At 49.9% G+C, this 144,179-nt stretch overlaps 2 protein-coding genes across 4 annotated transcripts in view; one reads left to right on the top strand and one right to left on the bottom strand.

Moving 5' to 3' along the window:
• The first annotated feature begins 81,728 nt into the window (after window positions 1–81,728).
• Window positions 81,729–126,213, top strand: LOC142472380 (uncharacterized). Its single transcript, XM_075579489.1, is given in 15 exon segments — window positions 81,729–81,827; window positions 102,256–103,899; window positions 105,704–107,262; window positions 110,736–110,805; window positions 112,142–113,078; window positions 113,184–113,534; window positions 113,700–113,875; window positions 115,291–116,685; window positions 117,810–117,983; window positions 119,308–119,526; window positions 119,528–120,537; window positions 120,643–121,012; window positions 122,788–123,522; window positions 124,107–124,970; window positions 126,163–126,213. Coding segments are annotated over 15 exon segments (9,654 nt in total).
• A 14,968-nt stretch (window positions 126,214–141,181) lies between these two features.
• The window catches only part of LMX1B (LIM homeobox transcription factor 1 beta), a 156,064-nt gene continuing 153,066 nt past the window's right edge, over window positions 141,182–144,179 (bottom strand). The window contains exons 7-8 of one of the 3 annotated variants that reach the window (XM_075579410.1): window positions 143,537–143,677; window positions 141,182–142,467 (exon numbers count right to left, since the gene is read on the bottom strand). In XM_075579410.1, the coding sequence (XP_075435525.1) occupies window positions 142,310–142,467; window positions 143,537–143,677 (299 nt within the window). In that variant the 3' untranslated portion in view covers window positions 141,182–142,309. Of the gene's footprint in view, window positions 142,468–143,515; window positions 143,678–144,179 lie in introns of all 3 variants that reach the window. The other 2 variants (XM_075579411.1, XM_075579409.1) reach the window with 2 other exon arrangements.

Genomic DNA, 144,179 nt, shown 5'->3' with positions numbered 1-144,179 from the left:
TGGGTATGCACCTTAACCCTGGCTGTGCTCGAAGCTGTGACCATGCAGCAAGCTTAAGCCTATAGGGAACCATGTTAAAAATGGTTATTGAGTATATATATATATACTAGCTTTGAATCTTGGGTGGGGGGGTGAATCTTGGGTGGGGGATGGTGAGGTGGGGGGGTGTGAGTCCCCCCCCATCCCAGGCGTTCGGTTCCCACCCCCACTGTCCCCGGTGCTTGTTCCCCCCCCCCCATCCCCCACTCCCCCCCCATCCCCCACTCCCCCCCCAGCGGTGTTTCTCTCCCTCCCCCTTGTCCCCTGCGCGTGTTTCCCCCCCCCCTCTCCGCGCCTCCCCGGCGCTCCCCGGAGAGGGGAAGGGAGAGAGAACGGGGCCCGCGGGTGGTGAGGAGAAGCAGCGTGCGCTCCTTCCACCCGGCGCTCCCGGCGTCCCCGCTGAGGGGAGAGAAATCGGGGCCTGCAGGTGGTGAGAGCTGCAAGTGGGGGGGGGGGAATTGATGTGGGTGTGGGGGGGGGATTGATGTGGGGGGGGGGGGAGCCGGCGGAGAGGTGAGCTGCGGGTGAGAGAGTGTAAGTAGCGGTGGCACCGAAGGGTGTATGGTAGGGGTGGGTGGTGGTGGTTGCAGTTTTTTGTGGGGTGGGGGTGGCATTTGGGTGTCAGCAGCGGAGGGTGTGCGTTTGAGGGGGGTGTGTGACCAGGCGGTGTATGGTGTGCTGGCGGGTGACTGCACCGGGTGGTGTTGGTGAAGGGGGGGGGGCGGGAGCGAGGTGGTTTAGAGTGGGGGTCGTGTTGTTGGGGGGGGGGGAGCATGCGGTAGCGCACGGTACCTGAGGTGGTGTCTAGTCCGCAGGGGAGGTGAGAGCAGGCGGTGAGGCAGTGATTGTTCTGAGTGAAGCAGTTGGGTTTGTGATGTCAGCGAACCACGCAGGCCAATGAGAGGCGTGCGGGGGCGGGGCCGGGCCACGGACCAATCAGATTGGCCAGAGGGTGAGTGACAGACCAACGTACCCCCAGTCCGTGTCTCCCCACTGCTGGATGAAGCCTCCCCGATGATCTCTCAGGTACTGCGGTTACAGCCTCTCTTCTCCACGTCCCTCCCACACATTGTCTCATCGCATCCTCCCATCTTACTTTGGGCGTCTTGGACTTTTAATCTCTCTTGGAATCCAGTTGGGTTCCATCTTTGTCCAACGATGGTCACTTCTTCCTGCGATATGTCCGGCCCGCCGCCATTGTAATTTCTTCTCCCGTGTGATGATGTCACAGACTATTGTTTGGTTTTGAACCTCATTCATTTTTTTTCATATCTCTTCTGGGTAATACCCAGCATGCATCTCGCCATACTTGTTTCCATTGTCTGAAGGTTCTGAATTATCTATAGGGTCCAAGTTTCACATCCATATGTGCACGGGCAGAATACACTGGTCGGGAAGTTTTTTTTAACCCCCTGTATGATGCAATCAACACACTCGCACTGCCCCCTGGCAGGTTTCTCTCCAATGTGCTATGGACATGTGAGTGTTGATGGACATGATCGCAGCCAGTTGGGATGTGACCATGAGTTTACGCCATCGGTGTGGACCCTCAATGTGCCGAAACACCGTTTGCGAAGTACAGGCCTGCAACTCGTTAGTGCACAAAGAGCCCCCACGGTGTTCCGGCAACATCACAAAGCCAACATACCCAGGGTTGTGTGGCTCACTCGCCACTGACACTGACTCACACCCGCGCAGCGCTGCTGTTGACTGTATACATAAAGCTGTGGTACCACCCAAACACTGAGTCTTTATTTCCCACCATCTGACCGTAGACCACGTGTGGCACATTAAGTATCATTAGGGACTCAAGCTCCCATCTCAGCACTAGTCTGAGAACTTAAAGTGTAAGGGTTACACACACACACACACACACACATATTATATATATATATTGTTTGTTTGTGGCAACACGCGCTCTCATTGGCCGCTGGCCACACCTTTCGCTTTCGCTCTCACGCTCTCCCATTGGCTGACTGCGGGGCGGACCGGGGGGGGGGGGTGGTGGGAAGGAACACGGCAGCCAGCCAAGGGGACTAGGGGGGGAAGGAACACCCCCCGCTACCCCCTCCCGCTCCGCGTGGGCAGTGGGAGCACCGGTACCGGGGGGGAAGGAACACGGCAGACAGACACCGGGACCGAGGGGGTGGGAAGGAACAACCCCGCTACCACCTCCTGCCCCGCGCAGGTTTGAAGTCCTGGCAGCTCCATCCTGCGTCACGACTGGCTCAGTACACGTGGACATGAAATCCCGGGCAACGCCGGGTATATAAGCTAGTATATATTAAAATGTTGTTAACCGTACATCAAAACTATCCCAGTCTCGCACACGGCCTGCATTCTTCAGTAGAACACAACTCCCATCCAGAGCTGCTCGAGCCCGGCCAATATTGGCTGGAAATTGTTGCTTCTGTACAGAACAATTATACAACAGAATACTGACAATAAAAAGAGAACCACGGGAGGAAAACAGAAAGAGAGCAGCAGGCACCATAAAAAGCCCGGTCTGCGTCACCGGGAGGGGGGGGGGGGAATGGGGGGAGGTAAAGGCAACTGTTAACCCTTTGCTCCCGGAGGGGTCAGCAAACTAATGATAAAAAATGACCTAATGACAGGGACGTGTTTAATGGGTTAAAGGGTCAGTCCCACGTAGGAGCAAAGTGACCTAATGACAGTGACGTGTTTAATGGGTTAAAGGGTCAGTCCCATGTAGGAGCAAAGTGACCTAATGACAGGGACGTGTTTAATGGGTTAAAGGGTCAGTCCCATGTAGGAGCAAAGTGACCTAATGACAGGGACGTGTTTAATGGGTTAAAGGGTCAGTCCCACGTAGGAGCAAAGTGGCCTAATGACAGGGACGTGTTTAATGGGTTAAAGGGTCAGTCCCATGTAGGAGCAAAGTGACCTAATGACAGGGACGTGTTTAATGGGTTAAAGGGTCAGTCCCACGTAGGAGCAAAGTGACCTAATGACAGGGACGTGTTTAATGGGTTAAAGGGTCAGTCCCACGTAGGAGCAAAGTGACCTAATGACAGGGACGTGTTTAATGGGTTAAAGGGTCAGTCCCATGTAGGAGCAAAGTGACCTAATGACAGGGACGTGTTTAATGGGTTAAAGGGTCAGTCCCACGTAGGAGCAAAGTGACCTAATGACAGGGACGTGTTTAATGGGTTAAAGGGTCAGTCCCACGTAGGAGCAAAGTGACCTAATGACAGGGACGTGTTTAATGGGTTAAAGGGTCAGTCCCATGTAGGAGCAAAGTGACCTAATGACAGGGACGTGTTTAATGGGTTAAAGGGTCAGTCCCATGTAGGAGCAAAGTGACCTAATGACAGGGACGTGTTTAATGGGTTAAAGGGTCAGTCCCACTAGAACTTTAGTACTTAGTATCACATTTTTCTTCCTTCTAAAAATACAGAGATACTCAGTGCTGTATATTGCAGCACATTCATCGTGGTACAAATATTGATTAGAGCTACTCCACTGCATTATACATTTGCAGCATGTTAATTTCTAGAGCTCCGCCAAGTTAAAGATATACTCAGTCTCAATATATACTGCACCCATGCCATAGATAAGATACAGATGTAGACAGCCTGTTTATGCATTGAGATGGATGCTGGAATTGCAGAGATACTCCGTCTCACTATATATGGTGCAGTATGTTAATAAGGAAACCCCCGAGCGCTGGATGGGGTTTGGATTTAGCAGGCATGCAGCCCGGTATGAAATCCCTTTTTATACCTTTATACACAGGGCGGGCTGGATAATAGTGCCGAGCGGGGGTTGCTGTGGTGATGGAGAGATTGAGCCCTGCATTCTGGCAGAGCCACGGATGGGAGGAACACGCTCTGTGTGTGTGTGTGTGTGTTATACACAATATTGTTACTGGCAGTGCTGCTGCCTTACTGTGAGGCAGGGGAGGAATAGCAGTGTATATCTATGTACTGTATAGTGTATGTATGTACGTATGTATAGTGTATGTATGTATGTATGTACGTATGTACTGTATAGTGTATGTATGTACGTATGTATAGTTTATAGTGAGTGTATGTATAGTGAGTGTATGTATGTAATGTATGTACGTATGTATAGTGTATAGTGAGTGTATGTATGTACGTATGTATAGTGTATGTACGTATGTATAGTGTATAGTGAGTGTATGTATAGTGAGTATGTATGTATGTACGTATGTATAGTGTATGTATGTAATGTATGTATGTATAGTGTATAGTGAGTGTATGTATAGTGAGTGTATGTATGTACGTATGTATAGTGAGTGTATGTATGTACGTATGTATAGTGTATATACGTATGTATAGTGTATGTACGAATGTATAGTGTATGTATGTAATGTATCTATAGTGTAGTGAGTGTATGTATAGTGAGTGTATGTATGTACGTATGTATAGTGAGTGTATGTATGTACGTATTTATAGTGAGTGTATGTATGTACGTATTTATAGTGAGTGTATGTATGTACGTATGTATAGTGAGTGTATGTATGTACGTATGTATAGAGTGTATGTATGTACATATGTATAGTGAGTGTATGTATAGTGTATGTAAGTATGTATAGTGAGTATGTATAGTGTATGTATAATGTACGTATAGTGTCTCTCTCTCTCTCTCTCTCTCTCTCTCTCTCTCGTGTGATACTTGTATTATAGCGAGCAGCTTTCTCTCGCTTTGTTATACTACTTTTATCAAATATCAGCGGAGCTCGCCCTAAAATGCCCAACAAGCAAAATAACAGCTATTTGCTGTGCGTCTCCGGACAGCAGCGTGTAGTGACGAGAAGGTGCAAAAGAGAGGTGGGGGGGAGAGCAGGGGAAAGCTGGGGTGAGGAACGCAGAGAGGTGGAGAGAGTAAGAGAGGGTGGAGAGGAAGAGAGGGGGAGAGGTAGAGGATTAGAGAGGGGGAGTGTGAGAGAGGGAATAGAGAGGGGGAGAGGGAGAGGATGAGTGGGGGAGAGTGTAAACGGGAGAGGATGACTGGGGGGAATGTGAGAGGGGGGAAGAGGGGGAGAGGATGAGAGGGGGTAGTGTGAGAGGGGAAAGAGAGGGAGAGGATGAATGGGTGGGAGTGTGAGAGGGGGGAAGAGAGAGGGAGAGGATGAGATGGGGGAGAGTGTGAGAAGGGGAAGAGGGAGAGGATGAGTGGGGGGAAGAAATGGGGAGAGGATGAGAGGAAGGAAGGGAGAGGGGGAGAGGATGAGTGGGGGGGAGTGTGAGGGCGAAGAGAGAGGGAGAGGATGAGATGGGGGGAGTGTGAGAGGAGGGGAAGAGAGGGGAAAAGGGAGAGGATGAGTGGGGAGAGTGTGGGGGGGGGAAGGAGAAAGAGGGAGAGGATGAGAGGGAAGGGTGCAAGGAGGTTTGTGTGTATGGGGGGAGGGGGGTAGTGTAAGAGAAAAAGGGAGTGGGGGTTCACAAGGCCGCCGACATGGGGGTCTCCGGTGGAAACTCTAGTCCTGGAACAGCTGTCCTCCCCTTTCCCTCCTCCCCCCCCCTCTCCTCTCAGCCCCCCTCTTCCACTCTGCCCCCCCCCCCTTCTCCTGCTCTCTCTCCCCCGTCTCCTCTCTCCTTATCTCATTAGCCCATACGTAGGTGTTCTAATTAACGCAATGACACTCCGGAACGGAAAAGGCCTTAACGCTGCGTCGCTGAGCGTTAGCAGATGCCCAATATCGGGGCATTAACTCCGGCTACCGTCGTGTTCAGGAACTTAACGAAGCTCTGCTTACCTGGCTCGCAAAGGGTTAGAAAATAGAGATTTTAGGGCAAAAAGACCCCAAATATCTCCAACTCCCTTCTATTCTATTCTATTCCTTCTTTTACGACGCCGTTTTTTTTTCCTCCTGCTTTAAGGCAATGAAGTGTCTTAGCAAAAGGTGGATTAGCCTTTTATGGGATCTAAAACATGCCTTTCACATCGTTAAAAATACTCCCCTTCTTTTCCTCTGCGGCTCCTCTCCTAAATGAGGAATTTGGGACTCGGGGAAAAAAAAAACCCCCATTCGTTTGGGAAGTGAAAAGAATAAAAACCAAAACTGTTCTGGGATATTTAACCATTTCTGCGGCAGGAGTAGCCAAGAATAAATGAAAGGCCGGTGTTGTTCTCCGGGTATGGCGCCGGCCGCGGGGGTAGCGCTGTACCACAGGTGTTGCAGGCGCGTCCCGGCACTGCGCTGAGAAGCTGACATTCTAATGGAGGTCACAAGGAACAGATGCTGGGATCCCTCCAAATCATAACTTCAATGACGTTATTTCATACAGCGCTTTTCTCCCAATGGGACACAATCTGGGAATTGTTACACACACAGTCCCTGTCCCGCAGAGCTTACAATCTATTGTTTTGGTGGCGGAGGCACAGGGAGATAAAGTGACTTGCTCAAGGTCACAAGGAGCTGACACCCGGGAGTTGAACCAGGTTCCCCTGTTTCAGACTCGGGGTCAACATTTATAGCAAACTCAAACTCAGTCCTCAAGGGCCACCAATGGGGCAGGTTTTCAGGATACCCCTGCTTCAGCACAGGTGGCTCAATCAGTGGCTCGGTCTCACTGATTGAGCCACCTGTGCTGAAGCAGGGATATCCATAAAACCTGGCCCGTTGGTGGCCCTCGGGGACGGAGTTTGAGACTCCTGGTTCAGAGTACGTCTTTGCTCACGGAGCTCCTCCTTCTCAAAGGCTGTGTGACCAAGTGTGATAGCGTAAGGGGCGGGGCTTCCTCACGCCAATAATAAATACGTGGCCGTCTCATCGTTATTTCGCCTTGGCGACATTTTGCCGCATTTCGCACGTCAACAAGTTCGCTGGAACTTTGAAACTTGCAACGGAAATCTTCCAAATTTGACTTTGAAAAATCTCGCCAATCGGGGCGACACTACGGACAAAGTGTCAGCAATTTGCTGACGCGTAATATGACGAGGAAATTCGAAAGCGTCTTTTTTCCCCCCGGACAATATTACTAGGGATTTTGAATTCCTTTATTAAAGAATTTTTTTCGGGTGACATTTGCCAAACAACGCGTCATTTCAGGTGTGGATTTTTATTTCACTTTGAATTTATCGCAGGGTTGAAGCGGGGGGGGGGGGGGGTTCCCGTGCTGAACCACGTTCATTTCAGCTCCGGCGCCCCCCTGCTTCCGGAGATAATTACCTCCGTAGGGAGCGTCGGTATCTCTGCAGGCAGGGAACATGTGTGCCTAACATAATGGCGGCTTTAAATGTCTCGCGTCACGTGGACCAATAGGAAGCCGTGACGTCATCCCTGGAGGCTTCCTATTGGCCTCCGTGATCTGGACCTATTAACTTCGCAGCGATACCGGCGCCAAACTATGGCGGTAAGTGTCTCAGGAAGCAGGGGGTCCCGCAGCTGAAACCAACCCAGTTCCGCTCCGGAGACCCCCCATGCTGCAATCCGGTAGTTAAAGATGAATGAATAGAAAAAGGAAACCTGGATTTCTGCTTTAAATACTGTGGGGTTTTTAAAGGGAACTTCTATTTCGATGACTACAATTTTTTTTGCAGCCTTCGAAAAATGTGCCCTGCATTTGTCCTGCGGGCCAAGGTTAAGCCAAGGTCGGACAGCGATGGAAAGCATCCATTTAGGACCGATTTTCTATCTCTCAGGCTAATGGATGACGTCTTGAAGTTTTACCCCAACCCTAAACCCTGGGATTAATAATGAATGGCTGACGCTTTGGCTGCAAATCTGGTATTAATTGTTAAGCAGAAGGCAGTTTGGATTCTGAAACCCAAGCGTGTTATTAGAAGATGATAATCTAAACATGAAAATATTGTCCTAACACCCAGGAGAAAGCACTCTTATTCGCGACACAGAATAGGGGATGTGTGAAAAAGTGGCCAGTGTATGAAGAATTCGAAATATTCCACTTCCCTGCATGCTGAGTAGACACTGAGAAAGGTGTCTGTTTAGCTGGGTTCCCTTTCCTACGGTAATCTCACTATATAGAGGGAAAACTCTCTGTATTCCTACTTTGTTCCTAACCTTCGAAAATGCATTGCACCAATGGCCTTCCTGTATATAAAAATGTATATTTATTATACATAGGGAGAGAGCGAACTTTCAATACTAAGGGATCTATGTATGAATGCACAGGGAAATATTATATATATATGCAAATACAACTGTATGCTCATCTGCATGTCTTAGGCAGGTCTGCAACCCCACCTTTCACCATTATCACCCAGCATACAGCACTTCCACTGCAGCAAGGGATTCTGGGAAATGACATGCAAATGAGCACTCAGTGCCACTTTTTGCTTCAAAAACCATTTTTAACATGGTTCCCTATAGGCTTAAGCTTGCTGCATGGTCACAGCTTTGAGCACAGCCAGGGTTAAGGTGCATACCCAGAAAACCCACCCACAGACAGCTGGTTTTTTGTTTTTGTAGCCCGGGTGGTGAAAAAGTGATTTCACCTCTAAAAACCGTGCTCATGGTCAAGTGAGACCAGGTGCGCAAAACTTGTGACTATAGGCTCCGGAGAGTAGGCCAGTCCATGACATGGTCAGTCCTCTTCAGCCACGAGGGCCAGGAAAAGTCCTGATGTTACACCGACGTCGTCATCCGAAGAATCCGACGTCCATCCTGTTCCCTCCTAGTGCAGCAGACGCCGCAGGAGGGTCCAAGTCTTTAGGGCTTTCGGCTCACACCTACTCGCCCACCGCACTCTTCTCCCGAGGGAATGGCGACCACCGACCAGCACACAGTCTTGCATTCTCTGAAGAAAATTAGGTGACTGATAACCCAATAATAACAAAACACAATCCATGGTGCGAGTGCTCCAGTGCGCTGTGCGCTCAAACGAAACAACAAAAAAGATGTGCACAAGTGCACGCCAGACCCGGAAGCCTGGCGGGTAAAAAAAAATAATGGCTACCCCTCAGCGGGAGGCGATAAGGGGTGCCAGTGCAGAAAAATGTAGGGGTCTGCAAATTTATCCGTGCAAAAGTCGAAGTGCGTGTGGGAACACTTGACTCCACCAGGTTAACCACTCCTGGGGTGCCGTGATAAAATAGGCCGGGCTACATATCCGCCCTTCCCTGCCATGACCAGAGGACCAAGTGCAGTCACGATGGGACTATCCTTCACAGGACAGACCCTACACTTGATCTTAGCCAAAAGGCCGAGAAGACAGCTTTTTTTTTTCACCCTCCCGAGAGGGTTGGGGGGGTACCCTCCCCTCTCGTTGATCAGATCCCAATCCACTTCAGTGGTTCGGGTGCATGCCCTTGGACTGTCCAACCGAAGTCAGAGCTGCCCTCGGAACGGGTTCCCTGAAGGTTTCAGCCCGAAAGCCTAGGTCTCCAGGGACATTGATGCCTTCCTCCGTTAGGATTCAGGACATCCGTCTCTTCCTCCCTCTGGCCCAAGGCCCGCAAGGGAGTTCGCGTCATCTCCCCTCTTTCGAGGGTTGTGCGGGTGCACCCCAGCCCTGAAGGGCTGGTTGTTCGAATGCCATCCCCACCTTAGCCCGAAGGCTCAGGGGTTCTGTGATCCGGGGCCTGGACACCACCTCTCAACGAGCTAGAGGGCCAAATGCTTGCCACAGACCTTTCCTACTGAAGCCCCAGATAGGATGGTACTGCATTTGGTCATAGCTGTGCAGGCCGAGAGGAGCATTACCCACACCGCTGTTTCGACCTTAATGGGTCTTATCAGTGTGGGGCTGGTGGACTGGGTATGCAAAGAAGCTATGGGATAGGCTATACCATAATACTGAGTTAAGTTATGGTGAGTAAAAAAAGTGACAAAAACCCTCCACATGGTATGGTATATATATATATATCTACTATATATTTCTGAAAGCACTGTATGTCTGCGTCCCTAGTGGCAATCTCATTGGTCCCTTGGCCCGCCCGCCCGCCCCCGCACACCTCTCATTGGCCTGAGGCGGAGTGACAGGCCAAAGGACACATCACACACACACACACACACACACACACACACACACACACACACACACACACACCTCTCTCTCTGTCCTCTCCCCCCCCATCACACTCACCTCCCTCTCCACTCACCTCCCTCCACCTCCCACTCCACTCACCTCCCTCTCCACTCACCTCCCTCCCCGGCGTGGGGACAGCCAGTGGGCAGGGCAGCCTGCCGCTGCCTCCACTCACCTCCCGCTCCCTCCACTCACCTCCCGCTCCCTCCACTCACCTCCCCGGCGCGGGGACAGCCAGTGGGCAGGGCAGCCTGCCGCTGCCTCCACTCACCTCCCGCTCCCTCCACTCACCTCTCGCTCCCTCCACTCACCTCCCCGGCGCGGGGACAGGCAGTGGGCAGGGCAGCCTGCCGCTGCCTCCACTCACCTCCCGCTCCCTCCATTCACCTCCCGCTCCACTCACCTCCCCGGCGCGGGGACAGGCAGTGGGCAGGGCAGCCTGCCGCTGCCTCCACTCACCTCCCGCTCCCTCCACTCACCTCCCGCTCCCTCCACTCACCTCCCGCTCCACTCACCTCCCCGGCGCGGGGACAGGCAGTGGGCAGGGCAGCCTGCCGCTGCCTCCACTCACCTCCCGCTCCCTCCGCTCACCTCCCTGGCGCGGGGACAGGCATTGGGCAGGGCAGCCTACCGCTGCCACGCGGCACCTAAGATGGCGACGGACTGAAGGACCCCTTCCTCCCTCGCGGACTAACTAACATGGCGGCGGCCAGAAGGAGAGGTGAGTGTGTGTGTGTGTGTGTGTGTGTCACAGCGTGACAGTGTGTGTGTGTGTCACAGCGTGACAGTGTGTGTGTGTGTGTGTGGGACACTGTGTGTGTCTGTGTGCGTGTGTGTGTTACACTGTGTCTCAGACACTGTAGAGTGGGGACCGGAGCTACACATGGGGGGGGGGGGGGGCTGGGGGGTCACGAGCGGAGAAAGATACAGGGGGAGTGGAGAGGAGGGACCCATCAATTTAAAGCAAACCAACCCCCCTCCTGTCCACTGCCCCCCCCCCTCCTGTCCACTGTCCCCCCTCCCTCCCCTCCTGTCCACTCTCCCCCCTCCTGTCCACTGTCACCCCCCCTCCTGTCCACTGTCACCCCCCTCCTGTCCACTGTCACCCCCCTCCTGTCCACTCTCCCCCCCCGTCCACTCTCCCCCCCCCCCTGTCCACTCTCCCCCCCTCCTGTCCACTCTCCCCCCCCTCCAATCCTCTCCTGTCCACTGCCCCCCCCCACCCGGCCACTGCCCCCCCTCCCCCCGGCCACTGCCGCCCCTCCCCCGGCCACTGTCCTGCCCTCCTGTCCACTGTCCCCCCCTCCCCTCCTTTTCCCCCGTCCCCCTCCCCTCCTTTTCCTCTCCTCTCCCCCCCCCCCTTTTCCTAGCGCTAAATGTAACTCACGGGCAACGCCGGGTCTCTCAGCTAGTATATATATATATATATATATATATATATATATATATATATATATATATATATATATATATATATATATATATAAAGCAGAAAATAGCCGTGTTAGTCCAGTTGCGATAGGTATTGTTGACCTGAAGAAGAGAGGATAACTCTCGAAAGCTTGTCCTATGACATAAATTGTTAGTCCAATAAAAAAGGTATCACCTAATACTGAAGAACTCATTTGTTCTGCACTATATATATATATATATATATTATATATATATATATATTATCTCTTAGCATGCAATGCTTCCACTGCAGCCTGGGATTCTGGGTAATGACATGCAAATGAGCTCTCTCAGTGCGTCACCTTTGGCTTCTTGTCCATTTTAACCCAGGCCCGTCCCATGGCCGTAAGCAGCATGTCTGCGGCAATACGAAAAGAGGAAGAGTGGCAGATAATGTCCCCTGGGTTGGAAGCAGGGGTGCTGAACCCCGTTCATTTCAGCTCGGGGGACCCGCTGCTCTCCGAGATACTGACATCGGTAGGGGGCGCCGGTAGCAGCGCCCGGATATTTAAAGCTCCAACATCATGTGGGCCAATAGGAAGATGCAAGGGATGACGTCACGGCTTCCGATTGGCCCACAGAACGCGGGGCATTTAATCGGCCATCATGGTCCCCACACACAGCCCAGCTACCGGCACCCCGTACGGAAGTACAGTAAGTATCTCGAGAAGCAGGGGGTCCCTGGAGCTGGCCCACACACAACTCAGCTCCGGAGACCCTCTGCTTCCATCTCATAACCCTCAAAAACAGGGGCGGCCTTGTAGTTACATAGTTACATAGTTACATAGTAGATGAGGTTGAAAAAAATGACATGAGTCCATCAAGTGCAACCTATGCTAAATTTAGATGACAGATACTTTATCCTATATCCGCACTTACAGTATATTAATCCAGAGGAAGGCAAACAAAAACCCCAGTGACACATTATCTAATGATATTTCATAAGGGGAAAAATAAATTCCTTCCTAACTCCAAGAATTGGCAATCAGATTAATGTATCAACATCCTTCCCATGTTTACTTATTTGGTATATCCCTGTATACCTTTCCTTTCTAAAGAGATGTCCACCATAATTTTGAACAAATCTATTGTATCTGCCATCACAGTCTCCATGGGTAATGAATCCCACATTGTAAGTGCCCTGCCTCAGCCTTTTGGGGCTCCTCAGTGTGAGGCTGGTTATACTGGCTTTGCAATGGGAGCTGTTTATATTATTATATTGTTGAATCTATATTTTTATTATATACTAAAATACTGTAGAAGAAATTAAAATGGCGGCGGGCCGGACATATCGCAGGAAGAAATTACCATTGTTGGACAAAGATGGAACCCGGCTGGATTCCAAGGGAGAGTAAAAGACCGAGACGCCCAAAGTAAGATGGGAGGATGAGATGAGACAATGTGTGGGATGGATCATCGGAGCCTTCATCCAGCAGCGGATCGACATGGGCCAAAGATGATGATATATATTTATATATCCATTATATGCACGGTACGTAACAGGCTACACCCTGAAATATTTAGGTACTTTTAAATCAGTTAATGTTTATTTGTAAACTTTTTTTAGTCCCAGATAGTGTAATCTGCTTCCTTAATAATAATAATAATAATAATATTATTATTATTAATTATGGTTTATTTGTAAAGCACCAACCGATTCCGCCTCGCGGTACTGTGGGGTACAGAGATTTGATAATTATATATGTCTTTAACTCCTCTTATTGGTCCATATACGACCAGATCACTTCCCAGTAATGACCCTCTTCAAAATGTTCAATGACCTCCAATGTGGAATAGAACATCGCCCGGTGACTGTGCAACATTCCGAGTCCGGTGACCAGGGCCGCCAACAGGGGGGGCAGCTGGTACCCTGATGTGCGGGGCCCGGCCACCCTACACTCTCTGCAAGCGAGCCGGACGCTCCCCTTTCCTGGCTGCCGCGCACTCCCTTTTTGTGGCCGCCGCTTCCCTCCTGCGGACAGAAGTGCCCTCTCCTTTGCTCTGCCCCGCTCATCTGTCCCTTCCGTATCAAGCTTCTTTGCTGAGCCTCTGCGGGCCTGCCAGGCTCTGCCTTGTGCAGGCCATGCTATTTGTGTGTGTGTGGTGGGGGGGGCTTATTTGTGTGTGTGTGTGTGTGTGTGTGTGTGTGTGTGTGTGTGTGTGTGTGTAGGAGCTTATGTGTGTGTGTGTGTGTGTGTGTGTGTGTGTGTGTGTGTGTGTGTGTGGAGGGGAGCTTGTGTGTGGTGGGGGGCTTATTTGTGTGTGTGTGGGTGGGGAGCTTATGTGTGTGTGTGTGTGTGTGTCTGTGTGTGTGCGGAGGAGAGGGGAGCTTATTTGTGTGTGTGTGTGTGTGTGTGTAGGGGGGCTTATGTGTGTGTATAGGGGGGCGTATTTGTGTGTGAGGAGGGGAGCTTATGTGTGTGTGTGGTGGGGGCTTGTGTGTGTGTGGGGGGGGTGCTTATTTGTGTGTGCGTGCGTGGAGGGGGGATTATTTGTGTGTGTGTATGTGTGTGTGTGTAGAGGGGGGTTGTGTGTGTGTGTGGAGGGGGGCTTATTTGTGTGTGTGTGGGGGGGCTTGTGTGTGTGTGTGTGTGTGTGTGGAGGGGAGCTTGTGTGTGTGTGTGGTGGGGGGCTTATGTGTGTGTGGGGGGGTGCTTATTTGTGTGTGTGTGTGTGTGTGGAGGGGGTATTGTGTGTGTGTGTGTGTGTGTGTGTGTGTGTGTGTGTGTGTGTGTGTGTGTGTGTGTGTGTGTGTGTGTGTGTGTGTGTGTGTGTGTGTGTGTGTAGGGGGGCTTATTTGTGTATGTGTTCTGGGGAGGGGGATATTGAGTGTGAGGACGGGGGAGAAATACATGGGGGGAGGGACAGGTTGGGAGAGGTGGGGGTGTGAGGGGGGACGGAAAGGGTGATGTGGGGGTGAGAACGAGGAGGTTTGTGAGAAGGGGGGATCTCGCAATGCTGCCGACACGCGGGTGGGGGGTCCCAGTAAAAACCTTAGTGCTGGGCCCCGGGAAAGCTGTCTGCTGCCCTGTCGGTGACCAGTGCAACATTCTGAGAACGGTGCAACATTCCGAGACCGGTGACCGGTGCAACATTCCGAGACCGGTGCAACATTCCGAGACCGGTGCAACATTCCGAGACCGGTGCAACATTCCGAGACCGGTGACTGGTGCAACATTACGAGACCGGTGACTGGTGCAACATTACGAGACCGGTGACTGGTGCAACATTACGAGACCGGTGCAACATTACGAGACCGGTGACTGGTGCAACATTCCGAGACCGGTGCAACATTCCGAGACCGGTGCAACATTCCGAGACTGGTGACTGGTGCAACATTCCGAGACCGGTGCAACATTCCGAGACTGGTGACTGGTGCAACATTCCGAGACCGGTGCAACATTCCGAGACTGGTGACTGGTGCAACATTCCGAGACCGGTGACTGGTGCAACATTCCGAGACCGGTGACTGGTGCAACATTCCGAGACCGGTGACTGGTGCAACATTACGAGACCGGTGACCGGTGCAACATTACGAGACCGGTGACCGGTGCAACATTACGAGACCGGTGACCGGTGCAACATTACGAGACCGGTGACCGGTGCAACATTACGAGACCGGTGACCGGTGCAACATTACGAGACCGGTGACCGGTGCAACATTCCGAGACCGGTGACCGGTGTCCGCCCCATTATGTTAATCAGCCTCCAGTGCTCTGGTATTGGGCCACATGCTCTAAACTGGTTTAATTCTTATTTATCAGGAAGATCCCAACATGTGTCTATCTCAGGCTCCAACTCTAACAACTTGGAAATTACCTGTGGGGTCCCCCAAGCCTGTTCTGGGGCCCTTACTTCTGCAGGACCTGCCCACAGTTTGTAAGACAACTTCTCTGCACATATATGCTGATACTATCCTATATACACGCAGTCCCAGCCTCTGCTAACGATACTATCCTATATACACGCTGTCCCAGCCTCTGCTAACGATACTGTCCTACAGTATATACACGCAGTCCCAGCCTCTGCTAACGATACTATCCTATATACACGCAGTCCCAGCCTCTGCTAACGATACTATCCTATATATACGCAGTCCCAGCCTCTGCTAACGATACTATCCTATATACACGCAGTCCCAGCCTCTGCTAACGATACTATCCTATATACACGCAGTCCCAGCCTCTGCTAACGATACCGTCCTATATACACGCAGTCCCAGCCTCTGCTAACGATACCGTCCTATATACACGCAGTCCCAGCCTCTGCTAACGATATTATCCTATATACACGCAGTCCCAGCCTCTGCTAACGATACCATCCTATATACACGCAGTCCCAGCCTCTGCTAACGATACCATCCTATATACACGCAGTCCCAGCCTCTGCTAACGATACCATCCTATAGACACGCAGTCCCAGCCTCTGCTAACGGTACCATCCTATATACACGCAGTCCCAGCCTCTGCTAACGATACTATCCTATATACACGCAGTCCCAGCCTCTGCTAACGATACCGTCCTATATACACGCAGTCCCAGCCTCTGCTAACGATACCATCCTATATACACGCAGTCCCAGCCTCTGCTAACGATACTATCCTATATACACGCAGTCTCAGCCTCTGCTAACGATACTATCCTATATACACGCAGTCCCAGCCTCTGCTAACGATACTATCCTATATACACGCAGTCTCAGCCTCTGCTAACGGTACTATCCTATATACACGCAGTCCCAGCCTCTGCTAACGATACCATCCTATATACACGCAGTCCAAGCCTGTGCTAACGGTACTATCCTATATACACGCAGTCCCAGCCTCTGCTAACGATACCGTCCTATATACACGCAGTCCCAGCCTCTGCTAACGATACCATCCTATATACACGCAGTCCCAGCCTCTGCTAACGATACTATCCTATATACACGCAGTCCCAGCCTCTGCTAACGATACTATCCTATATACACGCAGTCTCAGCCTCTGCTAACGGTACTATCCTATATACACGCAGTCCCAGCCTCTGCTAACGATACCATCCTATATACACGCAGTCCAAGCCTGTGCTAACGGTACTATCCTATATACACGCAGTCCCAGCCTCTGCTAACGATACTATCCTATATACACGCAGTCCCAGCCTCTGCTAACGATACTATCCTATATACACGCAGTCCCAGCCTCTGCTAACGATACTATCCTATATACACGCAGTCCCAGCCTCTGCTAACGATACTATCCTATATACACGCAGTCCCAGCCTCTGCTAACGATACTATCCTATATACACCCAGTCCCAGCCTCTGCTAACGATACTATCCTATATACACCCAGTCCCAGCCTCTGCTACCGATACTATCCTATATACACGCTGTCCCAGCCTCTGCTAACGATACTATCCTATATACACGCAGTCCCAGCCTCTGCTAACGATACTATCCTATATACACGCAGTCCCAGCCTCTGCTAACGATACTATCCTATATACACGCAGTCCCAGCCTCTGCTAACGATACTATCCTATATACACGCAGTCCCAGCCTCTGCTAACGATACTGTCCTATATACACGCAGTCCAAGCCTGTGCTAACGGTACTATCCTATATACACGCAGTCCCAGCCTCTGCTAACGATACTATCCTATATACACGCAGTCCCAGCCTCTGCTAACGATACTATCCTATATACACGCAGTCCCAGCCTCTGCTAACGATACTATCCTATATACACGCAGTCCCAGCCTCTGCTAACGATACTATCCTATATACACGCAATCCCAGCCTCTGCTAACGATACTATCCTATATACACCCAGTCCCAGCCTCTGCTAACGATACTATCCTATATACACCCAGTCCCAGCCTCTGCTACCGATACTATCCTATATACACGCTGTCCCAGCCTCTGCTAACGATACTATCCTATATACACGCAGTCCCAGCCTCTGCTAACGATACTATCCTATATACACGCAGTCCCAGCCTCTGCTAACGATACTATCCTATATACACGCAGTCCCAGCCTCTGCTAACGATACTATCCTATATACACGCAGTCCCAGCCTCTGCTAACGATACTATCCTATATACACGCAGTCCCAGCCTCTGCTAACGATACTATCCTATATACACGCAGTCCCAGCCTCTGCTAACGATACTGTCCTATATACACGCAGTCCCAGCCTCTGCTAACGATACCGTCCTATATACACGCAGTCCCAGCCTCTGCTAACGATACCGTCCTATATACACGCAGTCCCAGCCTCTGCTAACGATACCGTCCTATATACACGCAGTCCCAGCCTCTGCTAACGATACCATCCTATATACACGCAGTCCCAGCCTCTGCTAACGATACCATCCTATATACACGCAGTCCCATCCTCTGCTAACGATACCATCCTATAGACACGCAGTCCCAGCCTCTGCTAACGGTACCATCCTATATACACGCAGTCCCAGCCTCTGCTAACGGTACTATCCTATATACACGCAGTCCCAGCCTCTGCTAACGATACTATCCTATATACACGCAGTCCCAGCCTCTGCTAACGATACCATCCTATATACACGCAGTCCCAGCCTCTGCTAACGATACTATCCTATATACACGCAGTCCCAGCCTCTGCTAACGATACCATCCTATATACACGCAGTCCCAGCCTCTGCTAACGATACTATCCTATATACACGCAGTCCCAGCCTCTGCTAACGATACTATCCTATATACACGCAGTCCCAGCCTCTGCTAACGATACTATCCTATAGACACGCAGTCTCAGCCTCTGCTAACGGTACTATCCTATATACACGCAGTCCAAGCCTGTGCTAACGGTACTATCCTATATACACGCAGTCCCAGCCTCTGCTAACGATACTATCCTATATACACGCAGTCCCAGCCTCTGCTAACGATACTATCCTATATACACGCAGTCCCAGCCTCTGCTAACGATACTATCCTATATACACGCAGTCCAAGCCTGTGCTAACGGTACTATCCTATATACACGCAGTCCCAGCCTCTGCTAACGATACTATCCTATATACACGCAGTCCCAGCCTCTGCTAACGATACTATCCTATATACATGCAGTCCCAGCCTCTGCTAACGATACTATCCTATATACACGCAGTCCCAGCCTCTGCTAACGATACTATCCTATATACACGCAGTCCCAGCCTCTGCTAACGATACTATCCTATATACACGCAGTCCCAGCCTCTGCTAACGATACTATCCTATATACACCCAGTCCCAGCCTCTGCTAACGATACTATCCTATATACACGCAGTCCCAGCCTCTGCTAACGATACTATCCTATATACACGCAGTCCCAGCCTCTGCTAACAGTACTATCCTATATACACGCAGTCCCAGCCTCTGCTAACGATACTATCCTATATACACGCAGTCCCAGCCTCTGCTAACGATACCGTCCTATATACACGCAGTCCCAGCCTCTGCTAACGATACTATCCTATATACACGCAGTCCCAGCCTCTGCTATCGATACCGTCCTATATACACGCAGTCCCAGCCTCTGCTATCGATACCGTCCTATATACACCCAGTCCCTGCCTCTGCTAACGATACCATCCTATATACACGCAGTCCCAGCCTCTGCTAAAGATACTATCCTATATACACGCAGTCCCAGCCTCTGCTAACGATACTATCCTATATACACGCAGTCCCAGCCTCTGCTAACGATACTATCCTATATACACGCAGTCCCAGCCTCTGCTAACGATACTATCCTATATACACGCAGTCCCAGCCTCTGCTAACGATACTATCCTATATACACGCAGTCCCAGCCTCTGCTAACGATACTATCCTATATACACGCAGTCCCAGCCTCTGCTAACGATATTATCCTATATACACGCAGTCCCAGCCTCTGCTAACGATACTATCCTATATACACGCAGTCCCAGACTCTGCTAACGATACTATCCTATATACACGCAGTCCCAGCCTCTGCTAACGATACTATCCTATATACACGCAGTCCCAGCCTCTGCTAACGATACTGTCCTATATACACGCAGTCCCAGCCTCTGCTAACGATACCGTCCTATATACATGCAGTCCCAGCCTCGCTAACGATACCGTCCTATATACACGCAGTCCCAGCCTCTGCTAACGATACTATCCTATATACACGCAGTCCCAGCCTCTGCTAACGATACTATCCTATATACACGCAGTCCCAGCCTCTGCTAACAGTACTATCCTATATACACGCAGTCCCAGCCTCTGCTAACGATACTATCCTATATACACGCAGTCCCAGCCTCTGCTAACGATACCGTCCTATATACACGCAGTCCCAGCCTCTGCTAACGATACTATCCTATATACACGCAGTCCCAGCCTCTGCTATCGATACCGTCCTATATACACGCAGTCCCAGCCTCTGCTATCGATACCGTCCTATATACACCCAGTCCCAGCCTCTGCTAACGATACCATCCTATATACACGCAGTCCCAGCCTCTGCTAACGATACTATCCTATATACACGCAGTCCCAGCCTCTGCTAAAGATACTATCCTATATACACGCAGTCCCAGCCTCTGCTAACGATACTATCCTATATACACGCAGTCCCAGCCTCTGCTAACGATACTATCCTATATACACGCAGTCCCAGCCTCTGCTAACGATACTATCCTATATACACGCAGTCCCAGCCTCTGCTAACGATACTATCCTATATACACGCAGTCCCAGCCTCTGCTAACGATACTATCCTATATACACGCAGTCCCAGCCTCTGCTAACGATACTATCCTATATACACGCAGTCCCAGCCTCTGCTAACGATACTATCCTATATACACGCAGTCCCAGCCTCTGCTAACGGTACTATCCTATATACACGCAGTCCCAGCCTCTGCTAACGGTACTATCCTATATACACGCAGTCCCAGCCTCTGCTAACGATACTATCCTATATACACGCAGTCCCAGCCTCTGCTAACGATACTATCCTATATACACAAAGTCCCAGCCTCTGCTAACGGTACTATCCTATATACACGCAGTCCCAGCCTCTGCTAACTGTACTATCCTATATACACGCAGTCCCAGCCTCTGCTAACGATACTGTCCTATATACACGCAGTCCCAGCCTCTGCTAACGATACTATCCTATATACACGCAGTCCCAGCCTCTGCTAAAGATACTATCCTATATACACGCAGTCTCAGCCTCTGCTAACGATACTATCCTATATACACGCAGTCCCAGCCTCTGCTAACGATACTATCCTATATACACGCAGTCCCAGCCTCTGCTAACGATACTATCCTATATACACGCAGTCCCAGCCTCTGCTAACGATACTATCCTATATACACGCAGTCCCAGCCTCTGCTAACGATACCATCCTATATACACGCAGTCCCAGCCTCTGCTAACGATACTATCCTATATACACGCAGTCCCAGCCTCTGCTAACGATACCATCCTATATACACGCAGTCCAAGCCTCTGCTAACGATACTATCCTATATACACGCAGTCCCAGCCTCTGCTAACGATACTATCCTATATACACGCAGTCCCAGCCTCTGCTAACGATACCATCCTATATACACGCAGTCCCAGCCTCTGCTAACGATACTATCCTATATACACGCAGTCCCAGCCTCTGCTAACGATACTATCCTATATACACGCAGTCCCAGCCTCTGCTAACGATACTATCCTATATACACGCAGTCCCAGCCTCTGCTAACGATACCATCCTATATACACGCAGTCCCAGCCTCTGCTAACGATACTATCCTATATACACGCAGTCCCAGCCTCTGCTAACGATACCATCCTATATACACGCAGTCCAAGCCTCTGCTAACGATACTATCCTATATACACGCAGTCCCAGCCTCTGCTAACGATACTATCCTATATACACGCAGTCCCAGCCTCTGCTAACGATACCGTCCTATATACACGCAGTCCCAGCCTCTGCTAACGATACCGTCCTATATACACGCAGTCCCAGCCTCTGCTAACGATACCATCCTATATACACGCAGTCCCAGCCTCTGCTAACGATACCATCCTATATACACGCAGTCCCATCCTCTGCTAACGATACCATCCTATAGACACGCAGTCCCAGCCTCTGCTAACGGTACTATCCTATATACACGCAGTCCCAGCCTCTGCTAACGATACTATCCTATATACACGCAGTCCCAGCCTCTGCTAACGATACTATCCTATATACACGCAGTCCCAGCCTCTGCTAACGATACTATCCTATATACACGCAGTCCCAGCCTCTGCTAACGATACTATCCTATATACACGCAGTCCCAGCCTCTGCTAACGATACTATCCTATATACACGCAGTCCCAGCCTCTGCTAACGGTACTATCCTATATACACGCAGTCCCAGCCTCTGCTAACGGTACTATCCTATATACACGCAGTCCCAGCCTCTGCTAACGATACTATCCTATATACACGCAGTCCCAGCCTCTGCTAACGATACTATCCTATATACACAAAGTCCCAGCCTCTGCTAACGGTACTATCCTATATACACGCAGTCCCAGCCTCTGCTAACTGTACTATCCTATATACACGCAGTCCCAGCCTCTGCTAACGATACTGTCCTATATACACGCAGTCCCAGCCTCTGCTAAAGATACTATCCTATATACACGCAGTCTCAGCCTCTGCTAACGATACTATCCTATATACACGCAGTCCCAGCCTCTGCTAACGATACTATCCTATATACACGCAGTCCCAGCCTCTGCTAACGATACTATCCTATATACACGCAGTCCCAGCCTCTGCTAACGATACTATCCTATATACACGCAGTCCCAGCCTCTGCTAACGATACCATCCTATATACACGCAGTCCCAGCCTCTGCTAACGATACTATCCTATATACACGCAGTCCCAGCCTCTGCTAACGATACCATCCTATATACACGCAGTCCAAGCCTCTGCTAACGATACTATCCTATATACACGCAGTCCCAGCCTCTGCTAACGATACTATCCTATATACACGCAGTCCCAGCCTCTGCTAACGATACTATCCTATATACACGCAGTCCCAGCCTCTGCTAACGATACTATCCTATATACACGCAGTCCCAGCCTCTGCTAACGATACTATCCTATATACACGCAGTCCCAGCCTCTGCTAACGATACTATCCTATATACACGCAGTCCCAGCCTCTGCTAACGATACTATCCTATATACACGCAGTCCCAGCCTCTGCTAACGATACTATCCTATATACACGCAGTCCCAGCCTCTGCTAACGATACCATCCTATATACACGCAGTCCCAGCCTCTGCTAACGATACTATCCTATATACACGCAGTCCCAGCCTCTGCTAACGATACTATCCTATATACACGCAGTCCCAGCCTCTGCTAACGATACCGTCCTATATACACGCAGTCCCAGCCTCTGCTAACGATACCGTCCTATATACACGCAGTCCCAGCCTCTGCTAACGATACCATCCTATATACACGCAGTCCCAGCCTCTGCTAACGATACCATCCTATATACACGCAGTCCCATCCTCTGCTAACGATACCATCCTATAGACACGCAGTCCCAGCCTCTGCTAACGGTACTATCCTATATACACGCAGTCCCAGCCTCTGCTAACGATACTATCCTATATACACGCAGTCCCAGCCTCTGCTAACGATACTATCCTATATACACGCAGTCCCAGCCTCTGCTAACGATACTATCCTATATACACGCAGCCTCTCTGACCTCGAAAATGTTCTGCCATCTAATTTCTCACAGGTTGAAAACTGGATCACTCAGGACACGGAGAGAACTGTAACTATGGTGGTTGGGATGAAGGTTAAAATGGGTAAGCTTCCCGTGACTGAGCGAATGACACTAATCTTGCCTCAGTTACTAGCTTTAAATATTTAGGAATGTGGCTTGACTCCAATTTAACATTTGGTTTGCATATTGATACCCTGACATCCAAAATATATTCCAAACTGGGAGTACTTTATAGGAACAAATCCTCCCTAAGCCTGCTGGTCAGAAAGCGTATCGCACAGCGGATGCTAATGCCAATTAGAGACTATGGGGACATAGTATACGGCTCGGCTCCCCAAATTCACATTAGCAAACTAGACACCCTCTGCACCTCAATATGCCGCTTTGTCCTCCAATGTAACTTCAACACCCACCATGGTGATGCCATGGCGATACCATCCTATATACACGCAGTCCCAGCCTCTGCTAACGATACTATCCTATATACACGCAGTCCCAGCCTCTGCTAACGATACCATCCTATATACACGCAGTCCAAGCCTCTGCTAACGATACTATCCTATATACACGCAGTCCCAGCCTCTGCTAACGATACTATCCTATATACACGCAGTCCCAGCCTCTGCTAACGATACCGTCCTATATACACGCAGTCCCAGCCTCTGCTAACGATACCGTCCTATATACACGCAGTCCCAGCCTCTGCTAACGATACCATCGTATATACACGCAGTCCCAGCCTCTGCTAACGATACCATCCTATATACACGCAGTCCCATCCTCTGCTAACGATACCATCCTATAGACACGCAGTCCCAGCCTCTGCTAACGGTACTATCCTATATACACGCAGTCCCAGCCTCTGCTAACGGTACTATCCTATATACACGCAGTCCCAGCCTCTGCTAACGATACTATCCTATATACACGCAGTCCCAGCCTCTGCTAACGATACTATCCTATATACACGCAGTCCCAGCCTCTGCTAACGATACTATCCTATATACACGCAGTCCCAGCCTCTGCTAACGATACTATCCTATATACACGCAGTCCCAGCCTCTGCTAACGATACTATCCTATATACACGCAGTCCCAGCCTCTGCTAACGATACAATCCTATATACACGCAGTCCCAGCCTCTGCTAACGATACCATCCTATATACACGCAGTCCCAGCCTCTGCTAACGATACCGTCCTATATACACGCAGTCCCAGCCTCTGCTAACGATACCGTCCTATATACACGCAGTCCCAGCCTCTGCTAACGATACCGTCCTATATACACGCAGTCCCAGCCTCTGCTAACGATACCATCCTATATACACGCAGTCCCAGCCTCTGCTAACGATACCATCCTATATACACGCAGTCCCATCCTCTGCTAACGATACCATCCTATAGACACGCAGTCCCAGCCTCTGCTAACGGTACTATCCTATATACACGCAGTCCCAGCCTCTGCTAACGATACTATCCTATATACACGCAGTCCCAGCCTCTGCTAACGATACTATCCTATATACACGCAGTCCCAGCCTCTGCTAACGATACTATCCTATATACACGCAGCCTCTCTGACCTCGAAAATGTTCTGCCATCTAATTTCTCACAGGTTGAAAACTGGATCACTCAGGACACGGAGAGAACTGTAACTATGGTGGTTGGGATGAAGGTTAAAATGGGTAAGCTTCCCGTGACTGAGCGAATGACACTAATCTTGCCTCAGTTACTAGCTTTAAATATTTAGGAATGTGGCTTGACTCCAATTTAACATTTGGTTTGCATATTGATACCCTGACATCCAAAATATATTCCAAACTGGGAGTACTTTATAGGAACAAATCCTCCCTAAGCCTGCTGGTCAGAAAGCGTATCGCACAGCGGATGCTAATGCCAATTAGAGACTATGGGGACATAGTATACGGCTCGGCTCCCCAAATTCACATTAGCAAACTAGACACCCTCTGCACCTCAATATGCCGCTTTGTCCTCCAATGTAACTTCAACACCCACCATGGTGATGCCATGGCGATACCATCCTATATACACGCAGTCCCAGCCTCTGCTAACGATACTATCCTATATACACGCAGTCCCAGCCTCTGCTAACGATACCATCCTATATACACGCAGTCCAAGCCTCTGCTAACGATACTATCCTATATACACGCAGTCCCAGCCTCTGCTAACGATACTATCCTATATACACGCAGTCCCAGCCTCTGCTAACGATACCGTCCTATATACACGCAGTCCCAGCCTCTGCTAACGATACCGTCCTATATACACGCAGTCCCAGCCTCTGCTAACGATACCATCGTATATACACGCAGTCCCAGCCTCTGCTAACGATACCATCCTATATACACGCAGTCCCATCCTCTGCTAACGATACCATCCTATAGACACGCAGTCCCAGCCTCTGCTAACGGTACTATCCTATATACACGCAGTCCCAGCCTCTGCTAACGGTACTATCCTATATACACGCAGTCCCAGCCTCTGCTAACGATACTATCCTATATACACGCAGTCCCAGCCTCTGCTAACGATACTATCCTATATACACGCAGTCCCAGCCTCTGCTAACGATACTATCCTATATACACGCAGTCCCAGCCTCTGCTAACGATACTATCCTATATACACGCAGTCCCAGCCTCTGCTAACGATACTATCCTATATACACGCAGTCCCAGCCTCTGCTAACGATACAATCCTATATACACGCAGTCCCAGCCTCTGCTAACGATACCATCCTATATACACGCAGTCCCAGCCTCTGCTAACGATACCATCCTATATACACGCAGTCCCAGCCTCTGCTAACGATACTATACTATATACACGCAGTCCCAGCCTCTGCTAACGATACCATCCTATATACACGCAGTCCAAGCCTCTGCTAACGATACTATCCTATATACACGCAGTCCCAGCCTCTGCTAACGATACTATCCTATATACACGCAGTCCCAGCCTCTGCTAACGATACCATCCTATATACACGCAGTCCCAGCCTCTGCTAACGATACTATCCTATATACACGCAGTCCCAGCCTCTGCTAACGATACTATCCTATATACACGCAGCCTCTCTGACCTCGAAAATGTTCTGCCATCTAATTTCTCACAGGTTGAAAACTGGATCACTCAGGACACGAACAGAACTGTAACTATGGTGGTTGGGATGAAGGTTAAAATGGGTAAGCTTCCCGTGACTGAGCGAATGACACTAATCTTGCCTCAGTTACTAGCTTTAAATATTTAGGAATGTGGCTTGACTCCAATTTAACATTTGGTTTGCATATTGATACCCTGACATCCAAAATATATTCCAAACTGGGAGTACTTTATAGGAACAAATCCTCCCTAAGCCTGCTGGTCAGAAAGCGTATCGCACAGCGGATGCTAATGCCAATTAGAGACTATGGGGACATAGTATACGGCTCGGCTCCCCAAATTCACATTAGCAAACTAGACACCCTCTGCACCTCAATATGCCGCTTTGTCCTCCAATGTAACTTCAACACCCACCATGGTGATGTACTAACTGAACTAGGTTAGCTGCGCCTCGAGTCCACACCCAACGTACATCTTTCCTGTCTCACCTTCCAGTACTTTGTGGACAAGTTACCTGATTACCTGAGCAGGTCTCTCACCCTCAGTGCACACAGCACTTATCCCCTTCCGTCCGCCTCCAGAAACCTGCTTCTAGTCCCAAGGTCCAATAAAGAATATGGTCGCTCCTCCGCCTCGTACCGACCCCCCCACTACTAGAACAGTTCACCTTGTAATACTGCCACCTTTACTTTGTGTCCAGGACATACGTGAAAAAGAGAGGTAACTATGTATTTTTCCTGGTAAAACATTTTATAAAAAATAATAATATAACAGCTCCCTATAACTCCTATCGCCCAATATAACCCCTCCCTATAACTCCTCCTATTACTCCATATAACCGCTCCCTATAATTCCTCCTATTACCCCATATAACTGTTCCCTATAACTCCTCCTATTACCCCATATAACCGCTCCCTATAACTCCTCCTATTACCCAATATAACCACTCCCTATAACTCCTATCGCCCAATATAACTGGTCCCTATAACTCCTCCTATTACCCCATATAACCGCTCCCTATAACTCCTATTGCCCAATATAACTGGTCCCTATAACTCCTCCTATTACCCCATATAACCGCTCCCTATAACTCCTCCTATTACCCCATATAACCGCTCCCTATAACTCCTCCTATTACCCCATATAACCGCTCCCTATAACTCCTCCTATTACCCCATATAACCCCTCCCTATAACTCCTCCTATTACCCCATATAACCGCTCCCTATAACTCCTCCTATTACCCCATATAACCCCTCCCTATAACTCCTCCTATTACCCCATATAACTGCTCCCTATAACTCCTCCTATTACCCCATATAACCGCTCCCTATAACTCCTCCTATTACCCCATATAACCGCTCCCTATAACTCCTATTAATTACCCCATATAACCCCTCCCTATAAGAAATAAAGCAGGCAGTGGGGGGCAGTATTAGAGATTATAAATAAACAGTCGTGAATAATCTGCAGGATAAAGGATTTCCCACCGAACATGGGATCCTACAGTAAGGGGTCACGCAGCTTTAAAGCCTGAAAGGGAAACATGGGATAATCCTTCTTCACTAAAAGTCATGGAGTAGTGTGCTCAGAGATCAGCCTCCCAGCAGATGTGGGGGAGTTGAAGGAATTCAAATTTGCTTGGGATAAGAGGAATCCTAAATATGTAAATATGGGCTGTAATCGGGTCACCGCGGTTCGGAACATGGGCAGACGGGGCAGGCGGTCACTTTTTATTCTTCCATAATATCAAGCTCCGAATTACAATACATATATGATTCATTTTTTGTGTGCGTTAAATGTCAGCGCTAAAAAGAACGACCCCCTAAAATGCGCACGGTGTGACTGTCGTTACGTGACTTATACGTGTGACGCGGAGATCGCCGTATGAAAGGATTGATACAATGTAAATGAAAACAGATTAATGTGTGTTTTTTATTTATAACCAGTGCCAGTAAATATAAGTTATTAGAGTAATATTATGTATAACGGCCGTACTGTGCGAATAATACATTGTTACCTGTATAATGACACCGCCGCGCTGCGTCAGACGCGTTTTCTGGGGTGATACAGAGCGACTTTATTCTGCGCTAACGCTGCAAACAGACTTTTTAGGGTTAACTTGGCGGCCGATTTGGGCGCCGTTTCTCCATTTTTGGACGCACAGAAACATACTTTTTTTCCGTACATCCCATTAACATCTGTATGCCCAGCGCCGCCATTTCCGTGCGCCCCGAAAAAGGAAACAACCCACTTTTGACGCCAACGGCGCAAATTGAGAAATGTCATGTTAGTAGCAATTTAAAATGAGATTTCCGTGGGCCAATTGGTGCTTACGCATATAATGTTTATATATATATATATATATATATATATATATATATATATATATATATATATATATATACTGTATATATATACTGTGTATATATATATATATATATATATATATTTATATTTATATACACCACACACACACATGTCCTTTTTCCCACGGCCTGAAAGGGATTCACATTTTATGCCGGGATGAGTGTAATTGAAAACATTACAAAATACCCTTTATAAAAGTATTTCTAATAAGTGTGTTTAACGGGCTAAACCCTTTACACAGATGACCTTACCCTCCTCACCAAGGTTAAACTAAAACACATGTTGGAGGCAGCTCAGCTGACGTTCATTCTGAGGGTCAGAGCGTTTGAATATCTTGCATCTCATCCTTTTAAAAAGACATCATATGTGTTAATATATCATTCAACAATTATTTATTCAAACATAGTATTCTTAGGGAAACCTATGATTGATTTGAGGCAATAGGATTATTTTTAGAATGGTATTGAATTATGTATTACAATTATATTTGAATATATGATTCAATAATAGGGTAAATAAATCTATAATATATCAATAATAATAATAATGATGATATAAATAATGTAATCTATATCAACATTTAAATTATATATATAAGCGTGAGTATGTGTATGTATACAGTATGTGTATGTATATATGTACATGTATATGTATATATGTATATATATATGTATATATATATAAATAATAATATATAAATATAATAACATAACATAACATATATACATATACATATATACATATAACATATATACATACATATATATATATATATAAATATAATAACAAAAACAAGGAACAAAGAGTAGCGCTATAAGTGTGATAAATGAGTTCTAATGTGATGGTGAATAGGGCTAAATTATTAAATAATCAAATAGTGGTTATATAATATTACTAAATAAAAATTAAAGCAATAAGAAAATTAGAATAATAAAACCATATAACGTGAATATCAGAGAATATTCTGGAGGCCAGGGTCATATGTAAGATGATTTAGCCCAGATAGCTTCAACTCGGCCCTCTTTTCAAAGCACAACAAGTTCTGTTTCTTTTCTTTACTTTATTTGGGGAAAGTAGCATAAAAGACAGGCACTTGTGAAGAGATGTTGGTGTTTAGATAGTGTCTCTCTGTGGGTGCCTTGTAGTTAAGAGCAGGTGAAAAGGGTAATCCTACCACTACAGCAGTTACAGCAGGGTACTCACTCATCCAGTGGTGATGGTGGAAAGGAAGTCCCAATGTATTCTGGGTAGTAAGATAGCCTGGGGACAGACCATCTGTGGGCAGAGCAGAGGGGGAGAAAGCAGACTAGCCCATTCTGGTGAGGATCTCAGAGGCTGCAGTAGCAGCTCACTGATTACATGCCCAGAGGCAAGAAATGCAACATTGTTACATATCACACAGGCACAGTATGTGTGTGCAAACTCCATGCAGCTGAAAATAAGAACTGACAGGCAGAAGCTGCAAAGGAAAGAGGGGGGTGAATCAGAAATGCAGTTCTTGTTCCATGACACTCCCCGTCTGGTATCTGGAGATACCACTATATAACTTGATTGTGTGGAACATATGTGCAATGCAAACAAACATAACATAATAATGCAAAGTTCATGTCCACATAACGAGGTGATACCGGCCGGTACCACTGGTGTTGAAATCCCTTGGCAAAGTCTTTTAGCAAAGGATGTTGGGTGGATGAACCGGTCCAGGTTAGCTGGGTTCACCACAATGTCTTTCTGTGAAAGACTCTGGCACTGTTTCCTTTCAACTTCGTGAGAGAACAGTCCCTTTGACTCTGTAGTTTTCTCTACAGAGTGCATCACCTCGTGGATGTGCCAGTCGTGGTAGTTTGTCACCCTATCACCTGGCGTTTGGCGGAAGGAGATGGCCTTTGGCTCCTTGCAGAAGCGGATCAACGCCCCTGGAAGACTGGTTGTCAAGTCTGGTCCAGTGAGTAGTGCCCCGTTGGGAGAGGCTTCTTGGTGCTGAGCATTGGAGCGGAACGTTACCCAGATCTGGCTGGGTTTCTGACGGTGGTAAACACCAGATGATGGGAGATGCCAGCATTTTTTACCTTCCTTCAGTGAAGGCGCTGGCCCTGCGTGTCCGCTAAGGAATCTCTTCCGCGTGAAGACCACAATTTGATTCTTGGTCTCTGGCTCCCTTTGTGGTTAGCGGCGGAGCGAAGTGAGCCTAGAGATGGCAAGTTCTCTATTGTTCGGGAGGCGTCTTCTTGGTGAACGGAATGGTAGTGGGTTCACCCAACTGCACGGTCTGTCTTTGCCGAGCTCCTTGACTGTTAACCTCGCGAATCCTCTATCTTCCCTCGATGGTGTTTGCTTGTCGTCGTCCCTTGTTGTCTGGAACCCTGTGCACCATAGGTCATCGGTGCATTTCTCTTGCACGAGAACATCTCCACGTAATTTGGTGAAACGCTTTTGTGTCTCTTTATTGACTGCCCTCAGGAGGTTGTTCTCTCCTTGGACATGACGAAAAACAGTCTCTTTTGCCCTTGTAAATCCCTTTGTGAAATGTCTTTGCGACTGTCTCTTTTTTGACGTGTGAGAAGACAGTCTTTTTAACACTGTGGCTTCACCTGTAGGGCGCAATCTTTTGCGGCTATGCCAGCTGTGACAGCTGGCTGCTTTATCGCTTGATACTCTGTGGAGAGGAACGACTGTACGTCTTAGCCGTGCCATTGCTCGCGAGAGGATCGTCCGATTGTTTGTCTTTTGGACGATCCCTTTGTCGGTCACCTTTGGGAGGTTACTTTCTTCCTTCAGTGGAGTCGACTCGTCATCCTTGGTTATCTGAGCCGCTAAGCATCCTAGGCCATTGTCACATCCCCCCGATGTGAGGATGTTTATGTTGATCTCAGGGGTATGACCTTGTCTTTTCTCTTCACTTGGCCCTTCTGTCACTTGGAGATGGCCAAGACATGGTTCAGAGAGAGATGTGTGCCCACATTCTGTTACCACCATTCTGCGGGCGTCAACATAGTCTTGTCCGTGCTCTTTGTCGGTGCACGCGTTGCCCACTATCACCCATCCTAGGTCAAGCCTTTGGGCGTATGGCGCGTTGTGGGGTCCGTTATGCTGTTTACGGACTTTATGTACCCTCATGATGTCCCTACCGAGCAGCAGCAAGATCTTGGCGCCTTGTTCTACCGGCAGGATGTAGTTGGCTATTCCTCTGAGGTGCGGGTAATGGCGTGCCACGTCTGGTGTGGGAATCTCGTTCCTGTTTGTAGCCATGTGGTTGCACTCGATGAGTGTGGGGAGAGCTATCTTCACTCTGTTATCCACCGAACGTATTACGTAAACGCTTGCTCTTCTCCCTGTTGACTCAGTTGACCGTGCACAGGTTCTGAGGGTGTAGGGTGAGGCATTGTCTTGTAAGTTGAACAAGTTGAAGAACTCCGTCTTCGCCAATGATCTGTTGCTTTGGTCGTCGAGGATTGCATACATCCGAATATCCTTCTCAGGTTGTCCTTGGGGGTGCACTGCGACAAGGCATATTTTGGAGCAGGACATTTTGTCGCTTTCTTTTCCGCAAACCTCGGTGTGCAGAGATGTGACGGATGTTGGCTCTCCTTCTCCTTCCTCCCCGCCATGCTCCGCTACGGAGAATGGGTTGTTGAGTTGGCGGAGTGTCAGCGCCTCTGGGTGTAACGATGTCACGTGCTTGTCACTTTCGCACACTGTACATTTGATTTCTTCTTTACAGTCTCTGGCTAGGTGAGTCGTGGAACCGCAGCACCTGAAGCAAACTCTGAATTCTCCAAGTAACCTCTTGCGTTCCTCTAGGGACTTCATCCTGAACCCAAAGCACTTGTTAAGTGGGTGTGGCTTCTTGTGTATGGGACATTCCCTGTTTGGGTCCCTCGGTTCCTCGTCTCCGGCGACTGACTGATCGGGAGTAGTTTGGGTCGTGGGAGGCACGTCCGTCCTGTGGACCGAGATGGGTGTTTGAGTGTTACCGTATCTCGCCACTGGTCTCTCATTCCTCAGGCTGCTTGCACTGTGTGGTTTGCGCACCTAAGATGAAACTGGGATCGTTCCTTGTCCTTGCCGCTTCGCGGATGAAGCTCAAGAAGAATGAGAATGGGGGGAAGGCGACTTGCTTCTCCCTTTTGTATTTGGAGCCTTGCGAAATCCATCTTTCTTGGAGGTTGTAGGGTAGCTTCTCCAAGATGGGTCTCACTCCACGAGCTGAGTCCAAGACGTTGAGATCTCTTAAGGAATGGTCTTTCCTTGCAAACTCCAGCTCTTGCAGCAGGTCCCCGAGCTCTCGTAACTTCGAGTAGTCTTTAGTTGTGATCTTGGGGAAGCTGTCGACTCTTTTGAAGAGCGAATCCTCGACTGCTTCGGGGCTACCGTAGCACTCTTTTAGGCTTTCCCACACTAGGTCAAGACCTACTTGGGGTTGGTTTGCGTTTGCCGCCCAAAGTCTCTTCACGTGCTCCCTGGATTCGTTCCCCAGGAACTTTAATAGCAGGTTGAGCTCTTCCCTTGCTGAGAAGTCCAAGCTGTTGATTGCGTCTTTGAACGTGAACTTCCACGTCCGGTAGTTCTCAGGGCGATCGTCGAAGCTGATGAGTCCTGCTTGCACCAGGTCACGCCGGATCATGTACTTGGCTATATCTGTCAGGCCTGAGGCCTCGGCGTGTTGGTCGCGTTCTGAGGTAGTTGCTGGGAGGGCCTGTGCGGTCGCCTCTTTCTTGGCGTAGACGCGTGGTGGCTGCTGGTCGGTGTGAGGGGCTGTGTTCCCCCGTGTGGGTGTTCCTGGATTGCGAGCCTGTTGTGGTGCATCCGTGTGCGCGCTGGCATGTGGATCACTGTTGCGGCTGTGGCTATCCCAGGCAGCATGTCCCACTGAAGGAACAGCGTCTTCTCTTCATGGACCTAGCAAGTCTTCGGTGTCTGTGGAGTCACTGCCTCCGTATTGACATGGCGCGCTGGTGTTTACACTGAAGAGGCTCCTTACCTAGTCTTCTGTGCATTGGGCTGGATCCTCTGAGGCTATCCGTCTGTACGGTTGCTCCCCGCCGTCCTGTCTCAGGGCTGCTTCTAGGACTTCAGCTTGGGCTATGGCGGCGGCTTCCTTCTCTTGATTAAGTGCCTCTAGTTCTGCATCAAATGCGGCTTTCCTACGCGTAGTGGCTGCAACAGTAGCGGCCGTGGCAGTGGCGGCATTAGCGGCAGCAGTGGCGGTAGCAGTGGCGGCAGCAGTGGCGGCATTAGCGGCAGCAGTGGTGGCAGCAGTGGCGGCAGCAGTGGCGGCGGCGGCATTAGCGGCGGCTGTCTGTTCCTCCTCTTCTATGCGCGCTCTTCCTGCTCTTATGGCTGCCTCTCTGCGACTATATTCGGCCCTGGCACGTGCGGCCTCTGCGGTGGCTCGCGCCTTGGTAGCGTTTGTGCTTGCGCTGGACGCGTTAGATTGCGCTGATCTTGCTGACATTGATGAGTGCCTGGATGTGTTTGAGCGCTGCGATGCGGTCTCCAGGAGGAGCTCTTTTCTCACGCTTTGGGCGTCTGCGATGGCGGTTCGCACGCGGCTGTCACGTGTCAAGTCAATATTGTGCTGTAAGTCCCTTTCTTGCAGGCTTTCACCGGTGTTAGCCCTGGCCAAGTAAGTGGCATATGCCTCTGACAGCCCTTGGTAGCGTGCGTGATCTATCTTTAATTGAGTTATTGCCTGCTCGAGCTGTTGTACAGAATTGCCAGCGCCGGCGACATTGCGTATCCCAAGTGTGGTAGTGTTCCAGGCCAACTCTAATTTAGCGCGGTGCGCTTCAATGTCAGTCTCGTATTTTTCACGGGCCTTTTGTGTCAGTGTGACTGTCCATTTGGGCCTTGTGCCTGCCTGCGCCTGTTGCAGTTGCGCAGCGGTCTCTGTGTCTGAGTGATCGCTCTCCTGCGTGATGTCTGGTGAGGCTCTGAGTTCTGCCATGCTGTAGGTGTGTGTAGGCCTTTAGCCAGTGCGTGTGGCGTGCGGTCTTTTACCTGTGTCAGCGATGGGCGACTGTCTCAGATGATGCGGAGCGGTGTCCTGCAGCGTTCAGCGCAGCTGTACTCACAGGTGTCCGGTGGCTCTGACCCGTGTCCTGGCGGGTGTCCGGTGGCGTGGCCCTTGGTGGCGCTAGCCGTGGGGACGTGCGCAGGGTAAGGTGAGATGGTGGCTCCTCACTATGGGGCTGTGCAGGGGGTGGACTCAAAAAGACAGAGAAAGCAATCAAGGCTCTGTGTGTAAGGTGCACTGTCTGTCTGCAAAGCTGCTGCCTTGTGTGCAAGGTTGTAGCTGGCTGTGTCCAGTGTGAATCTGCTTGCTTATTTGTAAGGCTGCAGGCTGTGTGCAGTTTGCTGTATAAAGCTTGCTGCCCTGTCTGGCAGCGTAGAGCTGCTGCTGTTTGAAAGGCTGCTCTGTGTTATCATAAAGTCTAGAGTAGCAGCTCATGTAAGTGTCTGTAAGGCACACTGTATCCTTTTCACTATTCTGGAGGCCAAGGTCATGAATGGGATGATTAGCCCAGATAGCTTCAACTCGGCCCTCTTTTCAAAGCACAACAAGTTCTGTATCTTTTCTTTACTTTATTTGGGGAAAGTAGCATAAAAGACAGGCACTTGTGAAGAGATGTTGGTGTTTAGATAGTGCAGGCCTGCACAACTCGTAAAGTGCGAAGGGCCGAACGGCTCCAAGGAAAAAAAAATTGGGCCGCACGGGTAAAATCATCATCATCATCATCATCATCATCATATCTCCCCCAGAACCCAACACTATCAACCTTTGCGATACTCCCCATCTATCTCTCATACCCCCATCTCTCCCCCTCACCCACACACAATACCCCCCTCCACATCAAACACACAATACCCCCCTGCACACCACACACATCCCTCTCCCCCCTGCAGCTCACATCCCTCACCCCCCCCTGCAGCTCACATCCCTCTCCCCCCTTGCACCTCACATCCCTCTCCCCCCCTTGCACCTCACATCCCTCTCCCCCCCTTGCACCTCACATCCCTCTCCCCCTTGCACCTCACATCACTCTCCCCCCCTTGCACCTCACATCACTCTCCCCCCCTTGCACCTCACATCACTCTCCCCCCTTGGGTGGGTGACAGTGACTGGGTGACAGTGGGTGGGTGACAGTGACTGGGTGGGTGGGTGACAGTGACTGGGTGGGTGGGAGACAGTGACTGGGTGGGTGGGTGACAGTGACTGGGTGGGTGACAGAGACTGGGTGGGTGGGTGACAGTGACTGGGTGGGTGGGAGACAGTGACTGGGTGGGTGGGAGACAGTGACTGGGACACAGTGACTGGGTGGGTGGGACACAGTGACTGGGTGGGTGGGTGACAGTGACTGGGTGGGTGACAGTGACTGGGTGGGTTGGTGACAGTGACTGGGTGGGTGGGTGACAGTGACTGGGTGGGTGGGTGACAGTGACTGGGTGGGTGGGTGACAGTGACTGGGTGGGTGGGTGACAGTGACTGGGTGGGTGGGAGACAGTGACTGGGTGGGTGGGAGACAGTGACTGGGTGGGTGGGAGACAGTGACTGGGTGGGTGGTAGACAGTGACTGGGTGGGTGGGAGACAGTGACTGGGTGGGTGGGACACAGTGACTGGGTGGGTGGGACACAGTGACTGGGTGGGTGGGTGACAGTGACTGGGTGGGTGGGTGACAGTGATTGGGTGGGTGGGTGGGTGACAGTGACTGGGTTGACAGTGACTGGGTGGGTGGGTGACAGTGACTGGGTGGGTGGGTGACAGTGACTGGGTGGGTGGGTGACAGTGACTGGGTGGGTGGGAGACAGTGACTGGGTGGGACACAGTGACTGGGTGGGACACAGTGACTGGGTGGGACACAGTGACTGGGTGGATGGGTGACAGTGACTGGGTGGGTGACAGTGACTGGGTGGGACACAGTGACTGGGTGGGACACAGTGACTGGGTGGGACACAGTGACTGGGTGGGTGGGTGACAGTGACTGGGTGGGTGGGAGACAGTGACTGGGTGGGTGGGAGACAGTGACTGGGTGGGTGGGAGACAGTGACTGGGTGGGTGGGAGACAGTGACTGGGTGGGTGGGAGACAGTGACTGGGTGGGAGACAGTGACTGGGTGGGAGACAGTGACTGGGTGGGTGGGAGACAGTGACTGGGTGGGAGACAGTGACTGTGTGGGTGGGAGACAGTGACTGGGTGGGTGGGAGACAGTGACTGGGTGGGTGGGAGACAGTGACTGAGTGGGTGACAGGGTGACAAGTGACTGGGTGGGTGACAGGGTGACAAGTGACTGGGTGGGAGACAGTGACTGAGTGGGTGACAGTGACTGAGTGGGTGACAGTGACTGAGTGGGTGACAGTGACTGGGTGGGTGGGTGACAGTGACTGGGTGGGTGACAGTGACTGGGTGGGTGACAGTGACTAACAGTGACTGGGTGGGAGACAGTGACTAACAGTGACAGTGACTTACCTTGACCGGGTGGGTGCAGGTTGCTGCCGGACGCTTGCTCCTCCTGCCCCTGATATCCCTGCGGCAGCTGCCCGGGATGGGAGGTGGGCTTGGGGGCGCGGGCTGGGGGGAGGGGGGGAGGAGGGCACGGGAGGTGAGCTCGTGGGGGACGCGAGAAGCTGGCCGCGGAGGGAAGCGGTGAGAAGCAGGCCGCTGGAGGAGCTTAATTATTTAATTATTACTTCCCCCTCCGCCCCACGTGGGGAGCAGGGGGGGGGGGCGGGCCCGCAGAGGAGCTGCGTGTTGCTTCCCCTTCCGCCCCTCGTTGGGAGCAGGGGGGGGGGAGCAGGGAGGGGGGAGCAGTGAGGAGGAAGCGGGCCCGCAGAGGAGCTGCGTGTTGCTTCCCCTTCTGCCCCACGTTGGGAGCAGGGGGGGGGGGAGCGGGCCCGCAGAGGAGCTGAGAGTTGCTTCCCCTTCCGCCCCACGTTGGGAGCAGGGAAGGGGGGGGAGCGGGCCTAGCGCATGCGCTCCGGGACCGCAGGGAATCGGCGCCATTTTTTTAAACTTTTTTAATTTTTTTATTTAATTAATTAATTAATTAAATTTGTCGGATTCATTGCGGGCCGCACAGAAAGGCCAGGCGGGCCGCATGCGGCCCGCGGGCCGTATGTTGTGCAGCCCTGAGATACAGTAGTGTCTCTCTGTGGGTGCCTTGTAGTTAAGGGCAGGTGAAAAGGGTAATCCTACCACTACAGCAGTTACAGCAGCGTACTCACTCATCCAGTGGTGATGGTGGAAAGGAAGTCCCAATGTATTCTGGGTAGCAAGATAGCCTGGGGACAGACCATCTGTGGGCAGAGCAGAGGGGGAGAAAGCAGACTAGTCCATTCTGGTGAGGATCTCAGAGGTGAAGTAGCAGCTCACTGATTACATGCCCAGAGGCAAGAAATGCAACATTGTTACATATCACACAGGCACAGTATGTGTGTGCAAACTCCATGCAGCTGAAAATAAGAACTGACAGGCAGAAGCTGCAAAGGAGAGAGGGGGGTGAGTCAGAAATGCAGTTCTTGTTCCATCACAGAGAACAAACCAGTCCACATGATGGAAACAGATGAGAAACAAAGTCCAGATACAGAGATTAATTGTCAGTCACAATGTGGAGTAGGCTGCTCCTTGGTTGATCTAGCCAGATCAGAAGAATCTAAAAAACAAAGACAAAAAAAAGCGCCAGCTCCATGCATAATATTGCTTTTGAATAAATTGTCAATTTTACAGACAATATTATGCCATGGAGCTGGCGCTTCTTTTTGGATTGTTTTATATATATATATTTTTTTTTAATTGGGTTTTTGGTACATATTTTGTGCAAAATATGATGCTTGTCTAAATATAAATATATATATATATATATATATATATATATATATATATATATTACAAATAAAAAGATCACTTGTGAGCACATTCACATGTCTTAGACAGGTCTGCAACCCTGCCTTTCACCATTATCACCTAGCATACAGTGCTTCCACTGTGGCAAGGGATTCTGGGAAAGACATGCAAATGGTCACGCAATTTGACACCTTTTGTCTGAAATCCATTTTTACATGGAACCCTTGTAAGGTAATGCTCGCTGTTTTAAACACAGCTTTTAAGCACAGCATGGGATTAGATGCAAAGCCAGTCAAACCACTCACAGACAGCTGTTTTTCCCCTCTTTCCATTGAACCCAAGCCACTTCAGTGGCTGGGTGCTACACCTTGACACTGTCTTCCCGAAGTCGAACAAGTCCTTGTTATTTTTCCCCAAAAATCTTCAGCCGGTCGACCTAGGTCTTTGGCGCCGTCCTTCGTCAGGATTCGGAATGTCCTTCTCTTCCTCCCCTCTGCCAGAAGAACCTCAAGAAAGTCCAAGTCTTCTGGTTTTCGGCCGAAGCCTAATCACCCTGTCGCTTTCTCTCCAAAGAGGGGCAGTGACCAGCCGTAGTGCACAGTTCGTGCTGGAGCAGCCCGACCCAAATAGGCTGGGCAGGTTAAAAAATGTTGTCCCTCCTTAGCCAGAAGGCCCAAGAACAACGGGAATGAGGGGAGTAAATCCTTGACATCAAAGGTCCTTGCTGGGAGCGGTTCAAAGTACCAGTGTGTCAGGGCATAAACGTGTCCACTGTGAGCTTCACACAGACGGTACTCTACTATGAACCCCTCCCCCTGGGATTCTCCAGCTGGGGGTGCAGGGACCTAAGGAAATCTTGGCCTCATTCCACCTCTCGACCAGGCCATAGGACCAAATGTGTGCCGCTGTCCATCCTACTCCTGCCACAGGTAGGATAGACACTACGCTTGATCTTAGCCAGCTGTTTCGACCTTTTGGGTCTCACCAGTGTGGGGCTGGTTGTACTGGCTCTGGAATGTTCAAACTGGGTAGGTTTACCACACTTTATATAAGTTATGGTGGGTGAAAAAGGCGACAAGAAACCTCCACCGTATTGCATATAGCAAATAAAAAGATCACTTGTGAGCACATTCACATGTCTTAGACAGGTCTGCAGCCCTGCCTTTCACCATTATCCCCAACATACAGTGCTTCCACTGCAGCAAGGGATTCTGGGAAATGACATGCAAATGAGCACACAGTGCCACCTTTTGCCTGGAATCCGTTTGTACATGGAACCCTTATAAGCTAATGCTGACTGTTCACACAGCTTTTAAGCACAGCATGGGAATCAGATGCAAAGCCAGAGAAACCATTCACAGACATGTTTTGACCTTTTGGGTCTCATCAGTGTGAGGCTGGTTGTACTGGCTCCGCAATTTAAAAAAAAAAATATATATATATATATACAGTATATACACACACACACATATATATATATATATATATATATATATATATATATATATTTATATATATATATATATATACAGAGAGAGAGAGCTAAATATATACATCTGGCCTCCCTCTGGGTACTGGTGATTAATGTGAGGGGTTAACATCAGCGGCGGATTTCCAAATCCGCCGTCTTAGGCACTTGCCCGTGTCTGCCGCATGTGTCTGCCGCCCTGCTTCCCCTTCAGAATCGAGCGTCAAATGACGCCGCGGACGTCACCAACGTGACATCGCATGGCTTCGCATTACCATGGTAACGTGACGTCATGACATCATTTGATGATAGAAGAGAAATGGGCAGTCTTTAAAACATTGTTAGAAAAGCACACTTATCAGTGTATACCCTCGGGTAGCAAGGAGGAAGAGAAATGGCGGAGCACCGCAACAAGCGTCCAGAAAATGAATGATCAGGAGAGTGTGTGTCCCATAAAAATAGTTATTTAATGGTCATGTAGAAAAAGAGGGCCAGAAAGCCCCACCAACGTTTCACGCGACACAGCGCGCTTTGTCAAGGTATACATATCCAACTGTATTAACACACTTATAGAGACAAACTAAAGTAATTAACCAATACACACAGCACAAAATTGAACCGCCCTAAACGATTACTAACGAGCCCATGGTGTGTATAAAAAACCTTCATACATATGCGGGCATGGTAACCACAAGTCCCGCCCCCGACAACCAATTCAGGGCCAGGACGGGTCCGGTATCCACTGTGGCACGCGCATGCGCAATACCTACCATGTGGGCAGATCCGTCCTGGCGATAGAGACCGCCCACAACGGGAAAGACGCGGTGCCGCCCCGCAACCTGCCGGGGCCCACAAGGGCAATAAAAGGAACGTACTGTTCCCCATACACCAGGCGCAATGCGTACACATGGCAACCACAGGGCACGCCCCTGACAACCAATTCAGAGTCAGGACAGGTCTGACATCCACCAAGATACGCGCTTGCGCAGTACCTAACTGTGGGCAGATCCGTCATGGCGATGGAAGCTGCCCACAGAGCGTGAGGAAAGTGGCGTCAATGCGCGCATCACAAGCGCTAAAAAGTTTCCTCCCCTTAGACACCCTCAGCGAGCGCAATGTACCACATACCAGCGACGGCACGCGCATGCGCAGAACCACATCGGAGGTCCGTGAGGCATGGCCAGCACTGGGCGTCGGACGGAGAGAGAACTTCATGTGTGTGCTATCATGTAAAAATCTCAAAGCAATTAAAATATATAATAAAAATTATATGATAACAAAGTGAAGTAATATAAAAAAAATCTAAATCTATCTTATCAAGCTTTTACTGGAATCTCTGAATAGAGAAGGTAAATATAAAGCTATGACTGTACGATATGTACATGCATACCAGACCCTCATTTATAAGGAAGCTGAGGGTAAGATCACAAAGAGAAGAGATGGGTAATGTATATACATACAAGAAGGACCCTAAATTCATAAATAAGAGTCAAACTATTGATGAACCAGCATTGTTTAAACAGTCCCTGTATAGTCTATGCTTGCTACATGTTTTCCATACTATGGATCTTAGGACTTTTGGGACACTCTAGAGCAGGGGTGGGGAACGTCTGGCCCGCGGGCCGCATAAGGCCCGCGAAATGATTTGGTCCGGCCCCCGTGCAGCCCTGCCCGTTATATTTAAAAAATAATAATAATAATAATAAAAAATAAAAAAAATGGCAGCGATTCAGCATGCGCAGAGCAGAGGTCCCGCAGAGCAGAGGTCCCGCAGAGCAAGCAGAGTGTCCGGCCTGCTGCCTGTGAGCCCGCTCCCCCCCCCCCCTCTTCCCAACTTGGGACTGAGGGTGGGGAAGCCCCAACCCAGCATCCCCCGCGCTGTGCTGACCTGCGCACTACCCGAGGACAGCCAGTGCGGGGCTTACAGTGAGCAGTGCGGCTCTGCACTGGCTGTCAGCTCAACCTGAGGAGCCCAAACCACTGCAGGCTCTGCTGGAGGGGAGAGGAAGGGAGAGGAGAGGAGAGGAAGGGGGAGGAGAGGAGAGGAAGGGGGAGGAGAGGAGAGGAAGGGAGTGACGGCAAACAAGCTGAGGAACTTCCTTCTGGGACAGCATGCTTTAGGTAGGAAGAGCTGCACTGTATCAATAGTCAGTCTGGCCACACCTCCCTGTTTATGGGAGAGAATCTCAATCTTAGCTAAATGTGTGTGTGTGTGTGTGTGTGTGTGTGTGTGTGTGTGTGTGTGTGTGTGTGTGTGTGTGTGTGTGTGTGTGTGTGTGTGTGTGTGTGTGTGTGTGTGTGTGTGTGTGTGTGTGTGTGTGTGTGTGTGTGTGTGTGTGTGTGTGTGTGTGTGTGTGTGTGTGTGTGTGTGTGTGTGTGTGTGTGTGTGATTTAGGACTGGTTACTAAGGATTTGTGATATAACATTATCCTAACTATACTTACCTTTTTACGACATATATGGACCCGGACATATATGGACCCATACACAATTGAAGGGTTAATAAAGTTTTATAATAGGACCTATACAAATATTATCCTATTAACATCCTCACCACACCTCTCCGTCCTTTTCATTTATTTTATTTAGCTTTTTGTGCTGCATTTATGGTTCACTCCAAACAGTTTTATTTTAAGATTATACAATAAATATTAAGTTTTAACTAAGGTGTATTTCTTTTTAGTGCCACAATATGGGGATTCTTTCTCTCCTCTGGTTTAGTATGTAACTATGATATTGCGATGTCACATTGCCATGGCAACGAGACGTCGCATGACATTTTTTGTGACGTCCGCAGCGTCACTTGGCGCTCGATTTTGAAGGAGAAGCAGGGTGGCAGAACAGAGGCGGCCGGCCACAGGTAAGTCCCTTCCAATTAGTTCCGATAGGCCGAGAGTGCTGAAAATGCAAATGGGGGCGTACATTTTTGCTGCCATAGGCCCGGGCAAAATGAGATTTTTGACACTGGTTAACATCCTTAATGGGTTAACGGTGTGGGATCACTCAGGTTACTCCCCTCCCCATCCTGTGAAGCAGGACGGCGATGCAGCAAGGGATAGCCCCTCCTTTGTATGTCTTGTGACTAGTGATGTCACTATAGTGAGATAGAAGGGTATATATAGCTCTACCCGCTGTTCTAAGCAGGTTCCTCAGAGTTCAGAATGAAGCCTCACTGTGAGTCCTGTAAATAGGTTTGTGTGTATAGTTAGGGGTATTAAAGCAGCATTACTACTGCACACCAATATTGATGCTATGCTGGAGATTGCAAATCTAATAAATACTAAGTGAAACATGCAAGGGTACCGCTCCAGCGTGGGAGTAACAGATACCTGTGGAAGAAGCACAGAGTAACCATATTGTTTGCCCCCAGTTAATGTCGGAAGTGAAGTCTGTCTGTATGGCGAGCATTATATATGGCTGTGAATAAAGCGCTTGCTTGTACTTTAAGTTCCTGACATACACACACACTGTATGTTCTGTGTGTGTGTGTGTGTGTGTGTGTGTGTGTGTGTGTGTGTGTGTGTGTGTGTGTGTGTGTGTGTGTGTGTGTGTGTGTGTGTGTGTGTGTGGATATATATATATACATTTCCATCTTGCACTTAACTAAGTAGCTTGCAAATAATTAAGGTGGCGATGTTTGCTACCAAAAAATCCACGTACAGTATCTCACAGTTTCGACGTGCGAGGAGCATTTCATTAATACACCATGCTTCGACGTGCGAGGAGCATTTCATTAATACACCATGCTTTCGGGCAAAATTTTCCGCCCATAAATGGCACACTCCCATTAATAAATAAACCTCGTTAAAAGCCTCTAATTAGGGTTAAGTCTGGAGGATTGCTCAGGGATCATTGTTAAATCCAGCCCTTCAAATCTTATTCGGAGCTTCCAGAAAATTCTTATTCCAGAGGCGATTGAGCGTTGGCGGAAGAGGTGGGTGGATGTTGGAAAGAATTCCGTTTGGCCGTAAAATTACATCTTAGTCCCGATGGTGGTGCTTTGCCTAATTTTACCTGTGGAAGACGAGCTAATTAGCAATTGAAAGAACTCGGTAATGTCATTTGGAGAGTAATAGGAGGCACAGGCTGCTCGATCATATTAAAGACGCCATCTTCTTTTAATCGCAGAAAATTTACTAAATTGTCCTTATCGTTCTATTTTGGGCTGTAATATCAGGTTACACCCCAAAAAATGTCAGAGAGCAAAGCTTGCTTTTTCCTTTTTTGTAAAAACACAGCACAGGAAGTCGCTGGTACGTCTCCATGGTGATGTCATATACGCTGCAGGAAGTTCCACGACGTCAGTGTGATGTCACAGAATGGTCAGCCCTCCGCAGGTGACAGGGAGATACAATGTCACTAAGTGATTCTGCGGCAGAGATACTTGTAACACTGAGGGACACATCGCTCTAAAGGAACTCAGTCTGAAATGGAAACCATATTAAAATCTTATTCTTTCAACCCCTCCCTCCCCCCATCCTACTGTCACCACATGGTCCCTGTCACCTGCAGAACCGTCAATGACATCACAGGAAGTGACAGCCGTGAGACGCAGAACGCTGAACATGGCGGCACACAGAGTGAAACCGTGAAGACCACTAGCAGTGAAGATTTCTCTGCGTTGTTTTATTGATATAGGATAAAATAAAGTGATATTAAACAAACGCAGCTGTTACCTTACAAAAAACATTGAAATGACAGTTTCGCCTGACTTTAAAGGCGTCCATGTTTACGGAAAGGTACATAGGGATCAGGGAATTCTTATCCCTAAGAGCTGACACTCTAGCTGTGTGGATGCAATAGGATTGCATAGGGCTGGTGCCAGTAGCTGGCAGGTTTGACTTGGCACGGAAACATCAGTTTGCAGTCACATATTGACAGAGCGCCAGCTTTGCTAGACAGGTTTCCAAGGATGGCGTCCCGTTTATTAAAAGTGGCGGCTGGCAGGTAAATAAAGACGCGGTTTCGGGAGAGGGAGGAATTACTGTGGTTAAAGTCGCAGGGATTTGTATCAGGAAATGATATTTCCTCCTTATATTATCTCAGTTTGCGTCGGACGTACGAGACGGGTTATCTGAGGGCCGTCCCGCGGCCGCTGATCTCTCCGGCACGGAGGTTATCGCCGCCTCAGACCTGGCGCAGAGAGAGAGGGGAACAGCGGCAGTTACAGACGCAAACCGTGCTACATCCTATTATAATTCCCAGCACTGTATTGTCTTTGTAAAGCGCTGATTACACTGTGGCTGCTATACAAATAAAGATAGATAGAAATAGATACATAGATATAGACAGACAGACAGAGCATGGTTATATAGATAGGTGATATATATAAGGTAGATAGATTGATAGATAATAGTGATATAGATCAGGGGTGCACCCCCCAGGGGGGGCACAAGATTTTGTGAAAATACCGGGGATCGCGTGAGGCTTCTCTAACTAACTTCGCTTCTAGCGACGCGTCTCCATGGCAACCCGGCATCAACGTGACACCCCATAACCCCTCGACGTCATTTGACGTACAGGGGGGGAGAGCGGTGCGAGCCAGAGGGGAGAGGAGACAGGGGAGGGGAGCGGTGCGAGCCAGAGAGGAGAGGAGACAGGGGGGAGGGGAGCGGTGCGAGCCAGAGGGGAGAGGAGACAGGGGGGGGGGGGGAGCGGTGCGAGGCAGGGGGGGGGGGGGGAGCGGTGTGAGCCAGAGGGGAGAGGAGACAGTGGGGGGGGAGCGGTGCGAGCCAGAGGGGAGAGGAGACAGGGGGGGGGGGAGCGGTGCGAGGCAGGGGGGGGGAGCGGTGTGAGCAAGAGGGGAGAGGAGACAGGGGGGGGGGAGCGGTGCGAGCCAGAGGGGAGAGGAGACGGGGGGAGGGAGCGGTGTGAGCCAGAGGGGAGAGGAGACGGGAGGGGGGCGCATGTAGGAGACTGCGCACCCCTGATATATATATATATATAGATAGGTGATAGATATAAGATAGATAGATCATAGCGATATAGATAGGTGATAGAAATAAGATAGATAGATGATAGATTAATAGATAGATTCTATTTAAATACAGATAAATATATATCAGAGACACATTGTATCTTTACATAAACACCTTTCCCCAATAACACGATCCCACGCAGTAGAACGGATAACACTGCCCAGTTTAGAAACCCCCAGTGGCCTTTCTCCCAGCGAGCCACGTATATTTATCCACGCAGTGTCCCACCGCACACAGACTCGCGGTTCTGCAGTCATTACAAGCTCGCAGCCACTCACAGCTGTTCCTCCAGCTAACCGGGGGACTAATCAAAATATTAGGGCTGAATCAACTTCTTATATGGCTTCTCTGTGGCAGGACGGAAGGATTATGGAGGGTCTTGGGAGAGTTATTTCTGTCAAACTCTCTGAATAAATTACATTTTATTAACCCGTGGGGGACCCTTTTTTTATGCTCAGCCTACGGAGGGAGCGGGATAAAAAAAGATGAGATATTCCAACACTTTGTCTCATTTGCACCTTGCGTTTCTTAACCCTTCGGGTGGTGGAAGGTAGGATCCTGTTCCGTCATGTGATTCCTAGTGTCGCTGACTCAAAGGGTTAAAGGGGGCAGTCCCACATTGCCAGCCAGGGAATAATGCAACTGTCTATTCGGCTCCCATAAACAAATCTAACCTTGCTAGTAGCAAAGATTGGGCTGGTTTCGTTTTGGGAGGAAATGAATGACGAGTTGTATTTTTGGTGGGCATCTGAATGGGGGGAGTGTCTGTCAATCAAGTGCTTTCTTTACCTGCATCCCACCCTGTCATTATCAGAGAGCCAATAAAGAGAAGGGGAGGGGGGGGAGAGGGCTTTGCTCATACAAACACTTGTTAAACGCACAGTGACATCAGAGAAAAGAATCAGCCCAAGGAAATCTCTCCTCCCCCCCCCCCAAGTCACAAACTGACTTTAAAAAATTATTTTAAAATGACTTGTATGTGTCAGATTTACGCAACAAAACGGTGTCCGTCACCTTAAAGTGTCCCCTTAACCATGTCACTGCCATTAGTACACTTTGCCCCTAGGAGGGACTGACCCCTTAACCATGTCACTGCCATTAGTACACTTTGTCCCTAGGAGGGACTGACCCCTTAACCATGTCACTGCCATTAGTACACTTTGCTCCTAGGAGGGACTGACCCCTTAACCATGTCACTGCCATTAGTACACTTTGCCCCTAGGGGGGACTGACCCCTTAACCATGTCACTGCCATTAGTACACTTTGCTCCTAGGAGGGACTGAGCCCTTAACCATGTCACTGCCATTAGTACACTTTGTCCCTAGGAGGGACTGACCCCTTAACCATGTCACTGCCATTAGTACACTTTGCCCCTAGGAGGGACTGACCCCTTAACCATGTCACTGCCATTAGTACACTCTGCCCCTAGGAGGGACTGACCCCTTAACCATGTCACTGCCATTAGTACACTTTGCCCCAAGGAGGGACTGATCCCTTAACCATGTCACTGCCATTAGTACACTTTGTCCCTAGGAGGGATTGACCCCTTAAACATGTCACTGCCATTAGTACACTTTGCCCCTAGGAGGGATTGACCCCTTAAACATGTCACTGCCATTAGTACACTTTGCCCCTAGGAGGGACTGACCCCTTAAACATGTCACTGCCATTAGTACACTTTGCCCCTAGGAGGGACTGACCCCTTAACCATGTCACTGCCATTAGTACACTTTGCCCCTAGGAGGGACTGACCCCTTAACCCTGTCACTGCCATTAGTACACTTTGTCCCTAGGAGGGACTGACCCCTTAAACATGTCACTGCCATTAGTACACTTTGTCCCTAGGAGGGACTGACCCCTTAAACATGTCACTGCATTTAGCACAATTGAAAGGGTCAGTCTCAATAACGCGTAAGAAATGAAACAATAATAATCCATGTACCAGTTTAATCAGCTTCCTAAGAGATAGATAATATAGTCAGATTAAACCCTATTTGCTTCCTCGGTAACAATCAATAACACTGGCCCTTTTATCTTCTCATTTAGATGGCTAACAATTAATAGTAAACTGTTCTCATTATTCAACTGGTGTGAAAATATTTTCCCGTTAAGTAATAATTGTACTTATTTGAACTCTGCATAAAATCTCTGACTCCACTGAATTCCTGCTTATCAGCTGAAGAATAACTTTACAAAGAGCTGAAGATAAAGACCAATTTACCCGTAGATCCAAGGATGGACAAACAGTCTGATCAGTACGAGAGATCACATCGTTTGTTAAAACCCAGCAAAGCATTTGCTTAACATTGACTCATTAAACGTTTCATAATGTATTACAAATTCTTAGAAGGGTTGGACTATATACACAAAAGATGCCTGTCGCTCACCAATCACAAATTATATATATATATATATATATATATATATATATATATATATATATATATATATATATATATATATATATATATCTATATAGCACTCTTTGGGGGCGTAAATGGGTTGGACAATGTATAGTCCAAGGTAATAGTAACCCTATGTATGCCAAAACAACGAAAAATAATACCATTTTATTCACATAGTAATTATCCTAAGTCAAGTGAAGGGTGTATACGTGTATTAAAAACATGGGTGTGGGGTAAGCTGTATACCGAAAATATATGGCTCCTGCTAAGCCAAAACTAAGCAACGTGTACTGATTGGGTTAATATCCCCATCAGGAGTATAATGCCACAGTTAGTCGAGTATGTCTAAATGTGTGCATCAAATGGCTCAATACTATGTTGCTACCTTCCAGACTCAAGTATGCTAACAAGCCTGCCATATTGTGTCTGTCTGCAGAGATATGTCAGCTAAGCATGGAGACAGGTAAGTATCTTGCAGAGTGTGGTATCAATGCAAAATATCATATGCAAAAACAGCAGATAGTAACATACGTGTATCAGTGTAAGCAGATAGTAACATACGTGTACCAGTGTAAGCAGATAGTAACATACGTGTACCAGTGTAAGCAGATAGTAACATACGTGTACCAGTGTAAGCAGATAGTAACATACGTGTACCAGTGTAAGCAGAAAGTAACATACGTGTACCAGTGTAAGCAGATAGTAACATACGTGTACCAGTGTAAGCAGATAGTAACATACGTGTACCAGTGTAAGCAGATAGTAACATACGTGTACCAGTGTAAGCAGATAGTAACATACGTGTATCAGTGTAAGCAGATAGTAACATACGTGTACCAGTGTAAGCAGATAGTAACATACGTGTATCAGTGTAAGCAGATAGTAACATACGTGTACCAGTGTAAGCAGATAGTAACATACATGTACCAGTGTAAGCAGATAGTAACATATGTGTACCAGTGTAAGCAGATAGTAACATACGTGTATCAGTGTAAGCAGATAGTAACATACGTGTATCAGTGTAAGCAGATAGTAACATACGTGTATCAGTGTAAGCAGATAGTAACATACGTGTATCAGTGTAAGCAGATAGTAACATACGTGTACCTGTGTAAACAGTATCTCAGAAATGTATCTGGAGGGTGACTCTTCACAACAGCATAGCTGATTTTGTGTGGCTATTACGGCCAAGTTGGTTTCCTGCCTTTACCTGCAGGAATACAGTGTATCAGGCCCGCCTCTATAGTAGTTAGGGATATAAACAGATGGAAATGACTGATTGTAAAGATCAAGCAGTGAAGAGTGTCCGGTTACACATAGGTGTTTATGGGTCTCACGGCGTGTACACAGTTCCCCCTATTATATAGGTGGGTAACACATATAATCTATATGCAGCAAAGTAAGCATGTATGTTAGTTTGCACACACCATACGACCCGTGTATCCAGATATACAGCTCGTGGTACAGCAGTCCCCACCACCGACATCACGAGGTGACATCATCTAAAACCGACGGTCGATCGTTACGCAAAAGTGATTACGCTTCTTCAGGGTACGAGGAGTAACCTGGTCTCCCCCATCTGTCCTTATTTACCCTAAGTAGAGGGGAGCGGCTCAGCGAGTAAAGACACTGACTGGCCCTGAGTGTGAAGCAGGGGAACCTGGTTCAATTCCTGGTGTTGGCTCCTTGTGACCTTGGGCAAGTCACTTTATCTCCCTGTGTCTCAGGCACCAAACACATAGATTGTAAGCTCCTCGGGGCAGGGACCTGCGCCTGCAAAATGTCTCTGTAAAGCGCTGCGCTATACAAGAACATGCTATTATTATATTATTGTTATCTCACGGATCCTACTCATTCCTGACTATCGATTCTGCAGGTGACATAATATTCTGAGTAGCGATCAGGATAAACACCGAATGTGTTTCATTCTTTTCATCTATGGGCATATCATCGTTGAAATAAGTGTACAGGTAGTCCTCACTATCCTACGTTTCACTTTACAACGAATGGCATATCCAACACTTTACAATGCCTCCCTATGGGCCATTTATCGACACCGGAATGCGTTATCCAACGCTCACCGCCGCTGATTAACGTGGGACTCACGTTACAGCGGTTTCACTATCCAGCGCTACTTCCAGAACGCATTCCGTCGGATAACCGAGGACCGCCTGTATATGACTATCCTATTGTTAATATGAATTGGGGGATTAAGTATATCCAGATAAACTTGCACATGGCTCAATTTGAATTAATAAACAAGTATCCCATACTCAGATGCAGATACACAAACAGAAAGCTAATAGCAATAATATTAGAAATCTTCTGTTGCAGATCCTAATTTGCAACACAATGGACATGTAGCCATCGGGGAAATAGTAAGTGTTAATAAAGATCATTTAATTTGGGATTATAGGATATATAGTATACATTCCTGTGGAGAGTGTATGTGCAGTGACCTAGACACAACAGGTGGTAAATACTCTGTATATGAGATGAGTATTGATTCATATAGTCAAAACAGGTCTATATATAAAATTATATTGTAGTCTCAGAGAAAAGACCAAATAATGAAAAGAAAAGTGATGTGAAGTGTTGACAGAAAATCATCATCCATAAGTGACTGTATATTAATACCAGTGAGTGTAGGAGTAACGTATCCAAATATGAACGTGAAGTGTTGTGATCACCCATATAAAAATATATATTCACGTATATGATATAATGGAACTGGTGTAGAAATGTCAACCCGTAAAGAGACCCGTCTCTAAGAGTCAAAATGGGTCACATAGAGTGTAAGACTCATTAGTAAATACCTGGATCCCCACCCGTAAATAAGGTGTAAATAACAAGTATAATGAGATACATAGGGGTGTATTGAAAGTGAATTGTTGTACTCGGCAATATTGAATGCATATATATAGTGTAGACGGACAGGTGTAGAAGTGTCAACCCTTAGAGAAAAACCTGCCACTAAAAGTCAAAACGGGTTGTAAAAACCTGGACCCCTATTCCTAAATAGAGGCGAGTGACTGTGTGATCTCTTAATGATATTGTATAAAAATATAAATATAATGTGGGTATTGACATATAATCAAACTAGTGTTCACAGGAAAGGTGTACATATGAAACCTTCGTTCAGGCCACCTGGATACAGTGTCTGTAAGGTATGTATCCCCTGGACTAACCCTTAGTTTAACCCATTGAACACGTCCCTGTCATTAGGTCATATTGCTCCTCGTGGGACTGACTCTTTAACCCATTAAACACGTCCCTGTCATTGGGTCACTTTGCTCCTTCTTGGGACTGACACTTTAACCCATTAAACACGTCCCTGCCATTAGGTAACTTTGCCCCTATATGGGACTGACTCTTTAACCCATTAAACACGTCCCTGCCATTAGGTAACTTTGCCCCTACATGGGACTGACTCTTTAACCCATTAAACACGTCCCTGTCATTGGGTCACTTTGCTCCCACCTGGGATTGACACTTTAACCCATTAAACACGTCCCTGTCATTAGGTCACTTTGCTCCCACCTGGGATTGACACTTTAACCCATTAAACACGTCCCTGTCATTAGGTCACTGACCCTTTAACCCTTTAGTGAGATCAGGTTTTATTCCAGTAGGACAGAGGGGTGGCTAGAAATAATGTCAGGGAGGTGTGAGAGTGACAGCTCAGTCTTACACCTGGGGAACATTCCATCACACCTGGGCTGTCAGATAAGAGGAGATATGTCTGATAAGAAGAAAGAGCTTTCAAAGTGACCCCTCCCAGATCCTCTTAATCTTTCTGACAACAAAAGGGGATTTCCCTGGGGTTTTACTAGAGCGCCAAAACTTTCTTAACCCTTTCACTGCCAGAGGTGCCTGCGATGCATTAACAATGACAGCTATGTGTTTAATGGGTTAAAGGGTCGGTCCCACGTAGGAGCAAAGTGACCTTATGACAGGGACGTGTTTAATGGGTTAACGGGTCAGTCCCACGTGGGAGCGAAGTGACCTAGTAACAGTTACATGTTTAATGGGTTAAAGGGTCAGTCCCACGTAGGAGCAAAGTGACCTAATGACAGGGATGTGTTTAATGGGTTAAAGAGCCAGTCACACGTAGGAGCAAAGTGACCTAATGACAGTGATGTGTTTAATGGGTGAAAGGGTCAGTCCCACGTAGAAGCAAAGTCACACACACACAAACCTATATATATATATATATATATATATATATATATATATATATATATAGCAACTGTAAATATTACTGTATGTTCATTTGCATGTGTTAGACAGGTCTGCAACCCTGTCTTTCCCCATATATATATATATATATATATATATATATATATATATATATATATATATATATATATATATATATATATATATATATATATATATATTAAGCCTATAGGGTACCATGTATAAAATGGTTTTTGAAGCAAAAAGTGGCACTGTGTGCTCATTTGCATGTCATTTCCCAGAATCCCTTGCTGCAGTGGAAGTGCTGTTTGCTGGGTGATAATTGTGAAAGGCGGGGTTGCAGACCTGCCTAAGACATGCAAATGAGCATACAGTATATTTACATTTGATATATATATATGATTTCCCTTTGAAAAAGTTACCCGTGAGTGACGAAACGCGTCAGGGAGCGTCATCACGTCAGACGCATTGACACTGACGTCATCACCGCGCGCCGGAACTGATTGGTCCGCGCGACTGCTGCAGAGGCTTGAGTTACGAGGAGCCATCTTTCCAGGACTCTAACACGTGTATAAGGAATATTACCAGCCCTGGACACTTGTTGGGACACTGATCCTACTACTGCAAGATCGGGACTGCCCCAAGATACTGCAGAAACAAACCGGATGGTGGTGATTATATCACACAATGCTTGATTATACTTCTTTTTTGTAAGCGCATTTCTTAACCCCTTCCTTCCCTTCCCCTCATTAAATTGACTATTTTACGCTATGGGTGTGCGCTCTCTCTTCCCTTTGTTTCTATATATATATATATATATATGTAAAAACAAACATCACAGCTTGCACTCAATGTACTGGTTCATATAGACAGGTGCTAGTCTCAAATAATAGAAAAACAACATTACCATTCTCTCGTCCGGTAAAGAAAGACTGCACTCGGTTCAGTAATCATGAAAAACTGTATTGGGCATCTGAATAAAAAAGATAAGTCACCCAATCCGACGTTTCGGTCCTGGAATAGGACCTTTCTCAAGGGGGTGCAATGACAGACTGATAGACAAGCATATATATACCCTCACCACATGTGACAAACACACCTGACTCACATTACCTACAATCCAAATCTCTGCAAAAATCACCTGCCAGGTGTGTGTAATGAGCCGTCGCCATCTTGGAGGGGGTGTCTGTGAAGGTGATGACCTCACTGTATGCTCATTTGCATGTCTTAGGCAGGTCTGCAACCCTGCCTTTCACCATTATCACCCAGCCAGCAGACAGCACTTCCACTGCAGCAAGGGATTCTGGGAAATGACATGCAAATGAGCACACAGTGCCACTTTTTGCTTCAAAAACCATTTTATACATGGTTCCCTATAGGCTTAAGCTTGCTGCATGGTCACAGCTTTGAGCACAGCCAGGGTTAAGATGCATAGCCAGAAAACCCATCCACAGACAGCTGTTTTCGACCTTAATGGGTCTCATCAGTGTGGGGTTGGTAAACTGGGTATGCAATGAAGCGAAAGGCTATGAGTACCCTGGTGCTAGTGATGTCACCCCCTGAAGAAGCACGTCCGTGCGAAACGCGTTGTGGTTGTCACTGTTAGTTGAATCGTCATCACGCATGCGTCAGCGTATTATCGCGGAGAGACGCTGGAATCTCCCGATCAGCTGTTGAGCAGCTCAGCAGGTCAGAGGCTTGATGCGTGAGTATTTCCAGCTCAGCGTCCGCGCGCGTCGCCGTGTGTAGGTCGCCCCAATGGTGAATCAGCTGTTGAGTTTATTCTTGTGATCTCCACAACTCCTAAGGGCATTGAGCAGGGTGTCCGGGGACCTGGTGCACTGGGTCCCAGCTTTGGACTTTCCGCTCTCACTGGGACTACATGGAGCTCATTTTTAATATCTTAAATGTAAGTTTGTGATATATGTTTGTTTTTTTTTTTCTGCCATTCACTCTGGTGCGCTGTGTCTTCTTTTTTGTCACATATATATATATATATAAATATATACATTGCTATATATATATATATATATATATATGAACAAAAAACAAACAAAAGCGCAAGCTCCATAGCACGTAACTAAGTAAAAAATAAGGTACATTTATTTAAAAAATCAGCAACCCATAAGCATGTGGACTTACAGGATTTCAAACAGAACCATTCGTGGGAGAGAAATCTCTATTGGGATCATCTGCGGTGGTAGGGTGAGTCCCAGGTTTGCGGAGTGGATGTAAACAGCTCAGGTTCACCATGAACTCCTATCCCAAATTGGCAGCAAGATATAAAGGCATCCAATGCCTGCACGTCCTTTGCTCCCTCTCATACAATGGTTGCTAGCACTTAAAATTACCACCAGCCGGAGTGCAGGGAAGCCAGGGACTCCAAATACACCAACACGAACGCGATGACATCACAGCTCTACGCGTTTCGTCACACTGCGGCGACTTCGTCAGGAGATATGTGATTGGTCAAGGACAGCCAATAAATAGGCTGGATCAAGTAAACCTATTTTCACATTGGTACTAAGTTTCACCACAAATCATATAACTCTAAAATTACTATAAATATCAACATTACAATGAACAACAAAAAAACATCAATAATTAAGTTGTTCACATCATACAATGAAAATAGCTCAAACTAAACAATTTAATTATGTATAAACTCAACTAACACATAACGTGTTAGAGAAAGCTGTCCCACTATTACCAATCTAAGTTTCATGAAATATGCAAGAAAATATATATATATATATATATATATATATATATATATATATATCAAATTAAAATTAAAGCCTAAACCTATAATTTTAGTATCAAAAAATATTAATAAATCAATATATTAATTAGAATATAATAATATAAATATATAAACAACCAAATACCACTACACCATATAAAAATGAATTATATAAAAATCTAAATAAAATTGAAAAAATATATTAAAATCAACCTATTTAATTCCTTGTGTGATGAGAACAACATTCACAAAACAATCTTTATATTTTATGTACTAACAAAAATTATTAAATTGATAATTCACATAGTGCATTAATTAAAATTATATCTAATTTCATATAATAACAACAATTGTTACATTAAAAAATAACTCAAATTATAAAAAGATAAAGGAAAAAACTGGATTAACTATTAAATAACACCTACTCTAAGGAAATATCATATAATATAGTATAGAGGAATGCCCTCCAAAAACACAGAACCCCATCCTAGGATAGGGGGAGAGGAACCGAACTAGCAACCAGAGCAGCAAGGCAGAGAACAGCCAGGCAGGACACTAAACCAGTGTGCTAGTATCCAAGCACTCATTAAGACCCCTGGGAGAAAGTGTACCAAGTGAGTATATCCAAAAAGACTCTCTCATACATAGTGTTTTAAATCTATCTCCCCCTAATAGGGTACTCGGAATACTCTCAATACCCATAATAACAAGTCCCTTGGGATCCTTTTGGTGTACTTGGGAAAAATGTCGAGGAACACTGTGTGCCAGCACTCCCTTAATGATGGAACGTCTGTGTTCCAGGAATCTGACACACAGTGCTCTTTTAGTGCGACCCACATATTGCAATTGACATGGACAAGATAGAACATACACTATATATGTGGAGAGACAGTTGATTGAACTTTTTATTGTATATTCAGACTTGTTGCTAAATGAAGAGAAAGTATCCGACAGATGCAGATGTCCACACATTAGACATCTAGATCTGCCACACTTAATGTTTCCAGACACTAACTGTGAACCACTATTCTCAACTGAAGTATCACTAAGCCTACTTGGGGCCAAGATGTTCTTGATATTTAGACCCTTGCGGAAGACCAGTGGTGCCACAGTGGACAGCTGACTGCTGAGATGCGGATCTGAGAGCAACACTTTACAGTGGCGATTGATAATTTGTCTAATTTTGTGGGAATACCCATTAAATTTTGTAATAAGCTTAACCCCACAGTTATAAAATATACAGAACACCTACAAGCTCATATTGAACCCCCAAAATACCCACAACATATATATAAGCATATAAGTTTCACAGAGGAGTGCTACTGAGCATGACAATATATATATTTAAAACCAAAGACATAACATAAAACACAGACAAAGCTCAGTGCACATCCAGAAAAACTTATATACGGTACAGTGCCTAAATATACATGTATAAATAACTAATAAATAAAATGGTATTTTAGTTTAACATTTTGGCCAAATTGTTGTAAGCCCTTGAGCCAACTGCATGGCAGACCACGTTATACATGTATATTTAGGCACTGTACCGTATATAAGTTTTTCTGGATGTGCACCGAGCTTTGTCTTTGTTTTATGTTATGTCTTTGGTTTTAAATATTAACCCCACAGTTGTTTGTGTTGATATCTGTCAAAGGCATGGATTGTTTGCACTGTTTGAGCTTTGATTTAGCTAACAGATCCACACGTTCAACTGACCTGACCTTCTTGAATGCCTCCTGCATCAGAGACATATCATACCCCTTTTGTTTGAAATTGTCGATAAGACGACCGGCTTGCAGCTCAAACACCTGGTCGGACGAGCAATTCCTCCTCAGTCTATTAAACTGACTGAGGGGGATATTCCTTAGCCATTTGGAATAATGTGCACTTTTTGCATGTATATAGCCATTGACCGCCACGTCCTTGAAATGCACCCGTGTCTGGATATTCAGATTCAAATCTACCGACAATTCCAAATCTAGAAAGACAATACTAGATGCATTAATCTGGTGGGTGAATCTGAAGCCCATATTATTGGAGTTAAAGTCCGTCAGTATCTGCTCGAGGTCACCCCCATCTCCATCCCATATGATCAAGATGTCATCAATGTACCGGCCATAGAACACCAGACCCGCCCCCAGCCGTGCATTGGGCCAGATAAATCTGGATTCCCAATAACCCATAAAAAGGTTCGCATAGCTGGGGGCAAATGTGGTGCCCATGGCCGTACCACACGTCTGGAGATGGAAGGTATCCCCGAACAGAAAATAATTGTGACCAAGGATAAAGCCGACAAGGGACAGGATGAAATTAGATTGTGATACATGTAGATCTCCACCACCCCCCAAAAAGTGCGCAACAGCCTCGATACCCTTATCATGCCCAATACATGTATATAATGACTGAACGTCACAGGTGGCCCATTGAAAAGTAGATTTCCACTGTATAGAAGAGAGGGAGTTTATGACGTGGACTGTGTCCCTTATATTCAAACGAAGATGGATCACATATGTTTGTAAAAAATGGTCCACGCGACGGCGGCAATGCATTTGTTTTGACGCAATGTCACGTCGCTGTCGCCGGCACTATAAGCGCAGCCTTAGGCTGGAGGCTGATGATCCCCTGATACTTTGCTGAAAGAGCCATCTGCAGACTGCTGCTGCTTACTGCTGCTCTGTCTGGTGCTCTCTGCTTCTGCTTACTGCTGCTTACTGCTGCTGCTTACTGCTGCTGCTCATTCTGCTTACTGCTGCTCTGTCTGCTTCTGCCTATTGCTGCTGCTTACTGCTGCGCTGTCTGCTTCTGCCTACTGCTGCTTACTGCTGCTCTGTCTGCTTCTGCCTACTGCTGCTGCTTACTGCTGCTCTGTCTGCTTCTGCCTACTGCTGCTGCTTACTGCTGCTCTGTCTGCTTACTGCTGCTGCTTACTGCTGCTCTGTCTGCTTACTGCTGCTCATTCTGCTTACTGCTGCTCTGTCTGCTGCTGCTTACTGCTGCTGTGGCTGCTGCTCTGTCTGCTTCCTGCTGCTTCTGCTGCTCTGTCTGCTTACTGCTGCTCATTCTGCTTACTGCTGCTCTGTCTGCTGCTGCTTACTGCTGCGGTGGCTGCTGCTCTGTTTGCTTACTGCTGCGGTGGCTGCTGCTCTGTCTGCTTACTGCTCTGTCTGCTTACTGCTGTGGCTGCTTACTGCTGCTGCTGCTTACTGCTGCTTACTGCTGTGGTGACTGCTGCTCTGTCTGCTGCTGCTTACTGCTGCGGTGGCTGCTGCTCTGTTTGCTTACTGCTGCGGTGGCTGCTGCTCTGTCTGCTTACTGCTCTGTCTGCTTACTGCTGTGGCTGCTTACTGGTGCTGCTGCTTACTGCTGCTTACTGCTGCGGTGGCTGCTGCTCTGTCTGCTTACTGCTGCTGCTGCTTATAACAGAAACTATTCTGTGCAGGGTTCCTCTTCTCCCTCTCTCTCTCTATGTGGGGCTCATGCAGATCCCTTTGTACAGGATGGATCTGCACACAACCTCACTCCATTTGCTCTCAGCAGAACTCCCCAGCCTCTCTCCCTCTTCCATTGGCTAAGCACAGTCACATGGTCCAGTGGAAGGTAATTCTTAAAGGGGCCATGTCCTGTGCTGATAGCAGACACAGGGGGTCACATCTCTGTAAGTAATTATCTTCACAATAAGCATTTGTTTTTCTGCGCAGTGACTGCAATGCTGAGTTCTGTTACGCTGCAGTAAGTAATCTAGAGAAAAAACGGGACATTCAACAAACAGTCAAAGGGACAAACTTTATGTGTAAGGTTCTTCCCGTATGTGCGTCCTGCTGTTTATATATCATCGTATTACTTCCCGTTGTCATCATTTATTTACCTGTGTATACACTGAGTACCCCAAATGATTTCCCATTTTCTAACCCATTTTTATCATGTTGTGCCTTCTTATAAATATCTGGGTTATCATAACTCGGGTGTACTCACGGCACAGAGGAAATACAGATATTTTACCCCTCCGGGATGTTACATTCTCTGAACCTGTATTTCCAAAACATGTTACTTATCCGGATTGCATAAACAGAGCAGATAAAGAGAAAAGTGTATTAAAAATAAAAGAATATGTTATGCAACTAGGAGGAGGGAAAAAAATTGACTTTGGGTCTTACTCAACTCCTGCAGACAGACACAGAGAGAGAGAGAGAGAGAGAGACGCATTAAATAGCCGGAGGGCTGGTGTAATTATAACAAGGGTGTATAAGCAGCACGCAGCCAGAATAAACTGCAAATGCTTTATCTCTTCCAAACGAAAGGAACACAGACTGTGTTCTATATATGTGTGTGTCTAAGTTGGCCTGTTTTATAATAAGGGCAGTGCTCCATAACCATAAATACGTGAAAGCAGCATAGCCTGTGAAATCGTATATGTTTTTTATTTATATAAATCAGTTCTGTAGTATTAGACAATACTGCATTTTTATTTAATTCTAAAATTCAACTCTTAATGCCATTTTTAATAAGTTTTAATACACTGAGCATCTGTTGATTTCTATAGCAGGCTTTGGCCCACCTCCCCAGCAGTGCAAGATCTTTGCAACACTTACCTGTTTGGGATAATTTGTTGCCAATATTCCCAGCAGTTTGGGCTGCAAACTGTAACAATAGATAATGTTACCTTAGTAATATAAGGATACATTGTAGCTGCTGAGTTACACTGACTGAAGCGGCCATTATGTTAGGCACACAATTAGGATTTTGACAGCTTTATAACAGGAGCACCAAACGATTGCCAGCCTAGGTAAAAATGTGGAATTATACATTGACACATGCTTTACATATATAAAAAAAATAAGAAAAATTGAATAAAAAAAGGTGATTAGTATTGCTGCTAGAATATATATACATATATATGGCATTTTATTTTGAAGTATTTAACTTTATACTTATTACCATATATATTTTGTAAAATTGGATGTAGCATTGAGCACCCCTGTCTTTTGTTTGTATACATTGGCCACGCTCAGTAGCTCTCTTTTTGACACATATATATATATATATATATATATATATATATATTGTGACAGAAACCAGGGGATGGTAATAAATTCCGTATATAGGGCTCCCAGGATACTAGACAGTTTCTATCCTGTTTGGCCTGGGAGTGCAGCCTTATAATACATACACTCCATCCCACAGTTTGGCAAGCGCTGGAACTGAGGGATGAGAGATCCAGACCAGAGTTTGTCTGCTGCCTGATTTCTGTCACCTGTCATGCTAATTAGGAATCAGGTATGAAAGACTGATTTCCTGTTTGCTCTGGTCTCCCCACAAGAGCCAGGAGGCTGGAAGGCTGCTGAACTACAGAGGGGAGAAGCCTCTTCCCCAAACAGGTTCAATCTTTCTGTTCATTTGTGTAAAACTGCAAAAGTACCGTGTTTTGATGTTGGAAGTGGAAAAGCCACGTCCAACCCTGAGTCAGGGATATCTAAGTTAAGTTATCGCTCAGGTGAGCAGCTTTTGTTTTGATCTGTTTTCTGTTGTATGCACTGTGGCAGTCTCAGTGCCTGGGACTGAATAAACCAGGCATAGCCTGTTTAAAGGAACAGTACGTGACGCCTCATCATTTAACCTACCCTAAAAGACCGTGTTCTAAACAGTCCCGGACAAACGACGGAGCCCCGGAGTAAGCCGTTTGTCACATATGGTGGAGAATGCGGGCAGAGCACTAGGGAGTCTGCGGGTTGAAGAACTTTGAAAGAAAAAAAAAAAAGTTTTTTTCATCCTCTGCAAACAAGATGGAAGACGTGGTGGGTGCGCTGGTACGCAATGTCGCTGCCCAGAAAGACGCGAATGAAACCCAGCAACAGCTGTTAATAGCCCAGCAAGAAACTAATGCAAACCAGCAGCAGACGAATGCAGCCCAGCAACAGCTGCTAATAGCCCAGCAAGAGATTAATGCAAACCAGCAACAGGCGAATGCAAACCAGCAACAGGCGAATGCAAACCAGCAACAGACGAATGAAGCCCTGCAAAACGCGATTGCAAACCAGCAAGAGACAAACCGCTTGCTGAGAGAGGAGCAACAGCGGTTCGCTCAGGGCTTACAGCAGGAACTCGAGATCCTGAGGGGGACTATCAGTAACCTTCCACTGGCAGCGGCAGCCCCAGTTCCGAAAATGACCAGGGCAAGCCACTACCTTCAGAAGATGGGACCCTCGGATGATGTGGAAGCCTATCTTCTCACGTTTGAACGCACGGCACAGAGAGAGGGATGGCCAGAAGCTGAGTGGGCTGGTCTAATCGCACCCTTCCTAAGCGGCGAACCCCAGAAGGCTTACTTTGATCTAGAGCCAGCCGAAGCTAACGTCTATGCAAAATTGAAGTTCGAGATCCTCGCCCGCCTCGGCGTAACCACGGCTGTTCGCGCCCAAAGGTTTCACGCATGGTCCTTCACGATGGATAAAGCCACCCGAAGCCAGATGTATGACCTCATCCACCTCGCCCGGAAGTGGCTACAACCCGAGATCAACTCAGCCAGCCACATCGTGGAACGGTTGGTCATGGACCAGTTCTTGAGGAAACTTCCCTCTGCCTTACGCCGTTGGGTCAGTCGGAGTGACCCCCACAATGCGGATGAGCTTGTGGCCCTCGTAGAAAGGTACAATGCAGCAGAAGAGCACCCGCAACCCACAGTCGTGGAGCAACCCCACTACCCGAGGTTCCAGGACTCTTCCAGAGACGGTAAAAGGGTACCGGGGTTAAGGGGCGCTGAAGAGCGGCGACCACCTTCACGCAGCACCAGCAACAGTGGTTCGCACACTAAGGGCAATAGCCAACATGGGGAGCCGGGAAAAGGCTCTAAGTGGGACACAGACTATGTACCTAAATGTGTAAATTGTCATGAGAGGGGCCACACAGCAAAAATCTGCCCACTAAATGATGAGCCCATGCAATGCAACAGCGTGGAACCTTATTCGCTGTTGTCCCAATGTATGGGCCCTAGCCCAGAGGACCCCTTGAATAACCATCTGTGGGCATTTGTAAAGGTTAATGGTAAGAGGGTTCGGGCACTTCTTGACTCTGGGAGCATGGTCACACTAGTGTCCGAATACCTCTTGCCCATTAAGAAGAAACAGGGAAACAGTTCACAAAGAGTGGCAATTTGTTGTATACATGGGGATAATCATGAATATTCCACTGTTGATGTTTTTTTGAAACAGAGTTTGGTTCTTTAGATTTCAAGGTGGGTATTGTACCCAAACTGGCACATGATGTGTTAATAGGGACCGACTTTCCCCATTTTCTAAAAATGTGGTCCCCCGCTCAGAATAGCGCCCAGAGTTCAATAGCGGACCATAACGAAGTATTAGAAGAAACAAATCCTTTCCCTTTTTCAGAAATGGAGGTTGACGAGGGCCCAAATAAGAAGGGGGAAAAGGAGGAGTGCTGTAAAATTCCCTTCCCCATCACTACTTTGGCAGGGAATACCCCAAATCAAGATGTTGAGCAGACACTTACCACCCCAGAACCGGATAAGACCCTCGCTGACCTAGAGGTCAGTCCTGGGAGTTTTAAGAAGGCCCAGTGGGAAGACCCCACATTAGCGGTAGCAAGGGGAAATATACGGGACCAGAATAGTACTCCTGGCCAACCAGATAGGTCACTTGCTTACCCCTACTTCGAGGTAGAGAACGACCTAGTATATCGGGTTGATAAAAGGAAATCAGTTACAACTAAACAATTGTTGGTACCACGGACATTCCGTAACGTAGTATTACACCTCGCACATAGTCATCCATTGGGGGGACACCTAGGGGTGGAAAAGACAAAAGAAAAGGTTCTCCGAAGCTTCTATTGGCCTGGGGTTCTGGCAGAAATTACGAATTATTGTTCCTCATGCCCAGAATGTCAGATCACCGCCCCGTTCAAGGCGTACCGCAGCCCATTGGTACCCCTTCCCATAATAGAGGTACCATTTGACCGGATTGCTATGGATCTAGTAGGACCCCTAATAAAGTCTGCTAGGGGACATCAGCATATATTGGTAATATTAGATTATGCCACCCGATATCCGGAGGCAGTTCCCCTACGTAGCACCTCCGCTAAAAACATAGCAAAAGAGTTAGTAGTTCTGTTTTCCCGGGTCGGGATTCCTAAAGAGATTCTATCTGACCAGGGAACACCATTTATGTCCCAAGTAACAAAAGAGCTATGTAAACTCCTAAAAATCAAGCATCTCAGAACCTCAGTCTATCATCCACAAACAGATGGTTTAGTGGAAAGGTTCAATAAAACCTTAAAGAGCATGTTACGGCGGGCGGTTGATAAAGATGGGAAAAACTGGGATTGTTTGTTACCGTACCTGTTATTTGCCATTAGGGAAGTTCCCCAATCATCCACAGGCTTCTCCCCGTTTGAACTATTGTATGGCCGACACCCAAGGGGCTTACTGGATATAGCCAAAGAGACTTGGGAACACGAGGTTACCCCTTACAGAAGTGTAATAGAGCATGTTGCCCAGATGCAGGACCGCATTGCTGCAGTCCTACCCATAGTGAGGGAACACATGGAGAAAGCTCAAGAAGCACAGAGGAATACGTATAATAAGGGTGCTAGGGTCAGAATTTTTTTTCCAGGTGATAGGGTACTAGTTCTGGTTCCCACCGTGGAGAGTAAATTCCTTGCTAAATGGCATGGGCCATATGAGGTCTTGGAAAGAGTGGGAGAAGTAAATTATAAGGTAAGACAGCCAGGTAGGAGGAAACCTGAGCAAATTTACCATATAAACCTACTCAAGCCCTGGAAAGATAGAGAAGTCTTGTTAACCCTAGTACCCCCAGGTCCGTTAGAGAATCAAGAAACTGACCCAGAGGTTAGCATAGCTGAAACCCTGTCTGTTCATCAGAAACAAGAGGTTCAGAATTTAGTGAGAAGAAACAAAGAAATCTTCTCTATACGGCCAGGTAGAACTAGCGTAATTGAACATGACCTAGTCTCTGAACCAGGGGTCCGAGTTAACCTTAAACCGTACCGAATCCCAGAGGCCAAAAGAAAGGCTATAAGTTTAGAGGTTAAAAAAATGCTAAAACTAGGTGTAATTGAGGAATCCCAAAGTGGGTGGAACAGCCCTATAGTCTTAGTCCCAAAGCCAGATGGTACAACAAGGTTTTGTAATGACTACCGGAAACTAAACGCAGTGTCAAAATTTGATACTTATCCTATGCCCAGGGTAGATGAACTTGTAGAGAGACTGGGCAAAGCCCGATATCTCACAACCCTAGACCTAACAAAAGGGTACTGGCAGGTTCCCCTCACAGAAAGGGCAAAAGAAAAGACAGCCTTCTCAACCCCAGACGGCCTCTTTCAGTATAAGGTGTTGCCTTTTGGCTTACATGGAGCTCCCGCCACATTCCAAAGAATGATGGATAAAATTTTAAAACCACATGCTCGGTATGCTGCCGCCTACCTGGATGATGTGGTAATCCATAGTGAAGATTGGCAATCCCACCTTCCAAAGGTCCAAGCTGTGCTTGACGCAGTCCGGTCTGCTGGACTAACTGCTAACCCCGCTAAATGCACTATTGGTCTGGAGGAGGCCAAGTATCTGGGATATTCTATTGGCAGAGGTTTACTCAAACCCCAAACACTCAAAGTGGAGGCGATACAAAATTGGCCAAGACCAGTTACAAAAAAACAAGTAAGGACTTTTTTGGGGTTAATTGGGTACTATAGAAGGTTTATTCCCAATTTTGCAACTAAGGCAACCCCACTAACTGACCTCACAAAAGCAAGAGGACCGCTAATGGTAAAGTGGTCCCCCGAAACCGAACAGGCCTTTAGAAGCCTGAAAGAAGCTCTCTGTGCCCAACCAGTGTTGGTCACACCTGACTTCTCCAAAGAGTTCGTAGTCCAAACCGACGCATCTGAGGTTGGGCTGGGGGCGGTACTCTCCCAGGAGTCTCAAGGTGAGGAGCACCCCATCCTTTATTTAAGTAGGAAACTAAATCCCCAGGAGAAAAATTACTCCATAGTAGAGAAAGAGTGTCTCGCAATAAAGTGGGCTGTAGAGACGCTCAAATACTACCTGTTGGGGAGAAAATTCCGGTTGGTCACAGATCATGCACCCCTTACCTGGATGTGTCAAAACAGGGAAAAGAATGCTAGAGTGACCAGGTGGTTCCTAAGCCTACAACCCTTTAAATTTTCTGTGGAACACAGGTCAGGGCACAAACATGGCAATGCTGACGGGTTGTCAAGGATGCACTCCCTAATATCCATGGTCGCTCATCCCTCGAGGTCTGAGCTGGGGGGGAGGATATGTGACAGAAACCAGGGGATGGTAATAAATTCCGTATATAGGGCTCCCAGGATACTAGACAGTTTCTATCCTGTTTGGCCTGGGAGTGCAGCCTTATAATACATACACTCCATCCCACAGTTTGGCAAGCGCTGGAACTGAGGGATGAGAGATCCAGACCAGAGTTTGTCTGCTGCCTGATTTCTGTCACCTGTCATGCTAATTAGGAATCAGGTATGAAAGACTGATTTCCTGTTTGCTCTGGTCTCCCCACAAGAGCCAGGAGGCTGGAAGGCTGCTGAACTACAGAGGGGAGAAGCCTCTTCCCCAAACAGGTTCAATCTTTCTGTTCATTTGTGTAAAACTGCAAAAGTACCGTGTTTTGATGTTGGAAGTGGAAAAGCCACGTCCAACCCTGAGTCAGGGATATCTAAGTTAAGTTATCGCTCAGGTGAGCAGCTTTTGTTTTGATCTGTTTTCTGTTGTATGCACTGTGGCAGTCTCAGTGCCTGGGACTGAATAAACCAGGCATAGCCTGTTTAAAGGAACAGTACGTGACGCCTCATCATTTAACCTACCCTAAAAGACCGTGTTCTAAACAGTCCCGGACAAACGACGGAGCCCCGGAGTAAGCCGTTTGTCACAATATATATATATATATATATATATATATATATATATAGTGTTCGACAAATCCCCCAAAAATCTACTCGCCCAACCAAAAAATCTACTCGCCACCTAGTCCCGCCCCCAACCCCGCCCCTAGTCCCGCCCCAACCCTAGTCCCGCCCCAACCCTGCTTTAAAATAAAATATATAATTTAAATACATTTAATAAATTCCTAGCCAGAACAACATTCGTTTTTGACATAAATGTCTTTATTGTATTACATTATACTACAATTAGTCCTTGTTACGTGTGTGTGTGTGTTGGATCTAGAAATAAAAGCCAGGTGTGAATGACTAGTTTCCTGAACCCCTTAACCATTGTCTGGACGTCCCCGCTTCACAATATCTAAAGCAGCAATCCCACCTGGGATCTTACCTGATCCGCAGTTCCTCAATGTCCAGGTACCCTCATTCCCACAATGTTAGGTGTTCCTACCTGTGTTCTGGGTTAGGGGGGGTTCCGATGTCTTCTGTGTGAAGCTTGAATCAGATCTAGAAGAAAGCAGTATAGGTTATTTTGGTGTAGTATAGGGCAGTTAAGATATATAGGGTAAATAAGAGATCCAGAAACAGAGTGTGAGACAGACACAGGGAGAGGGTGAGAGAGAGAGAGGGGGTTTGAGAGAGATAGGGGGTGTGAGAGAGAGAGAGAGAGCGAGAGAGGGGGTGTGAGAGAGAGAGGGGGTGTGAGAGAGAGGGTAAGTGAGAGAGAGAGGGTGAGTGAGAGAGAGAGGGTGAGTGAGAGAGAGAGGGTGTGGGGGAGAGAGAGAGGGTGTGGGGGAGAGAGAGAGGGTGTGGGGGAGAGAGAGGGTGTGGGGGAGAGAGAGAGGGTGTGGGGGAGAGAGAGAGGGTGTGGGGGAGAGAGAGGGTGTGGGGGAGAGAGAGAGGGTGTGGGGGAGAGAGAGAGGGTGTGGGGGAGAGAGAGGGTGTGGGGGAGAGAGAGAGGGTGTGGGGGAGAGAGAGAGAGAGGTGTGGGGGAGAGAGAGAGGGTGTGGGGGAGAGAGAGGGTGTGGGGGAGAGAGAGAGGGTGTGGGGGAGAGAGAGAGGGTGTGGGGGAGAGAGAGAGGGTGTGGGGGAGAGAGAGGGTGTGAGAGAGAGAGGGGTGTGAGAGAGAGAGGGGGTGTGAGAGAGAGAGGGTGTGAGAGAGAGAGGGTGTGAGAGAGAGAGAGGGTGTGAGAGAGAGAGAGGGTGTGAGAGAGAGAGGGTGTGTGAGAGAGAGAGGGTGTGTGAGAGAGAGAGGGTGTGTGAGAGAGAGAGAGAGAGAGGTTGTGAGAGAGAGGGTGTGAGAGAGAGAAAGAGAGAGGGTGTGAGAGAGGGTGTGAGAGTGAGGGTGTGAGCGGGTGCGAGAGAGAGAGGGTGGAGAGGGGGTGAGAGAGAGAGGGCGACGGGGGTGGGGTGACTGGGGACTGGGTGGGGTGTAGGGGTGACTGGTTGACTGGGTGGGGTGGTGGGGTGACTGGTTGACTGGGTGGGGTGACTGGTTGACTGGGTGGGGTGACTGGGTGGGGTGACGGGGTGACTGGGTGGGGTGACTGGGTGGGGTGACTGGGTGGGGTGACTGGGTGGGGTGACGGGGTGACTGGGTGGGGTGACTGGTTGACTAGGGTGACTGGTTGACTGGGTGGGGTGACTCGTTGACTGGATGGGGTGACGGGGTGACTGGGTGGGGTGACGGGGTGACTGGGTGGGGTGACAGGGTAAGGTGACTGGTTGACTGAGTGGGGTGACTGGTTGACTGGGGTGACTGGTTGACTGGGTACGGTGACTGGTTGACTGGGGTGACTCGTGGGGTGACTGATTGACTGGGGTGACTGGTTGACTGGGGTAGCTGGGTGGGGTGACGGGGTGACTGGGTGGGGTTACTGGTTGACTGGGTGGGGTGACTGGTTGACTGGGTGGGGTGACTGGGTGGGGTGACGGGGTGACTGGGTGGGGTGGTGGGGTGACTGGGTGGGGTGACTGGGTGACTGGGTGGGGTGACAGGTTGACTGTGTGGGGTGACTGGTTGACTGGGTGGGGTGACTGGGTGACTGGGTGACTGGGTGACGGGGTGACTGGGTGGGGTTACTGGTTGACTGGGTGGGGTGACTGGTTGACTGGGTGGGGTGACTGGGTGGGGTGACGGGGTGACTGGGTGGGGTGGTGGGGTGACTGGGTGACTGGTTGACTGGGTGGGGTGACTGGTTGACTGGGTGGGGTGACTGGGTGACTGGGTGGGGTACCAGCACCTCCACTGAAGGAAGGTGAAGAATGCTGGTACCTCCAATTATCCGAGGTCTACCACCCTCAGGAACCCGATCAAATACGGGTAGTGTTCAGCTCCAGCGCTCAGCACCAGGGAGTCTCCCTGAACGACGCCCTCTTCACTGGACCAGACTTGACAACCAGTCTTCCAGGAGTGTTGATCCGCTTCCGCAAGGAACCAAAAGCCATCTTCTTCTCCCAAACGCCAGGTGATAGAGCGACTGGCTACCACGACTGGCATACCTACAAGGGGATGCACTCTGTAGGTGAAACCACAGAGACAAAAGGACTGTTCTTCCATAAGTTTGAAAAGAAACAGGACCAGAGACTTTTGCAAAAGACATTGTGGTGCACCCAGCTAACCTGGACCGGTGCATCCGCTTGGCATCCTTTGCCAAAGAACCTTGGCCAAGGGACTTTGAAACCAGTGATACCGGCCGGTGTCACATCGCTATGTGGACATGGACTTTGCATTGTTATGTTTGTTGTACTACACATATGTTCCACATATTCCAGGAATATAGTGGTATCTCCAGATACCAGATGGGGAGTGTCCTGGAACCAGATTCCATATTCTCTGTCTCCCTTTGCAGCTCATGGGATTCATTTCTCCCTAGTTCAGCTGCCTGTTATTTTCCCTGACCCAGCAGCTAGTTGCATGTGAAAAGGCAACATTATTGTTACATGTTGTTTACACAGCCTGTGTTGGTTGTCTGCATCTCCTATTCTCCTAGCTGAGAGTGGGCTATTCCTACCCCCCTGTCCTTGCTGACAGTTAGTATAGTCTCACTTCCCTTCTAGTGTGACCCTTGCTCCTCACTTCCTTTTCACTCTGGACTCTAAGTGAGTAACTGCCTACTATTTACCCCAGCAAGGCCTTTTTGTTTTGCACTGCTTTATCCTTGATACACTGCATTTCAGACAGAGAAGCACTCTCTACCTATACTACATCTGCAAGTCCCTTTCTTCCTGTGATTTTTCCTCAATAAAACTAAGAAAGACAATAGGACTTGTTTGTGCTTTGGAAGAGGGAAGGCATAAGTTAAGCTTACTGGAACTATTCATACATCATTCGTGACCCTGGTTCTAGGAAACCCCTCATACAGAGGTAAAAGTGAAGATTCACAGTGTAGTGTTAGGACCTGCAAATTTGGTTATGCCTTGATGTGGTATGCAGGCTTATGATGGAGAAAAAAGATTAGTATTATAAAAGGCGCCAACAAAAAAGGATATAGTCACCACCAGGAGGAGACCGATGAGGATTCCAGGTGATAGAGATGTGCTTAAAAACAAAGTAAAAAAACACAAAACATAGTGTAATACTGTATAAACAAACAACATATAATATTAATTATATATCAGCTGAGATCAAGGGTGAATTGAAAATAACAACATTTAATAAAATGATTAAAACACTGGACATACAAAACATATACAAATGAAAAATACAATGGGTAACAATTAATAGGACAATTAATATGGGACCATGTGACAGCTGCACTAGGTGGAGTGCCCACTCACCGGACGAAAGATATATAAAAGCGGTGGATATATCTGAGAGTATCCCCTCTCTCTTTCCAGCTACCACTGCTACCGCATCAGGATCAGGGCCAGGGTGATGGTTACAGCACACCAGACTGCGTGTGGCTCTCTTGGTCCTCGTTTACCTCGCAGCTTCTGGCAGGTTAAACACAGTGGATTTGTGCAGCTCCCACCGCTGCTGCGCCGAGTTTGGGGCCAAAGAAGTCAGCTGTGCACGCTAGGCAGCGTGGGCCTCCCTCCGCCTTGGCGTTCTCTCCTCGCGGTAGTTGGTAAATTCCAAATAGCAGATTCGAGCGGATTAGATGGTTAACAACAGCAGATTCGTCACGGATCTTGCGGGCTATTCCAATGCACTGATTCAGGTCCCAGCAAATTAACCCTACGCGTTTCGAGAGCGAGCTGCTCTCTTCCTCAGGCTTATGATGCTTTGGCCAAAGGGTTTAAATAAATAACCAAGAAAATATTAGTATTGAAGTATTTAACTTTATACTTATTAGTTATTACCATATATTTTGTCAAATTGGATGGAGCATTGGGCTTCTCTGTCTTTTGTTATATACATTTGCCAAGCTCAGTAGCACTCCTTTTGACACACACACATATGTAGAGGTATCTGTACTGTGTTAGCTAAGCTTAATAATCAAAAACGAATAGACGATACCGTTCTGTGGCTAACGAAATGCTTTTATTTTTGCGAGCTTTCGATATATATATATATATATATATATATATATATATATATATATATAGAGAGAGAGAGAGAGAGAGAGAGATAAAGATAGTGAGAGAGAAAGAGTCAGAGAGAGTGAGAGAGAGAGAGAGAAAGAGTCAGAGAGAGTGAGAGAGAGAGAGAAAGAGTCAGAGAGAGAGAGAGAGTCAGAGAGAGAGAGAGAGTCAGAGAGAGAGAGGGAGAGAGAGAGTCAGAGAGAGAGAGGGAGAGAGAGAGTCAAAGAGAGAGAGTCAGAGGGAGAGAGTCTGAGGGGGAGAGTCTGAGAGAGAAAGGGAGATAGTCTAAGAGAGAGAGGGAGAGAGTCTGAGAGGGAGAGAGTCTGAAAGAGAGAGAGAGAGAGAGTCTGAGAGAAAGAGAGGGAGAGAGTGTGAGAGAGTCAGAGGGAGAGAGTCTGAGAGAGAGAGTGTCTGAGAGGGCGTGTGTGTCTGTGAATGAATACAGACACCAACCCACAGTCAGTCATAGTCACCCACCCACTCGTCAGTCAATCACCCAAGTGTCACCCAGTCACCCACCCAAGTGTCAGTCACCCACCCCCACTCTCTCTCTCTCTGTCTCTCTCTGTCACCCACTCTCTCTGTCTTATCTTAACTGCCCTATACCTACACTGAAATAACCTATGCTGCTTTCTTCCAGATCTGACTCTCACGCTTCACACAGGAGACATCGGAATCCCCCCTAACCCAGAAGACAGGTAGGGAACACCCCAGTCCCATACTGAAACCCCCCCCAGGTTTTTTGTCACATAGGATGTTGCATTGGGTATCTTTGTCTTTTGTTGAAAATATTAAAATAAACAGATTTGCATTGTAATATTTTTTTTATTAACAAGAAAAAAGTTAAGTAAAAGTTGTGCGCTAAAAAATTTTTTCCGCGGTAGGTGCACTATGGGGGGGGGGGGGGGCTGCTCCTTTAATTTGTCCTGGGCCCCATGGATTTCTGTTGGCGGCCCTGGCCAGCAGTACAACCAACATCACACTGATGGGACCCATTAAGGGTGAAACATGTCCGTGAGTGGTTTGACTCAGCTGTGCTTTAAAGCTGTGTTAATAGTGAGCATTAGCTTATAAAAGTTCCATGTAAAAATGTTTTTTCAGGCAAAAGGTAACACAGTGTGCTCATTTGCATGTAATTTCCCAGAATCCCTTGCTGCAGTGGAAGCACTGTATGTTGGGGATAATGGTGAAAGGCGGGGTTGCAGACCTGCCTAAGACATGTGAATGTGCTCACAAGTGATCTTTTTATTTGATATATATATGTGGTGGGTGTTGGGGTTTGAGCTTGCTGGGAATGTGTGTGTTAATATATATATATATATGGCAAGGAGAATCCGCAGCACTCGCTTAATATAGATTAAAAAAATTATTCCATCACAAAACAAAAAATTAGTCAAAATGGCTGATGTTTCAGATGAACCTGCCATTTGCAAGCTTAAAATATATATATATATATATATATCAGAATAAATGAGTTCTTCAGTATTAGGTGATTACATTTTTTATTTGGACTAACAATTTATGTCATAGGACAAGCTTTCGATAGTTCTCCTCTCTTCCTCAAGTCAGCAATACTGATATACAAAGGAATCTATGGCTAAAACAGACGTTAGGAACACAGAAATTTAGATAAAGGTGGGTGAGAAAGGGATGTCCATAGACATTGGAAGGGTAATAAAACCGTGACAAGTAACAGCATGGAAGGGGAAGGGGATGCTGTGGGGTGGGGGGGACAGAGGGAGGGGGGGGGGTAAGAACATTGGCAGAGAGGCAGGCAGGATAATTACAAACAATGGTGATAGTGTGTGAGAAACCCCATAACTGCATTCAGTCCTCTTGTTTTGGTGTCATAGTCTTATCATTCTGAGTTCAAATGTTTTCTGTTCTTGGTGCGTTTAAACTTTCCATTGAGGATTTTGATTTTGAAATAATTTATGGAACGATCCGGTTGTGAGAAATGATGTCCCACTGGTGAGCAGTATCTTCCTTCTTCGTCGTGTCACAAGGTATCATAATGATATATGTATATATCTATATAAACTCATTTATTCTGCACTATCGCAACTGGACTAACACGGCTATTTTCTGCTTTATATCTATATATGTATATATCTATCTCTCTCTCTCTATATATATATAAATAGATAGATAGATAGATCTTTAAAATGTATCCACCCTCCCCACCTTTTTCCTGTTTACTTTCTGTACCCCCTTCCCATATGATGTAAAATCAAATAAAGTTGTGCTGGAAAAAGAAATAAATATATATTTGTTGCCACATGTCCATACGACCTCCAGCAACAAATTGGAGAAGTCACTGAAGTAAGTAAGAATCTGGCCTCCGTATCAATATCAGCGAGACCAAGGGGACGTTCAACAAAGGGCTGGCAAGTAACAATGGCTGGGAACCTGTTGAATGAAATCTAAAGGAGAATGAAGATGGGATGGGGGTATTTGGAAGAGACCAGACAATGTTTCACGTAAGCCTTAACCTGAGCCGCAAGAGGAAAGTGTGTGACTCGTGGATCCTGCCGGCGCTCACGTGTGGATGTGACAATTGGACCCTAAATGCGAAGATAGTTCAGAAGCTTCAGACGGGGGGTGCGCAAACGTTTCTGTTTGCGCCCCCCTGTCAGCTCTTCCCCCTGCTCGTGGCCCCCTTCCCATCTCGGAGCTTTGCAGCGTCATATGATGTCATGACATCACGTGATGCCGTATTGGCATGGCAACGCGTTGCCATTTGACCCCACAGTGTCATTTGATGCCGCCTTGTCATGGCGATGCGTCGCCGAAGAGGCAGCTCAGACTAGGTAAGGGAGATTTACAGAGGCCTCGCGCTTCCCCCGGCATTTAATTTAAATGCCTTGGGGAAGAGCGCGGGCCCCTTGTAACCACCGTGCCCCCCCCCAGAATATATCACGCCCCCACTTTGCGCACCCCCGATTTAGACAACTCAAGAAATATGGAGAGATGCATGTTGGGTATTATACAAAGACGTATGGAGAGATGCATGCTGGGTTTTACACAAAGAAGTACGGAGAGATGCATGCTGGGTATTACACAAAGAAGTATGGATCGATGCATGCTGGGTATTACACAAACGTGTAGCAGAGTCCCCCTCCTTACCTCCGGTGATGGGGTAACTGCTGGGTTGCCCGCCGGAGCTTCGCGAGAGTGTGGGAGAGGTGGCAGCGACCGTTTCAGACTGCTGCGCATGCGCAGTTGCGATTGGAGTGGCGGCCATCTTTAAATGGCTTCAAAAGCCCATAGAGACTGCAATTCCCAGAAGGCTTTGGGGGAATAGCGCGGCGGCCATCTTGGACTGGCTGAAGCAGGACTACAAGTCCCAGAATCCTCTGAGGGAGGGAGATCAGGTGGGCTGTCCCAGCCAATGGGATTGAAGTAGCCAGAAAGGGGGCTACATTTGGAGGCGCTGCTGAGATTCAGATCTGGGGTGCCCGATCTAAATTAAAGATGTCAGCTTAAAGAAGGGAACATGTCCCGCCAGAAGGTCCGCGAGTGGGCCCTGCAATGCTGGGCACCTCCCCACCACATGGTCGCCATCAGCCATGTTCCAATGTCACAGTCCTGATATGTGCGCAACATTGAGCCAGATCCCGGGGTTTGCTAAAGCCTGCCTCTTAGATCTAAACTGGGATACAACTCTCCTGTTGAGTACGATTTTGGTTAACTGCCGCTGTGATATTGTAACGGTTATGCTCACCACAAACCAGGTCCGGACCGCGGAGCTGAGATGGGGATGTGAAAACACCAACCTTAGACCACGAAGTCGGGTCCGGGTTGCGTAGTCTGTATTCGTGTGTAGTCAAGGTCAGGATTGGAGAAAGCAGCGTAGTCCATAGGCAAGCCGGGGTCAGGGCAGGCAGCACAGAAGCGAAGGTCGAAGTCACAAGCAAAATTCGTCAACGGGAAAATTTCAGCGAAGGCGCTTCAGCGTAGGTGCTGCAGCGCGACGGGAATGATGGGAGACACAGGAACATGAAGCTTGAGCACACGGGCTTCAGCACAGGAACAATCTCCGCTTGGAGGAGGCGAAGAACCAGAAGCCACAGCGCTGGGGATCCAGCGCTTCAGCATGGGAAGACAGGTAAAGGGTGAGGGAGAACAGGGCGAAGGCACAAGGAGGCCCAGCAAGCCAAACAGAGAAGTCTGTGGCAAGCACAGTTACTTGCAGAAGATTTGCAAAGTCTATGTTCAGCAACTTCCTGGGGGAAGGGCAGCCACTAAATAGCACAAGAAGCCAATTAGGCCAGAGCTGCATAGGAGGCAGCAAGAAGCAGGTGATACCTGATTGCAGGTTCAGGGAGGGTTTGACTGGAAAGTCTATAGCTCTGTAAGGATGAGTTCCAGCCAAACCCAGGAGCGGATTCCTTACAGAACCCCCCCCCCCCTTTCAGGCGAGAACTCCGGCGAGCAGGAGCAGGATCACACAGAGATCTGGGCGATATAGAATTGTTTCTAAAGTGTCTTAGGCTGCGTCCAGGGTTGCAGCAGCCGTACCGAGGCGCGCTGAGGGAAAGCGGGTGCTTTCCCTGGCCTTGGTTAGCGCGCCATCGGTGGGCGTGTCGGGGTGCGGGCCAGTGACGTCACGGAGATGGTTCGCCCTCATTGGGGGCGAATCGCTCACGTGACCGGCCCTGCGCGCCCTTGAGTCTAAAATTCTCCTAAGACCCACGCTTCCGCATGCTTGCGGAAGCGTGCGCGAGCCCCTGCTAAAGCCGCTCTCATTGCGGCTGCAGAGGCTCACTGGTAAGCACCAGCGTGCCTCAGCACGGCGCTGACCATGCCCGAGGCCTTAGGAAGTAGACCCGTGGTCCAGCAGTTCATTAGCGAGTACCATCTTTAGAGGAGGAAGTACTGCAACTCTTGACACATAGAAAGCATCACAAAAAGGTTTGGAGATCCGAGCTGTGAGGAAACAGGGGAGTCCAGAACAGAACTGGCAGAAGGGCGCAAGCCAGTTGCCAGATCTTCAGCAATAGTCCCGGAGTACAAGACAAGACAGGCTGATCGTTGGTCGGATGTAGCAGAGAAACATCCTGGAAGGGCAATGGTATTGCTCAAATAAGCACGTAGAGGTTTGTGAGAATTTTTTACTCTAAAAGAAATCCGGTCACTGGGTAGCGAGGGCAGCGGACGGGAGGATCCACTCAAAGATACTGATACAGTTCTCTTCATACAGTCCAGGCCCGTTATCCCTAGCAAGCTGAGTGTGACGGTTGGGGTGTATACGTAGTTTTTTGCCGTTGTACTGGCAAACGATAAGTGGCCAACATCCCTGGGCATATGAGGTTTAGAGAGCATCAGGTCCGAAATATGGGCATCCGCAGAGGACGCAGTAGGCACCAAAGAACAAGCAGAGAGAAGCATGCCCGTGCCCATAGTGGGAGCACAAGAAACAGGGACGGACACCTCAGACAAGGTTCAATAGGGGTGTTTCGGGTCTTTGACGATGGCAACATGGAATCCAGAGCGGACACTTCAGGCTCCACACAGGAACCCGCGGGTATAGAATCTGCTTGTAAAGTGAGAGAGCTTGGATCAATACAGTACAGCAGGAAGCTGGGTGAGCGGTAAACCTGACTTAGAAACAGAGGTCTTGGAGTTAGAACTGGGTACTTCAAGCACTGAAGAAGAATCTGGAAAACACGAACTTGACTTAGGAGTGGAAATCCCAGACTCAAAGGCTTCACGCGATACTGTAGAGGAGTCAGTGCAGAATACATCTGTTTTGAACACAGGGTCCATTAAATCAGTAGATACATTAGGTACTACAGAAACCTCCGTGGGAGGTAACCCTGAGTTTGCGGCAGTAGTTGAGCAGTCAGTAGTAGGTACCCCAAATATTGTGGAAGAATCAGAGAAGTATAACTCCGGTTTGAACACTGGGTCCTTTGAATCTGTAGAAACGTCAGGTACTACAGAAAGTTCCATGAGAGGTAACCCTGAGTTCGCAGTAGCAGTCATGCAGTCTGTAGCGGATACCTCAAATACTGTGGAAGAGTCAGTGAGAGACATTATTGTCTGAGGAGGGGGAATCCCAGACTCCAAGGCTACATGAGGAGTTGTAGAGGGACTAGAGAGAGGAAAGTTATTCTTTGCTGTGAAGGTTTTGAAGTCATTCTCGGTTACAACAGGAGCTGCAGAATAGTCAGTGAAGAATATGTTTGTTCCAGAAATGGATGTCTGGGAAGCAGCAGTGGTCACATCAGGTACAGCACAATAATCCGAGAAAGATATACTGGTCTCTGAAGTGGGTATTTGTGAAACAGCAAGGGCTAGGCAATTCAATTGGATCAGAGAAAGTTGTGCTTGTCCCTGAAGTGGGAGCCAGAGGGTCAATAAAAGGCATACCAGAACCTGTGATGAATTTTATGGCAGGAACCTTAGAAACAGAGAAAGGTTTATCCAATACTGCATGGACCCCAGCAATAGGGGTATTGATCATGGGAGAGACAGAACTAGGTATATTTAACCATGTGGAGACATTGGTGAAAGGTCTGCTTGTCACTGAAGTGGGTGTCTAAGTATCCATAGTAGGAATACCAGGTACAATGGGAAACCTTGTGACAAGGGTCTTAGAATCGGTCAAGGGAACATTAGACATTACAGGCACATCAGAGAATGTACATTTTAAAGCAGGAGTTTTAGCATTAGTGATAGGCAAATCACATACTACAGGAGAATTAAAGACATGGGAGCCTGCTTTTACATCAGGGGGTTTGGAATTTGCACAGGTTAACACAGGAACTGCTGGAAAATCCTTGGATGCAGTAACAGGGGACTGAAACCTTGCAAAGGAGTCAGAGACAGGCTGATCTCTGAAGTGGTAAATTGAGAAGCAGCAAAAGGGGAACAGATTGCTGTGGGAGGCTCTAATGGAAAAGGTTTGGAGTCAAAGGCAGGAATTTCACATGTTTGAGAAACAGGAGTGGTTACACTAGGAGCTGCAAAGGTTTTAGAGGAAAGGGAATTGGTGTACTTGCTCGTGGCTAAGGCGGATCCATGGACATCTCTTTTAAATTGGGCCAAAATTTCAGAAGAAGTCTCAGGGTACCCAGTAGCAGGAACTTTAGTTGGGATAGGGCGGTGAAAGCAATGATCCCAACAGGCTCAGTAACTTTAGCTTTAAGAGGAGCATAATGTGCAAGGTCTGCCTTTAAACCTAGGGGTTGAGAAGAAGCATGGGTTAAAGCAGACACTGCATGAGAGTCAGAAAAAGGAGAGTTTGACTTTGAAACTGGAGGCATAGAAAGTTCATCTTTTGGCTCTAGGAATGTAACATTGGCTTGGGGATTGCAAGAATACACAAAGGGTGCCCCAAAGGGTTTACTAGCAAGGGTTAAAGCAGGCACAGTATTAGAGTCAGAGAAATGGGAGATAGAACCAGAACCATGTGTCGTGAAAAACTCTTCTTTTCGCTTCTGATATGCAAGATCAGTTTGGGGATCCCAAGAGAAAAGGGGTACCCCAAGGGGTTCAGTAGCAGAGAAAGAGGCCAAGGACTGATCCAAATCTGTAAAACGCCGGTCCATTTTTAGGCGATATTCACGGAACTCTCTTTCAGACTGGGCCATGAACTCAGCCAGGAACGAGTTTTTAGGTGGGACCAGGTTTTCAAACAGGGTCTGGCCTTCAAACAGGGACTGGTTTTCAGACAGGGTCTGATCCAAACCCACCTCAGCGGGGTCCGTGGTTGTGGGGCTAAACATACTGTAACGGTTATGCTCACGACAAACCAGGACCGGACCGCGGGGCTGAGGTGGGGATGTGGAAACACCGACCTTAGAGCACGAAGCCGGGTCCGGGTTGTGTAGTCCATAGTCGTGCGTAGCCAAGGTCAGCTCGGATGGAGCTCAGGTACTCGCTGGAGCCCTACAGCAGCTGACAGAGAGGCTAAGCCAACCGTCCCCGACGCAGGAATATCGTAAGTTGAAAGTCTTTTCTGGGGTATTGCCAATGCCCACGGGGGAAGAATCGATCGAGGGATGGAAGGACGATACCTTGCAAGTACTGGAGGCTGTCAAGAGACAGCGGATAATGGAATGCCTTATGCCCCCAGCTTCAACGATGGTAAGAATGCGCTGGGAACAGAATGCGGACGTAACGGCCCGGATGCTAGTTGACTTCCTAACTCAGGCCTATGGTCTGGAGGATGATGAAAGTGAACTTTGGTCTAAGTTATATGGCCTCCAACAGAAAGAAGGGGAGGAGCTATCTGCATTCCTTCACCATATATAATTAGTATTGTGGCCACTACTCACACGCAAACTCATCCCCGTCTCTGAAGTGGATGAATTTCAGCATAAGCAGTTCCTGAGAGGATCGAGCCCCACCCATCATATAGCCAAACTGCTCCGGTGTGCGAAGACTACCCCATTGATGGCGTTTTTCAAGTGCGGTTGGATTCAAGTACCGCAGCTCAACACCAACAAAACCCACCCCATGGAAGTGGAAGCCTTGCTATGTCCTGATCCCAGGGAACATCCAAGTTCGCCATCATTTTGGGGACCAACGCAGATGTGGTGCGGGTCCTGATCCGGGCCTATCTGCAGGAAGCCTGTGAATTATCCCTATCCTCTCCACGGATTCACCCCGTATTCAAAGAGGAGTGTTATAGAATCTCTGCCCAAGAAGGATTTGGACAATTCTTCAATTTGAGAAGGGGTTGACCGAGATTCCACCAGGGGGACTGAGGCACATGGCCGCGGTACCTAACTACCCGGGCCGCGACAAAGCCGACTGGTACTTTTCACTAGAGACCATGCCTGAAGAGGACGCCAAGAGAGGGTTCAAGGTGGTGCCAGAGATGAAGGAGTGGAAGTCTTCACTTCCTCGCCTGTTCAATGTGACCATCCAGAACATCTCGCCTCATCCTATACGGTTTGACGTCGGTCAAGCGCTGGGGCGAATATACCCTGAGGTGCAAGTAGAATCGCTAGCTCACGTAAATGCAGTTACCATCTGGGAAACCCCTCCCGGATTGCAATTTGACTTCGGTGAATCATCCTTGTCACGGGAATGGAAGAAGTGCTTGAACGATAAGTTGGCTGAACGCAAGGAGGTGTTCTCCACCAGTTAAATGGATGTGAGCTGCAGCAAGAGTGCTCAACACACAATCCGACTGGATGATGCCACTCCATTCCGGGAGCGCTCCAGACGCATAGTGCGCAGATAGGTGGAGGACGTGAGGGACGTCCTGATGGAGATGGAGATGGTGGGCATCGTGACTGAATCCCGTAGCCCCTGTGCCTCCCGTATTGTGGTAGTGTGGAAGAAGAATGGATCCATGCACTTATGTGTGGACTTCTGCACCCCGAATCACCGCACAGTCCCTGATCAATATACCCTGCAGCGAATTGAAGAGATCCATTGTGCCCATCCAGCAGTCAGTTGTTTAGCATTCTGGACCTGAGGACTGGGTAATACAAGGTACCCATAAGCCCTGAAAACCAGGAGAAGACAGCATTTTTCTGCCGCCTCGGGTTTTACCAGATCACCCGGATGGCCCAAGGCATTTGTGGTGCACCTGCAACTTTCCAGAGGTTAATGGAAAAGCCTATCAGTGATATGAATCCACGGGAATGTCTGGTCTATCTGGACGATATCATCGTGTTCGGATGGATGTTAGAAGAACACGAAGAACGTCTTCTTAAGGTCCTGGATAGACTGGGAAGGAGGGCCTGAAGTTGTCCTTGGGCAAATGTAGCTTCTGTCGCACTTCGGTCACCTATGTGGGCCACATCGTGTCTGCTGGAGGAGTGGCTACAAACCTTGCTAAGGTCGATCAGTAGTGAACTGGCCCAAACCGGATAATGTGATGGAGCAACGATCCTTCCAGGCGTTTTGCGGCTACAACCGAAGATTCATAGAGGGATACTCCAGGAAGGCCAAAGTACTCAACAATATGTTGAAGATCTACCCAGAGGAGCCTCGGCAAAAAGCCGCAACCCCGCGAACACCGTTCAGGGACAAATGGACTTCCGCCTGCGAGAAAGGCTTCACCGGGCTGAAAAATAGCCTCACTGAAGCCCCTGTCTTGGCCTATGCAGACCCGGAGCAACCATACATCCTGCACGTGGATCCCAGCTTCAACGGCCTGGGAGCGGTATAACACCAAAAATACCCTGCAGGCCTCCGGCCGGTAGCGTATGTGAGTAGCAGTCTGACGGCGAGTGAGCAGAACTACCCAGTCCATAAACTGGAAGTCCTAGCGCTCAAGTGGACTGTTGTAGTTTAGCTACACGATTATCTTTACGGGGTCTCGTTCGAAGTGTGAACCGACAATTATCCGTTGAACTACATCTTGACCTCCACCAAGTTGGATGCCACCGGCCACAGGTGGTTGGCTGCTCTGTCCAACTATCAATTTACCCTGAAATACAAGCCAGGGCCATGAATATCGGAGCCGATGCTCTGTCCAGAAGGTCTGGACTGAATTCGACATCAGATGATGGCGAGTGGGAAGAAATTCCTGGTCCTGAGATTCGGGCCATGTGCTCCGCAGTGGCTATCTTGGAGAACAAAGTAGCCTTTTCTGAACTCAGAGTAGCGGACTCATTGGGGTGTCAGTCAAAGGCACTTTCTGCACCATACTGCCATCCAGAAGGCATATCCATCATGCAAGATACCATAATGAGATGGAAAGAGATAGTGATACACCAGATGCGAGACCCGGTGGCTAGAGCCATATGCCGGGCCATCCAAAAAAACAACCCCTCTTTAGTGAAGTGTGCTTCTACTGACACGATCGCTGTTATTATGCGGGAATGGGACAATTCCACATAGACCGTAGCCTCCTCTACTGAGTTGTCCCCTATCATGACCATCCCGATATGAGACAACTCGTCCTGCCTAGAAGCTTGCAGTACCCCATCCTACGATCTCTGCACGATGATCATGGACACCTGGGAGTGGTCAAAACATTCGGACTAGTAAGAGATAGGTTCTTCTGGCCCAAGATGCGGAAATCAGTGAAGCGCCATTGACGGAGGTGTCTGCAGTGCATACAGCGAAAAACACTGCCTACACGCGCAGCCCCAACGGGCCACTTAAAGAGCTCTGGTCCCATGGACCTAGTCTGCATGGATTTCCTCTGCATCGAGCCAGACTCAAAGGGTATCGGGAACATCCTGGTAGTAACAGACCATTACACCCGATACACTCAAGCGTAACCTACCAAAGACCAGAAAGCTCCCACCGTAGCCAAAGTACTGTGGGAGTAGTACTTTATCCATTACGGGTTACCTAATTGGATGCATTCTGATCAAGGGAGAGCCATTGAGAGCAGGTTAATCAAAGAACTTCTAAAACTGCTCAATATCGAGAAGTCTCGTACGACTCCCTATCCCCCTGATGGAGATGCCCTGCCGGAAAGGTTCAACCGAACTCTACTGGATATACTAGGCACTCTGAAGGGCTCAGAGAAGGCCAGATGGAACAAGCATGTTGAGCCGTTAATACATGCCTACAATTGCATAAAGCATGAATCCTTCGGGTATACACCCTATTTTATGATGTTTGGCAGAGAGACTACCTGTGGACATTCGTCTCTGAGTATCCTCCGACGGTGTACTGAACATGATGCACTACAAATATGTGCAAAGGCTTCCGGATAACCTCCGTAGAGCATATCAGTTGGCAAAAAAAGCCACCGCCAAGCTGAACGTCACCAGGAAATTCGGCCCAGAGACGTAGTTCTCCTGCGGAATGTAGGAATACCAGGAACGCATAAGTTAGTGGACCGCTGGTGAGAAACTCCCTTCAAGGTAGCCTTACAGATGCCTGGCCTCCCTGTATATTGTATCCAAGATTCAGAGGGAAGGGTAAAGGTCTGGCATCGGAATCACTTGCTACCTATTCCCCAAGTGGGGGAAGGTGAACCTGAACCATCCCCAATAATGCCTTCAAGTGAACAGGAAGAAACCAGCAAAATTCCGACTGCTGTAATGGAAGACAATCAGGATCCTTTGAAAGGAACCTCTGCAACCACAAATGGAGATTGGTGGGCACCACCAGAAGAAGTAGTGGATAATGGGCCTGTCCTCCATGTACCCTCCCCAGAGGCTTCAACAAGCCAACCACTTGACCCAAGGAGTCCGAGTTTCATTCCCACTAGAGACTATGTAGCTCAAGAGTCACACCCTATGAGAAGGCCAGGGCATCAAGCCAAAGGATAGCCTCTTCACCCAAGAAGACGGCGGAAAAGAGACTCGGCGGAGTCAGAGAGTAAGATGCCCTCCAACTCAAGTGGTGTATGATTTGCTAGGGGCACCTCACTATGAGTCTCAGCAGCTGTCTCGGAGCCGGTTTGTCTCTATATTGACCGTGCTCACTGAAGTGTTTAATAGGGTTTTAAATGCTATTATACAAGTTTAGTTGTGTGTATTATATGCATTTTCCATTATATAAGGTACCTGTACATATGTGTTCCTAAGCGGGGACGTTGGATTCTCCACTAGGGGGAGGATGTAGCTGAGTCCCCCCGCTGGAGTTCCGCGCAAGTGGGCAGAGGTAGCAGTGGCCGTTTCGGACTACCGCGCATGTGCAGTTGCGATCATAGCGGTGGCCATCTTTAAATGGCTTCAAAAGCCCATCGAGACTACAATTCCCAGGATGCTTTGCGGGAATAGCACGGCGGCCATCTTGGACTGGCTCTGCATAGTCTGAAGCGGGACTACGAGTCTCAGAATCCTCAGGGGGAGGGAGATCAGGCGGGCAGTCCCAGCCAATGGGATTGAAGCAGCCGGAAAGGGGGCTACACATGTATGGAGAGATGCATGCTGGGTATTACACAAAGATGTATGGAGAGGTGCATGCTGACCTGAAGAGACATGAAAAAGAATGAATGGGATAAAAAGTAAACAAGTGTCGATGACATCATCACACGGGGAAGAAATGAAAATGGCGGTGGGCTGCACACATAGCAAGTAATGAGACAATGTGTGGGAGGGACGGGGAGAAGAGAGGCTGTAACTGCAGTACCTGGGAGATCATTGGGGAGGCTTCGTCCAGCAGTGGGGAGACACGGGCTGGGGGTGATGATGATCACATAAATAATATTATATAGACACACATTCTCTTTCTTTATCTCTCTTCCTCACTCACTATTTTTACAAACTACCTTCAGCAAATTGTTTTAATATACATATAGATTTGGGGAAGACGGACCTGGAACGTCATTAGAGCCTCTGGCTGGCCAGGGTTCCAGGTACATCTATAAGGTTGTGAAGAGTCGTAATTACAGTGCTGGTTTTGTAGGTCTGGGGTCCGCAAACTGGGGGGTGCCAGATTTTCTGGGGGGGGGGAGGGGGCGCAGCACTTACAGAGGCTCCGCGTTCTTCACCAAAGCATTTAAATGAAATGCCGGGGAGCATGAGGTCGTGACATCAGAATGCCGGAGACAAGGTAAGGATGGGGCCGCGAGCACGGGGGGAGCAGGCAGGGGGCGCAGTGGAAAATGTTTGCGCACCCCTGTTCTAGGGGATGATTGCACTGACCACCCAAACCCCCTTCCATTCTGTTTATGTCAGCGGTCAGTCACAGCCATGAGATTGCTACTGAAGTGATCGCATGGCTGCAAAAGCTGGACGTCCGGTAACACTCAGTTCCTGCTGTACTCCCAGCACCGTAACATTACATGTCACTGACCATTAGTACACTGTGCCCCTAGGAGGGACTGACCCCTTAACCATGTCACTGTCATTAGTATACTCTGCCCCTAGGAGGGACTGACCCCTTAACCATGTCACTGCCATTAGTACACTTTGCCCCTAGGAGAGACTGACCCCTTAACCATGTCATTGCCATTAGTACACTTTGGCCCTAGGATGGACTGACCCCTTAACCATGTCACTGCCATAAGTACACTTTGTCCCTAGGAGGGACTGAGCCCTTAACCATGTCACTGCCATTAGAACACTTTGCCTCTAGGAGGGACTGACCCCTTAACCATGTCACTGCCATTAGTACACTTAGCCCCTAGGAGGGACTGACCCTTTAACCATGTCATTGCCATTAGTACTCTTTGCCCATTGGAGGGACTGACCCTTAATCATGTCACTGCCATTAGTACACTTTGCCCCTAGGAGGGACTGACCCCTTAACCATGTCACGGCCATTAGTACACTTTGGCCCTAGGAGGGACTGACCCCTTAACCATGTCACTGCCATTAGTACACTTTGCCCCTAGGAGGGACTGACCCCTTAACCATGTCACTGCCATTAGTACACTTTGCCCCTAGGAGGGACTGACCCCTTAACCATGTCACTGCCATTAGTACACTTTGCCCCTAGGAGGACTGACCCCTTAACCCTGTCACTGCCATTGGTACACTTTGCCCCTAGGAGGGACTGACCCCTTAACCATGTCACTGCCATTAGTACACTTTGCCCCAAGGAGGGACTGACCCTTTAACCATGTCACTGCCATTAGTACACTTTGGCCATTGGAGGGACTGACCCTTAATCATGTCACTGCCATTAGTACACTTTGCCCCTAGGAGGGACTGACCCCTTAACCATGTCACGGCCATTAGTACACTTTGGCCCTAGGAGGGACTGACCCCTTAACCATGTCACTGCCATTAGTACACTTTGCCCCAAGGAGGGATGGACCCTTTAACCATGTCACTTCCATTAGTACACTTTGGCCCTAGGATGTACTGACCCCTTAACCCTGTCACTGCCATTAGTACACTTTGCCCCTAGGAGAGACTGACCCCTTAACCATGTCATTGCCATTAGTACACTTTGGCCCTAGGATGGACTGACCCCTTAACCATGTCACTGCCATAAGTACACTTTGTCCCTAGGAGGGACTGAGCCCTTAACCATGTCACTGCCATTAGAACACTTTGCCTCTAGGAGGGACTGACCCCTTAACCATGTCACTGCCATTAGTACATGTTGCCCCTAGGAGGGTCTGACCCCTTAACCTTGTCACAGCCATTAGTACACTTAGCCCCTAGGAGGGACTGACCCTTTAACCATGTCATTGCCATTAGTACTCTTTGCCCATTGGAGGGACTGACCCTTAATCATGTCACTGCCATTAGTACACTTTGCCCCTAGGAGGGACTGACCCCTTAACCATGTCACGGCCATTAGTACACTTTGGCCCTAGGAGGTACTGACCCCTTAACCATGTCACTGCCATTAGTACACTTTGCCCCTAGGAGGGACTGACCCCTTAACCATGTCACTGCCATTAGTACACTTTGCCCCTAGGAGGGACTGAGCCCTTAACCATGTCACGGCCATAAGTACACTTTGGCCCTAGGAGGGACTGACCCCTTAACCATGTCACTGCCATTAGTACACTTTGCCCCTAGGAGGGACTGACCCCTTAACCATGTCACTGCCATTAGTACACTTTGCCCCTAGGAGGGACTGACCCCTTAACCATGTCACTGCCATTAGTACACTTTGCCCCTAGGAGGGACTGACCCCTTAACCCTGTCACTGCCATTGGTACACTTTGCCCCTAGGAGGGACTGACCCCTTAACCATGTCACTGCCATTAGTACACTTTGGCCCTAGGATGTACTGACCCCTTAACCCTGTCACTGCCATTAGTACACTTTGCCCCTAGGAGAGACTGACCCCTTAACCATGTCATTGCCATTAGTACACTTTGGCCCTAGTATGGACTGACCCCTTAACCATGTCACTGCCATAAGTACACTTTGTCCCTAGGAGGGACTGAGCCCTTAACCATGTCACTGCCATTAGAACACTTTGCCTCTAGGAGGGACTGACCCCTTAACCATGTCACTGCCATTAGTACACTTAGCCCCTAGGAGGGACTGACCCTTTAACCATGTCATTGCCATTAGTACTCTTTGCCCATTGGAGGGACTGACCCTTAATCATGTCACTGCCATTAGTACACTTTGCCCCTAGGAGGGACTGACCCCTTAACCATGTCACGGCCATTAGTACACTTTGGCCCTAGGAGGGACTGACCCCTTAACCATGTCACTGCCATTAGTACACTTTGCCCCAAGGAGGGACGGACCCTTTAACCATGTCACTGCCATTAGTACACTTTGGCCCTAGGATGTACTGACCCCTTAACCCTGTCACTGCCACTAGTACACTTTGCCCCTAGGAGAGACTGACCCCTTAACCATGTCATTGCCATTAGTACACTTTGGCCCTAGGATGGACTGACCCCTTAACCATGTCACTGCCATAAGTACACTTTGTCCCTAGGAGGGACTGAGCCCTTAACCATGTCACTGCCATTAGAACACTTTGCCTCTAGGAGGGACTGACCCCTTAACCATGTCACTGCCATTAGTACACGTTGCCCCTAGGAGGGTCTGACCCCTTAACCTTGTCACAGCCATTAGTACACTTAGCCCCTAGGAGGGACTGACCCTTTAACCATGTCATTGCCATTAGTACTCTTTGCCCATTGGAGGGACTGACCCTTAATCATGTCACTGCCATTAGTACACTTTGCCCCTAGGAGGGACTGACCCCTTAACCATGTCACGGCCATTAGTACACTTTGGCCCTAGGAGGGACTGACCCCTTAACCATGTCACTGCCATTAGTACACTTTGCCCCTAGGAGGGACTGACCCCTTAACCATGTCACTGCCATTAGTACACTTTGCCCCTAGGAGGGACTGAGCCCTTAACCATGTCACGGCCATAAGTACACTTTGGCCCTAGGAGGGACTGACCCCTTAACCATGTCACTGCCATTAGTACACTTTGCCCCTAGGAGGGACTGACCCCTTAACCATGTCACTGCCATTAGTACACTTTGCCCCTAGGAGGGACTGACCCCTTAACCATGTCACTGCCATTAGTACACTTTGCCCCTAGGAGGGACTGACCCCTTAACCCTGTCACTGCCATTGGTACACTTTGCCCCTAGGAGGGACTGACCCCTTAACCATGTCACTGCCATTAGTACACTTTGCCCCAAGGAGGGACTGACCCTTTAACCATGTCACTGCCATTAGTACACTTTGGCCCTAGGATGTACTGACCCCTTAACCCTGTCACTGCCATTAGTACCCTTTGCCCCTAGGAGAGACTGACCCCTTAACCATGTCATTGCCATTAGTACACTTTGGCCCTAGTATGGACTGACCCCTTAACCATGTCACTGCCATAAGTACACTTTGTCCCTAGGAGGGACTGAGCCCTTAACCATGTCACTGCCATTAGAACACTTTGCCTCTAGGAGGGACTGACCCCTTAACCATGTCACTGCCATTAGTACACTTAGCCCCTAGGAGGGACTGACCCTTTAACCATGTCATTGCCATTAGTACTCTTTGCCCATTGGAGGGACTGACCCTTAATCATGTCACTGCCATTAGTACACTTTGCCCCTAGGAGGGACTGACCCCTTAACCATGTCACGGCCATTAGTACACTTTGGCCCTAGGAGGGACTGACCCCTTAACCATGTCACTGCCATTAGTACACTTTGCCCCAAGGAGGGACGGACCCTTTAACCATGTCACTGCCATTAGTACACTTTGGCCCTAGGATGTACTGACCCCTTAACCCTGTCACTGCCATTAGTACACTTTGTCCCTAGGAGGGACTGAGCCCTTAACCATGTCACTGCCATTAGAACACTTTGCCTCTAGGAGGGACTGACCCCTTAACCATGTCACTGCCATTAGTACACTTAGCCCCTAGGAGGGACTGACCCTTTAACCATGTCATTGCCATTAGTACTCTTTGCCCATTGGAGGGACTGACCCTTAATCATGTCACTGCCATTAGTACACTTTGCCCCTAGGAGGGACTGACCCCTTAACCATGTCACGGCCATTAGTACACTTTGGCCCTAGGAGGGACTGACCCCTTAACCATGTCACTGCCATTAGTACACTTTGCCCCTAGGAGGGACTGACCCCTTAACCATGTCACTGCCATTAGTACACTTTGCCCCTAGGAGGGACTGACCCCTTAACCATGTCACTGCCATTAGTACACTTTGCCCCTAGGAGGACTGACCCCTTAACCCTGTCACTGCCATTGGTACACTTTGCCCCTAGGAGGGACTGACCCCTTAACCATGTCACTGCCATTAGTACACTTTGCCCCAAGGAGGGACTGACCCTTTAACCATGTCACTGCCATTAGTACACTTTGGCCATTGGAGGGACTGACCCTTAATCATGTCACTGCCATTAGTACACTTTGCCCCTAGGAGGGACTGACCCCTTAACCATGTCACGGCCATTAGTACACTTTGGCCCTAGGAGGGACTGACCCCTTAACCATGTCACTGCCATTAGTACACTTTGCCCCAAGGAGGGATGGACCCTTTAACCATGTCACTTCCATTAGTACACTTTGGCCCTAGGATGTACTGACCCCTTAACCCTGTCACTGCCATTAGTACACTTTGCCCCTAGGAGAGACTGACCCCTTAACCATGTCATTGCCATTAGTACACTTTGGCCCTAGGATGGACTGACCCCTTAACCATGTCACTGCCATAAGTACACTTTGTCCCTAGGAGGGACTGAGCCCTTAACCATGTCACTGCCATTAGAACACTTTGCCTCTAGGAGGGACTGACCCCTTAACCATGTCACTGCCATTAGTACATGTTGCCCCTAGGAGGGTCTGACCCCTTAACCTTGTCACAGCCATTAGTACACTTAGCCCCTAGGAGGGACTGACCCTTTAACCATGTCATTGCCATTAGTACTCTTTGCCCATTGGAGGGACTGACCCTTAATCATGTCACTGCCATTAGTACACTTTGCCCCTAGGAGGGACTGACCCCTTAACCATGTCACGGCCATTAGTACACTTTGGCCCTAGGAGGTACTGACCCCTTAACCATGTCACTGCCATTAGTACACTTTGCCCCTAGGAGGGACTGACCCCTTAACCATGTCACTGCCATTAGTACACTTTGCCCCTAGGAGGGACTGAGCCCTTAACCATGTCACGGCCATAAGTACACTTTGGCCCTAGGAGGGACTGACCCCTTAACCATGTCACTGCCATTAGTACACTTTGCCCCTAGGAGGGACTGACCCCTTAACCATGTCACTGCCATTAGTACACTTTGCCCCTAGGAGGGACTGACCCCTTAACCATGTCACTGCCATTAGTACACTTTGCCCCTAGGAGGGACTGACCCCTTAACCCTGTCACTGCCATTGGTACACTTTGCCCCTAGGAGGGACTGACCCCTTAACCATGTCACTGCCATTAGTACACTTTGGCCCTAGGATGTACTGACCCCTTAACCCTGTCACTGCCATTAGTACACTTTGCCCCTAGGAGAGACTGACCCCTTAACCATGTCATTGCCATTAGTACACTTTGGCCCTAGTATGGACTGACCCCTTAACCATGTCACTGCCATAAGTACACTTTGTCCCTAGGAGGGACTGAGCCCTTAACCATGTCACTGCCATTAGAACACTTTGCCTCTAGGAGGGACTGACCCCTTAACCATGTCACTGCCATTAGTACACTTAGCCCCTAGGAGGGACTGACCCTTTAACCATGTCATTGCCATTAGTACTCTTTGCCCATTGGAGGGACTGACCCTTAATCATGTCACTGCCATTAGTACACTTTGCCCCTAGGAGGGACTGACCCCTTAACCATGTCACGGCCATTAGTACACTTTGGCCCTAGGAGGGACTGACCCCTTAACCATGTCACTGCCATTAGTACACTTTGCCCCAAGGAGGGACGGACCCTTTAACCATGTCACTGCCATTAGTACACTTTGGCCCTAGGATGTACTGACCCCTTAACCCTGTCACTGCCACTAGTACACTTTGCCCCTAGGAGAGACTGACCCCTTAACCATGTCATTGCCATTAGTACACTTTGGCCCTAGGATGGACTGACCCCTTAACCATGTCACTGCCATAAGTACACTTTGTCCCTAGGAGGGACTGAGCCCTTAACCATGTCACTGCCATTAGAACACTTTGCCTCTAGGAGGGACTGACCCCTTAACCATGTCACTGCCATTAGTACACGTTGCCCCTAGGAGGGTCTGACCCCTTAACCTTGTCACAGCCATTAGTACACTTAGCCCCTAGGAGGGACTGACCCTTTAACCATGTCATTGCCATTAGTACTCTTTGCCCATTGGAGGGACTGACCCTTAATCATGTCACTGCCATTAGTACACTTTGCCCCTAGGAGGGACTGACCCCTTAACCATGTCACGGCCATTAGTACACTTTGGCCCTAGGAGGGACTGACCCCTTAACCATGTCACTGCCATTAGTACACTTTGCCCCTAGGAGGGACTGACCCCTTAACCATGTCACTGCCATTAGTACACTTTGCCCCTAGGAGGGACTGAGCCCTTAACCATGTCACGGCCATAAGTACACTTTGGCCCTAGGAGGGACTGACCCCTTAACCATGTCACTGCCATTAGTACACTTTGCCCCTAGGAGGGACTGACCCCTTAACCATGTCACTGCCATTAGTACACTTTGCCCCTAGGAGGGACTGACCCCTTAACCATGTCACTGCCATTAGTACACTTTGCCCCTAGGAGGGACTGACCCCTTAACCCTGTCACTGCCATTGGTACACTTTGCCCCTAGGAGGGACTGACCCCTTAACCATGTCACTGCCATTAGTACACTTTGCCCCAAGGAGGGACTGACCCTTTAACCATGTCACTGCCATTAGTACACTTTGGCCCTAGGATGTACTGACCCCTTAACCCTGTCACTGCCATTAGTACCCTTTGCCCCTAGGAGAGACTGACCCCTTAACCATGTCATTGCCATTAGTACACTTTGGCCCTAGTATGGACTGACCCCTTAACCATGTCACTGCCATAAGTACACTTTGTCCCTAGGAGGGACTGAGCCCTTAACCATGTCACTGCCATTAGAACACTTTGCCTCTAGGAGGGACTGACCCCTTAACCATGTCACTGCCATTAGTACACTTAGCCCCTAGGAGGGACTGACCCTTTAACCATGTCATTGCCATTAGTACTCTTTGCCCATTGGAGGGACTGACCCTTAATCATGTCACTGCCATTAGTACACTTTGCCCCTAGGAGGGACTGACCCCTTAACCATGTCACGGCCATTAGTACACTTTGGCCCTAGGAGGGACTGACCCCTTAACCATGTCACTGCCATTAGTACACTTTGCCCCAAGGAGGGACGGACCCTTTAACCATGTCACTGCCATTAGTACACTTTGGCCCTAGGATGTACTGACCCCTTAACCCTGTCACTGCCATTAGTACACTTTGCCCCTAGGAGAGACTGACCCCTTAACCATGTCATTGCCATTAGTACACTTTGGCCCTAGGATGGACTGACCCCTTAACCATGTCACTGCCATAAGTACACTTTGTCCCTAGGAGGGACTGAGCCCTTAACCATGTCACTGCCATTAGAATACTTTGCCTCTAGGAGGGACTGACCCCTTAACCATGTCACTGCCATTAGTACACGTTGCCCCTAGGAGGGTCTGACCCCTTAACCTTGTCACAGCCATTAGTACACTTAGCCCCTAGGAGGGACTGACCCTTTAACCATGTCATTGCCATTAGTACACTTTGCCCCTAGGAGGGACTGACCCCTTAACCATGTCACGGCCATTAGTACACTTTGGCCCTAGGAGGGACTGACCCCTTAACCATGTCACTGCCATTAGTACACTTTGCCCCTAGGAGGGACTGACCCCTTAACCATGTCACTGCCATTAGTACACTTTGCCCCTAGGAGGGACTGAGCCCTTAACCATGTCACGGCCATAAGTACACTTTGGCCCTAGGAGGGACTGACCCCTTAACCATGTCACTGCCATTAGTACACTTTGCCCCTAGGAGGGACTGACCCCTTAACCATGTCACTGCCATTAGTACACTTTGCCCCTAGGAGGGACTGACCCCTTAACCATGTCACTGCCATTAGTACACTTTGCCCCTAGGAGGGACTGACCCCTTAACCCTGTCACTGCCATTGGTACACTTTGCCCCTAGGAGGGACTGACCCCTTAACCATGTCACTGCCATTAGTACACTTTGCCCCAAGGAGGGACTGACCCTTTAACCATGTCACTGCCATTAGTACACTTTGGCCCTAGGATGTACTGACCCCTTAACCCTGTCACTGCCATTAGTACCCTTTGCCCCTAGGAGAGACTGACCCCTTAACCATGTCATTGCCATTAGTACACTTTGGCCCTAGTATGGACTGACCCCTTAACCATGTCACTGCCATAAGTACACTTTGTCCCTAGGAGGGACTGAGCCCTTAACCATGTCACTGCCATTAGAACACTTTGCCTCTAGGAGGGACTGACCCCTTAACCATGTCACTGCCATTAGTACACTTAGCCCCTAGGAGGGACTGACCCTTTAACCATGTCATTGCCATTAGTACTCTTTGCCCATTGGAGGGACTGACCCTTAATCATGTCACTGCCATTAGTACACTTTGCCCCTAGGAGGGACTGACCCCTTAACCATGTCACGGCCATTAGTACACTTTGGCCCTAGGAGGGACTGACCCCTTAACCATGTCACTGCCATTAGTACACTTTGCCCCAAGGAGGGACGGACCCTTTAACCATGTCACTGCCATTAGTACACTTTGGCCCTAGGATGTACTGACCCCTTAACCCTGTCACTGCCATTAGTACACTTTGCCCCTAGGAGGGACTGACCCCTTAACCATGTCACGGCCATTAGTACACTTTGGCCCTAGGAGGGACTGACCCCTTAACCATGTCACTGCCATTAGTACACTTTGCCCCAAGGAGGGACGGACCCTTTAACCATGTCACTGCCATTAGTACACTTTGGCCCTAGGATGTACTGACCCCTTAACCCTGTCACTGCCACTAGTACACTTTGCCCCTAGGAGAGACTGACCCCTTAACCATGTCATTGCCATTAGTACACTTTGGCCCTAGGATGGACTGACCCCTTAACCATGTCACTGCCATAAGTACACTTTGTCCCTAGGAGGGACTGAGCCCTTAACCATGTCACTGCCATTAGAACACTTTGCCTCTAGGAGGGACTGACCCCTTAACCATGTCACTGCCATTAGTACACGTTGCCCCTAGGAGGGTCTGACCCCTTAACCTTGTCACAGCCATTAGTACACTTAGCCCCTAGGAGGGACTGACCCTTTAACCATGTCATTGCCATTAGTACTCTTTGCCCATTGGAGGGACTGACCCTTAATCATGTCACTGCCATTAGTATACTTTGCCCCTAGGAGGGACTGACCCCTTAACCATGTCACGGCCATTAGTACACTTTGGCCCTAGGAGGGACTGACCCCTTAACCATGTCACTGCCATTAGTACACTTTGCCCCTAGGAGGGACTGACCCCTTAACCATGTCACTGCCATTAGTACACTTTGCCCCTAGGAGGGACTGAGCCCTTAACCATGTCACGGCCATAAGTACACTTTGGCCCTAGGAGGGACTGACCCCTTAACCATGTCACTGCCATTAGTACACTTTGCCCCTAGGAGGGACTGACCCCTTAACCATGTCACTGCCATTAGTACACTTTGCCCCTAGGAGGGACTGACCCCTTAACCATGTCACTGCCATTAGTACACTTTGGCCCTAGGATGTACTGACCCCTTAACCCTGTCACTGCCATTAGTACCCTTTGCCCCTAGGAGAGACTGACCCCTTAACCATGTCATTGCCATTAGTACACTTTGGCCCTAGTATGGACTGACCCCTTAACCATGTCACTGCCATAAGTACACTTTGTCCCTAGGAGGGACTGAGCCCTTAACCATGTCACTGCCATTAGAACACTTTGCCTCTAGGAGGGACTGACCCCTTAACCATGTCACTGCCATTAGTACACTTAGCCCCTAGGAGGGACTGACCCTTTAACCATGTCATTGCCATTAGTACTCTTTGCCCATTGGAGGGACTGACCCTTAATCATGTCACTGCCATTAGTACACTTTGCCCCTAGGAGGGACTGACCCCTTAACCATGTCACGGCCATTAGTACACTTTGGCCCTAGGAGGGACTGACCCCTTAACCATGTCACTGCCATTAGTACACTTTGCCCCAAGGAGGGACGGACCCTTTAACCATGTCACTGCCATTAGTACACTTTGGCCCTAGGATGTACTGACCCCTTAACCCTGTCACTGCCATTAGTACACTTTGCCCCTAGGAGAGACTGACCCCTTAACCATGTCATTGCCATTAGTACACTTTGGCCCTAGGATGGACTGACCCCTTAACCATGTCACTGCCATAAGTACACTTTGTCCCTAGGAGGGACTGAGCCCTTAACCATGTCACTGCCATTAGAATACTTTGCCTCTAGGAGGGACTGACCCCTTAACCATGTCACTGCCATTAGTACACGTTGCCCCTAGGAGGGTCTGACCCCTTAACCTTGTCACAGCCATTAGTACACTTAGCCCCTAGGAGGGACTGACCCTTTAACCATGTCATTGCCATTAGTACTCTTTGCCCATTGGAGGGACTGACCCTTAACCATGTCACTGCCATTAGTACACTTTGCCCCTAGGAGGGACTGACCCCTTAACCATGTCACTGCCACTAGTACACTTTGCCCCTAGGAGGGACTGACCCCTTAACCATGTCACTGCCATTAGTACACTTTGCCCCTAGAAGGGACTGACCCCTTAACCATGTCACTGCCATTAGTACACTTTGTCCCTAGGAGGGACTGAGCCCTTAACCATGTCACTGCCATTAGTACACTTTGCCCCTAGGAGGGACTGACCCCTTAACCATGTCACTGCCATTAGTACACCTTGCCCCTAGGAGGGACTGACCCCTTAACCATGTCACTGCCATTAGTACACTTTGCCCCTAGGAGGGACTGACCCCTTAACCATGTCACTGCCATTAGTACACTTTGCCCCTAGAAGGGACTGACCCCTTAACCATGTCACTGCCATTAGTACACTTTGTCCCTAGGAGGGACTGAGCCCTTAACCATGTCACTGCCATTAGTACACTTTGCCCCTAGGAGGGACTGACCCCTTAACCATGTCACTGCCATTAGTACGCCTTGCCCCTAGGAGGGACTGACCCCTTAACCATGTCACTGCCATTAGTACACTTTGCCCCTAGAAGGGACTGACCCCTTAACCATGTCACTGCCATTAGTACACTTTGTCCCTAGGAGGGACTGAGCCCTTAACCATGTCACTGCCATTAGTACACTTTGCCCCTAGGAGGGACTGACCCCTTAACCATGTCACTGCCATTAGTACACCTTGCCCCTAGGAGGGACTGACCCCTTAACCATGTCACTGCCATTAGTACACTTTGCCCCTAGGAGGGACTGACCCTTTAACCATGTCACTGCCATTAGTACACTTTGCCCCTAGGAGGGACTGACCCTTTAACCATGTCACTGCCATTAGTACACTTTGCCCCTAGGAGGGACTGACCCCTTAACCATGTCACTGCCATTAGTACACCTTGCCCCTAGAAGGGACTGACCCCTTAACCATGTCACTGCCATTAGTACACTTTGTCCCTAGGAGGGACTGAGCCCTTAACCATGTCACTGCCATTAGTACACTTTGCCCCTAGGAGGGACTGACCCCTTAACCATGTCACTGCCATTAGTACACCTTGCCCCTAGGAGGGACTGACCCCTTAACCATGTCACTGCCATTAGTACACTTTGTCCCTAGGAGGGACTGACCCCTTAACCATGTCACTGCCATTAGTACACTTTGCCCCTAGAAGGGACTGACCCCTTAACCATGTCACTGCCATTAGTACACTTTGTCCCTAGGAGGGACTGAGCCCTTAACCATGTCACTGCCATTAGTACACTTTGCCCCTAGGAGGGACTGACCCTTTAACCATGTCACTGCCATTAGTACACTTTTGCCCCTAGGAGGGACTGCTTGTCACCGTTGTGTGTTGCAAATGATACAGTTGAATGGTGGGCAGGATGATGATTCCTGAGACACACACTTATTGTGTGTGGGCCTGGATTCAGATCACAGGAAAGGTGAATTCCTGGGAACTGACATGAAACATTGAGAATGAAATACATTTTACATCTACAAGAAACATTTTTGGGATGGCAATCAAACCACACTGTGTTTTTTACGCTTAGCTCACATTTTTCTCCAGGGAATAGGGACTTTCCCATATTTGATGTGATGCGGGCAGGATATGTATATAGTGTGGCCTACGGGCATTACGATGTGTACTTCATGCTGGGAGAGGCAATTTCATGTCCCGTCCCTTTGTGTCACTGTATCAAGGCGCTGTGCATGTGTCTGTGAAAGATTTGGGGGCGGTTATAAGAGCAGTTAGGGGAGCAGTTATAGGGAGAAGTTAAAGGAGGAGTTATAGAGAGGTTAGAGGAGCAGTTAGGGGAGGAGTTATAGGGAGCGGTTAGGATACGAGTTATAAGGAGCAGTTAGGGGAGGAGTTATAGGAGCAGTTAGGGGAGGAGTTATAGGGAACGGTTATAGGAACAGTTAGGGGAGGAGTTATAGGGAGCAGTTAGGGGAGGAGTTATAGGGAGCAGTTATAGGAGCAGTTAGGGGAGGAGTTATAGGGAGCAGTTATAGGAGCAGTTAGGGGAGGAGTTATAGGGAGAGGTTATAGGAGCAGTTAGGGGAGGAGTTATAGGGAGCAGTTAGGGGAGGAGTTATAGGGAGCAGTTAGGGGAGGAGTTATAGGGAGCAGTTAGGGGAGGAGTTATAGGAGCAGTTAGGGGAGGCGTTATAGGGAGCGGTTATAGGAGCCGTTAGGGGAGGAGTTATAGGGAGCAGTTAGGGGAGGAGTTATAAGGAGCAGTTATGGGAGGAGTTATAGGAGCAGTTAGGGGAGGAGTTATAGGGAGCAGTTATAGGAGCAGTTAGGGGAGGAGTTACAGGGAGCAGTTAGGGGAGGAGTTATAGGAGCAGTTAGGGGAGGAGTTATAGGGAGCGTTTATAGGAGCAGTTAGGGGAGGAGTTATAGGGAGCAGTTATAGTAGCAGTTAGGGGAGGAGTTATAGGGAGCAGTTATAGGAGCAGTTAGAGGAGGAGTTATAGGAGCAGTTAGGGGAGGAGTTATAGGGAGCAGTTATAGGAGCAGTTAGAGGAGGAGTTATAGGAGCAGTTAGGGGAGGAGTTATAGGGAGCAGTTATGGTGAGAAGTTAAAGTATAAATTTGGTTTAGAAATACTTCCTTAACACATTATACGAGTGACTTGTTCTTGCACCTTCCCCGTGTTTGAGCCGTTTTTAAGACAGTTGGAGCCGGGACTTTTCTCAGTTGCTCTGTTTTTCCCAAAACAGGTTTGCTGGGATTGTACTGATCTGATCTCTCTTACTTATCTCAAGGGCACTTACATCAAAGGGTTACTCTGAATGTGTATTGTGTCATCTTATCTCACTGCTGCTGTGTCATCACAGCTGCAGATTTACTCAATATGTGTGCTCCCTTGTAAAAACTAGCACCATCTGAACACATTTCAGTTACATTTTGTGCCTTATAAAGAGTTTAAAGTTTGTTTTTACATTTTTTTGTTTTGTTTTAATATGTACAGCCTGTGATTACCTTTGTTAAAAACAAATTATCTAAGCTGCTGATCAATTCGTTCTCTTGTGATCGATCAACAAAATCCTGTTTCCCAGGGTTCACTAAATGGCCGCCGTTCAGTTTCAAATCAATCTTTCAGTCAGTGTAACTCAGCAGCTACGATGTATCCTTATATTACTACGGTAACATTATCTATTGTTACAGTTTGCAGCTCAAATTGCTGGGAACATCGGCAACACATTATCACAAACAGGAAAGTGTTGCAAAGATCTTGCACTGCTGGGGAAGTGGGCTAAAGCCTAATATAGAAATCAAAGGATGCTCAGTATATTGAAACTCATTAAATATGGCATTATGAGCTGAATTTTAAAATAAAATAAAAATGCAGTAATTATTATCTAATACTGCAGAACTGATTTAACGGTATTTAAAAACACATATGTAGGATATTCCATGAATTGCTCCTTTAAAAAATAAATTTGCACGGGCATTCGCAAAGCGTAAAGGCTGACTTTGTAATTGTTTCTAATATATATATATATTTTTTTAATGCACCTGTTGGTAAACCCAAAACGTCGCCCTGTTTATTGGTTGTATTTTTGCTCTGGATTAAATAAAGGAAGAACCTTTTTAACATTTTGGAGTGCGGAGGACAACTATTTATTTGAAGTGTATATATATATATATATATATATATATATATATATGATAAATAACATAAAATGGCCAATAAAATACATTTGTTTGCATATTTTTGGTGTGCCGATCCCTGTTATTTTTTGTACCGTACCTTATAGTACTCTGATAGCAGCCCCCACTCCTATAGTACTGTATGGGCTATACTATCTAAGTGTGAGCCCCAAGCCCTTCACATTGGTATATATGGTATATGGTATATATATAAACTCAAAAATGAATAGATGATACCGTTCTGTGGATAACGAAATGCTTTTATTTGTGCGAGCTTTCGAGATACACTGATCTCTTCTTCCGGCAATGTTACAATGAATAAAGCAAGCAAGGTTTTTACTTACAAACAGTGCGTCCTGGAATGTATCTGACTGACGCCTGTCCCACTGGAAGAAGAGATCAGTGTATCTCGAAAGCTCGCACACATAAAAGCAATTCGTTAGCCACAGAACGGTATCGGCTATCCGTTTTTGCTTATTAAGCTCGGCTAAACCAACCCCAGAACCCAACCCCAGCACACCATATATATGTGTGTCACAGTGCTACTGAGATTGTGACTTCAAGTATTATAACACAAGACAGAAAGCCTCAGTGCTACAATATCACACATTATATAGTTAATTACTTATCTGTTATTCTTTTCCTGAGGGGGGGGTGGTTTAGTTCAATTCTTTGGGCTAAGCATTGTAATCTTGCAAAATAGCCAAGGTCTCCCCTCTTCTGCACGTCCTAACCCTGCGGCACCCGCAAAGCGCTCTCCTAACCCTGCTACACCCGCAAAGCACTCTCCTAACACTGCTACACACGCAAAGCGCTCTCCTAACCCTGCTGCACCCGCAAAGCGCTCTCCTAACACTGCTGCACCCGCAAAACGCTCTCCTAACACTGCTACACCCGCAAAGCGCTCTCCTAACACTGCTACACACGCAAAGCGCTCTCCTAACCCTTCTGCACCCGCAAAGCGCTCTCCTAACACTGCTGCACCCGCAAAACGCTCTCCTAACTCTGCTGCACCCGCAAAGCGCTCTCCTAACCCTGCTACACCCGCAAAGCGCTCTCCTAACCCTGCTACACCCGCAAAGCGCTCTCCTAACCCTGCTGCACCCGCAAAGCGCTTTCCTAACCCTGCTGCACCCGCAAAGCGCTCTCCTAACACTCCTACACCCGCAAAGCGCTCTCCTAACACTGCTGCACCCGCAAAGCGCTCTCCTAACCGTGCTACACCCGCAAAGCGCTCTCCTAACACTGCTGCACCCGCAAAGCGCTCTCCTAACCCTGCTACACCCGCAAAGCGCTCTCCTAACCCTCCTGCACCCGCAAAGCGCTCTCCTAACACTGCTGCACCCGCAAAGCGCTCTCCTAACCCTGCTGCACCCTCAAAGCGCTCTCCTAACACTGCTGCACCCGCAAAGTGCTCTCCTAACACTGCTACACCCGCAAAGCGCTCTCCTATCATTTCTGCACCTGCAAAGCGCTCTCCTAACACTGCTGCACCCGCAAAGCACTCTCCTAACCCTGCAGCACCCGCAAAGCGCTCTCCTAACCCTGCTACACCCGCAAAGCGCTCTCCTAACACTGCTACACCCGCAAAGCGCTCTCCTAACCCTGCTGCACCCGCAATGCACTCTCCTAAAACTCCTACACCCGCAAAGCGCTCTCCTAACCCTGCTACACCCGAAAAGTGCTCTCCTAACCCTGCTACACCCGCAAAGCGCTCTCCTAACCCTGCTGCACCCGCAAAGCGCTCTCCTAACACTGCTACACCCGCAAAGCGCTCTCCTAACCCTGCTGCACCCGCAAAGCGCTCTCCTAACACTGCTGCACCCGCAAAACGCTCTCCTAACACTGCTACACCCGCAAAGCGCTCTCCTAACACTACTACACCCGCAAAGCGCTCTCCTAACCCTGCTGCACCCGCAATGCGCTCTCCTAACACTGCTGCACCCGCAAAGTGCTCTCCTAACACTGCTACACCCGCAAAGCGCTCTCCTAACCCTGCTACACCCGCAAAGCGCTCTCCTAAACCTGCTACACCCGCAAAGCGCTCTCCTAACCCTGCTGCACCCGCAAAGCGCTTTCCTAACCCTGCTGCACCCGCAATGCACTCTCCTAAAACTGCTACACCCGCAAAGCGCTCTCCTAACCCTGCTACACCCGAAAAGTGCTCTCCTAACCCTAATACACCCGCAAAGCGCTCTCCTAACCCTGCTGCACCCGCAAAGCGCTCTCCTAACACTGCTACACCCGCAAAGCGCTCTCCTAACCCTGCTGCACCCGCAAAGCGCTCTCCTAACACTGCTGCACCCGCAAAGCGCTCTCCTAACCCTGCTGCACCCACAAAGCGCTCTCCTAACACTGCTACACCCGCAAAGCGCTCTCCTAACCCTGCTGCACCCGCAAAGCCCTCTCCTAACACTCCTGCACCCGCAAAGCGCTCTCCTAACCCTGCTACACCCGCAAAGCACTCTTCTAACCCTGCTACACCCGCAAAGCGCTCTCCTATCACTGTACACCCGCAAAGCGCTCTCCTAACCCTGCTACACCCGCAAAGCGCTCTCCTAACCCTACTACACCCGCAAAGCGCTCTCCTAACCCTGCTACACCCGCAAAGCGCTCTCCTAACACTGCTGCACCCGCAAAGCGCTCTCCTAACACTACTACACCCGCAAAGCGCTCTCCTAACACTGCTGCACCCGCAAAGCGCTCTCCTAAACCTGCTGCACCCGCAAAGCGCTCTCCTAACACTGCTACACCCGCAAAGCGCTCTCCTAACCCTGCTGCACCCGCAAAGCGCTCTCCTAACCCTGCTGCACCCGCAAAGCGCTCTCCTAACCCTGCTGCACCCGCAAAGCGCTCTCCTAACACTCCTGCACCCGCAAAGCGCTCTCCTAACACTGCTGCACCCGCAAAGCACTCTCCTAACACTGCTGCACCCACAAAGCGCTCTCCTAACACTGCTACACCCGCAAAGCACTCTCCTAAACCTGCTGCACCCGCAAAGCGCTCTCCTAACACTGCTGCACCCGCAAAGCGCTCTCCTAACACTGCTGCACCCTCAAAGCGCTCTCCTAACCCTGCTACACCCGCAAAGCGCTCTCCTAACCCTGCTACACCCGCAAAGCGCTCTCCTAACCCTGCTGCACCCGCAAAGCGCTCTCCTAGCCCTGCTGCACCCGCAAAGCGCTCTCCTAACACTGCTGCACCCGCAAAGCGCTCTCCTAACACTGCTGTACCCGCAAAGTGCTCTCCTAACACTGCTGCACCCGCAAAGTGCTCTCCTAACACTGCTACACCCGCAAAGCGCTCTCCTATCATTTCTGCACCCGCAAAGCGCTCTCCTAACACTGCTGCACCCGCAAAGCGCTCTCCTAACCCTGCAGCACCCGCAAAGCGCTCTCCTAAAACTGCTACACCCGCAAAGCGCTCTCCTAACCCTGCTACACCCGAAAAGTGCTCTCCTAACCCTGCTACACCCGCAAAGCGCTCTCCTAACCCTGCTACACCCGCAAAGCACTCTCCTAACACTGCTACACACGCAAAGCGCTCTCCTAACCCTGCTGCACCCGCAAAGCGCTCTCCTAACACTGCTGCACCCGCAAAACGCTCTCCTAACACTGCTACACCCGCAAAGCGCTCTCCTAACACTGCTACACCCGCAAAGCGCTCTCCTAACCCTGCTGCACCCGCAAAGCGCTCTCCTAACTCTGCTGCACCCGCAAAGCGCTCTCCTAACCCTGCTACACCCGCAAAGCGCTCTCCTAACCCTGCTACACCCGCAAAGCGCTCTCCTAACCCTGCTGCACCCGCAAAGCGCTTTCCTAACCCTGCTGCACCCGCAAAGCGCTCTCCTAACACTCCTACACCCGCAAAGCGCTCTCCTAACACTGCTGCACCCGCAAAGCGCTCTCCTAACCGTGCTACACCCGCAAAGCGCTCTCCTAACACTGCTGCACCCGCAAAGCGCTCTCCTAACCCTGCTACACCCGCAAAGCGCTCTCCTAACCCTCCTGCACCCGCAAAGCGCTCTCCTAACACTGCTGCACCCGCAAAGCGCTCTCCTAACCCTGCTGCACCCTCAAAGCACTCTCCTAACACTGCTGCACCCGCAAAGTGCTCTCATAACACTGCTACACCCGCAAAGCGCTCTCCTATCATTTCTGCACCCGCAAAGCGCTCTCCTAACACTGCTGCACCCGCAAAGCACTCTCCTAACCCTGCAGCACCCGCAAAGCGCTCTCCTAACCCTGCTACACCCGCAAAGCGCTCTCCTAACACTGCTACACCCGCAAAGCGCTCTCCTAACCCTGCTGCACCCGCAATGCACTCTCCTAAAACTCCTACACCCGCAAAGCGCTCTCCTAACCCTGCTACACCCGAAAAGTGCTCTCCTAACCCTGCTACACCCGCAAAGCGCTCTCCTAACCCTGCTGCACCCGCAAAGCGCTCTCCTAACACTGCTACACCCGCAAAGCGCTCTCCTAACCCTGCTGCACCCGCAAAGCGCTCTCCTAACACTGCTGCACCCGCAAAACGCTCTCCTAACACTGCTACACCCGCAAAGCGCTCTCCTAACACTACTACACCCGCAAAGCGCTCTCCTAACCCTGCTGCACCCGCAATGCGCTCTCCTAACACTGCTGCACCCGCAAAGTGCTCTCCTAACACTGCTACACCCGCAAAGCGCTCTCCTAACCCTGCTACACCCGCAAAGCGCTCTCCTAAACCTGCTACACCCGCAAAGCGCTCTCCTAACCCTGCTGCACCCGCAAAGCGCTTTCCTAACCCTGCTGCACCCGCAATGCACTCTCCTAAAACTGCTACACCCGCAAAGCGCTCTCCTAACCCTGCTACACCCGAAAAGTGCTCTCCTAACCCTAATACACCCGCAAAGCGCTCTCCTAACCCTGCTGCACCCGCAAAGCGCTCTCCTAACACTGCTACACCCGCAAAGCGCTCTCCTAACCCTGCTGCACCCGCAAAGCGCTCTCCTAACACTGCTGCACCCGCAAAGCGCTCTCCTAACCCTGCTGCACCCGCAAAGCGCTCTCCTAACACTACTACACCCGCAAAGCGCTCTCCTAACCCTGCTGCACCCGCAAAGCCCTCTCCTAACACTGCTGCACCCGCAAAGCGCTCTCCTAACCCTGCTACACCCGCAAAGCACTCTTCTAACCCTGCTACACCCGCAAAGCGCTCTCCTATCACTGTACACCCGCAAAGCGCTCTCCTAACCCTGCTACACCCGCAAAGCGCTCTCCTAACCCTACTACACCCGCAAAGCGCTCTCCTAACCCTGCTACACCCGCAAAGCGCTCTCCTAACACTGCTGCACACGCAAAGCGCTCTCCTAACCCTGCTACACCCGCAAAGCGCTCTCCTAACACTGCTGCACCCGCAAAGCGCTCTCCTAACCCTGCTACCCCCGCAGAGCGCTCTCCTAACCCTGCTACACCCGCAAAGCGCTCTCCTAACACTGATACACCCGCAAAGCGCTCTCCTAACCCTGCTACACCCGCAAAGCGCTCTCCTAAATTTGCTGCACCCGCAAAGCGCTCTCATAACCCTGCTGCACCCGCAAAGCACTCTCCTAACACTTCTGCACCCGCAAAGCGCTCTCCTAACACTGCTGCACCCGCAAAGCGCTCTCCTAACCCTGCTGCACCCGCAAAGCGCTCTCCTAACACTGCTACACCCGCAAAGCGCTCTCCTAACCCTGCTGCACCCGCAAAGCCCTCTCCTAACACTGCTGCACCCGCAAAGCGCTCTCCTAACCCTGCTACACCCGCAAAGCACTCTTCTAACCCTGCTACACCCGCAAAGCGCTCTCCTAACCCTGCTGCACCCACAAAGCGCTCTCCTAACCCTGCGGCACCCGCAAAGCGCTCTCCTAACTCTGCTACACCCGCAAAGTGCTCTCCTAATACTGCTCCACCCGCAAAGCGCTCTCCTAATACTGCTACACCCGCAAAGCGCTCTCCTAACCCTGCTACACCCGCAAAGCGCACTCCTAAACCTGCTCCACCCGCAAAGCACTCTCCTAACCCTGCTGCACCCGCAAAGCGCTCTCCTAACCCTGCTGCACCCACAAAGCGCTCTCCTAACCCTGCGGCACCCGCAAAGCGCTCTCCTAACTCTGCTACACCCGCAAAGTGCTCTCCTAATACTGCTCCACCCGCAAAGCGCTCTCCTAATACTGCTACACCCGCAAAGCGCTCTCCTAACCCTGCTACACCCGCAAAGCGCACTCCTAAACCTGCTCCACCCGCAAAGCACTCTCCTAACCCTGCTGCACCCGCAAAGCGCTCTCCTAACACTGCTGCACCCGCAAAGCGCTCTCCTAACCCTGCTGCACCCGCAAAGCGCTCTCCTAACACTGCTGCACCCGCAAAGCGCTCTCCTAACCCTGCTGCACCCGCAAAGCGCTCTCCTAACACTGCTACACCCGCAAAGCGCTCTCCTAACCCTGCTGCACCCGCAAAGCCCTCTCCTAACACTCCTGCACCCGCAAAGCGCTCTCCTAACCCTGCTACACCCGCAAAGCACTCTTCTAACCCTGCTACACCCGCAAAGCGCTCTCCTATCACTGTACACCCGCAAAGCGCTCTCCTAACCCTGCTACACCCGCAAAGCGCTCTCCTAACCCTACTACACCCGCAAAGCGCTCTCCTAACCCTGCTACACCCGCAAAGCGCTCTCCTAACACTGCTGCACCCGCAAAGCGCTCTCCTAACACTACTACACCGGCAAAGCGCTCTCCTAACACTGCTGCACCCGCAAAGCGCTCTCCTAAACCTGCTGCACCCGCAAAGCGCTCTCCTAACACTGCTACACCCGCAAAGCGCTCTCCTAACCCTGCTGCACCCGCAAAGCGCTCTCCTAACCCTGCTGCACCCGCAAAGCGCTCTCCTAACCCTGCTGCACCCGCAAAGCGCTCTCCTAACACTCCTGCACCCGCAAAGCGCTCTCCTAACACTGCTGCACCCGCAAAGCACTCTCCTAACACTGCTGCACCCACAAAGCGCTCTCCTAACACTGCTACACCCGCAAAGCACTCTCCTAAACCTGCTGCACCCGCAAAGCGCTCTCCTAACACTGCTGCACCCGCAAAGCGCTCTCCTAACACTGCTGCACCCTCAAAGCGCTCTCCTAACCCTGCTACACCCGCAAAGCGCTCTCCTAACCCTGCTACACCCGCAAAGCGCTCTCCTAACCCTGCTGCACCCGCAAAGCGCTCTCCTAGCCCTGCTGCACCCGCAAAGCGCTCTCCTAACACTGCTGCACCCGCAAAGCGCTCTCCTAACACTGCTGTACCCGCAAAGTGCTCTCCTAACACTGCTGCACCCGCAAAGTGCTCTCCTAACACTGCTACACCCGCAAAGCGCTCTCCTATCATTTCTGCACCCGCTAAGCGCTCTCCTAACACTGCTGCACCCGCAAAGCGCTCTCCTAACCCTGCAGCACCCGCAAAGTGCTCTCCTAAAACTGCTACACCCGCAAAGCGCTCTCCTAACCCTGCTACACCCGAAAAGTGCTCTCCTAACCCTGCTACACCCGCAAAGCGCTCTCCTAACCCTGCTACACCCGCAAAGTACTCTCCTAACACTGCTACACACGCAAAGCGCTCTCCTAACCCTGCTGCACCCGCAAAGCGCTCTCCTAACACTGCTGCACCCGCAAAACGCTCTCCTAACACTGCTACACCCGCAAAGCGCTCTCCTAACACTGCTACACCCGCAAAGCGCTCTCCTAACCCTGCTGCACCCGCAAAGCGCTCTCCTAACTCTGCTGCACCCGCAAAGCGCTCTCCTAACCCTGCTACACCCGCAAAGCGCTCTCCTAACCCTGCTACACCCGCAAAGCGCTCTCCTAACCCTGCTGCACCCGCAAAGCGCTCTCCTATCATTTCTGCACCCGCAAAGCGCTCTCCTAACACTGCTGCACCCGCAAAGCACTCTCCTAACCCTGCAGCACCCGCAAAGCGCTCTCCTAACCCTGCAGCACCCGCAAAGCGCTCTCCTAACCCTGCTACACCCGCAAAGCGCTCTCCTAACACTGCTACACCCGCAAAGCGCTCTCCTAACCCTGCTGCACCCGCAATGCACTCTCCTAAAACTCCTACACCCGCAAAGCGCTCTCCTAACCCTGCTACACCCGAAAAGTGCTCTCCTAACCCTGCTACACCCGCAAAGCGCTCTCCTAACCCTGCTGCACCCGCAAAGCGCTCTCCTAACACTGCTACACCCGCAAAGCGCTCTCCTAACCCTGCTGCACCCGCAAAGCGCTCTCCTAACACTGCTGCACCCGCAAAACGCTCTCCTAACACTGCTACACCCGCAAAGCGCTCTCCTAACACTACTACACCCGCAAAGCGCTCTCCTAACCCTGCTGCACCCGCAATGCGCTCTCCTAACACTGCTGCACCCGCAAAGTGCTCTCCTAACACTGCTACACCCGCAAAGCGCTCTCCTAACCCTGCTACACCCGCAAAGCGCTCTCCTAAACCTGCTACACCCGCAAAGCGCTCTCCTAACCCTGCTGCACCCGCAAAGCGCTTTCCTAACCCTGCTGCACCCGCAATGCACTCTCCTAAAACTGCTACACCCGCAAAGCGCTCTCCTAACCCTGCTACACCCGAAAAGTGCTCTCCTAACCCTAATACACCCGCAAAGCGCTCTCCTAACCCTGCTGCACCCGCAAAGCGCTCTCCTAACACTGCTACACCCGCAAAGCGCTCTCCTAACCCTGATGCACCCGCAAAGCGCTCTCCTAACACTGCTGCACCCGCAAAGCGCTCTCCTAACCCTGCTGCACCCGCAAAGCGCTCTCCTAACACTACTACACCCGCAAAGCGCTCTCCTAACCCTGCTGCACCCGCAAAGCCCTCTCCTAACACTGCTGCACCCGCAAAGCGCTCTCCTAACCCTGCTACACCCGCAAAGCACTCTTCTAACCCTGCTGCACCCGCAAAGCGCTCTCCTATCACTGTACACCCGCAAAGCGCTCTCCTAACCCTGCTACACCCGCAAAGCGCTCTCCTAACCCTACTACACCCGCAAAGCGCTCTCCTAACCCTGCTACACCCGCAAAGCGCTCTCCTAACACTGCTGCACACGCAAAGCGCTCTCCTAACCCTGCTACACCCGCAAAGCGCTCTCCAAACACTGCTGCACCCGCAAAGCGCTCTCCTAACCCTGCTACACCCGCAGAGCGCTCTCCTAACCCTGCTACACCCGCAAAGCGCTCTCCTAACACTGATACACCCGCAAAGCGCTCTCCTAACCCTGCTACACCCGCAAAGCGCTCTCCTAAATTTGCTGCACCCGCAAAGCGCTCTCATAACCCTGCTGCACCCGCAAAGCACTCTCCTAACACTTCTGCACCCGCAAAGCGCTCTCCTAACACTGCTGCACCCGCAAAGCGCTCTCATAACCCTGCTGCACCCGCAAAGCACTCTCCTAACACTTCTGCACCCGCAAAGCGCTCTCCTAACACTGCTGCACCCGCAAAGCGCTCTCCTAACACTGCTACACCCGCAAAGCGCTCTCCTAACCCTGCTGCACCCGCAAAGCCCTCTCCTAACACTGCTGCACCCGCAAAGCGCTCTCCTAACCCTGCTACACCCGCAAAGCACTCTTCTAACCCTGCTACACCCGCAAAGCGCTCTCCTATCACTGTACACCCGCAAAGCGCTCTCCTAACCCTGCTACACCCGCAAAGCGCTCTCCTAACACTGCTACACCCGCAAAGCGCTCTCCTAACCCTGCTACACCCGCAAAGCGCTCTCCTAACCCTGCTGCACCCACAAAGCGCTCTCCTAACCCTGCGGCACCCGCAAAGCGCTCTCCTAACTCTGCTACACCCGCAAAGTGCTCTCCTAATACTGCTCCACCCGCAAAGCGCTCTCCTAATACTGCTACACCCGCAAAGCGCTCTCCTAACCCTGCTACACCCGCAAAGCGCACTCCTAAACCTGCTCCACCCGCAAAGCACTCTCCTAACCCTAGTAATAGTGCTAAATGGGTATCATTGGCGCTAAACACATGGAAATGAAAATAAATAAATAAATTAAATATACAACCAGTTGTGATGAAGAGAAGATCTCAGCCGGCATATATCAAACATGAAAAAAGAAAAAGAAATACATAGTGTAATACTGTAAAGACTTAACCAAACAAATAGACAAACAAACAAACAAACAAACAAAGAATTGCAATGTTGCTGAACCACACACTAGACTAAAAGAGATGCATTTAATATTATAAAAAACATACAGTACAATTAAGCACAAATAAACAAATGAAGGTCCCAATCGATATCAGCCGAATTGCCCGCTTACCGAAGCCAAGAGAAATGACCGCAGTGGATATATCAGAGAGTATCCCCTCTCACATTGGCTGGCACAGCTCCTGGATGAATTGCAGGTAGGCGCCGCGTGTAGATGTCAGTGATGGCAACCGCGTTCTTCCACGCTGTGGCAGGGGCTGGAAATCACTGTTTGTTGGTGAAACAGTGCGGGCATGCGCAGAGGCGCCCGACACAGTGTAGCTGGTGCCTCCAAATCCCCTGCTCCTCGCGGTCGCGTATGCTCCAAAGGCGGCAAATTCAAAAGATGCTTTGTATCTCAAAGCCACACGGCAGGGCTGGCAGTGGGTATCGGCAGCTGATGGCAACGTAGGGGTAACGGGGACCACCCAACGCGTTTCGGAAGCTGCTGCCTCCTTCCTCAGGGGTAAATTGAATAAAGAAGTCCCTGTGTGTCCGTTTATTTATAGGAGACATTTAAAGGTGCATATACCATATTAGAGTCCCGGTCATGCGCAGTGGTTCAAATTCAACACTGCCTCATGTATCAGCAACATCACATGAAATACATAAAAACAATACATAAAGAGACATAAAAAGACAATCAATTAATCAAATATATACTGGTGAGATACATAAATGCATATAGATATATGATCCAAGATAATCCAAATGTTTCAAACCATCATTGTAGATATTAACATTAAAGGCTTGAAGATTTAAAGATAGACAGCATGCAATGTATGATTTTAAATGAACATCAACATTAACTCAGATGCTGGTCAGTGATAAATGAAAGTGTTATAAGCAATATGTGTTTGAAAATGCATTGTCAGGGTGATATATTAATATTTTAATATTGCCAATATACAAGAACTACATATTTGTGATTTGTCTAATGTAGTACTAAATAAAAGCATTAAAAAAAAAAATGTGAAAGAAATATTAACAAAAATATTATCAAAAATATCAACAAAAAAGTTTTATTTATATTTTATTTGTATTTTTATTTGATATCTTGACCTATGAACCTGTTTGTGTCAAGAACAATAAGTGTTAGTCATAAGTGATTGGTGAATACATGAAGTGACTATTTATGTGTAGTGAATATTTATTTTGACTATATAAAATAAAATGTAAATTAGTGCAATTGTGACTATATAATGTTAAATGAGTATGATGATGTCTATTTATCTAACAAAAAAGGTTTTAGGTCAAAATCAACATTGAGGCCTTGTGGAGCCAAAGTGCAGAGTTCGTAAATCCAAAAGGATTAACGTCTCCCTAATTGCATTGTGATATTTCCTCCCCGCCAATTTGGTGTGACAGCTTCTATGGCCGTACATTTCAAACCTACGGGGCTTCTTCCGTGCACCTGGAGAAAATGATTCGAAACGCTGTGAGTAATTAGACCTTTTTTGATATTGTAAATGTGTTCATAAAAGCGGCGTTTGATGGGCCTGGATGTCATACCCACATACTGCAGACCGCAAGGACACTCAAGGAGATAGATCACATTTGTACTGTTACAATTAATTAACTGTTTTATATTGTATATTTTTGTTGTGATTGTAGATTTAAACGTAACATTTCTAGTGCTGAATTTGCAGGCTGTACAGGAAATACAAGGAAAATACCCATTTATTGTTTTGTTAGTACGAATCTTTTGTCGTGTTAAAGGACAACTAGGAGCTAATTTTTGGCCAATATTCCGAGCTTTAGTGAATATTATTTTAGGATTTAGGGGTAAAAGATCTATCAAATCCCTATCCTTTCTCAGAATTGGCCAGTATTTCCGTAAAGTTTGTTTGATGGCTGGAGCCATCTGGTTGTATTGGGTAATGAACGGTATGTCTATAGAAGAACTATCTTTTTTTCTTTGTTTGTATTGAAGAAGAGTACTTCTATCAATTTGATCTACTTCTAATATAGCTCGATCTAGGTCATTAGGAGAATAATTTCTATTAATAAATTTATCTTTTAAATCATATGCCTGCTGATGGAAAGTTTCAGTAGTTGAATTGTTACGCTTCAATCTAGTGAATTGACCTTTAGGAATGTTGTTGATCCATGTAGGGTTGTGATGACTGTTGGCGTGCAAATAGTTGTTTGCCTGGACCTTCTTAAAAAATGTTTTTGTATGTAGTTTATTATCCATAACGTAAATAACTAAATCCAAAAATTCAATAGATGTATTGCTAGAATTAAAAGTGAATTTTAGATTAAAAGGATTGTCATTCATGTACAACTGAAAAAGTTCTAATTGATGCGTGGAACCTGACCAAATAAAAATGATATCATCTATGCAGCGCCGCCAGAGTACCAGGCTTGCCCCAAAAGGACAACCGGACCAGATGTATTGATCTTCCCAGTTGCCCATGAATAAGTTGGCATAACTGGGAGCAAACCTGGTACCCATAGCGGTGCCACATACCTGTAAATAATAAGATTTATTAAAATGAAAAAAATTGTGTGTTAATATAAATTGAATACTGGAAATTAAAAATGACTTGAATGTGTCTGTAACTAAAGGATCTAAGTCCAGGACACGGCCAACAGCATCACAACCCTGACCATGGTCAATGACTGTATAAAGTGAGGTAACATCTGCTGTTACCAAATGGTAATGTGACTGCCATTCAGTGTCGTTGAGGGTCTGCAGTATGTGGGCAAAGCGCTCTCCTAAATTTGCTGCACCCGCAAAGCGCTCTCATAACACTGCTGCACCCGCAAAGCACTCTCCTAACACTTCTGCACCCGCAAAGCGTTCTCCTAACACTGCTACACCCGCAAAGCGCTCTCCTAACCCTGCTACACCCGCAAAGCGCTCTCCTAACACTTCTACACCCGCAAAGCGCTCTCCTAACACTGCTACACCCGTAAAGCGCTCTCCTAACCCTGCTACACCCGTAAAGCGCTCTCCTAACACAGCTACACCCGCAAAGCGCTCTCCTAACCCTGCTGCACCCGCAAAGCGCTCTCCTAACCCTGTTGCACCCGCAAAGCGCTCTCCTAACACTGCTGCACCCACAAAGCGCTCTCCTAACAGTGCTGCACCCGCAAAGCGCTCTCCTAACCCTGCTACACCCGCAAAGCGCTCTCCTAAACCTGCTGCACCCGCAAAGCGCTCTCCTAACACTGCTACACCCGCAAAGCGCTCTCCTAATCCTGCTGCACCCGCAAAGCGCTCTCCTAACACTGCTACACCCGCAAAGCGCTCTCCTAACAGTGCTGCACCCGCAAAGCGCTCTCCTAACCCTGCTACACCCGCAAAGCGCTCTCCTAACCCTGCTGCACCCACAAAGCGCTCTCCTAACCCTGCTGCACCCACAAAGCGCTTTCCTAACACTGCTGCACCCGCAAAGCACTCTCCTAACACTGCGACACCCGCAGAACGCTCTCCTAACCCTGCTACACCCGCAAAGCGCTCTCCTAACCCTGCTACACCCGCAAAGCGCTCTCCTAACCCTGCTGCACCCGCAAAGCGCTCTCCTAACACTGCTGCACCCGCAAAGTGCTCTCCTAACCCTGCTGCACCCGCAAAGCCCTCTCCTAACACTGCTGCACCCGCAAAGCGCTCTCCTAACCCTTCTACACCCGCAAAGCGCTCTCCTAACCCTGCTACACCCGCAAAGCGCTCTCCTAAATTTGCTGCACCCGCAAAGCGCTCTCATAACACTGCTGCACCCGCAAAGCACTCTCCTAACACTTCTGCACCCGCAAAGCGTTCTCCTAACACTGCTACACCCGCAAAGCGCTCTCCTAACACTTCTACACCCGCAAAGCGCTCTCCTAACCCTGCTACACCCGTAAAGCGCTCTCCTAACACAGCTACACCCGCAAAGCGCTCTCCTAACCCTGCTGCACCCGCAAAGCGCTCTCCTAACCCTGCTGCACCCGCAAAGCGCTCTCCTAACACTGCTGCACCCGCAAAGCGCTCTCCTAACAGTGCTGCACCCGCAAAGCGCTCTCCTAACCCTGCTACACCCGCAAAGCGCTCTCCTAAACCTGCTGCACCCGCAAAGCGCTCTCCTAACACTGCTACACCCGCAAAGCGCTCTCCTAACCCTGCTGCACCCGCAAAGCGCTCTCCTAACACTGCTACACCCGCAAAGCGCTCTCCTAACAGTGCTGCACCCGCAAAGCGCTCTCCTAACCCTGCTACACCCGCAAAGCGCTCTCCTAACCCTGCTGCACCCGCAAAGCGCTCTCCTAACCCTGCTGCACCCACAAAGCGCTTTCCTAACACTGCTGCACCCGCAAAGCACTCTCCTAACACTGCGACACCCGCAGAACGCTCTCCTAACCCTGCTACACCCGCAAAGCGCTCTCCTAACCCTGCTACACCCGCAAAGCGCTCTCCTAACCCTGCTGCACCCGCAAAGCGCTCTCCTAACACTGCTGCACCCGCAAAGCGCTCTCCTAACCCTGCTACACCCGCAAAGCGCTCTCCTAACCCTGCTACACCCGCAAAGCGCTCTCCTAACCTTGCTACACCCGCAAAGCGCTCTCCTAACCCTGCTACACCTGCAAAGTGCTCTTCTAACCCTGCTGCACCCGCAAAGCCCTCTCCTAACACTGCTGCACCCGCAAAGCGCTCTCCTAACCCTGCTACACCCGCAAAGCACCCTTCTAACCCTGCTACACCCGCAAAGCGCTCTCCTATCACTGTACACCCGCAAAGCGCTCTCCTAACCCTGCTACACCCGCAAAGCGCTCTCCTAACCCTGCTACACCCACAAAGCGCTCTCCTAACCCTGCTACACCCGCAAAGCGCTCTCCTAACACTGCTGCACACGCAAAGCGCTCTCCTAACCCTGCTACACCCGCATAGCGCTCTCCTAACACTATGCACCCGCAAAGCGCTCTCCTAACCCTGCTACACCCGCAAAGCGCTCTCCTAACACTGCTACACCCGCAAAGCGCTCTCCTAACCCTGCTACACCCGCAAAGCGCTCTCCTAACCATGCTGCACCCGCAAAGCACTCTCCTAACACTTCTGCACCCGCAAAGCGCTCTCCTAACACTGCTACACCCGCAAAGCGCTCTCCTTACCCTGCTACACCCGCAAAGCGCTCTCCTAACACTTCTGCACCCGCAAAGTGCTCTCCTAACACTGCTACACCCGTAAAGCGCTCTCCTAACCCTGCTACACCCGCAAAGCGCTCTCCTAACACTGCTACACCCGCAAAGCGCTCTCCTAACCCTGCTGCACCCGCAAAGCGCTCTCCTAATCCCTGCTGCACCCGCAAAGCGCTCTCCTAACTCTACTACACCCGCAAAGCGCTCTCCTAATCCTGCTGCACCCGCAAAGCGCTCTCCTAACCCTGCTGCACCCGCAAAGCGCTCTCCTAACACTGCTACACCCGCAAAGCGCTCTCCTAACACTCCTACACCCGCAAAGCGCTCTCCTAACAGTGCTGCACCCGAAAAGCGCTCTCCTAACCCTGCTACACCCGCAAATCGCTCTCCTAACCCTGCTGCACCCACAAAGCGCTCTCCTAACAATGCGGCACCCGCAAAGCGCTCTCCTAACTCTGCTATACCCGCAAAGCGCTCTCCTAATACTGCTCCACCCGCAAAGTGCTCTCCTAATACTGCTACACCCGCAAAGCGCTCTCCTAACACTGCTGCACGCGCAAAGCGCTCTCCTAACCCTGCTACACCCGCAAAGCGCTCTCCTAACACTGCTACACCCGTAAAGCGCTCTCCTAACCCTGCTACACCCGTAAAGCGCTCTCCTAACACAGCTACACCCGCAAAGCGCTCTCCTAACCCTGCTGCACCCGCAAAGCGCTCTCCTAACCCTGTTGCACCCGCAAAGCGCTCTCCTAACACTGCTGCACCCACAAAGCGCTCTCCTAACAGTGCTGCACCCTCAAAGCGCTCTCCTAACCCTGCTACACCCGCAAAGCGCTCTCCTAAACCTGCTGCACCCGCAAAGCGCTCTCCTAACACTGCTACACCCGCAAAGCGCTCTCCTAATCCTGCTGCACCCGCAAAGCGCTCTCCTAACACTGCTACACCCGCAAAGCGCTCTCCTAACAGTGCTGCACCCGCAAAGCGCTCTCCTAACCCTGCTACACCCGCAAAGCGCTCTCCTAACCCTGCTGCACCCACAAAGCGCTCTCCTAACCCTGCTGCACCCACAAAGCGCTTTCCTAACACTGCTGCACCCGCAAAGCACTCTCCTAACACTGCGACACCCGCAGAACGCTCTCCTAACCCTGCTACACCCGCAAAGCGCTCTCCTAACCCTGCTACACCCGCAAAGCGCTCTCCTAACCCTGCTGCACCCGCAAAGCGCTCTCCTAACACTGCTGCACCCGCAAAGTGCTCTCCTAACCCTGCTGCACCCGCAAAGCCCTCTCCTAACACTGCTGCACCCGCAAAGCGCTCTCCTAACCCTTCTACACCCGCAAAGCGCTCTCCTAACCCTGCTACACCCGCAAAGCGCTCTCCTAAATTTGCTGCACCCGCAAAGCGCTCTCATAACACTGCTGCACCCGCAAAGCACTCTCCTAACACTTCTGCACCCGCAAAGCGTTCTCCTAACACTGCTACACCCGCAAAGCGCTCTCCTAACACTTCTACACCCGCAAAGCGCTCTCCTAACCCTGCTACACCCGTAAAGCGCTCTCCTAACACAGCTACACCCGCAAAGCGCTCTCCTAACCCTGCTGCACCCGCAAAGCGCTCTCCTAACCCTGCTGCACCCGCAAAGCGCTCTCCTAACACTGCTGCACCCGCAAAGCGCTCTCCTAACAGTGCTGCACCCGCAAAGCGCTCTCCTAACCCTGCTACACCCGCAAAGCGCTCTCCTAAACCTGCTGCACCCGCAAAGCGCTCTCCTAACACTGCTACACCCGCAAAGCGCTCTCCTAACCCTGCTGCACCCGCAAAGCGCTCTCCTAACACTGCTACACCCGCAAAGCGCTCTCCTAACAGTGCTGCACCCGCAAAGCGCTCTCCTAACCCTGCTACACCCGCAAAGCGCTCTCCTAACCCTGCTGCACCCGCAAAGCGCTCTCCTAACCCTGCTGCACCCACAAAGCGCTTTCCTAACACTGCTGCACCCGCAAAGCACTCTCCTAACACTGCGACACCTGCAGAACGCTCTCCTAACCCTGCTACACCCGCAAAGCGCTCTCCTAACCCTGCTACACCCGCAAAGCGCTCTCCTAACCCTGCTGCACCCGCAAAGCGCTCTCCTAACACTGCTGCACCCGCAAAGCGCTCTCCTAACCCTGCTACACCCGCAAAGCGCTCTCCTAACCCTGCTACACCCGCAAAGCGCTCTCCTAACCTTGCTACACCCGCAAAGCGCTCTCCTAACCCTGCTACACCTGCAAAGTGCTCTTCTAACCCTGCTGCACCCGCAAAGCCCTCTCCTAACACTGCTGCACCCGCAAAGCGCTCTCCTAACCCTGCTACACCCGCAAAGCACCCTTCTAACCCTGCTACACCCGCAAAGCGCTCTCCTATCACTGTACACCCGCAAAGCGCTCTCCTAACCCTGCTACACCCGCAAAGCGCTCTCCTAACCCTGCTACACCCACAAAGCGCTCTCCTAACCCTGCTACACCCGCAAAGCGCTCTCCTAACACTGCTGCACACGCAAAGCGCTCTCCTAACCCTGCTACACCCGCAAAGCGCTCTCCTAACACTATGCACCCGCAAAGCGCTCTCCTAACCCTGCTACACCCGCAAAGCGCTCTCCTAACACTGCTACACCCGCAAAGCGCTCTCCTAACCCTGCTACACCCGCAAAGCGCTCTCCTAACCATGCTGCACCCGCAAAGCACTCTCCTAACACTTCTGCACCCGCAAAGCGCTCTCCTAACACTGCTACACCCGCAAAGCGCTCTCCTTACCCTGCTACACCCGCAAAGCGCTCTCCTAACACTTCTGCACCCGCAAAGTGCTCTCCTAACACTGCTACACCCGTAAAGCGCTCTCCTAACCCTGCTACACCCGCAAAGCGCTCTCCTAACACTGCTACACCCGCAAAGCGCTCTCCTAACCCTGCTGCACCCGCAAAGCGCTCTCCTAATCCCTGCTGCACCCGCAAAGCGCTCTCCTAACTCTACTACACCCGCAAAGCGCTCTCCTAATCCTGCTGCACCCGCAAAGCGCTCTCCTAACCCTGCTGCACCCGCAAAGCGCTCTCCTAACACTGCTACACCCGCAAAGCGCTCTCCTAACACTCCTACACCCGCAAAGCGCTCTCCTAACAGTGCTGCACCCGAAAAGCGCTCTCCTAACCCTGCTACACCCGCAAATCGCTCTCCTAACCCTGCTGCACCCACAAAGCGCTCTCCTAACAATGCGGCACCCGCAAAGCGCTCTCCTAACTCTGCTATACCCGCAAAGCGCTCTCCTAATACTGCTCCACCCGCAAAGTGCTCTCCTAATACTGCTACACCCGCAAAGCGCTCTCCTAACACTGCTGCACGCGCAAAGCGCTCTCCTAACCCTGCTACACCCGCAAAGCGCTCTCCTAACCCTGCTACACCCGCAAAGCGCTCTCCTAACCCTGCTACACCCGCAAAGCGCTCTCCTAACCCTGCTACACCCGCAAAGCGCTCTCCTAACACTGCTGCACCCGCAAAGCGCTCTCCAAACACTGCTGCACCCGCAATGCGCTCTCCTAAACCTGCTACACCCGCAAAGCGCTCTCCTAACACTGCTACACCCGCAAAGCGCTTTCCTAACCCTGCTACACCCGCAAAGCGCTCTCCTAAATTTGCTGCACCCGCAAAGCGCTCTCATAACCCTGCTGCACCCGCAAAGCACTCTCCTAACACTTCTGCACCCGCAAAGCGTTCTCCTAACACTGCTACACCCGCAAAGCGCTCTCCTAACCCTGCTACACCCGCAAAGCGCTCGCCTAACACTTCTACACCCGCAAAGCGCTCTCCTAACACTGCTACACCCGTAAAGCGCTCTCCTAACCCTGCTACACCCGTAAAGCGCTCTCCTAACACAGCTACACCCGCAAAGCGCTCTCCTAACCCTGCTGCACCCGCAAAGCGCTCTCCTAACTCTGCTGCACCCGCAAAGCGCTCTCCTAACACTGCTGCACCCGCAAAGCGCTCTCCTAACCCTGCTGCACCCGCAAAGCGCTCTCCTAACACTGCTGCACCCGCAAAGCGCTCTCCTAACAGTGCTGCACCCTCAAAGCGCTCTCCTAACCCTGCTACACCCGCAAAGCGCTCTCCTAACCCTGCTACACCCGCAAAGCGCTCTCCTAACCCTGCTGCACCCGCAAAGCGCTCTCCTAACACTGCTGCACCCGCAAAGCGCTCTCCTAACCCTGCTACACCCGCAAAGCGCTCTCCTAACCCTGCTACACCCGCAAAGCGCTCTCCTAACCTTGCTACACCCGCAAAGCGCTCTCCTAACCCTGCTACACCTGCAAAGTGCTCTTCTAACCCTGCTGCACCCGCAAAGCCCTCTCCTAACACTGCTGCACCCGCAAAGCGCTCTCCTAACCCTGCTACACCCGCAAAGCACCCTTCTAACCCTGCTACACCCGCAAAGCGCTCTCCTATCACTGTACACCCGCAAAGCGCTCTCCTAACCCTGCTACACCCGCAAAGCGCTCTCCTAACCCTGCTACACCCACAAAGCGCTCTCCTAACCCTGCTACACCCGCAAAGCGCTCTCCTAACACTGCTGCACACGCAAAGCGCTCTCCTAACCCTGCTACACCCGCAAAGCGCTCTCCTAACACTATGCACCCGCAAAGCGCTCTCCTAACCCTGCTACACCCGCAAAGCGCTCTCCTAACACTGCTACACCCGCAAAGCGCTCTCCTAACCCTGCTACACCCGCAAAGCGCTCTCCTAACCATGCTGCACCCGCAAAGCACTCTCCTAACACTTCTGCACCCGCAAAGCGCTCTCCTAACACTGCTACACCCGCAAAGCGCTCTCCTTACCCTGCTACACCCGCAAAGCGCTCTCCTAACACTTCTGCACCCGCAAAGTGCTCTCCTAACACTGCTACACCCGTAAAGCGCTCTCCTAACCCTGCTACACCCGCAAAGCGCTCTCCTAACACTGCTACACCCGCAAAGCGCTCTCCTAACCCTGCTGCACCCGCAAAGCGCTCTCCTAATCCCTGCTGCACCCGCAAAGCGCTCTCCTAACTCTACTACACCCGCAAAGCGCTCTCCTAATCCTGCTGCACCCGCAAAGCGCTCTCCTAACCCTGCTGCACCCGCAAAGCGCTCTCCTAACACTGCTACACCCGCAAAGCGCTCTCCTAACACTCCTACACCCGCAAAGCGCTCTCCTAACAGTGCTGCACCCGAAAAGCGCTCTCCTAACCCTGCTACACCCGCAAATCGCTCTCCTAACCCTGCTGCACCCACAAAGCGCTCTCCTAACAATGCGGCACCCGCAAAGCGCTCTCCTAACTCTGCTATACCCGCAAAGCGCTCTCCTAATACTGCTCCACCCGCAAAGTGCTCTCCTAATACTGCTACACCCGCAAAGCGCTCTCCTAACACTGCTGCACGCGCAAAGCGCTCTCCTAACCCTGCTACACCCGCAAAGCGCTCTCCTAACCCTGCTACACCCGCAAAGCGCTCTCCTAACCCTGCTACACCCGCAAAGCGCTCTCCTAACCCTGCTACACCCGCAAAGCGCTCTCCTAACACTGCTGCACCCGCAAAGCGCTCTCCAAACACTGCTGCACCCGCAATGCGCTCTCCTAAACCTGCTACACCCGCAAAGCGCTCTCCTAACACTGCTACACCCGCAAAGCGCTTTCCTAACCCTGCTACACCCGCAAAGCGCTCTCCTAAATTTGCTGCACCCGCAAAGCGCTCTCATAACCCTGCTGCACCCGCAAAGCACTCTCCTAACACTTCTGCACCCGCAAAGCGTTCTCCTAACACTGCTACACCCGCAAAGCGCTCTCCTAACCCTGCTACACCCGCAAAGCGCTCGCCTAACACTTCTACACCCGCAAAGCGCTCTCCTAACACTGCTACACCCGTAAAGCGCTCTCCTAACCCTGCTACACCCGTAAAGCGCTCTCCTAACACAGCTACACCCGCAAAGCGCTCTCCTAACCCTGCTGCACCCGCAAAGCGCTCTCCTAACTCTGCTGCACCCGCAAAGCGCTCTCCTAACACTGCTGCACCCGCAAAGCGCTCTCCTAACCCTGCTGCACCCGCAAAGCGCTCTCCTAACACTGCTGCACCCGCAAAGCGCTCTCCTAACAGTGCTGCACCCTCAAAGCGCTCTCCTAACCCTGCTACACCCGCAAAGCGCTCTCCTAACCCTGCTGCACCCGCAAAGCGCTCTCCTAACACTGCTACACCAGCAAAGCGCTCTCCTAACCCTGCTGCACCCGCAAAGCGCTCTCCTAACACTGCTACACCCGCAAAGCGCTCTCCTAACAGTGCTGCACCCGCAAAGCGCTCTCCTAACCCTGCTACACCCGCAAAGCGTTCTCCTAACCCTGCTGCACCCGCAAAGCGCTCTCCTAACCCTGCTGCACCCACAAAGCGCTCTCCTAACACTGCAGCACCCGCAAAGCGCTCTCCTAACTCTGCTACACCCGCAAAGCGCTCTCCTAATACTGCTCCACCCGCAAAGCGCTCTCCTAATACTGCTACACCCGCAAAGCGCTCTCCTAACACTGCTGCACGCGCAAAGCGCTCTCCTAACCCTGCTACACCCGCAAAGCGCTCTCCTAACCCTGCTACACCCGCAAAGCGCTCTCCTAACCCTGCTACACCCGCAAAGCGCTCTACTAACCCTGCTACACCCACAAAGCGCTCTCCTAACACTACTGCACCCGCAAAGCGCTCTCCTAACACTGCTCCACCCGCAAAGCGCTCTCCTAACCCTCTACACCCGCAAAGCGCTCTCCTAACACTGGTGCACCCGCAAAGCGCTCTCCTAACACTGCTACACCCGCAACGCGCTCTCCTAACCCTGCTACACCCGCAAAGCGCTCTCCTAACCCTGCTACACCCGCAAAGCGCTCTCCTAACACTGGTGCACCCGCAAAGCGCTCTCCTAACACTGCTGCACCCGCAAAGCGCTCTCCTAACCCTGCTACACTCGCAAAGCGCTCTCCTAACACTGCTGCACCCACAAAGCGCTCTCCTAACTCTGCTCCACCCGCAAAGCGCTCTCCTAACCCTGCTACACCCGCAAAGCGCTCTCCTAACACTGCTGCACCCGCAAAGCACTCTCCTAACACTGCTACACCCGCAAAGCGCTCTCCTAACCCTGCTACACCCGCAAAGCGCTCTCCTAACCCTGCTACACCCGCAAAGCGCTCTACTAACCCTGCTACACCCGCAAAGTGCTCTCCTAACACTACTGCACCCGCAAAGCGCTCTCCTAACACTGCTCCACCCGCAAAGCGCTCTCCTAACCCTGCTACACCCGCAAAGCGCTCTCCTAACACTGCTGCACCCGCAAAGCGCTCTCCTAACTCTGCTACACCCGCAAAGCGCTCTCCTAACACTGCTGCACCCGCAAAGCGCTCTCCTAACTCTGCTCCACCCGCAAAGCGCTCTCCTAACCCTGCTACACCCGCAAAGCGCTCTCCTAACACTGCTGCACCCGCAATGCGCTCTCCTAACACTGCTGCACCCGCAAAGCGCTCTCCTAACCCTGCTACACCCGCAAAGCGCTCTCCTAACACTGCTGCACCCGCAAAGCGCTCTCCTAACCCTGCTACACCCGCAAAGCGCTCTCCTAACACTTCTACACCCGCAAAGCGCTCTCCTAACCCTGCTGCACCCGCAAAGCGCTCTCCTAACACTGGTGCACCCGCAAAGCGCTCTCCTAACACTGCTACACCCGCAAAGCGCTCTCCTAACACTGCTACACCCGCAAAGCGCTCTCCTAACACTGGTGCACCCGCAAAGCGCTCTCCTAACACTGCTACACCCGCAAAGCGCTCTCCTAACACTGCTACACCCGCAAAGCGCTCTCCTAACCATGCTGCACCCGCAAAGCGCTCTCCTAACACTGCTACACCCGCAAAGCGCTCTCCTAACACTTGTGCACCCGCAAAGCGCTCTCCTAACACTGCTACACCCGCAAAGCGCTCTCCTAACCCTGCGACACCCGCAAAGCGCTCTCCTAACAGTGCTACACCCGCAAAGCGCTCTCCTAACCCTGCTACACCCACAAAGCGCTCTCCTAACCCTGCTACACCCGCAAAGCGCTCTCCTAACAGTGCTACACCCGCAAAGCGCTCTCCTAACCCTGCTACACCCGCAAAGCGCTTTCCTAACCCTGCTACACCCGCAAAGCGCTCTCCTAAATTTGCTGCACCCGCAAAGCGCTCTCATAACCCTGCTGCACCCGCAAAGCACTCTCCTAACACTTCTGCACCCGCAAAGCGTTCTCCTAACACTGCTACACCCGCAAAGCGCTCTCCTAACCCTGCTACACCCGCAAAGCGCTCGCCTAACACTTCTACACCCGCAAAGCGCTCTCCTAACACTGCTACACCCGTAAAGCGCTCTCCTAACCCTGCTACACCCGTAAAGCGCTCTCCTAACACAGCTACACCCGCAAAGCGCTCTCCTAACCCTGCTGCACCCGCAAAGCGCTCTCCTAACTCTGCTGCACCCGCAAAGCGCTCTCCTAACACTGCTGCACCCGCAAAGCGCTCTCCTAACCCTGCTGCACCCGCAAAGCGCTCTCCTAACACTGCTGCACCCGCAAAGCGCTCTCCTAACAGTGCTGCACCCTCAAAGCGCTCTCCTAACCCTGCTACACCCGCAAAGCGCTCTCCTAACCCTGCTGCACCCGCAAAGCGCTCTCCTAACACTGCTACACCAGCAAAGCGCTCTCCTAACCCTGCTGCACCCGCAAAGCGCTCTCCTAACACTGCTACACCCGCAAAGCGCTCTCCTAACAGTGCTGCACCTGCAAAGCGCTCTCCTAACCCTGCTACACCCGCAAAGCGCTCTCCTAACCCTGCTGCACCCGCAAAGCGCTCTCCTAACCCTGCTGCACCCACAAAGCGCTCTCCTAACACTGCAGCACCCGCAAAGCGCTCTCCTAACTCTGCTACACCCGCAAAGCGCTCTCCTAATACTGCTCCACCCGCAAAGCGCTCTCCTAATACTGCTACACCCGCAAAGCGCTCTCCTAACACTGCTGCACTCGCAAAGCGCTCTCCTAACCCTGCTACACCCGCAAAGCGCTCTCCTAACCCTGCTACACCCGCAAAGCGCTCTCCTAACCCTGCTACACCCGCAAAGCGCTCTACTAACCCTGCTACACCCACAAAGCGCTCTCCTAACACTACTGCACCCGCAAAGCGCTCTCCTAACACTGCTCCACCCGCAAAGCGCTCTCCTAACCCTCTACACCCGCAAAGCGCTCTCCTAACACTGGTGCACCCGCAAAGCGCTCTCCTAACACTGCTACACCCGCAACGCGCTCTCCTAACCCTGCTACACCCGCAAAGCGCTCTCCTAACCCTGCTACACCCGCAAAGCGCTCTCCTAACACTGGTGCACCCGCAAAGCGCTCTCCTAACACTGCTGCACCCGCAAAGCGCTCTCCTAACCCTGCTACACTCGCAAAGCGCTCTCCTAACACTGCTGCACCCACAAAGCGCTCTCCTAACTCTGCTCCACCCGCAAAGCGCTCTCCTAACCCTGCTACACCCGCAAAGCGCTCTCCTAACACTGCTGCACCCGCAAAGCACTCTCCTAACACTGCTACACCCGCAAAGCGCTCTCCTAACCCTGCTACACCCGCAAAGCGCTCTCCTAACCCTGCTACACCCGCAAAGCGCTCTACTAACCCTGCTACACCCGCAAAGTGCTCTCCTAACACTACTGCACCCGCAAAGCGCTCTCCTAACACTGCTCCACCCGCAAAGCGCTCTCCTAACCCTGCTACACCCGCAAAGCGCTCTCCTAACACTGCTGCACCCGCAAAGCGCTCTCCTAACTCTGCTACACCCGCAAAGCGCTCTCCTAACACTGCTGCACCCGCAAAGCGCTCTCCTAACTCTGCTCCACCCGCAAAGCGCTCTCCTAACCCTGCTACACCCGCAAAGCGCTCTCCTAACACTGCTGCACCCGCAAAGCGCTCTCCTAACACTGCTGCACCCGCAAAGCGCTCTCCTAACCCTGCTACACCCGCAAAGCGCTCTCCTAACACTGCTGCACCCGCAAAGCGCTCTCCTAACCCTGCTACACCCGCAAAGCGCTCTCCTAACACTTCTACACCCGCAAAGCGCTCTCCTAACCCTGCTGCACCCGCAAAGCGCTCTCCTAACACTGGTGCACCCGCAAAGCGCTCTCCTAACACTGCTACACCCGCAAAGCGCTCTCCTAACACTGCTACACCCGCAAAGCGCTCTCCTAACACTGGTGCACCCGCAAAGCGCTCTCCTAACACTGCTACACCCGCAAAGCGCTCTCCTAACACTGCTACACCCGCAAAGCGCTCTCCTAACCATGCTGCACCCGCAAAGCGCTCTCCTAACACTGCTACACCCGCAAAGCGCTCTCCTAACACTTGTGCACCCGCAAAGCGCTCTCCTAACACTGCTACACCCGCAAAGCGCTCTCCTAACCCTGCTACACCCGCAAAGCGCTCTCCTAACAGTGCTACGCCCGCAAAGCGCTCTCCTAACCCTGCTACACCCACAAAGCGCTCTCCTAACCCTGCTACACCCGCAAAGCGCTCTCCTAACAGTGCTACACCCGCAAAGCGCTCTCCTAACCCTGCTACACCTACAAAGCGCTCTCCTAACCCTGCTACACCCGCAAAGCGCTCTCCTAACACTGCTGCACCCGCAAAGCGCTCTACTAACACTGCTGCACCCACAAAGCGCTCTCCTAACCCTGCTACACCCGCAAAGCGCTCTCCTAACCCTGCTACACCCGCAAAGCGCTCTCCTAACACTGCTTCACCCGCAAAGCGCTCTCCTAACACTGGTGCACCCGCAAAGCGCTCTCCTAACACTGCTACACCCGCAAAGCGCTCTCCTAACCCTGCTACACCCGCAAAGCGCTCTCCTAACACTGGTGCACCCGCAAAGCGCTCTCCTAACACTGCTACACCCGCAAAGCGCTCTCCTAACACTGCTACACCCGCAAAGCGCTCTCCTAACCATGCTGCACCCGCAAAGCGCTCTCCTAACTCTGCTGCACCCGCATAGCGCTCTCCTAACCCTGCTACACCCGCAAAGCGCTCTCCTAACACTGGTGCACCCGCAAAGCGCTCTCCTAACACTGCTACACCCGCAAAGCGCTCTCCTAACACTGCTACACCCGCAAAGCGCTCTCCTAACCATGCTGCACCCGCAAAGCGCTCTCCTAACACTGCTACACCGGCAAAGCGCTCTCCTAACAGTGCTACACCCGCAAAGCGCTCTCCTAACCCTGCTACACCCGCAAAGCGCTCTCCTAACCCTGCTACACCCGCAAAGCGCTCTCCTAACCTCTCTGGCCAAAGTATTGAACTAAATGACCCTTTTCTTATGGAAAGAAAAACACATAAGTTTTTAACTATATAATTTGTCATATAACTGCTCCCCTAACTGCTCCTATAACTCCTCCCCTAACTGCTGCTATCACTCCTCCCCTAACTTCTCCTATAACTCCTCCCCTAACTGCTCCTATAACTGCTCCGTATAACCTCTCCTCAAATCGGTCACTATCAGACACAAAGCCCCTTGATACATTGAGACAAAAGGACGAGACATGAAAGTGACTCTCAGCCTCACATCACGTCCCCGCTCCCAGCACATCCACCTGAAGCTTTCTGTGTTCCTTTTTATGACAGCTGATAAATGACAGAGTTGGCCGGGGGGTAACACCTTCTGCATACACACCAGAACTGGAGGCTGTGCGGATATTAATCACCCCCCTTCCATCCCCTTCCCCGGGAATATCTCTCACAAAGTCTGCACGTGTCTCTTCTCTCTGGGAGGCTGCAGCATGAATATTTCATCGGGGAATGCTGAGCCATCGCCCGAGGCTTGTCAGTGTGTGACCGGGGAGAGAGCGTCACAACGTGTATATAGGGGAGAGAAAAGACTGTTACAATATTATATATATATGTGTGTGTGTGTGTGTGTGTGTGTGTGTGTATATGTCATTCCCAGCGCTGGTCTCTCCACTGCTGGATGAAGCCTCCTCAATGTGTTTGTGTATCTATATATCCATATATCTATATCTATATATATATAGATATATATATAGATATATATGGCAAATATTCCTGCAACCCCGCCTTTCACCATTATCACCCAGCACACAGCACTTCCACTGCAGCAAGGGATTCTGGGAAATGACATGCAAATGGGCACACAGTGTCACCTTTTGCTTCAAACCCATTTTTAACATGGTTCCCTATAGGCTTAAGCTTGCTGCATGGTCACAGCTTTAAGCACAATAGCCAGAAAACCCACCCACAGACAGCTTTTTGTTTTGAAAATTCTTTTATTATGCAGCGAATCTTTACAACAAGATTATAACAGTACATAAATCATTTTCCAAACGGAAAAAAAACCGCGACGTTAACAACGGCGCAGTGCATATCCCACACACATTTTTATTAATGGTTTCCCCAAAAGTAAAAAAGCTGTGCCGAACACGGCGGTGCAGTGCACTTATACGTATGCACCGCACCACAGACATGACATATCATACACACATTATCTCTAACTTTATTGCACAGAAAAACTTTTGGGGCGGGGGAGTAAGGGGGGTGGGGGTGGGGTGGGGGGTGTTTAGTCTTCCTCCTCAGGGCCGTCAAAGATGGAATAGTCCTTGAGCAGGCTGTGGAGCAGCCTGCGACAGTCCTGTACCGACATCTTCTTCTTCCCCTTGGTCAAACGTTCCCTGGCGAATAGTAAAACGTCCTTGAAACAGCACATTAGACGCCAACCGGCTTCGATTGCGTTCTCTGTGTGTGTTCCTGTGAAAAGTCCGTGGAACACCGAGTAGTACGTGACGCACTTCCTCGGTATACAGTCCTTTAAGTCAGTGTCCAGCGCGCTCAGCAGGGCCTGCGCAAGGGGCAGTTCCAGAAGAGGTGTATGATGCTTTCCTCCACTGGGTTGCACCTGGGGCAGTGCCTCACGAGGCTGAGTTTACTCTGGTACTTGTCCGCATTCACAGGGAGTCCCCCGTGTATGGCCTGCCAAGCAATGTCTTTGTGTTTGTTCATTAGTCTTTTCGATGCCACATTCCTCCACACCGTTCCAAAGGTGTTGGGGTGGAGACCTGGGACCGATTCCATGATGTCTTTAGCCCTGATCATTTTGTAGATGACCTTGGGCTTCCACAGGTCTGGTTTTACTCCCTCCAGATTGTTCTGCCTCACAAACTTCTTCACGTCCTTGTAGAACCAGGGCGTGCGCCAGCTGTAAGGGATAGAGCTGTCCCACTTGTCCCACTTGTCCCACCCCAGTGCTCTCCAGAGCGGCAGGAGTAGGAGGCAGGACATGGAGTAGCCAGAGGAGTCTTTGTCGCAGTCTCTCAGGGTGATCCGCACGCAGTTGCTTACAAAGAAGGTGCGCAGCATAGTGGGGATGTCCGGGATTCCTCTACCCCCCTTGTGCGGCTCTTTGTACATCACCTCGCGCTTTCCCCTCTCAAACTTGGCCCCCCAGACAAAGCGGAACACTGCCATGGAGATCTCCTGGCAGGTTTTGGTCGAAGGCGGGTATGCCTGGGCCACGTACTGCAGGACAGGGAGGATCTCGTTCAGCAGTACCAGCTTTTCCCCCCAATGGTGAGGGGTCTGAGGCGCCACAAGCCGATCTTCTGCTTCACCCTGTTCAGCCTCTCGTTCCAGCTCTTCAGGGCAGCGGCCTCGCTCCCCACACCAAACCAGACTCCAAGGATTTGAATGAGGCCTGCTCTGATGGGGAAGGGGAGGGGGTCGGCAGTCAGGTTCCAAAGCCCAAATAGCTTGGTCTCTGACTTCCCGCAGTTGACTTTTGCTCCTGAAGCTTTCCCGAAATCCTCGCACGTCTGGACCAGCGTCTTCACCGACCGGCTATCTGCGCAGAAGATGGTGACGTCATCCATGTAGAGCGAGCACTTCACTTCGCGTCTCTGGGGTCCTGGCACGACGATCCCGCTGATCTCTGCGTCTCATCTGATGCACTGGGCGAAGAGGTCTATACAACAGACAAAAAGGAGAGGTGAAAGAGGGCAGCCCTGCCTAACCCCTGAGAGGACAGGGAAGGGGTTAGTCTTCCATCCGTTCACGATCGCCACACTGCAAATGTCAAGGTACATCAGGTTAACATAAGAACAGAACATCTCCCCCATCCCATGCAGCACCCTGCTCATGCTCACATTACATGAGCAACTCTTAGTCAATGCATGCTGCTTTAAACACAGCTTTTAAGCAAGGACTTGGGAGATGCAAAGTCAGTTAACCCACTCACAGACATGTTTCAACCTTGATGGGTCTCATCAGTGTGAGGTTGGCTTACTGACATTTGCTCAAATGAGATAAGAGTAGGTAATCACCACGACTATTAAGGTTATGGTGGGTAAAAAAGTGACTAAAACCCTCCACAGTAAAGCATAAAGCAACTGTAAATATTCCTGTATATTCATTTGCATGTCTTAGACAGGTCTGCAACCCTGTCTTTCCCCATTGTCACCCAGCAAACAGCACTTCCACTGCAGCAAGGATTGCTCATGTAATGTGAGCATGAGATAAAAGGTGGCACTGTGTGCTCATTTGCATGTCATTTCCCAGAATCCCTTGCTGCAGTGGAAGTGCTGTTTGCTGGGTGATAATGGGGAAAGACGGGGTTGCAGACCTGTCTAAGACATGCAAATGAATATACAGGAATATTTACAGTTGCTTTATGCTTTACTGTGGAGGGTTTTAGTCACTTTTTTTTACCCACCATAACCTTAATAGTCGTGGTGTGTATATATATATATATATATATATATATATATATATATATATATATATATATATTAATTAAATCCCCAGCCCGTGTCTCCCCACTGTATGTGTATGTATATATATATATATATATCCCGTGTCTCCCCACTGCTGGATGAAGCCTCCCCAATGATCTCCCAGGTGCTGCGGTTACAGCCTCTCTTCTCCCCGTCGCTCCCACACATTCCCTCATCTCATCTTCCCATCTTACTTTGGGCGTCTTGGTCTTTTAATCACTCTTGGAATCCAGTCGGGTTCCATCTTTGTCCAATGATGGTAATTTCTTCCTGCGATATGTCCGGCCCGCCGCCATTTTCATTTCTTCCCCGTGTGATGATGTCACAGACGTTTGTTTGGTTTCGAACCCATTCATTCTTTTCCTGTCTCTTCGGGTAATACCCAGCATGCATCTCTCCATACGTCTTTAGGTAATACCCAGCATGCACCTCTCCATATGTTTTTGGGTAATACCCAGCATGCACCTCTCCATACGTCTTTGGGTAATACCCAGCATGCACCTCTCCATACGCCTTTGCATTGTCTGAAGCTTCTGAATTATCTTCAAATTTAGGGTCCAAATGTCACATCCATACGTGAGCGCGGACAGGATACACGGGTCACACCCACGCGTGAGCACAGGCAGGATACACGGGTCACATCCATACTGGAGCACGTGCAGGATACACGGGTCACATCCATACGTGAGCACGGGCAGGATACACGGGTCACACCCACGCGTGAGCACGGGCAGGATACATGGGTCACATCCATACGTGAGCATGGGCAGGATACATGGGTGACATCCATACGTGAGCACGGGCAGGATACATGGGTCACATCCATACGTGAGCACGGGCAGGATACATGGGTGACATCCATACGTGAGCACGGGCAGGATACATGGGTCACATCCATACGTCAGCACGGGCAGGATACATGGGTCACATCCATACGGGAGCACGGGCAGGATTCACGGGTGACATCCATACGTGAGCGCGGGCTGAATACACGGGTCACATCCATACGTGAGCACGGGCAGGATACACGGGTCACACCCACACGTGAGCACGGGCAGGATACACGGGTCACACCACACGTGAGCACGGGCAGGATTCACGGGTCACATCCATACGTGAGCACGGGCAGGATACACGGGTCACATCCTTAACGTGAGCGCGGGCAGGATACATGGGTGACATCCATACGTGAGCACGGGCAGGATACATGGGTCACATCCATACGTGAGCACGGGCAGGATACACGGGTCACATCCTTAACATGAGCGCGGGCAGGATACATGGGTGACATCCACATTTGAGCACGGGCAGGATTCACGGGTCACATCCATACGTGAGCACGGGCAGGATACACGGGTCACATCCTTAACATGAGCGCGGGCAGGATACATGGGTGACATCCACATTTGAGCACGGGCAGGATACACGGGTCACATCCATACGTGAGCATGGGCAGGATACACGGGTCACATCCATACGTGAGCGCGGGCAGGATACACGGGTCACATCCATACGTGAGCATGGGCAGGATACATGGGTCACATCCATACGTGAGCGCGGGCAGGATACACGGGTCACATCCATACGTGAGCATGGGCAGGATACATGGGTCACATCCATACGTGAGCGCGGGCAGGATACACGGGTCACAACCATACGTGAGCGCGGGCAGGATACACGGGTCACAACCATACGTGAGCGCGGGCAGGATACACGGGTCACAACCATACGTGAGCGCGGGCAGGATACACGGGTCACATCCATACGTGAGCACGGGCAGGATACACGGGTCACATCCATACGTGAGCGCGGGCAGGATACACGGGTCACATCCATACGTGAGCGCGGGCAGGATACACGGGTCACATCCATACGTGAGCGCGGGCAGGATACACTGTCACATCCATACGTGAGCGCGGGCAGGATACACGGGTCACATCCATACGTGAGCGCGGGCAGGATACATGGGTCACACCCACGCGTGAGCACGGGCAGGATACACGGATCACATCCATACGTGAGCGCGGGCAGGATACACGGGTCACAACCATACGTGAGCGCGGGCAGGATACACGGGTCACAACCATACGTGAGCGCGGGCAGGATACACGGGTCACAACCATACGTGAGCGCGGGCAGGATACACGGGTCACATCCATATGTGAGCACGGGCAGGATACATGGGTCACATCCATACGTGAGCGCGGGCAGGATACATGGGTCACATCCATACGTGAGCGCGGGCAGGATACACGGGTCACATCCATACGTGAGCGCGGGCAGGATACACGGGTCACATCCACACGTGAGCACGGGCAGGATACATGGGTCATATCCATACGTGAGCGCGGGCAGGATACACGGGTCACATCCATACGTGAGCGCGGGCAGGATACACGGGTCACATCCACACGTGAGCGCGGGCAGGATACACTGTCACATACATACGTGAGCGCGGGCAGGATACACTGTCACATCCACACGTGAGCGCGGGCAGGATACACTGTCACATACATACGTGAGCGCGGGCAGGATACACTGTCACATACATACGTGAGCGCGGGCAGGATACACTGTCACATACATACGTGAGCGCGGGCAGGATACACTGTCACACACTTTCCTCTTAAGGTTCAGGGGAAGGTTCCCTTAAAAGATTGTCTTCTATCTTCCAAATGCCTCCATCACATCTTCATTCTCATATATATATATATAGATAGATAGATAGATAGATAGATAGATAGATAGATAGATAGATAGATAGATAGATAGATAGATAGATATTCTTGACTTTTAGTGGAATAAGTTATATGCAGATATTCTGCACCAGAAATACTATTCAATCCTATGCAAACTCTGCCTTACTCTGCATTATAAGTTGTGCTAAAATTCAACAATTATTTATTCATTGTGTTAAAAAAAAAAAAAGACACACCGACACCACATTTACAGACACACAAGATGCACACAGACTTTTAGGAACGTGTGAGGCAGTAATAGCAAACCCCTACAATTTCGGGGTGATACCGACCCTATTACCCCACAAAATAACCCATCTTCGCCCTCTCAACGTCTTATATAATCACGGCGCAAAGTGTATAAGAATTTCGGTATCACAGCGAGGATTCTGGGATATTTATCCTACAAATGAATGCCATTTTTTGCTTAATGAAACTTCCATTCCCCGGGTTGCACATGGCTAATTAAGCGTGATGGAAGAGATCTGCTTTATTTAGGAGAGGGGGTTAATTTCCTACAGACAGCCATCATTAGGCTCAGTAGCAATACCCTACACATCGACCCTTCACCTCGTCGCTCCCTGAAGGGTAATTGACAGCAATGATTCTGCAGGTGCGGAAATGTGCTTTATTGGCTGGCAGAAGCCGGTCTTATTGAGACAATCTCCAGCGCGCGATCAGCATTGTCTGACTTAAACGCCCCCCAGGCCCCCGGGCCATTGTAGGGCCACTTGAGAAATAAAACAAAAACGCAGGGTCAGAGGTCAATTACTAATCTCCTGGGTCTGTCCCGGGATACCTAAGCAATGATCGTAAGCTGGGGATATGGACGTTTAAGCCATTCAAGGGGACGCTGAATATTAATGTAGACAGAAACTGTGTGTTGTACACAGAGCAGCGTGTATCTGTATTATACACAGAGCAGCGTGTATCTGTATTATACACAGAGCAGCGTGTATCTGTATTATACACAGAGCAGCGTGTATCTGTATTATACACAGAGCAGCGTGTATCTGTTTTATACACAGAGCAGCGTGTATCTGTATTATACACAGAGCAGTGTGTATCAGTGTTATACACAGAGCAGTGAATCTGTACTATACACAGAGCGGCGTGTGTATCTGTGCTATACACAGAGCGGCATGTGCATCTGTACTATACACAGAGCAGTGTATGTGTATTATACACAAAGCACATGTATCTGTATTATACACAGAGCAGTGTATCTGTATTATACACAGACCAGCGTGTATCTGTATTATACATAGAGCAGTGTATCTGTATTATACACAGAGCAGCGTGTATCTGTATTATACACAGAGCAGCGTGTGGATCTGTATTATACACAGTGCAGCGTATATCTGTATTATACACAGAGCAGCGTGTGTCCGTATTATACACAGAGCAGCGTGTGGATCTGTATTATACACAGGGCAGGTATGTGTATTATACATAGAGCACATGTATCTGTATTATACACAGAGCAGCGTGTATCTGTATTATACACAGAGCAGCATGTATCTGTATTATACACAGGGCAACGTGTATCTGTATTATACACAGAGCCGCCTGTGTCCATATTATACACAGAGCAGCGTGTGTCCGTACTATACACAGAGCAGCGTGTATCTGTATTATACACAGAGCAGCGTGTATCTGTATTATACACAGAGCAGCGTGTATCTGTATTATACACAGAGCAGAGTGTATCTGTATTATACACAGAGCAGCGTATCTGTATTATACACAGAGCAGCGTATCTGTATTATACACAGAGCAGCGTGTATCTGTATTATACACAGAACAGCGTGTATCTGTATTATACACAGAGCCGCGTGTATCTGTATTATACACAGAGCAGCGTGTGTCTGTATTATACACAGAGCAGCGTGTATCTGTATTATACACAGAGCAGTGTGTATCTGTTTTATACACAGGGCAGCGTGTATCTGTATTATACACAGTGCAGCGTGTATCTGTATTATACACAGAGCAGCGTGTGTTGGTATTATACACAGAGCAGCGTGTATCTGTATTATACACAGAGCAGTGTATCTGTATTATACACAGAGCAGCGTGTATCAGTATTATACACAGAGCAGCGTGTATCTGTATTATACACAGGGCAGCGTGTATCTGTATTATACACAGAGCAGCGTGTGGATCTGTATTATACACAGGGCAGGTATCTGTATTATACACAGAGCAGCGTGTATCTGTATTATACACAGAGCAGCATGTATCTGTATTATACACAGAGCAGCGTGTATCTGTATTATACACAGAGCAGCATGTATCTGTATTATACACAGGGAAGCGTGTATCTGTATTATACACAGTGCAGCGTGTATCTGTATTATACACAGAACAGCGTGTGTCCGTATTATACACAGAGCAGCGTGTATCTGTATTATACACAGATCAGCGTGTGTCTGTATTATACACAGAGCAGCGTGTGTGTCTGTATTATACACAGAACAGCATGTATCTGTATTATAGACAGAGCAGCGTGTGTCTGTATTATACACAGAGCAGCGTGTATCTGTATTATACACAGATCAGCGTGTGTCTGTATTATACACAGAGCAGCGTGTATCTGTATTATACACTGAGCAGCGTATCTGTATTATACACAGAGCAGCATGTATCTGTATTATACACAGATCAGCGTGTGTCTGTATTATACACAGAGCAGCGTGTGTCTGTATTATACACAGAGCAGCGTGTATCTGTATTATACACTGAGCAGCGTATCTGTACTATACACAGAGCAGCGTGTATCTGTATTATACACAGAGCAGCGTGTGTATCTGTATTATACACAGAGCAGCGTGTGTGTATTATAAACAGAGCAGTGTGTATCTGTATTATACACAGAGCAGCGTGTATCTGTATTATACACAGATTAGCGTGTTTGTATTATACACAGAGCAGCGTGTATCTGTATTATACACAGAGTAGCGTGTGTGTATTATACACAGAGCAGCGTGTATCTGTATTATACACAGAGCAGCGTGTGTATCTGTATTATACACAGAGCAGCGTGTATCTGTATTATACACAGAGTAGCGTGTGTATCTGTATTATACACGGGCGGATTGTAAGCTGGGTAAAGGCAGAGAGACTGGGACCTGACTAATGGCGACCACATGGCAAGGTGGCAAGGAGATGTGCGACGCCGTAGGGCCCACTCGTGGACACTCTCTTGCGGGATAGTATAGACATAGTCCTTGACTGGTCAGAATGCTTTTAATGTAGGTCGGGCACCCCAGGTCTGAGATCCCAGCAGCGCCTCCAAATGTAGCGCAATTTCCCCCACCCCCTGGGAGATATGGCGGCTACGGTGTGAGTGGTGCTTTACCTGCGGCTCACAGGAGCCTTGAACCTCCACTGCTGGGAGCCTGAGGTATACCTGATTAGATGAGTGACAGCGCCTCCACCTGCGCGGGATACTAACTATGTGGGATAGCCCCGTGCAGGACCATATATGAACAATATACACTGATACGGTAAAACAATAGCAATGTACTGTATGCATAGAAACAATCATAAACAACAACACCACTACCGCAACACTAGGACTCCCAGGGCCGCAAGCCCTCACCGAGCCTTCCCAACACCGTGTCCACACCCCTGTAGGGTTTACCCCCAGTGTACTGATGTGCCCCTGGGCACCCAAGCACCCTGGTGTCCCCAATAAGCCACCCGCACAAGTGTGTGAGACAGTGCTGCCCCACCAAATTGAAGAGGTGAGTTGGTGCACTTTATTGAGGAGGGTGCCTGCCGGGTGCTCCCACACACGGGCGCGCTGATGTCAGATGGGATCCACGGATCCAGAATAGGTAACCGCGAAGCCTCCGCCTCTACGTTGGGTGGGTCCCTCGTGGATTGTACCACCTTTAAGAGTCTCTGTGGTAGCAGGTGTCTGGTCCCAGACCACCCGAGGACAGGATACAGCCGTGTGCTGTCTGTGTCCCTCACACTGGTACTACAGGGGCAGGGTCCCTGTCTATGGGCCTGTCCCGGCAGCAGCCACAAGCTGAGGGGAGTCGGAGCCTAGCTGGGGCCTAATAGGGGGTATCTGGCCTAGTGCAGGTGCCACAGACATCTGCGCACATAACCTACCCCTTCCTTGTCCCAGCTCCGACTGCTGGCGTGGTATCAGGACCCGAAATGTATCAGGGGGATCCAGCCACACGATTGGCTGCTAGACGTCGTGTTGTACAGCCGCTGGGGCTGCTGGGAATTGTAGTTCCCCTGCAGAGCTATTGGGTGTAATGGCCGCCTCTGTGTATCTTTCTGCGCATGCGCAAGGTGCACCAAGATGGCCGCCGCAACATAGACTTGCACTGCGCATGCGCGACTGTACTGCGCATGTGCAATCTTTTCCAAAATGGTGGCGTCCTGCAAAGGGAGCCCCCAGCGACTCGGTCGCCTTTCTGACCTACGCTCTCTCTCCCCACCTCGCCGACTCCATCCGCCTGCCAGAGGCACCCGCGCTGCTTCAAGGGTGAGCAGAGACTAAAGGGAAGCCGGGGGGGGGAGGGGGGGAGAGACCAGGTTATATATCTATCCATCTGTGTATCTATCATCTATCTATCTGTGTATCTATCATCTGTCTATCTATCTTATCCACCTGTGTATCCATCCATCCGTCCATATATATATATAAAATCTATCGATCTACACACATACACACATCCTAATCTCCTCCGATACCTGGGACCTCCCCTCTCCCCTCCTACCTCTCTCCCTGCATCTCATTATACCCTCCCAGGCCTGATTTATACACCTCTCTCTCACCTCCTACTCCTCATCTCCCCCAATACCTGGGACCTCTCCCCTCCTACCTCTCTCCCTGCATCTCATTATACCCTCCCAGGCCTGATTTATACACCTCTCTCTCACCTCCTACTCCTCATCTCCCCCAATACCTGGGACCTCTCCCCTCCTACCTCTCTCTCTGCATCTCATTATGCCCTCCCAGGCCTGATTTATACACCTCTCTCTCACCTCCTACTCATCTCCCCCAATACCTGGGACCTCTGCCCCCATACCTCTCTCCCTGCACCTCATTATACCCTCCCAGGCCTGATTTATACACCTCTCTCTCACCTACTCCTCATCTCCCCCAATAGATGGGACCTCCCCTCTCCTACCTCTCTCCCCACATCTCATTATACCCTCCCAGGCCTGATTTATACACCTCTCTCACCTCCTCCTCATCTCCCCCAATACCTGGAACCTCTCACCTCCTACAGTACCTCTCTCCCTGCATCTTACTATACCCTCCCAGGCCTGATTTATACACCTCTCTCTCACCTCCTACTCCTCATCTCCTCCAATACCTTGGACCTCTCCCCTCCTACCTCTCTCCCCACATCTCATTATACCCTCCCAGGCCTGATTTATACACCTGCTCTCTCACCTCCTACTCCTCATCTCCATAATACCTGGGACCTCTCCCCTCCCACCTCTCTCCCTGCATCTCATTATACCTCCCAGGCCTGATTTATACACCTCTCTCTCACTTCCTACTCCTCATCTCCCCCAATACCTGGGACCTCTCCCCTCCTACCTCTCCCCCTGCATCTCACTATACCCCCCAGGCCTGATTTATACACCTCTCTCACCTCCTACTCCTCATCTCCCCCAATACCTGGGACCTCTCCCCTCCTACCTCTCTCCCTGCATCTCACTATGCCCTCCCAGGCCTGATTTATACACATCTCTCTCCCCTCCTACTCCTCATCTCCCCCAATACCTGGGACCTCTCCCCTCCTACCTCTCTCCCTGCATCTCATTATACCTTCCAGGCCTGATTTATACACCTCTCTCTCACCTACTCCTCATCTCCTCCAATACCTGGGACCTCTCACCTCCTACCTCTCCCCCTGCATCTCACTATGCCCTCCCAGGCCTGATTTATACACATCTCTCTCCCCTCCTACTCCTCATCTCCTCCAATACTTGGGACCTCTCCCCTCCTACCTCTCCCCCTGCATTTCACTATACCCCCCCCCATGCCTGATTTATACACCTCTCTCTCACTTCCTACTCCTCATCTCCTCAAATACCTGGGACCTTTGCCCTCCTACCTCTCTCCCTGCATCTCACTATGCCCTCCCAGGCCTGATTTATACACATCTCTTTTCCCCACTACTCCTCATCTCCTTTAATACCTGGGACCTCTCCCCTCCTACCTCTCTCCCCACATCTCATTATACCTCCCAGGCCTGATATATACACCTCTCTCTCACCTCCTACTCCTCATCTGCTCCAATACCTGGGACCTCTCCCCTCCTACCTCTCTCCCTGCATCTCACTATGCCCTCCCTATTGCTTTTTCGGTTTACTGTTTCCTCACGCCTTTGTAAACTTTTCTGTTCTCTCCATTTCCCCCTCTACCCTCCTATCCACATTTCTACATCTCTCCTCCCCCCCACCTATGCTTGTGCCCATACACTGCAGCACTATTTCCACACCTCTTTCCTAACAACTCCCACAACTCCCTCGATAAAAAGCACCCCCACAAATCCTCTATTCACCTCCTCTCTCTCCGATCTCTCTCTCTCCGATCTCTCTCTCTCCGATCTCTCTCTCTCCGATCTCTCTCTCTCCGATCTCTCTCTCCGATCTCTCTCTCTCCGATCTCTCTCCTAATCCTGGACCCAGCCATATACACACCTGCTCTCACCCACGCCTCCCTGCTCTCACCCACGCCTCCCTTCTCTCACCCACGCCTCCTCCCTCCCATCTAATTTAATATCAACCAACTTTTAAACTCACCTCTCCGAAGAATCATCCCAATAGCCTGGACTCATGGCTACTGTCCCCCACCCAGAGCCATCTACTGCACTTATTCCCTCGCCTGCTGTCTCTGTAACTCCCAACATACCACTTAGAGTGTAAGTTCTCCGGGGCAGGGATTCCCCTTGCTGGAGACAGACACAGTAACGCAGAGAGAGGGGAGGAGAGAGTACAAAGAGGAGCGGGGCATGATGGAGGGGGGAGGAGAGACAGCGAGGAGTGGAAACAAAGACACATCGGAGAGCATTGTGCATATGGGGAGGAGGAAATGGAGAGACAGCAAGGGGAGGAGACAGAGAGAGACAGCAAGGAGAGGAGGAGACAAGGAGAGGGACAACAAGGAGAGGAGACAGGGAGAGGGACAACAAGGAGAGGAGGAGACGGGGAGGGACAACAAGGAGAGGAGACAGGGGGAGGGAATGGAGACAAGTGTGCACGTTGGGCAGAAAGGAGTGCAAATAGAGGGGAGGACAGACAGCAAGGCCAGTATGAGGAGGAAATAGAGACAGACGAGATGAGTAGAAGAGGAGGGAGTGCAGTGTGCACAGAGAGGAGCAGACACAGTAAGGCACGGAGTGCAAAGAGAGGGGTGAAGAGAGTGCAAAGGGTATGATGGGGGAGAGAGCAAGGCGCGGACGAGGGGACAAGAGTAGAGATTGGCGAATCCCCCAAAATCCGTTAAGTTGATGTTTCCCCCAAAATCCATTTCCTGGTGTAAAATCCAAAAAAAGGATTTGGTCGGTTTCAATCCGCACAGATTCATCCGAATCCGCCACTGGCCGCACCCCGGGGCCGCGGACGGAGTCTCCAGAACGGGCCGCGGACGGAGTCTCCAGAACGGGCCGCGGACGGAGTCTCCAGAACGGGCCGCGGACGGAGTCTCCAGAACGGGCCGCGGACGGAGTCCCCAGAACGGGCCGCGGACGGAGTCCCCAGAACGGGCCGCGGACGGAGTCCCCAGAACGGGCCGCGGACGGAGTCCCCAGAACGGGCCGCGGACGGAGTCTCCAGAACGGGCCGCGGACGGAGTCTCCAGAACGGGCCGCGGACGGAGTCCCCAGAACGGGCCGCGGACGGAGTCCCCAGAACGGGCCGCGGACGGAGTCTCCAGAACGGGCCGCGGACGGAGTCCCCAGAACGGGCCGCGGACGGAGTCTCCAGAACGGGCCGCGGACGGAGTCCCCAGAACGGGCCGCGGACGGAGTCCCCAGAACGGGCCGCGGACGGAGTCCCCAGAACGGGCCGCGGACGGAGTCCCCAGAACGGGCCGCGGACGGAGTCCCCAGAACGGGCCGCGGACGGAGTCTCCAGAACGGGCCGCGGACGGAGTCCCCAGAACGGGCCGCGGACGGAGTCCCCAGAACGGGCCGCGGACGGAGTCTCCAGAACGGGCCGCGGACGGAGTCTCCAGAACGGGCCGCGGACGGAGTCCCCAGAACGGGCCGCGGACGGAGTCCCCAGAACGGGCCGCGGACGGAGTCTCCAGAACGGGCCGCGGACGGAGTCTCCAGAACGGGCCGCGGACGGAGTCTCCAGAACGGGCCGCGGACGGAGTCCCCAGAACGGGCCGCGGACGGAGTCCCCAGAACGGGCCGCTGACGGAGTCCCCAGAACGGGCCGCGGACGGAGTCTCCAGAACGGGCCGCGGACGGAGTCCCCAGAACGGGCCGCGGACGGAGTCCCAAGAACGGGCCGCGGACGGAGTCCCCAGAACGGGCCGCGGACGGAGTCTCCAGAACGGGCCGCGGACGGAGTCTCCAGAACGGGCCGCGGACGGAGTCTCCAGAACGGGCCGCGGACGGAGTCTCCAGAACGGGCCGCGGACGGAGTCTCCAGAACGGGCCGCGGACGGAGTCCCCAGAACGGGCCGCGGACGGAGTCCCCAGAACGGGCCGCGGGATCCGGGCAGCGTATTGGTAATAATAATAATCAAAAATCCACAACAACGCGAATCGCCCTTTTCGACATTGATCCACTGAAGTCCTCGGACCAAAGGAACCGCCCGATCCGCGGCGGATCCAATTACGCCCCAAAAAGTGGCCCATTTCTAGACAAGAGACAGCGCGGCAGTACAGGGAGGGGTGAGAACGGAGAGTCATGTTTCGGTAATAACCTTTCCAATCGCCCAGATCAGTGTGTGTGTGCGTGTGCGTGTGCGTGTGCGCGTGCGTGTGTGTGTGTGTATATATACATATTTATTTTGTATTATTTGACAACTTCTCCACAACAATATTAAAGTCACACACGTGCGTTACTGTCGTATGTTTTATTAAATTAAGGGGTGGTGTTGTTTTTTTGAGTGGGGGAGGAGGGGTGGGGGGGGAGGAGGGGTGGTGGGGGAGGGTGTTTTAATCTTTAAAAGCACCTTTAAAGGATCATAGTAAGAGCACGGATTTCAGAATGGATCTCTCGCCAGAGAACATGCAGTCCTTCCTGTGTCCCAATGACCTTGGAACGTCATTGTCTTCTTGTACAAACTAAGGTAGGGGACTCGACTCCAGTACTAAAGCGCCCCTCCTCCCCCCCCCCCTCAACAGGTCAGGTTTTCAGGATATCCCTTCTTCAGCACAGGTGGCTCAATCAGTCCTAGCTTCAGCACAGGTGGCTCAATCAGTCCCTGCTTCAGCACAGGTGGCTCAATCAGTCCCTGCTTCAGCACTGGTGGCTCAATCAGTCCCTGCTTCAGCACAGGTGGCTCAATCAGTCCCAGCTTCAGCACAGGTGGCTCAATCAGAGGCTCAGTCTTCGACTGAGCCTCTGATTGAGCCACCTGTGCTGAAGCAGGGATATCCTGAAAACCTGACCTGTTGGTGGGAGCTTACAGAATGGAGCGGAGCAGCTCTGATCTAAAGGCTAAAAACGAACCTTTTGTTCTATGTAGAAAATAAACTGTATAAGGCAGAAAAAAAAAACACTTGGTAAATAAGTCAGACGTCACATTTACATTTAAATTCTCACAGTTCAAATGCTTAAATCCACATCACGGTGAACATTCATGCAGTTTTAGGGGAGAGGGGAAGAGGCGTTACCAGTGGTTTCATTTTGAGAACATCCTAGAGAAGAGAGTGGGGGGAGAAATCTAATTGGTTTTTTTTTGTTGTTTTTTTGTTTTTTTTACACATTTCCTATACAAATACTGTTTTCCTCCATTTTCCCCCCTCCCCCTTGACAATAATGGATTTGGTGCCCCCCGCCCCCAAAAATTAGTCATTTTCATGCTTTTTCGTAAACATTACGGAGTCCATTTTCGCCGTCTTGGGGGCAGGGAACGGGATGTAGTGTTGCTCGCTGCTAAGGATTCTGGGAAGGAAATCTGCGTGGATCATGATGGCTGCAAGAGTCTTTCAAGGGGGAGGAGGGGGGTCCGGTTTTTTCTTTTTGTTGGGGGGCGGGGTGAGGTTGTCTCATGAGGCAAAGTAGGAGCTCTGCATGGAGTACAGTCGGTCGATGGGGTTTCCCACCCTGGCCTGCATGGAACTGACCTCGGAGGACGCCAGGAAACAGTCGCTGAGACTCGTTAAGGACGTGTCGCTGTCGATGTCGTGGAATATGGTGTCGCTGCCTGCAACGGGGGGAAACGCCAAGATTATTAGTCGAGTGTTCGGCGGCCTGTAGGTTTTCGCAGGTACGACGATGAGGGCTGGCGCTGCGCTGAACCTGAGGCGTCTTAAACAATATGGTGTCAGTATTGCTTGAAACTGAATTAAAGGAGTCAGTGACCACGGTCGAACCCATTAAACACGTCCCTGTCATTAGGTCACTTTGCCCTTATATGGGACTGACCCTTTAACCCATTAAACACGTCCCTGTCATTAGGTCACTTTGCCCTTATATGGGACTGACCCTTTAACCCATTAAACACGTCCCTGCCATTAGGTCACTTTGCCCTTATATGGGACTGACCCTTTAACCCATTAAACACGTCCCTGCCATTAGGTCACTTTGCCCTTATATGGGACTGACCCTTTAACCCATTAAACACGTCCCTGTCATTAGGTCACTTTGCCCCTATATGGGACTGACCCTTTAACCCATTACACACGTCCCTGTCATTAGGTCACTTTGCCCCTATATGGGACTGACCTTTAACCCATTACACACGTCCCTGTCATTAGGTCACTTTGCTCCTACGTGGGACTGACCCTTACCCATTAAACGTAATTTACAATATACACAGCAGAAGATATAGTCCCAGTATATAGTGCAGGGGTTTCAAGCTATAGATATAGGTAGAGTCAATGGCTTTATACATTTGTGTGGCTGGCATGTCAACAGATACTCAATCTCAATATACAATGCAGCTGGTTTATGTTGTAGAAAACATGTAGGTCTACAGAGATACTCTGTCTCATTATAGATACCAAGTCCAAATATATACTGCAACCAAAGTTTACATGGTAAATAACCTACAGGTAAGGAGATACTCCGTCTTACTGCACAGCGCGGCTTGTTTAAATAATAATAATATGTAGCTATATAGATGGTCAATTCCATGGCCCTGGAACGAGGCAGTAATACTCAGTCTCATTAAGTGGAGCAGCATGTGTGTGATAATAGATTTCGATGTTGGGTGATACTCGGCGTCACTGCACAGGGCGCACGCGGCTTACCATAAGGATTCATGTGGTCACCTGGCATTTGAGGAGGGGTGAGACCCTGCTGGAAAGGGTCTGTACTGTAGCTATTCTGATCCATGGTGACGATCTGCTGCTGGGGAGGAGGCAGAGGGGCGTAGGAAGTCATCATGCCCTCCATGCGGCTGGACATGACCTCTGGCGGGAGACAAGGTCGCGACATGAATGCACTCAGCCATGTGACACCAAAACCTGTATATACAGATCATACACTGCACCCAGGCCCCCCGGAGCGCAGGGAGAGGCCGCACATCGCCGGTTACGTGAACACAGCAACATGGTGTACAGAAAAGACCCAGCGTGTCGGACCTAACAGCGCGTCGGACCTAACAGCGCGTCGGACCTAACAGCGCGTCGGACCTAACAGCGCGTCGGACCTAACAGCGCGTCGACCTAACAGCGCGTCGGACCTAACAGCGCGTCGGACCTAACAGCGCGTCGGACCTAACAGCGCGTCGGACCTAACAGAGCGTCGGACCTAACAGAGCGTCGGACCTAACAGAGCGTCGGACCTAACAGAGCGTCGGACCTAACAGCGCGTCGGACCTAACAGCGCGTCGGACCTAACAGAGCGTCGGACCTAACAGCGCGTCGGACCTAACAGCGCGTCGGACCTAACAGCGCGTCGGACCTAACAGAG

This window comes from Ascaphus truei, chromosome 21 (assembly GCF_040206685.1).
Source record: "Ascaphus truei isolate aAscTru1 chromosome 21, aAscTru1.hap1, whole genome shotgun sequence".
NCBI classification, from domain to species: domain Eukaryota; kingdom Metazoa; phylum Chordata; class Amphibia; order Anura; family Ascaphidae; genus Ascaphus; species Ascaphus truei.
Note: the sequence above shows the minus strand (reverse complement) of the source record. Positions and strands in the feature narration are given on the sequence as shown.